This window comes from Leptosomus discolor, chromosome 1 (assembly GCF_034619465.1).
Source record: "Leptosomus discolor isolate bLepDis1 chromosome 1, bLepDis1.hap2, whole genome shotgun sequence".
NCBI classification, from domain to species: Eukaryota; Metazoa; Chordata; class Aves; order Leptosomiformes; family Leptosomidae; genus Leptosomus; species Leptosomus discolor.
The window spans coordinates 29,463,294-29,578,679 of NC_141391.1; the positions used below are offsets into that span (position 1 = coordinate 29,463,294).

General features: G+C 45.2%; 2 protein-coding genes across 2 annotated transcripts; both read left to right on the forward strand.

Annotated features, from left to right (window-relative positions):
* Positions 1-47,227: 47,227 nt before the first annotated feature.
* TMEM272 (transmembrane protein 272) lies at positions 47,228-65,570 on the forward strand. Its single transcript, XM_086481926.1, has 4 exons — positions 47,228-47,285; positions 55,086-55,145; positions 61,505-61,587; positions 65,208-65,570. The coding sequence occupies exons 1-4, from the start codon at positions 47,228-47,230 to the stop codon at positions 65,568-65,570; spliced, it is 564 nt and encodes a 187-aa protein (XP_086338052.1).
* A 10,904-nt stretch (positions 65,571-76,474) lies between these two features.
* On the forward strand, positions 76,475-105,131 carry DHRS12 (dehydrogenase/reductase 12). Its single transcript, XM_086481927.1, has 10 exons — positions 76,475-76,530; positions 77,029-77,162; positions 80,909-80,991; positions 87,733-87,825; positions 89,170-89,251; positions 99,318-99,379; positions 100,120-100,224; positions 100,764-100,854; positions 102,207-102,344; positions 104,987-105,131. Exons 1-10 carry the CDS (start codon positions 76,475-76,477, stop codon positions 105,112-105,114), a joined length of 972 nt encoding a protein of 323 aa, XP_086338053.1. The 3' UTR covers positions 105,115-105,131.
* Positions 105,132-115,386: the final 10,255 nt, after the last annotated feature.

A 115,386-nucleotide genomic window follows, 5' to 3' on the forward strand; every position in this document is an offset into this window, starting at 1 on the left:
TTGACTTAAATATAGAGCTGTTTCCAACACGGGTTCAAATCCTGCTCCTCCTACTGTAGAAGTGAAAAACATGTCAGAGGGGAAAAGAATCGTGCTTAAAGCATTGGGCGGGTCTTCGTATTCTCTCTTCCTAAGCAAACATCGATAACACTGTCTTAAACATAATTACAAAGCAGTTTTAAAACTGTAAAATCTCTTTCTATGTGCAGAGATTACTTTGACAGCACACACACTTTTCAAACATGCTGTAGATGCCTATACGTGTCCCTGTGGGGAAGACGGTCTATTGTTTCACTGGTTTATATTTTCTTACCAGTGCTTAGAGTAAAAACACTGTGTTTAAAAAAAAAAAAAAAGAACAAACAAACAAGCAAATAGCTTTGCGTCTGTTTTTTTTTTGGAGGGGTACAGCAAAAAAAAAAAGAGCATAAGCAGTGATTGTTGGATTGCAGGATACATGTGCACAAGAGAGATTCTGTGACTGCTTTGTAACCTATTTCAGGCAGGATATATAACAGGGAAAAAAGAGAGTGTTGTATGTTGAGGCAGGTGAGGTTGCAAGCATGTTGAAGGGTGCAATTAGGATTCAAAATCACCTTGAGAAATTGGACAGGACTGACAAACTTTACAAACAGGAAAGAGAGGAATTAAAGGTCAGCTTGGCAGAAAAAGGTCAGGTAGTTGGCTGGCATTCATTTTGTGACTCATTCTAACAACACACTGATGCTGCAAAATGAACAGAAAAATTCAGATATCATCCATGTGACATAAAATACCTCTTTCTGTTTAGCTATGGAGAAACATCAGCTGAAGTATCAGGTCTAGTTTTATGTGTCACACTTGTTAAGGAAAACCAGAGACAGTTCAGAGAAGAGCAATGAGATTTAACAGACATCGAGAAAACATGAGAACATAAGTACATGAGCATGAGAAATATAAGATCGAAGGAGTTTGAGTAGGTTTGCCTATGGAATACTCAAAGGAAATACAATTCTCTAAACACAAAGAGAACAATTTATTCCTTTCATCTTTTCAGCGTCTTTTATGTTCATGATGGCTAGAACAAGAAATAATAGGCTTATTGAATCAAAGAAGATTTAGATTAGTCACTAGGGAGGAACCATGTAACAGGAAAGATTGTGGAGCACTGGAAGAGATTATCCAGAGGTGAATCCTGCCTTGGGGCAGGTGACTGCCTGGGACAGTCTCCTGACCTTCTCTCCAGCTGGCCTTTCTCTTTATTTCTGTGAACATAATATGAACTGGAAAATTATTGGAGTAGAGAACTGATCACACTATCTTGCTCTCAAGAGGTGCCAAAGGACTGGAAGAAAGATCGGCTTCGGATTTATTTAATAACTTGAAATGAACTGGAAAATATTTGTTTTCTTAACTATATTTACATCAAGTCTTAGACTGTAAACTGCTGTGAAACTTGCAGAAATACTTCCTTATAGAAAGTTAGAATAGCTGCACATAATCAAGAAAAAGAAATGGAAGTGCTGATCCTGATGCCTGTGATCACATGCTCTTGTTAAACTTGAGCTGACTCACTGGAGAGGCATATGAGATGAAGGAGAGCACCTACACGTCTGCATAACATCGTTAGGAGCTTTCCTTGCCTTCACCGGGACCATCTGCCTGCAGAGCCCCCGGCAGAGCAAGGTGCTGGCCTGTGACTGGTGCTCCTCTGGGCTATGAGCCATGCCCAGTAACAGGGATGAAGAAGATGCCTGAGAGGATGGGCTCTGGGGGTATGGGGGTAATCCCTAAGCTCCGCGCCCCGGCCACTCACCAGTGTGCTGTGCTTCTCCTCATTCCCAGGGCTGAGTATTTTGATGGATTAGATAGTGTGGAGGAGCTTTTCGAATCCTAGTTTTGGTCTTAGGTGTCTCCATTCCGCGCGTTCTCCCGGCATGACTTGGCTACGATGAGCTGACCCTGAATGTTGACATATCTACATGGAACATCTAGTTATTTTGCTCTGGGAAAAGTTCGTGAGTCTTTTCCTGTGACTTTTTTTTTTTTTTTTTCTTATGAACACAGAAGACGTCTAATGAATCAGATCTTTTACTTTGTCTTTCATGTTATTTTTAGTGCAATAGCTCAGGAGCAGTGGTTCCCATGAAGTTTTTCAACTGTTTTCCTTCTCATGCTATAGTTTTGCTGTAAAATTTTGGTGCCCTAAGGTCACAGGAAAGAAATTATTCCATTTCATTTCCTCTTCACTTCCCCCTTTTTCAAGCAAATTATCTGTCTGATTTCTATACAAGTTGATTACAACCTTTCTCTGACTAAATATTCTTCCAAGGATTGTATTTTCTCTAAATGCACTTGTATGTGAAGAAAACAAATGAGTAGGTGGTGAAATTATACAATGGTGTACAGGGATGGGAAATCAGATAATACCAAAATGTTGGATTTAATTTCCTCTACTAAGACACCAACAGCATGTGTGTTGGTTTTCAGCAGGAAATCACTTGAGAGTCGCAACAAAAGAACAAGTGGTGAAGCACAAAGCATCCTGCTCCCATGTGAGTCTCAGACAGGCACAAATGCAGGAGGAGGCAGATCAATTCCTCTCCTTGTCTCAAGTTAAAAGCACCCAGGCTTTGCAAGGCAAGCACAGCCTATCCACAGGCTCTCCGTGCAATAACCTGATTTTCATGATTTGTTTGTCTTCGTGCATAAAAGGATGACTTCTGAAGTTTCCCCTGTTGCTGCAGGTGAAGGGGAAGGGATGTCGCAGGAGCAGGTGTGTGTTTGTTTCCCCACCTGGGCATTCAGCCACCCCGGGTGAAGGTAAGTCCCCTGGGAGCTGCGTGCTGGTCCATGCTGGTCCGTGTTGTGGTCCAGGAGCATCGGTGCGAGGTTCGGCTTGGAGCGGCTGTGCCGCCTGGCAGCCAGCACCTCACCTCGCAGGGGACCACGAGATGTCACTGCAGATCCAGCCCGAGCCAGAGAATCCCCTTAATCTCTAAAGCATCTGCAGATCCAGTACGTTCAGTGCTGGTTAGCAGCGAGGGAAAAAAATGAAAAGGGGGCAGTTTGAGTCAAATAATACAGCGTGTCTAAAATTTTGGGCTTACATGACATTATATAGCCCAGGAACAGACTTTAGGCTAGCGTTTATTTGCCTTGATCTCTGAATTGCTACTCTATTTGTATTATTTGACACTTAAGTAAATCCTGAGCTCTACATATGCTGTCTGCTGAAACTATCGTTAGCTTGCTTTTTCCTTCAACAAGCTGAGATTCAAGAAGAAAAGCAGTGCTGCAGGAAGGCAAAGTATGGTGCCTGTGCCCTCAGAACAAACCTGCACCTTGCAATGTGAATTTGAACTCCCCAGGCAGTTGAGGGTGCAAGACTGCTTGTTTGGTTGTTTTTGTTTTAAGTAGACTCTTACCTTAGGGGAAGTCACCATGTAGACCCACCATAAAAGGCTCCAGGAATGTGTTTCAGTCCAGAGGAGCACCAAAGCACAAGTATAAATCTTTTTGGAGTCAATGAAGATAAGGCACACGCTCAGTACTCCTCTGAACTACAGCTGCATGTGTCTCATGAAAGATAGCAAAAAAAATTTAGGCATAAATCTGAATATTTGAGGCCTCCAAACACTTATGGTGCTACCAAAAATCCATATGACTGTCTTTAAAATGAATAAATAGACTGGGTTTGAAAGAAGTTTGCCAAGTTGTTTTTCCTCCACTGCCACCTCTTTCTAAGGCTGACACAGTGCATGGCTGTTGTAAAAAGCAGCGGTGCTGCTGTCACGAAGTGCTGTGGCTCTGTATCTCTATTTAAATCCCTGTAACCCTGCTCCCTTCAGCCCCTGGCAGGTGAGGAGCTCCCAGATGCTACCGGCTGCTGCAGAGGAAGAGGAGCAGTCCCCAGGAAATGAAGGGCCTTGGGGCATCCCTCAGGTGAGACTTGCCAAAGGTGCTTTTGGGGATACCCAAGATCAAGTGGCTACTTTGGTAGAGGATGGTTTGTGGCAGTTTTGCTTAAAGCAAATCACTTTAAAATTAGCATTTATCTCTCCACTACTTTTATTTTTTTAGAGATTTCTGTTGTTTGGGAACACCTGGCTGAGTGTCCATGTCCCCCGAGCTCTTCACCTCTCTCCTACCCTCACAGCCTTAGGGTGAGGGCTGGAGGTGACACCCTAGGTTAGGTGACAGAAGAAGTGTCCTCTGGCCAGACACAAGGGGACTGCACAACAAACGTGGTACTTTCCAGCTGTCCTGCAGCTCTGCAGCTTTTTCTCTTGCCTGGCCTGTTTGTCCACGCTTGAGCCTGCAGATTTACTCAGGCCCTTGGGGGGATGCAGCATGGTCCTGCCATGGAGGCATGAGCAGGAGCTGGTACCAAGCCCGCTGCCGGGAAAGGTTGGGGGTCAGTTCTGCTGTGCGAGGGGCACCGGGCACCAGGGACTTGGCTGTGGTCCTCTTGTGCGCACTCATTTTCTGTTTTTAGAGCTGGCTCTTAAATTCCCTGCAGTGGGGCAGTTTGTGGGACTGAAGCAAGGGACACAGCTAAGGGTCTCAGCTGGTGGGGGTGGGGCAGAAGACTTCTGAGTTTGCGGTGAAGATCGGGTGTAAATACTTCAGTGCACAGGTTTGTGCCAGCCTTCCTGCCAGATGGGGGATTGCTTCATCATGTGCTGCTGGTGACAGACGTGACAAACTTCGTCTTTGTCCCTGGAGTGAAAATGTAACAGGCTTCTCTGCAGAAGAGTGCCGCATTGTAGATGGCCCAGATGCGTCACGTCCTCGGAGTGACCCGTGTTACCTCCCCAGTGACTGGGATGCACTGAGCAGCCCAAGCCAGCTGCATGCTCTGGGCACAGAGAGCATTGGCACTGCCACAAGTGTCCTTCTGTGCCTCCAGAGGGACCTCTGCATGGGCAAAGCCAACGGACTGTTTTCTGGACACCTGCTAGCCCAGGGGCTGCAAAGGCATTTGGTTGCTCTGAAAAGACAAGAAAAACTTTGGCTTTCCTACAGGACATGGCATCAGACTCTACAACGCAAACCACTGTGGCCTGTGCACGCAGGTTATGTCCCGACAGCGTTCACATCCAGCTCACGCAGGCAGAACTGGCAAAATTTTACTCACCAGGGAAAATCAGACCCACGTGGGAGCTTGCTCTGAAGCCTGCCTGTGCTCTGCAACAGTGCTGGGAAGGGTGTGCAGAGTCAGGCCCTGCCCTGAGAGACTCACCTGCACCCCCGCAGAAAGAGGCATCACTTCCAAGGGTTAACGTTATTTTAAGATACCTCTGCATTGCAGTTGTAAATCTGAGTGGCTGGGAGCAACCTGCTGAACAGGAAAGAGCTCATTAAATATATACTGTCACTGATTTATAAAAGAGTGTGGAGGCAATATAATTACTGTAATTATGTCAGATACTTGCTGCAGAGTTGCCATTTGTGTTGGGAATTTTATCCTGTCACTGTGGCAGGAGGATTAAAAAAACACGTACACATGCCAATATATTCATGCTGCAAGTAACTTACTCAGAAGCTGTTGTTTGATCATTCTCGTTACAGACCATGGAGCTCGTTAAGTATATCGTCATCTTAGGGATGAAGGGGAGGCAAGCAAGTCTTTTGGGTAGTGTGCTGCTTGCTTCATACCCATGGGGGAGGCAGATTTTGGCTGTAAATGTGACCTGGCCAACGCTACCCTGGCCAAGGCCGAGTTGCAGTGAGGAAGTTTATACCCATAGTTCGCAAGAAGCTGCTGAAAGGGAAGTTACAGTGCAAGGTGGCGGCACTCGCCTGCCCCTGCTGGTGCAGGTACTCACCGCTGGGACGGGTGGGCTGAGAAAGCCAGCGGTGGGTGCTAGGTGTAAGCTCCTGCCAGGCCTGCCCTGCCGACTGGCAGCACTCGTTGGGAGACGCTGTGATCAGAGCACCTCTGCCATAACTTATTTCTCTCCTCCATGAAAGTTTGCTGTAGCCCCCTCCTGGCCTTGCTGGCGGGGTTGGGGACACCAGGTGACTCCCGTCTATTCTGAAAACAGGGTGCCTGATTTTGGCTCGTGACTGCCATGACAGATGAGAGCTGTGCAGCCAGGGGAGTATGACTTATATGGTCTGTGGGCCATAAAATGTGGGCTTATATGGGTAAGGTGGGAAAGGGAAACTACAAGCATGAGAAATATTTGCAAGGCACCCAGGTATCTTGAAGGGAGTAGGAGCTGCTCGCCGTGACCTGTGATGAACAGAGAGAGAAAATGGAACGTGAGGGTTGCTTTTGTAGGGAGGGGGCACCCGGATTTTCAGGCCACTGGGTGACTTTGCTGGGGGATCCCAGAGGGTGGAAAGCCTCAGCTGTTCAGAGGGGTGCCGGGGTCTGACCAGCACCCACCGCAGGCTACAGCTGGAGCCAGGAGCACCCCAAAACCAGCAAGTCGAAAGCAGGTTTCACACAGCACCTCTTCAGTGAAAGAGGTGGCAGAGCAAGTTCCTTTCCCTGCAGAAGTCATTAACCGGGTATTGATGGCTACAGCAACAACTCCGTGTGCTTAAAGAGAAGGGAGGAAATGGGAATTTGACAGAGAGCTTTCCCTTCTGAACACACTAGGCTGTAGGAAAAGATCCTCTTGCTTAAATAATAAGCAGGTTGGACAAATTCAAGGCCCCAGAAAAACAGGTTTGCTCTCGACAGATTTTCAAAGTAACAAGACAAGCAGCTTTGCTTGGAGAGTTTCATTCTGTGATCTTGGCCCAGAGAGGGTAGGGCCTCTGTGGCACTGCTGAGAGGGAGGGCTGTGGAGGGAGGTGAAAACAAGGCTGAGCCCAAAGCATCCTCACTAGTTTCCTCCTTTGAAAAGTCTTAAGATCTACAGAAAAGCACACTGTTGATTTGGTGACACTATCATTGCTGTTGTTATTTAACTCCCTGTGCCTTTATTAAATGTAAGCCTTGAGATAAAGGTGCTTTACAGCAATAAAACATCAAGACTTTTCCACGAGGAAAGTATGGATTGCATCTTTACACAAGGTTGAGCTGAGGCACGGGTGAAGTGACCTATGCTGTGTCTGACCCCAGCAGGGACCGGGATATTTTGTGTTTCAGCCCTGCCTCTTCATCACCATCTTGCCTTGTTCTCCCAACTGCTTGTCTTGTTTGTAAAAAAAAAAAGAAATAAATTGAATTTAAAATAATTCACTTTTAGCTTCATAAAAACAAATGAACAAAACCATAACTCACCAGAAGACAAGTTATTAATCTCTGATTCAGACATGTATGATTGTTTCTCCAATAACTTCTTCCCCCTCTCCATTCTCACCAGCTCTTCCATCATTTTAATGTCTTGTGTGAATAAGTCAGAAAAGAGACACGTTGGAGAACCCTGTAATAAGAGACCTGAAGAGTAATGAAATGAGATTACAAATTCTGCCAAGGTGTGTGTATCATCTGTGTATCATGTTTATCCACCTGTGCTGATGGCAGCGCTTCCTCTGGATGCTCTTCTTCCGCTTACTTCTTTATTAATTAAAATGTTAGAACATTTAGAAATGGCAGTAGGTGTAATGAGAATGGCTGCAACTATACAGGTATTAACATTGTCCCCATTTAATTCACTATGCTGTCTATGTACACATCTGGTGGTATGAATGGCCACAGTGTTTTTGCAATGGATACACTGGCTTCAGCAAAAAAAGTGCTTTTAACACCTAAGAACCCAAACCACAGTGACAGAAATGGCAAACCACAACAAATAATACATTCTTTTTATTCTGCTGAGTTGTTCAGACAGGCGCTGGGGCACAGAGCAAGGCGTGATACTCCAAGCAATTCCAGCTCTTGACACCATCGCTTGCATACAGGGCAGTACCAAAGCAATAACTAGAAAGTGCCAGCACATTTCCCCTGAGGGCTGCTCCACCTGCATCAGCTGCTATACCATTTTATCCTCTGTTATTATGAGAGAACATTAGACCTTCTTTTTCTTTTCTTCTTGGTTTTCTATTGGTCTCAGGGTTCCTGTTTAGTTTGGTGCTCTGGTGACTATGGTTTCTTCTCTGCTGAGGGTCTTCTATTGCCTCAAAAAGAAAATTATCTTTCCATTTACTTAGTAAAGCCACTCCAAGCTTAAGTCATTGGCCTGGCAAGAGGATGCTCACAGGTCAGTTAAATTTGACACTTGTGACAACACTTTACATCTCTGTTTCTCATCTTCCCCTACAGGTTTAGCTATTGTCCCGTGTGTAACATGCTTTGGGATTTGTTGGTGGAAGTGCAACAGAGGCCACGCATGCACAGCAGCTCAGGTGCAGAGTCTGGAAAAACCAAGTCTAAGTTGCCAGGGTCTTACACTGCCTATCCTGTTTTACTGAGAGAAAAAGCCTCCTTGCTGCCTCTGAAGGTGGCTTCCACCACCACCAGTGGGTGATGTACAGTTTCAGCAGATCCCAACCTCATCTTTATTTTTTCAGTCCCATGCAATGCACAGACTGGAGCAATGCTGACGCTGTTGGCCTGGGCCGTCACACACTGACTTCAAGTCCATCTCCCTTTCTTCACCCTGCTCAGGCTGAAGTGGACTAGTGTACCTCATTCAGAAGAGCAGGACTCAGGTATATTATCCCCAGACATGTAATTGGGGCTGACATATGTCTGGCCCTTTTCTACATCTGGTGGTTTCTTTTTCTGCCTGGAAACTTGGGATGGCATTGGAAGACTTTCAGCATTTGCCCAGAACTTCTGATATCCAAAGTAATTCTGAGCCTGCTGCCAGACACCTCCATGACCTTAGCAAATGGCCGTGGTCCATCTGCAGGTCAACTTCATGCAGTATGTGCAATAAATCCCACACATACACACTGTATCAAACTTTGTGCACATTTGCAAGGCATCTTTTAACACAGACCTAGAAATCCCAGACAGAGATAGCTGGGGCTGTGGAGCAGAGGAACGGGAAAGACTTTAAAACTGCCTAGTTCGAGTAATTACATCATTCTGATGAACAGTGGCCCACTGTCAAGGGGCGTGAAGGCAACTGGTTATTTCTCAATAGCTTAGTTCAGATTGTAAGCATGCTTTTTATTGGGGTGACTATATGTTTTCCTTTTCTTGTCTTTACAGCTCTCATCTGTCCCCAGCAAGCTTGTCTGCTTTACCCTCTCCTGGACTCTGAAAACCAGCAATTTCACACAACTGATTTAAAAGTAAAAGATGTTTCTAATAGAGGCTGGATGATTTGGAAAAGAAGATGGCTGAGCTTTTTTGAAATATGGAGGAGACATTGGCAAGACCTCTGTGTTGTTTATTGGCATATGAATTGGAAGGTTTATGAGAGGATGTTATTCATGCCTAACAGAAGGTGCATAAAGTCATTTGGATCGTAAAGATGAGATGGGCGTACTTCTGTACAGCAAAAGCTCAAGAACCTGACCTGCCAGATAGTAAATACCCATCTGCAACACTTCGGCTGTTAATTCAAAATAGGACTGAAAATCTTGGGGAAAAATGAGCCGGCAATCCACATGGTCTCATTTTACATGTACAGAATGCCAACCATCCCAGTCACTAGCAGTGTGTCAGTACAGGGATTTCATCTACCACTCACCCCACCATTCGTTCCCCTGTAGCTCTGTGTAATCAAGCAGTTCCCACAGCCTTGGCTCATTGCTGCTCTTGCAGGTAGGCATAGGGTCAAAACTACCAGATCCTCTCATTTATTTATCCTAAGACTAGTCATGACAGCACAACTTGCAAGCTTCTGTGCCCCTACATCTCTTTTTCTATCTGGTCCTTAAAAAATATCAGGCAGTCCCTCTTGCATGGGTTTCTTTCCGTTTTGCCTTTCTCCCCATCTGATTTTCCACATTAAGCAAGTTATTTCAGACTAAATAAGCTATATCTCATTCACTCTATTAATATTTTCAAGTTCTGGCTTAGGCTTTCCCACTGTATGGCAGTCTTTCATCTTACATTAACTTCTCTTTTAAAATACTGGTCCAGGATTTAAATGATACAGTTTGCTGAAGGAATGCAGAGCTCAAGTGTGAAAAGGGCTGCAGAAAGATGTATCCGACTGGTTTTGTGAAGAAAATTATATCGCTCTTAAACTGCTGGTAAAGCTTTTTCTTTGCTTCATGCATGGCCCAGCTCCTGTTTCCTTCTGACTTCATTAGCGTTTGGCTGAATCCCAGTTCCTTTTGAAAATAATTAATTGCAGAAATCTACCCTTATTAGTGTTATTCAGCCCAACTGCATTTACCACAAAAGCAATTACCAGGGAGCTGGGAGATGGCTTTGCTCCTCAAAAAGATTGGTTTGACTACAGGAAGGGCCAGGAACCAGCATTTCCCATAGCCTCAGAAAGCTGGGGAATGTGTTTCAGCCACAGAAGCGCATGTGGACATCCTGTCTCTCTGTCCACGTCAGATGTGTTGTTCCCACCATTGCTGGTCCTGCGCCAAGGATCACATGGCACCGCGTTGGGAACAGACATTTCCCAGAGCCACTCCTGTCGTCGTACGGGAATGTGCTGCTTGTCCCTGCCTCCAGAAGCTGAGAATTGGAAAGAGGTCATGAACGTCCACCAACATTTACCAGCTTTTCTCCATGTTCTTCATTGCTAAGAAAGTTTTAATGAGAAAGAGTAACGTGTTAAGAGCACATGCTGGTGGGAACAATTAGATTCACAGATTCACAGAATAGTTGAGGTTGGGAGGGACCTCTGGAGGTCATCTGGTCCAACTCTCCATGCTCAAGCAGGGCCACCTAGAACCAAGTTGCCCAGGACCAGACAGCTTTTGAATACACCCAAGGACAGACACTCCACAACTTCACTGGGCAAGCTGTTCCAGTGCTTGATCACCTCCACAGTGAGAAAGTGTTTCCTGGCGTTCAGAGGGAACGTCCTGTGTTTCAGTCTAGGCCCATTGCCAGTGGTCACTGGGCATCGCTGGAAAGACCCTGGGTCTGTCCTCTATGCGCCTCCCTTCAGGTATTTATATATACTGATGAGATTCCCCTGAGCCTTCTCTTCTTCAGGCGGAACAGCCCCAGGTCTCTGAGCTTTTCCCCATAGGAGAGATGCTCCAGTCCTTCCATCATCTTCATCGCCATCTGCTAGACTCTCTCCAGTAATTCCCTGTCTCTCTTGTACTGAGGAGCCCAGGACTGGACACAGCACTCCATGAGTGGCCTCACCAGTCCTGAGCAGAGGAGACGGATCACCTCCTCCAACCTGCTGGCAACACTCCTCCTAATGCAGCCCAGGATACCATCTGCCCCTTTTTGCCATAAGGGCACATTTTTGGCTCATGGTCAACTCATGTGCACCGGGCCGCCCAGGTCCTTTTCTGCAAAGCTGTTTTCCAGCTAGCTGGGTGTCTGCCCGCATGCACTGTGCCTGGGGGTGTTCCTCTTCTGGTGCAGGACTTCGCACTTCTTGTTGAACTTAATGAAGTTCCCCTCAGCCCATTTCTTCAGCTTGTTTCGTCTCTCTGGATGGCTTCTCATGTCCTGAAGAGTTTAACTGATACAAGCAGCCAGGATCCAGCTCTTTTGTCAAATTGGGTTAAAAATAAAAGGACAATGCTGAACTAATGTAGTAAAATCTAAACAGTCCAGCATAATCCTTCAGATATGGCACCAGCAATTTACAGTTTAATAAGAGAGGTCTGTTTCTCCAGCTCCTTGGGGGCTGTCGCTGATGTTTAAAAGCAGCAAGAAGGTTATTTTGTCTCTCACTGCTGTTTTCTTCTGGCTGGCTCTGGGGAATGAGAGAAAAATCATACCATGGATGATCTCTCTCTTTGGTTGCAATTGCAGTACTGGACATTCAGATGCCATGATGACAAACACTGCAGAGTTGCTTAGTGAGATAAACTGGCTAGGTAGATTTTCATTATGAACATTAATTGATGAATGAGGGGGGACAGAATTACTGATAGCATCTAACACAAGAAACACTGACACCAAAGAGGTTGTCTAGGACATATAATAATCCAAACGATGACAATTTACGGATGCCAAGGTCTGTCTCTCCCTTATGAACCCATAAAACTTTCCTGATACTGCTGCAAGCAGGAATGCTTTTGCTGAGGCAGTAATAAAAATAATCAATGGCTTTACCTAAACTCCTACCGGGTGCTAATAAAAGCTTTTCTAGCAGTGGAGTGGTGAGAAATCATGACTGCTACATACCTGGGCTGCCTGGGAAGCCCCCAGGGCAGCCACCAGCAGACTGCTGCCGAGAGTTTCTTGTGTTTCTTGTGTTTGCTGTCCTTGCATGGCCATGCCTCATGCCAGCCCTGGAAGCGATGGGGCAAGGTTAGACCAAGCCCTCGGGAGCAGGGACATGGTACTGCACAGTGACAGCGCGATGTTGCATGGATGATCCCTTCTTCACCTGCTTTGAACTGGCTTTTCTTTTTGTGGATGTACAGTGGAGCTGGTTGTGGTGTATGATGTCCCTCGCTGTTACAGAAATTATCCTTTGGTGTGGGAGGATTTTCACAGTACAGTGACCTAAAAACCATGCAGGACCTCTCTCTGATGGATTTCCAGCTGCCAAAAGACTTCCAGTCCCTTGGAAATGGCTGGTTGGCTGGCACTCGGTGCAAAACCCTGCAGCAGAACTTGGTTAAAGGGGAATTAAGGTTGCCTGTGGTATGTTATGTTTACAGTCACATACTTCAAGCCTCTGAAGACTTGGAAAGAGCTAGTGATTAAAACTAAATTCCCAGAAACCAGGAAATGCTGACTACTTAAAACAGGGAATACTGTTCATGCCAACGTAGCTAGCTTCTTTCGATGCCTCCTGAATTTTGTATTAGTGGAGACTAGTAGCTTCATCTGTGCCCCTCAGGACTTTACAGACCTTTTTCATTTCTGACTACACTCACCTCTTTTCCAGGCTGAGCTGTACAGGACCTGTCCCACATTTCCCACATCCTGGGTTCCCGTTGATGCATTCTTTCCACTTCTGGAGATGGAGATACGCTGTCCAAAAGGTGACACACCACTGACTTCTGCAGTGGCATATTTACATTTTCTGCTCTACTCTGTTTCTTTCCAGTTAATTCCTGGTATTTGTTTTGCTTCTTTGGCCCCCTTTGATCACCTTGTTGATGTTTGAATTGCTCTGTGTATTAGAGCCCACCAGTTGTACTCCTGGCCAGAGAAGTCAGTCCAGACCCCCAGGGCAGGACAAGGCAGAGGGAGGAAGGACCGATACCCTTCCCCAGGAGCGCAGTGCGGGGCAGGAGTTGCATGTGTGGAGCTGGCTGCTATAAGCACTCCTGCTCTGCCCTCCTGTGACTCCCCTCTTGCCCTGGCAGGGGCTTTCCCACCCCTTCCTGGCCTCACCTTCCACCCCAGCCCTTCTCCCTGTCCCTGCTGCCCCTGGCATTCGCTACCCACTGCCCTCACTGTCCTTTTCCAGGGATCTGTTCCAAAAAAAAAAGAGATAGACATCCAAAATGGATAGATATCCATTTAGGGCCACAAAAATGATCAGGGCGCTGGAGCACCTCCCCTGAGAGAGTTGGGGTTGTTCAGCCTGGAGAAGAAAAGGCTCCAGGGAGACCTTATAGCAGCCTTCCAGTACTTAAAGGAGGCTTATAAGAAAGATAGGGACAAACTTTTTAGCAGGGCCTGTTGTGATAGGACATGGAGTAATGGTTTTAAACTAAAGGAGGACAGATTTAGACTAGATATAAGGAAGACATTTTTTACAATGAGGGTGGTGAAACACTGGAACAGGCTGCTCAGAGAGGTGATAGAAGCCCCATCCCTGGAAACATTTGAGATTAGGTTGGACAGGGCTCTGAGCAACCTGATCCAACTAAAGATGTCCCGGCTCACTGCAGGGGGGTTGGACTATATGACCTTTAAAGGTCCCTTCCAGCCCAAATTATTCTATGTTCTATGATCCAAAAGTATCGCCAACACCTCATGCGCAGAACACCTTGGCAGTAAGCTCACACAGACCCATTGTTCCTGGAGGGTAATTACATGACTCTGCCTTTTACGTTCCTTGTTGCTAAATTACAGCAAACTGATTATAAATGTATGTGAATGATTATTATGACTCTCAAATGGAAAACCAGCTATGTATCCTGGAACTGATCCAACGGGGACAATATGTTTTCAACAGAATAGTCCAAGCCCTTTCCAAACGCCACAGGGCACATTTCCCTCACATCAGTAAAACCTCCTTGACAGAAGTGAGCAGAAACATACTGCTGGAGCCCTCTCTCCTGAGACAGCCAAGGATGAGATGAACCGACAGCCTGGGGGGATATAGATTCGAGTTTAATGATCCCACTACACTTTTTAGACCCGTCGAATTATAATGCAGTGAAACCACAGTGCTTGTAACCTTATGCACATCCATGTCTCCATCTTGGTGGAGCTGGCTGCTCTGCACAGACCATTTTAGAGACCTGAAATCTTGCTGTACTGTCTTCTAACACCACTTTCCTAAAGTCCAGGGCTCAGTATGCACTAGCCAAAAATAAATGTGGACAATTTGGAAAGCAAGGTTGGGTCCTGCAATTTGCATGCATGCTAGGCATGCATGATTGTTATAAGAATTGGTTGCCTATTAAAAAACTGTTTGTTCTTTCTCCTCTGTATCTCATGAATCCTTTTGTCAAAGGAGCCCAAATTCAGGCCATGAAAAGCATCCAAGCACTGCAGGAGGATGTGCTAGAACTTTAGTCCAGCTTTTAGAGCCCTTAGAGTAAATCTCTGAGCAAAAAAGCACTTTTTAAAGCTTATGTGGCCTCAGGCAGATCTGAATCTGATTGTAGGTGTGATTATACGCTCAGAGACACCTGTTTGCACATACACATTTGCACACATGAATGCACATAGATATTAAAAATAGATATGCAATAGATACTAAAAACCATTAACATGTAATCATTACATTGAGGCACTTACTGTTTAATCTGGAGATGAGAATTTTTGATGAAATCTGCTGAAAAGCTTCTCTACGACAGCAAACGCATCATGTATAATGGAGTCACCCCATGCTCTCACTGCCTCACTCTCCCAACAAACCCTGATTTGATCAGAGATGAACCATAGCCTGAGTATCATCTTAGAAACCTGTCCCCAGCCCCAAGAAAGCTCTTGGGTGCGAGCATCCTTGCAATGGGTGAGTTGCAAGGAGCTGAGCGCTGCCCTCCAGCTCTCCTGCTGCTCCTTGGTCCCAGCTCCCTGCAGGGCTTGGCTCACCCCTGCCAGAGTCCTGCAGAATAAAACCATTATTTCCTGAACCACTCAGCACTGATCTCATAGGAACTGTAAGCCTGCTACCCACTAAAATGAATTTTTCACAGGTTTTCTTTCATAATAAAATGAAAGCATCTGGGTTCAACTGGCGTTGTCCCAAGGACAGCATGCCTTCAGGGAGCGCAAGGGAGAAAACCAACCCCTGCCTAAACATCTGTGAGCGAAATCTTCCTGCAACCCCTGAGGAGCACGTCGCTGCTTGAGAACATGGTATAATGGGCAGAGCCATGAAAAATGTTTATGGCTGACATCACAAAGCCCTTCAGAGAGAAAGCAGAAGGAATGGCTGTGCAGCCTCAGATTTGCTCTCACCCTCCCCCCCAAAATCTGCCCTGACCTGAGGGGAAAACGCAGTCACTTTGTCATTTTTTTGCACACCGGTTGTTATATCCCAGCTCAGGAAGCCATCTTCATTCCTGCTGGAAAAATGTGTGAAAAATCATCAAGGCACTTTGAAACGACTAGACGCCTACGAGAGTCTAAAAATACACAGCATTGACAATGTGTGCCGTACCAGTTATTGTCTCTGTGCTTGAGGCTGTGAACTGATAATTTCACATGCCAGCATTAAATTGAGGAGTCCAGCATCTCTACCTAAAATGCAAATCATTTTAGCAAAGAAATATTACATGTATTTATCACTGTTGTTTGCTGTTCAGTGGGAAATAGGCACATCATGAGGAAGGTTGTGCTGGCTGTAGCTGCCACCCATTTGGGTTTTCCTGGCTGTTGGCTGTGTCCTCTCTTTCCAGCCAGCATTTCTGCCTGCTTTATTTTGGCTTTTTTTTTCTCTGTTTCTCCAAGTGTCTAGCTATAGGTTATAAAATAACCTGCCACTTGCCTCCAGGCAGGCTGCCTGATCAAGAAATCCCCTGTGGAGGAGGAAGGATTGGGGTTGAGCTGGGCTGGGCTGCACCAGCGAGGGGAGGAGATGGGGCAGAGACAGGAGACAAAGTGTAGCAGAGGGTGCAGGAGGGTGAAGTTGGCGGCTCCTTTTACCGAGGTGGGTCTTGGAGGGGTGAGGGTGGCATTGCCTGCCGCTGGGAGCACGGCTCTCTGTCTGATGACTGAGCTGTTCTTTAGGAAATCTAGCCCACAGGTTTCCCACAACGCCTGCGGTGTGCTATCAACAGCAATTGGCTTAAAAATAGCATTCCTCTTGTTACAGCTGTCACGAGAGATGTTGGCCCGTTGCTGGAAGCAAGACTGTGAGCAAGTAACGTGTGAACAAGCTGCACAGGCACTAAGTGTGTGGTTAAATAGTGCGTAAGTGTCTGAAGTCAGGGGTTATCTTACCTCTTGGTCAAACATGAGCCTGGAAATCACTGGGTCGCCTTTAGGAGTTTTGTACAGCACCATCTTGTTCCTACCACTGTTTCTGGGGCCTCCACTGTGGCTGCAGCCAAGGAGCAGAGAAGGTGGCTGTGATCAGTGCACTGTCAAATGCCTCAAAAACAACAGGGTCAGCCCTCTGAGAGCCATCTTTCTGCTGTCAGACAGGCCACCCCAGCCCAGACCCTTGGAGTTGTGCAGGACTTTCATGCACAGTGGCATTAATCACATTTGGTGCCTGAATATCAACATTTAAAACTCGGGACCTTAGAAAAGACCTAAGATTTATAGTGTGATTGCAGTCCTACCCCTGACATCCAGACCCATCTGCATCTCTCATGTCTGCCTCTGTTTCCTTCCCATATAAATGGGGGCATGGGGCAAGGACACTGGTGTGCCCCAGGCTTCCAGTATGGCATTAGGATGCACCCAGGCCATGCACGCTGGTAGCACAGACTCTGTGCCTGCGTTTCCAGCCTGTTACATCGACACAGTAATGTGTATTACATACCATAGAATCACAGAATCATTAAGGTTGGAAAAGACCTCTAAGATCATCAAGTCCAACCGTCAACTCAACACCACCATGCGACACTAAATAATGCCCTGAAGTGCTACAGCTACACGCGTTTTGAACACTTCCAGGAATGGTGACTCCACCACTTCCCTGGGCAGCCTGTTCTGATGCTTGACCTCTCTTTCAGTAAAGAAATTTTTCCCAATATCCAATCTAGTATGTGTTCTGACCACACAGAAGAACTGTAGGATAAAACCACTGAAAGATGTCAGATGTTCACTTGTAGAAAGTTCTTGTGATGGGACCTGAATCACAAATGGTTTTTAGAGAGGCAACGCAAAGAGAGCAGCCTGTGGGAATATGCATGCAGAGGTGTCATAGGTACCCCCTCGCCTGCAGTCCTGCAGACAAATCTGCTTGCCCTTCCACAAGGTAGTTTCTGTTTGGAGTAGACTATAAATGCTGTTCTATGAGATTCTTGAGTCAGATGCTAAAAAAAGCTGTTGATCATAAAGACCCATTTCTGGCCTTAAAATCTGAGGTTGGTCCATCCCTTCTGCTTATATGGAGCCATGGCCATGCCCTGACTCTTCGATAAGGCCAGTTCAGCTTGCATCTGCCCACACGAGACCTGTGCCAGTGGCAGCGTGGTGCTGTGGATGGGGTCCTCCACCATCCCCAATGAGTAGACCAGGGCCATGGACCTGTACCTGCCAGAAGTGCTGAGTTCCCACACACGGTGACATGTATTGCACCCAACACTGGGCTTCATACAGGGGTGATAAGGCTTAATTAATCACAGGACTGGAAACTGGTGGTTGCATTGGGACTTGCGATCCTGAGTTGACTGTACTCAGCATGGGCTAATGGAGGACATTTCTAGCCAGTACACAGTTGAGGGCAAATTCAGTGCAAGGGCTGAGGTCTAGAAATGACAATTAAGATCACCTGGAAGACAACCCAAAAGGTGGGTAGTAAATTCCTTGTAGGTTCTGTGGGGCCAGTTAGGTGTGGGGACCTGAGACAAAGCACCAGGAGCTGCTCCCTGACAGCCCCAAACCCACCCAGCCAAGGATGCACACAAAACCCCACAATCCTCTCCAGAGCTGGGGCTGCAGGAAGAAAGTGTCTTCATTCACTCAGGGCTCTCCGGAGGACTCCTCAGGGAAAGCCATGGACCATGACTCTGGTGCAGGCTGCAGTCAGCTGTCATCCTTGGACTGGCCAGAGAAAACTCCAGGTGCTGACAAATTGATTTGGTCCCATGAAAAAGCTGTATCTTGAATCAGTGGCTAGAAATAGTCCTGTTTAAATGGAAAATGAGGATACGCTGTAATTAATGGTCTAAACGTGAGACTAAGCAGCTGGAACACATTCACCTATGACACACCATAAGCTCCCAATTAATAAATACCTGCTAACAGGGTGGGTCAAAAGTAAAAAGCACCAGATTTTTAATCTATCACAGAGCTATGGATGCCAGGAGTTGTAAGAGACAGCGGTATGGATTAAGATGCCCAGTTGTCACCACGCTCTTTGAAAGATATCACCTGTGGGTGTTTTAAGTGCTGCTGGCAGGCTGGTGTCACATATGGGGTGGAGATCTGGAAGGAGGGAGTTATATTTCCTGGATTTTCCACAAAACCCTTTTCCAGCCTTAACCTCTCAGCCTCTCTGCGTCCTTTAAAATGGCAACAACATCCTCTGCACAGCTCGAGAGAGAGCTGCAGGGTAAATGCACTAACAGCACGGCACACTCCGAGACCTCTGAACAGGACGTACCACATACCTATAAGTATACCGTGTAAGTACCATGTAAGTGCAAAGCACCTTGCTGCTCCTACTGCTGCTTTTTAGCAGGCTGGTGTACGGCTGATGGTTTCCTGCGGAGGGATCCTTGCAGGCTTTGTTATTTATGCCTTCATTAGAAAGAAGATCAGTTGACACAAATTCCCTCTCCCCGTCCTTGGGAAGGATGGGTGTTTCAAGCAATAACCGCCCTGTTAATCAGTTCCACCTCTATCAGCCCTTGGTTGCACCTGCTCTCAGGGAAGCGCCGCTCCTCAGTTGACCAGCGCGAAAGGTCAGGTCACAGAATCGTTTCTTCGTCTCTCAGTTATTTCACTGTATGAATGACTTTCCATCAGGCTGCTGCTTGAGCTGGCTTTTTAAATTAAACAACACTGCTAATTGCATAGATGCAAATCTGGGTGCCACTGAGAAGAAGAAAATATCGTGTATCTTGGTATCATGTAAAGCCAATGTAGGTCACTTTAAAAACTAAGCGCATATATGATAGCTGTGAAGCAACCAGGGGTTGTATAGCTTTCTCTTCAGTGGGACTTCTGTGTTTGGGCTGCAACTTAAAATTGCGATGGAGTCTGTAGAGAAAGCTTCTTTTTTTTTTTGTTTGTGAGTCAGCAGAGAGAGAGAGAGTCACAAAATCAGAGACTTTACTTTGGTTCACACTTCATTCCTCCCGCCTGCAGTACGGCAGTCAAGCCACAAATGCACAGGGCGATCTTGAAGAGCAGGGAAGAAAACCCATACGTGAATTGGAAATTTACTGGCAGGGTGAGCAGCCAAATAACAGCTTTTCAGCTCAATTTCTATTTCAGTGTTCTCAGGCTAACTAAGCAGAGCTCTGGAAATGCGGCATTCACATGAAGAATAATAATAGTAACAGAAATTCTGCTTGAAAAGCTCCCACACCAAAACACACAAAGCTGCGTTGTGGAATAAAATAATTGTGATGCTATAACGTGTTAAAAATGCGGAGGGTGGACACTCGTGTTTCCATTTGAATGAAAGAAATAGGATCCTTAATTAATGTTTACATACTGTTCTTGAGCAGCACGGCAAGGCACGGGATGCTACTGAAGGTGATGGCATGAAAGGTAAGTTGTCACGGCCCGTGCTGAGGTCACCTGCTGCCACAGCATTAACGCCGAGATGTGGTAAGTCGGCAGCTGCACAGCTCCTGCGGTTAGTAAGTGAAGCAACACTTCCAACAGCACAGGCAGGGCAGGGGGATGACTAGGGCAGGGGCATAGTGTTTTGCCTGCAGTGCACACACTGCCTGGTTTCTGGCTGCTTTCTCTCTCTGGGTATGTGTCTGTACACACACACACACACACACACACACACACACTGGCGCACAGACAAAAATCACGAATAAGAAGCAGATAATTTGCAGCCAAAGGAAGATGGTTGCTTGCTTGGTGGTTCTGTGTCATGTATTGCAAACCTGAAGATCCAAGGAACAAGCCGTGTTTATCTTTACGACTCCAGGGCTGCCGCCATGGCTTCTGAAGATCCCAGGTACAAATCTCAATTGTCTTTTATTTTAACAAAAGCCCACATCATCGAGCGTATGCTGAAATTCACCACCACCTCTGAGTGTTCCCCTTGCCTGCTTCTCATACCACCTCTGAACCAGTTTTAATTCTGCATACGGATTTATATGGTACTTTGGAACATTTCAGGTATTCTGAGGGACCACATAGACTGCATGAATTGCTGGATCAGGACCAAAACCTTCCCAAAAATCCCCAAATGTCAAGAATCTGGATTTCCCTCCCTCTCTGCAGATCATGCTCCTAGTTCAATCAATAAATAAAAGAAGAATTAAAAAAAGAAGAGGGGAGAGGCAGAGAGAGAAAGGGAAAACCAGAGAGATCTTCAGCATTATAGAATTGTTTTAAAAATACAGTTTCTTCATGGTTACTCTCTTCTTAATCCACATTTGATGTTAATTTCTGAAGGACAAAAGTGTGATTATCTTTTCCCCATCTGATACTTTCAACAACAGTATTCTCTCTCCTCCTCCAATTTCCATGGCACTCTCTGCACTGACTTTTCAACAATTCAGCCAGACGTCCTGGCAGAACAGCAGCAGGATTTATATTTGTGGCTGGATGCTCCCCATACCTCCAGTTTCCCATGAGTCACAGACCCTGCCTCCCAGCTCTTTTGTGTTCCTCCTATGCAATGACTGACATGCAGAGTTGGAAATTATAGCTACACACACACACACACACACACACACACACATATTGTATAAATTTAATTTTCTTCTGTCACTCCTACCATTCTGGTTTATGACACATTTAGACATGTCAGTTGACTCAAATGACTCTTTACCATTTCCCATGTTCTGCCTCTCCCACGAGTTAACTCCACAGCTGTGTCAGGAATGCTTTCTGATGACAATGCTGCATTTCAAAAATGTGCAGGTGAGCTCAGGAGCTATTTCTTTCTCCCAGTCAAATATTTATGCTGATTTGGCACTAATGACTCAACCTCTTGCTCTGTGCGGGAGTTGTCGTCATCCCTCTGTAAGACACTTTGGGCTTTGGGATGCTCTGTGTTTTCAAAGGTACAAAGCTGGAGTCCATAATTTCCACCTTTGTTGTGGCCTTGAGCAGAAAATAGCCTGCTGTGAATCACTTGAGCAGAAACTTCGAAAGAGAAGACTCTCGAGTATCACCTAGAAATACGAATATCAGATTTATCAGCATCTTCACTGGCTTATGTCTGAGACAAAGGCTGCTTTTCATTGTGGATAAAGTGGGACCCTTCTGTCATGACATATATTTTCTGTAATATTTTCCATAGTACTTCCATATTTTTGTCCAGGAAAGGAGAGCAAGTGCATCGCTTGCACCAGAAAGCAGGTGAGCTCCAGGCATGCAGCCCGGCCAGTCCATCAAATTTCTGCGTCCTGTTGTCAGACCACTCTGTGCAGGACTTGCTAAGCCTTCAAAACTTTCCTGAGTGCTTGCAGCCTATTGACTTCAAATTAATTGCACTGCCAACGTATAATGCTCGTTTAGGTTCACCACATTTCCCTGTATTTGGGTTTTATCCCTGTGTTTACTCTGAAATAACACTAATTGTTCTGCTTTTATCTTTCATGCCTCTTTATTTGAACAGCAACCACAGTTTCATTATGGTCTAAAGTTTGTATTGGGTTTGCATGGCAAGGATTTTTTAGCAGGAGTGGCTACGGGGGTGGCTTCTGTGAGAAGCTGCTAGAAGTTTCCCCTATGTCCAATGGAGCCAACACCAGCCAGCTCTGAGATGGATCCGCCACTGGCCAAGGCCAAGGCCATCAGTGACAGTGGCAGCGCCTCTGGGATAATGGATTTAAGAAGGGGAAAAGGAACAATTGCGCAGGAACAATTGCAGCCAGAGAGAGGAATGAGAACGTATGAGAGCAACATTTTTGCAGACACCAAGGTCAGTGAAGAAGGAGGGGGAGGAGGTGCTCCAGGCGCCGGAGCAGATTCCCCTGAAGCCCATGGTGAAGACCATGGTGAGGCAGGCTGTCCTGCTTGCAGCCCACGGGCCGGAGCAGATTCCCCTGAAGCCCGTGGTGAAGACCATGGTGAGGCAGGCTGTCCTGCTTGCAGCCCATGGAGGGCCACAGTGGAGCAAATATCCACCTGCAGCCAAAGCAGGTGGATGCCTGAAGGAGGCTGCGACCCTGTGGGAAGCCCACACTGGAGCAGGCTCCTGCCAGGACCTGTGGACCCATGGGGGACCCACACTGGAGCAGTCTGTTCCTGAAGGACTGCACCCCATGAAGGAGACCCACGCTGGAGCAGTTCATGAAGAACTGTAGCCCGTGGGAAGGACTCACACTGGAGAAGTCATGAAGGACTGTCTGCTGTGAGAGGCACACTGGAGCAGTGGAAGAGTGTGAGGAGTCCTCCCCCTGAGGAGGAAGGAGTGGCAGAATCACCATGTGGTGAACTGACCACAACGCCCAAACTCTGTCCCCCTGCACCGCTTGGGGAGAGGAGGTAGAGAAATCAGGAGTGAAGTTGAGCCTAGGAAGAAGGGAGGGGTGGGGGGAAGGTGCTTTTAATTCTCATTATCCTATTCTGATTTGATTGGTAGTAAATTAAACTAATTTCCACAAGTCAAGTCTGTTTTACCTGTGGTGGTAATTAGTGAATGGTCTCTCCCTGTCCTTATCTCAACCCACGAGCCTTTTGTCGTATTTCTCTCCTGTGTCCAGCTGAGGAGGGGAATGACAGAGTGGCTTCGGTGGGCACCTGGTGTCCAGCCAGGGCCAACCCACCACAAGTTACACCAGTGCCTGTTCTGCCTGACTCTGTGCCACTGAGTCAGTCCCAGGTTTGCCCTCTGTTCACATGGCACTGAGACACCTGGAGCACAGGACAGAGCTTGTTGCGGTGGCATCGCTCTTCAGAAGGACCCACTGGCACCAGTGCAGCTCGGCACTGACGTTCACTGTCTGAAGGGCTCATCTGTGGCACTTCTGGCTGAATCTCTTCTTAAATTTCACAACTGTTGTGTTATACTGACAGCACTCTCACCAGAGAAACACTGTTCTGCTCTCCTGTGAAAGAAGTGACTAGGAGCTCTCCTAAGAGCATTTCACGTGCTTCAAGTTCTTTGCAAGAGAAAGCATACCTAATTTTAGTTTAAATGGATGTTAACTTGACATGTGGATTTGAATAGCTGAGATAAATTCTTGGCTTTTTGACATTAAAATATATTAAGTGACAAGTGCTTTTTGCATACTGTTATTTTCTGAAAGGTTCTTTCTCTCTATAGTGTCTAATGATAAAGCTCTAATACATAAGAGTCCTGAATTTGCAGGAAGTTGCACTGAATGGTCTAATAGGTCCTTTTCATCTCTGGCTTACATGGTAATAATAGTATAATAATAACAAAGGTTGCAAAACAGTCCTACCCTGGCTGAATCAGCTGGCTTTTTTTATGGGCTGGTTATTCACTGAGTGATGAATATTCATGGATTTTTCATGAAAGACATAGTGCATAATTTCTCTTGAGCAAAATTAAACAGGACAGGCAGCCTTATCCTACAGCAGATCACAAAGGACTGTGACAGGCTTGAGTGACAGCCTAAGTACGCCTGACAGTTGCAGAAGTCATCAGATTCGTCAACAGCAATTGTAAAAGCTTCTTACATTGTGTCCTTGAGCCTTTTCAGCGTTAAAATCCCGTATCGAGGGAGAATGAGTTACTAATGCTACCATACCAGAGAAAAATTCAAAGCCTGGTTTGACTCAGATGAGTACTTTCCACTGTTGCCCTTGTCCCCAGCGCTCCTGGATGTACGGAGGGTCAAATGTAGATTTGCCTCTAGACCACACTTTACAGCTGTGGCAGGTTGATCCTGGCTGGATGCCAGGTGCCCAGGAAAGCCGCTCTAACATTCCCCCACTCAGGGGACAGGGGAGAGAAAAATATAACAACAGTCTTGTGGGTCAGGATAAGGACAGGGAGATCACTCAGCATTTACCGTCATAGGCAAAACTTGGGGAAAAATGTAATTTATTACCAATCAACTCAGAGAGGAGTAATGAGAAATAAACCCAAATCTTAAAACCCCTTCCCCCTCCCCTCCCTTCTTTCCCAGGCTTAACTTTATTTCTGATTTCTCTATCTCCTCTCCCCAAGCGGCGCAGGTGGACAGAGGATCGGGGTTGTGGTCAGCTCATCACATGTCATTTCTGCCGCTCCTTCCTTCTCAGGGGGAGGACTCCTCACACTCTCACACAGGAGACAGTCCTCCATGACTTCTCCAGCGTGAGTCCTTCCCACGGGCTACAGTTCTTTATGAACTGCTCCAGCGTGGGTCTCCTTCATGGGGTGCAGTCCTTCAGGAACCGACTGCTCCAGCGTGAGCCCCCCCTCACGGGGTCACTGGCAGCAAACCTGCTCCAGCGTGGGCTCCTCTCTCTCTATGGGCCACAGGTCCTGCCAGGAGCCTGCTCCGGTGCAGGCTTCCCACGGGTTCACAGCTTCCTTCAGGTATCCACCTACTCTGGTGTGGGGTCCTCCAAGGGGTGTAGACAGATGTCTGCTCCACTGCCCATGGGCTGCAGGGGGGACAGCCTGCTTCACCATGGTCTTCGCCAGAGGTTGCAGGGGAATCGCTGCTCTGACACCTGGAGCATCTCCTCCTCTTCCTTCTTCACTGACCTTGGTGTCTGCAGAAATGTTTCTCTCACATATTCTCACTCCTCTCTCTCACTGTAATTACTGCTGTGCAATAACTTTTTTCCCTTTCTTAAACACGTTATCCCAGAGGTGCTGCCACCATCACTGATGGGCTTGGCCTTGGCCAGCGGTGGATCCGTCTGGCATTGGCTGTATCGGACATAGAGGAAACTTCTAGCAGCTTCTCACAGAAGCTACCCTGGTAGCCTCCCTCCTACCAAAACCTTGCCACGCAAACCCATTACAACAGCCCAGCCTTCAAAAACATGAAGCATCTGAGTTCAATTCCTCAAGAGGAAAGAAAAACTGCCATTCCTGTGCCACGGCTCAGCAGAAGGCACTGGCTCTGTACTCACATCACATAAAATATTGCTAAATATTGACCATGTGTTGTACTGCAGTTACCATGGACTTTCTGTTAGACGCTCCAGTACCTGTGCTGGCAATAGGAGCTCAGCAAGTGAATAATACCAGTCCCTGTGTGCACCCTCTTCTGCTCTTACGCACACGTATACACTCACACTGCTACATTTATTTCCCCCTTGCTGAGGGACTTGCTGCCAACTTTTCCTCCAGCTCGCACCTTTTCCCACAAGCTGCTAACTTCTGCAGACCCCCCCAATTCCCTTGCCGTCCTCTGTCCATGTCAGCAGGGCTGATGCCACAGCTGCTCTCAGCCAGACAGCGGACCAAGCAGGTCCATGTTCCTGTCACGCTCCCAAGAGCAGTGGGAAGTGAAATGGGAAGTCAAAGCCCAAACCTGGTGGAACAGCACGAGTTGTCTCATTAAGACTCGGGAGTGGTAACTGTGACTCTTAAGTATGGGGGATCCAAAGCTTATCATTTATCAGTGCCTTATTTTGGCACTGACTCAGTTGATACAAACTGCACTGAGTTGGGTGGGCTGTTCTGAGCTCCAGAAGATGATCTCAGCCATTAAGCCCCGACTTTCTTGTGGCTTTACCCACACACACGCCTCCTGGTGGTAAGCCAGGAAGCCAGAGGTTTACCCCATTCCTCAGGCTACAGGACCTCAAAAGAACAAATAATGTCCTGAAAATGTAAGCACAATGGCTTTAAAGCAAACTGCATTAAAAAACTCTACTCTGATTTACTCCAAGAACTAGAAACGTTATTTCAGAGAACTGTCTGAAGTGGAGCACTGCTTAAATAAAGTATCCACATCGGTACACGTGGCTTTGCATATGTTTCGGAGCCTAGCAGAACAAGTTATGCCTTTCCCCTGTAGACAGAGGTACCCCTGGAGATATCTTCTCTCTCAGGACCAAAGGCCTCCTCCCAGATCAACATTTCATACTCCTTGAGAGTTTTTTTCATATTCCTGCAAGGCCTCCTCATCTTCCCAGAAAACTCTCTCCTCTTCATCTGCCCACAGAGCATCTTCTGCCCATAGGACTCTGTCCTCATCCAGAAGGACCTTGTTTTTCTCCCAGAGCAGCTGAACTTCTTTCCAGAAATTCTTATACTTCCTCCAGAAAGCATTATAGTCTTTCCAGAAGTCACAATACGCCCTTCAGAAGGCTTCTGCTTCCTCCTGAATAGCCTTTTCTTCCTCCCAAAAGGCAGCTTTCTCCTCCCAGATGGGATTTTCCTCTTTCCAGAAGGCTTGGATGGCCATCTTGAAATCTCTGACTTTTTCCCCAAAAGCTCTTGATCTTCTCCAAAAAGCTCTTCATTGTCTCCTGAAAACCCTGAATCTCCTCCCAAAAAGCTGTCTCAGCCTGCAGCTTATTGATGATCTTCTGCTGGTGAGCGGGACATCAGCTCTGGTTCACTGCTCGTCACTGATGGATGGGGCAGAGACACAGCCACGCCCACTGCCTCTCACCCTGTGGCCCAACAGAGAGGGGAGTGATGGGTGTCAATGGTGACATCACCCAAATTTATGTCACAGCTGGCCTGAAACGATGTTATACCACAAATGAAGTTATTTACCACATGTGAAAAAGAAATCCCTGTCGAGGACCCAGCCAGCACGAACTGCAGTGGCACCTGAAAGTCAATCTGTGCTGTGCAGGGCAAAGACTGGGATTCCTCTAAGTCATTTCCCACTGTGACTCCAGGTGCTGCTGGGTTGGAAAGAGGTGAGAAGCTGTGCCAGGACCAGCCTTTGGCACTGTGCTGCTCCCCCCAGCCCCAATCATTGGGTCTCAATCTGAAGGACAGACACCTCTGCCCTTTTCCCTCTGGCACTCAAGGCACTCTCACCTCTCTGACCCTCAGCTTTGTCACCTGCCCCTTCACAGACTCCCCCTAAAAATTTGTAGCTTCCAGAATCATGTGAAACTTCAACAATGAAGAGAAAATCTAATTTTCTGTTCACTAATCTACCTAATAATTCTACAGCTAGGATTAAAGCTGGTTACTTCTTTATACTGTTTCATTAGATTTGTTATGACTTATTGCACAGCACCTCCAGCTCCATAGCAGGGAGCAAGTTGCCTTATAAACAAAAAGCTCTTGATTATCAATAGATTATGAGCTTGCCTATCCTTCACTGTAGTCAGGAAAGGCCCCAGGGGCCTTTGCAGATGTAGGGCACCTAATGGCAATATACACCTGCTCTGTGTGAGGAACAAGAAGGCTGGGACCTCCCCGTGCCCGCGTGACGGCTCCAGGGCACGGTGTCAGGACGGACAGACAGCCAAAGCTGCAAGACCTCCCATGCACCCTGGCAAACATGCCACCGCTCGAGCCCCTGTGCCCACCAGCATGTGATACTGTCGTCACACCTTTGCTGTGATGGAGGCATAGACCCTCCTCATCCCAGGCTTCCTCCCTCCTCCAAAAGCTAAGACAGGTTCTGGTGGGGTCCTGTCCTCTTCCCCAGCATTTTGGGTATGGCCAAGGAGTCTTCTAGTGATATCTGGCCAACTCCTGCCTCTCCCCACCTCCGCAATCACCGAACCAGCCAGAGGGTGGACGGCTCCTTCCCAGAAACTGGGATAAGCTCTCACGGATGACAAGCTTGGGAGGGACCTGCTGGGGGAATTTGGGTGAACACAGGAGGATTTGGGTTCTGCTGTTTCCTCCTTATGCTGCTTCCTGACTCCTGAACCTTCCTCCCACAGCTGGGGCTTCCCTAGGAGGTCAGAGGGGGGAAAGGAAGAAGGAAGCCATCTGCAGCTTCACTCTTATGGAGCTCCTGGGCCCACCAGTTTGTCCCTGCTCAGTGCGAGAAGGATCCCAACAAGTAGTGTGCAGTCCCAGCAGGGCTGCCTCATCTGGAGGGGTTAGTGGTACCACATCACGCGCCTAGAAGGCCAGAAAAAATAGGTGAGTAAATGTGCCAAAAACTAATTGCCAGGAACCTGTTATTACTTGAGTTTCAGGGCAGTTGCTGAAGCAGCAGCCATTTCTCCTCCACCAAAGGGGTTCCTGACATAGGCTTCGCTCTCCCCATGTTCTGTGGGGCTCCCGGGTTGGCAGTTCCTCTTCATTCACAGCAGAAATGTCAGTAAAAATGATGTGCTGAGTTTCTGCTCGCTGGGATTGCAGTTGGAAGCAATTAGAGCAACAGCAGTTCAGTTCCAATAACGTCTGCCAGCCCATTGACAACTTCAAACACACTGTCTCTTCTTTGAAATGAATGTGTTGTTGCTTCTACTTAGCTAATTTTGCCATGCTCATTAGCCTGGAACATAGTGCCGGCATTTTAGGTGCGGTCCTCTGTAGCCTAGGTTAGTTGTGCCCATACCCAGTGTCCCACTGCACCGTGCGGGCTCTGACGCAGCCCTGCTCAACCCGGCACTTGCACTGCTGCAGGTGGTAGGAAGCCATATGGGCTTTCGCTCTGCCTGGTGTTACTGTTAGCAACACGAGGATGAGGCAGCTTTCAGATTATACACTACGATATCTTCCCAAAACCGGTCAGAGGGCCACGTGGAGGACACGGGTGCTTACAAGTCAGTGTCGGTGTTGTAGTGGAGTTGAAGAGCCAGAGCCAATGTGCCGCTGTAGCAGGCATAGAGATGACTGTTTGACAGAAAGACAGTCCCAGAAACCAGTATGCAGAAATGGGATCTCCTAGAGCTAACCCTCAGGGAAACCACAGGTGACTGTGTCCTGTCCCGCCCTATGGATCCAGAGCCTGAGCCCCGTCCTGGGGGCAGACTGCCCTACACAGCAATTTCAGACTGTTTTTTTTTTGCAAAAGAAGACTCACTCTTGAAAACATGGCAGAGGAAGAGCAGCAACCCAGAGCAGCAACTCAGGGAAGGGAGAAACAAGGAGTCGTTTCTTTTTTACCTCCTGCCCTTACAGGGTTCAGCTGGCAAACTCCTTAGGAAAACAAATTTGACTCTGACATGGATGAAGCAACCCAGGTGTCTAAACAGAAGCATCCAGTGACATTTTAGACACTCAGAAATATACAACCTCTCTGCAGATGGTGTGGCAGAAGATAACATGTAGGAGACCTACGTCCTTTGGGAGCTGCAGGTGGAAGCCGGGGGAGATATTCCAATGTGTGCCAGGGCACGGGGCACCCATGTGCATGTGTGAGTCCCATCTCGAAGTCTGCCTCTGATTTATGTGGCTAAAGCTTCCTTTGGATCCTGCCTCAAGAGGTTCCCAGACCATATCAGGAAATAATATCGGTTTTACGAAGCTTCCATCTCCTGAACGTTCATCAAGTGATACAAATAAAACTTTGAGAGCCTTTTCTCATATGGTACGGTAAAAATATTCCCATTTGTTCTTTTACTGCACTCCTGAGGCAGGCTTATAAAGAAGTAGGATAATTATGTCAGAGTACATTTTTCAGTTAGAATATCATTAGTATCTCACAGAAAATGACTACATCATATAATTCTGCTTCACAAGTCTGCAAACACTTTCAATTGTCATCAAAATAATAGTCATTTGGTTTCTGCAGACATCTTTAAGAGTGCAGAACTAACGGCTAAGAAGTCTGATGCTAGTTTAGATATGTTCTCTTAGTAGAGTGAGGTCTTACAGATAGATGTAAAATGAAATTGAAAAAAGTATGTCTTTACTTGGTATGACTCTTGTTATGCTTCTTGCTTTTATCATCTCTTACCAGCAAAAAAATAAAGCCCCAAAGATCTCTAGTAACTGCGGCCATGTTACTGGAAAACTTAGCATTTGGAAAACTCTCTAACAGAGACATGCAATACTTACAGAAGTGCAGTCTTTATGGCAGCTGGGTCTCTGATGTCCAGTGGTGACTGTGATCCATTGGTCACCTACAGTGATGTAATTTCACAAGGTTTGAAACCATTGATTGAAAGTCAAGTGATGCTGGGTGGAGCTGGAAGGATTCACTGGGCTCCTGGCAGAATACAAGCCACAACTGGTGCTTTGCTTCATTTTCATGTTGGTTGTTTCTGAAGAACACCCATCCGTGCATTATATCACCCTCGCTAGCTCCCCTCCTGGTTTAGGGAAACTGGCTGGAAGACATGAACAGGACTTACACTAAATGGTAGACACATGCTTAAATTATGTCGTTACATTTGTATGTCTAAATTTGGCACCTGTATGTCTAAATTTGTGCTACTGTATCTTGTGTTATCTGGACAAAACCAAGTGATGGAGCTAAAGCTGAGCATGGATACAGCCAAGACCAGATGGTTTTCAAAAGTAAATCTACCTGAAAGCTTGCTTTAGAAGAGTAGTCTGACTTTCAAATGGGTTGCTCCTACTAAAGTCATTGGGAAGAAGTGGTGGATGAGCAGATTTGAAAATCAGGCCTGTCTTTATAGCAGGTATTTTAACCTGGATTTATCTTCTTAGTCTTTGAAATTTTGGTCAGTTAAACTTCTTCTCTGTGAAAGTGTGCAATGTTTTAGTTATATACACTGTAAATACATTAAGTGAAACTCAGACCCTGACAATGCAGGATGTGGAAGAGATGCTTTACTAACAAAACAAGTTATCTCTATTTTTCTGTTGAAATTGTATTAAAATTTAGAGAAGGCTGTTTAGTTTCTGTTTGGTTGTAGAGTGCTTCACTGAGTCACAGTGATCTCTCTGTTCAAGCCAAACAACCTTGAGCCAAATTCATCTCAGTAATCCAGCTCGTTTGATGATAAAAGCAATTGAGGACAGGCAGAAAGAATGAGGTGGTTGTGAGGACTGTAGGAGAAACCAAGGTTAAAAAGCATCATGATTGCTAGGAGATAACCCTTGGAAATCTGTTCCAGCTTCTTCTGTTTACAGGCTTTTTCAGACCTTTAAAGGTCATGGTACTTCAGCTAGAAGCAGCTTCTACCAAAATACTTTTTTCTTGTGGGATGGCTCTGATGTTCCTTGCCTGAAGTTCAGAAAATATTTTTTTTTATATGGAAATAGTTCAGATAGATACAATCCTGTTCATTAAGAAAGTCTTGCTGTCCAGGCAAGCTCCTGTTATTCTTCTTCTCAGATAAGATATTCCCTCTCAGTAAATTGGTTGCCTTGGGTTGTGGAAAGTTTTTCCTTCTTCTCTCAGTTTGCTTCATCCCTTCCTCCAGGGGCTTCTTCTTTCCAGAATGTTTTCATGTGCTGTATGCTCCCACTATAGCTCCTCGTTTGACACTATAGCTGGAAAACATTGATGATGGAAAGAATACTGTTTAGTCACATACCTTCTGAAGTTTAAGGAAAACATGGTTTTTCTAAACAAGAGGCTTTGGTGATGCAAGTGCAGCAAACAGCACAACAAACACTATGTGCGGCAGTGATGTGGCGAAACCTTTGGGTATACATTTTTGACATTCCAGCTCTTGCCATTAATCCATGGAGTTACAGCAACAGCCTATATTATTTATTTCTCTTCTTATTTTATTCAATAGCTTCTTTCCTCCTCACAAAGTAAATCCTGTTGCCAAAGAAGACAGAGGATCTTTCAGCTTTCAACTTCTTGTCCTTTGCCATTTCAACACAAATTTCCTGGTAAAATGTGGAGATGAATTTCACTCAAAAGTGCTTTCAACATCACTGCTACCAGTAACAACCTTCCTCGGAAGGACCAGATGGAGAAAACTTTGCTCTTTAGAACACCAGTAAAAAAAACCCCACGCTTTTCCTTTTGAGGACAAGGAGTGTGAAGCTCTCAACGACCTTTCTTGGGAGGAAAGTATGAGTCATTCTTGGACATTTGGATGGATTCTGTGTATGGATGAGGATTTCCAGGACACTTTTCACCTCCAAAACACCTTGTGTGATGTTGACAGGAGGCCGCTGCCATAGCAGCAACACCTGGACAACAAAGAAGTTTCAGGAGACAGAGCCACCCAGTAACTTTGCCCAAAGCCCCATGCAGTCCTGGCACCTCCCTGCTCTCCTGGGTCATCGCACAGAAGCATGTCCAGGTCCCAGTTCAGATAATGGCTCCAGTGTTGCTGGTGGGCAGGTGATGTGCAGGGAGAAGAAGCCTCTGCTCCAAGGATCACACAGGCTTCACAAACAGGAGCCTGCAGGGGACGTGTTACTGCGCGTTAGCATGACACCCATCCAAAGTCACGAGATGGGGAGTGCAATTCAGGTCCAGACTGTGTGCAGGTGTCTGAATGCTGGTGTCTACGTGTCAGCAGCGTCTGGAGACCAAGTCAGTGGGCCAAGGGCACGTGCTGCCTCACGTGACTTGAATCCCACCACAGACGCCACTGGCTGTACTGGGCAGCTCTCCATTGCCCTTAATGACAGCTGGGACATCTCCAGAGCAACATTTTGGTGTCTAAAATTTTGACTTGATTCCCAGCCAAGGAGTCCAGTAGAGGTGGGACTTGAGTCCATGCCCTACCTAGACCATTAGATGTCACCCATTAGAAGGCAACAGTTAAATTTGCATGTGCATGCATGTGTGTGTCTTCCCTCACTTGCTGCTGTCCCAGAGAGGGCTCTTGTGCAGGGAGGAAAGGCTTTGCTCTTTGATGACACTGCCATTTCCGCTACACACCGATGGGCAGGGTCTACAAAGTGGGTAGGGGACTGCTCTGCCCCAGTGGTCCTTCACTAAAATAGCAGCAAACACTTTCTGACCAATGTTTGTAGCTGTCTGGCCAGATTTCCTCACCTGTCCAAAGGCTTTAATTTCTGCCCATGTAGAGCTAAATCGTTCAAGGGAGCGACCATCTGCTGTTGCTGCAAGTGCTCAGGTATCTTTGGACTTGGGAAGTAGGTATTTTTAGAGAGAAAATGAGATGGCAGGAGTTACAGAATCACAAAATATCTTAATCAAGTTTAAGCAAAGCCCTGTATATGCCACATATGCCATATGTTTTGTGAAAGGAACTTCGGGCACCTTCCAGTGGTGAATCAAGCCAAGTTTTGGTTACAAGCCCATTTTGTAAGACTCAGTTTTAGCAAAAAAAAAGCCCTCTGGAGTTCTCAGGTTCAGTGTCACAGAGATGCTCCATCACATCATCACCCTACAAAAGCAGTAATATGATGCAGAGAGGCCTTTACACGGCACCCTTCTGACCACCGCACACAGCCCTGCGTTCACTGTTCAGCCATGCATCACCAGAAATAATGAGAAATCATCTTAAGAAACTTATCCCAAGCACATTAATGCCAGCAAAAAAAAAACCCAAACAAAATCACCAAAACAAGACCTTCATTTAGTTAATTTAACAAATTTAAACTCAGAGGAACTGTAGATGGTCTGAAGTTTCAGACCAGTTTGTTTCAGACCAGATGAAGAGCTTGTGTGTCTGATAGTCCTCTCAGCCTAATAGAAGTCATTTCCTATAGGCAGCAAGAAGATGTTTCTGACTCTTGCTGCCCTAATGGTTAGAAATCAGCTTCTCTTTCATGGCCCATTTATGCTCATTTGTTCTAAATAGTTGTTTGGGTTTTTTTTTAATTCTGTATAAACAATTATTTTCATTATCCCTGGTGTATTTACAGAGATTGAGTATGTGCCCTTAGCCTTTGTCTTAGTAGGCTAAGTGAGCTGAACCTTGTAGATTCATATAAAAAACCAGATTCCCCACCCCTCTGTCTTTTCTAATGGCTTTTTTCTTTTTTAAAAAAAAAATTCTTCTCTACTGTTGCCATAACTTCTAGCAAAATCTCTACTATTGCTATAATTTCTAGCAAAATGTAATGCTATTTTCCTAATACTGAATAAATTCAAGTCAGCAGTGTTGATTAAAAAGACTCACCATATGTTTTTATTATTATTAATCATGACAGTAACCCACAGGGGTCCCACCAGCCTTGGCACTCAGACTGCATGCTGCTTGTACAAAACAGGACAGTGACCACCCTGGAGAATTTAACCAAATAAAGAGACATTCAATAGAGGGAAAAAGGTGCATCATCACCTCCATTTCACAGCTCAAAACCAAGGATCAGGAAGTGCCTTCACAGCTACTAAATGACCAATATGTCCCCATGCAAGACTGACCAGCAAAGCCTTACATGCATTAAAGAAAAGCTCAGTACATATCACAATTCATGTGGATCTGATGCTCTTGAATAGTTGATTTGCCACATTGACAATGGAAAACTTGGAGCCTGTTCCACTGTCTAGTGAAGCAAAGGGAAAAGGCTCTTTGCATTCTTCCCCGCCAGCGTAAAGCCCTTGATTTTTCCAAATAGTCTGCAAGTGATGAATGTTTTCAAAAGTTATCATCATGCGCTCTTCCATTGGCAAGTGATAAATATGTGTGGAAGAAGAGACGCTGAGTGGAGAGATCTGTCTTGTCCTGCTCAGTGCAGGACTGCTGTGAGCTCTGTCTTGGGCTCTTCTGTGGCTGGCAGCAAGTGGCACCTTCATGGCTTAATAAACCAGGCACACATGAAAGAACAGCATGGGCAATCAATATCTCCTGCAGAAGAAATTAATGGCCGAAAGGTCAGTTAGAGCATTGTCAAACTTTCCTGGAAATGAAGTATTAAATGTTAGGCTGTAAATAACCTGAGATAATCAGTGGACTGAGGGAAAAGATTACTAAAATGACTTCAGGCTGCAGACATTGACCCACCGGAATGGACCATCCTTGTGAACATCTTTCAAAGCAGTTGCTCCACTGTAACACCTCAAAGGTGAACACACAGAATAGTATGATTTTTAAAAAAAAAACCCAAACAACATTTTTCTTTCTTTTGGGCTGAAGTCAGGCAGGTATCTGTTACACACAGGCATGGTTTGAGCCAAGCAGACTCCAATAAGGACAAAGACCTTTCTTTCAATGACTGCTCACATCTCCCTACTACATAGAGCTAAGCACAGGCAACAAAAGTGTCATGCTCTGTCCTCGGTGCACCTTTCCTACCCCCCAGAGATATTAAGTCCATATTGTGACATGCTTTCTTAGCTTATTTGGCTACAGGTGATGGAAACGCTAGTCCTAAATTATTCTTCGCTAATTCTCACTGTTTGCTAAGTCCTCGTCTTCTAGATCTGAGGAACCTGTGACTTCAGCTGTAATTCAGAGAAATGTCATGGAGCATACAATTTACTGCAAACCAACACTTCAGGCCTCGTATGCACACTCTTTTTGAAGGTTGATGGAACATACTGAATAATCTGATTCTATTCTGCCTCAGAGCAAAAGCACACTGAAATCATCTTTCTGTGCTGGATTCCTGTTGGGGAGCTTTACTCAAATCCTGTATCAAATCTGGTATCCCTTTAAACCAGCTTTGACTGTGCAACTTGCAGTCACCAGCATGTATGTCAAATATCTTCTTTGCTGCTCTTCTTTTTTCCACCTGTGAATAAGAAGGGACCAAGATATATGAGCACCTTAGTTGTTTCAGTCTCCTTACTCTCAAACTGAAACAAAAAGCAAACCACAAGCAGATACGGAGCAGAACAGCGCAATGTTAACAGCAACACAACCAACATCTCTGCTTCGTGTCCCTTTCTCTTCTGCTCCTTCTCCCTTTCCTTCTTCCCACTCTTTGTTTCCGCATACGGATTAAGAATCCTGCTGAATTTTAAAGTGATTGATTTCTCCTTCCTGAGAATTGACACTCCTGAGAAAGCTGTTTGGTTTGTGTCATGGGGGGATGTGAATGAAGCCTGTGAACAAACTCTCATTGCAGAGGGGAACCATGCAGAGGGCTGGGGCAGCACAGGGGTGGGTAAGTGCTCAGCCATCTGACACCGGGCAAGCACTGGTGTTTCAGCATCACTGTGGCTCCTCCGTATAGTATTTGCTCAGTCCCATCCCAGCCTGCTCAGCCTTTCTCTCATTTCCTAATTCTCTCAGAGGGCATCTGGATGTGGCTGGTTACAACCATGGCCCCATCAGATACAGCTTCACAGCCAGGAAGCTGCAACACAGTTGTAGCCACCTGGCCACATGCTGGAGAGCTGGTCACTGCAGTGCAGGACAGGCGATGTCCTACAACAGAGGGACAAGAACTGTCCCCAGTGCAGAGACCTCTGTCCAGGCTTTTCCATACCTGTTAACCATGGGGCATGATCATGAGCAAAGTTCTGTGGCAGGCCCTGCTCTGACAGCGCTAAGCCACTGCTCCTCACATGCTAACCTGTGTGAGTCTTACTGCTCATTTCAGCTGAGGAGGACTTCTGGAAGTTCTGACCCAATGGGACAGTATGAAATCACAAGACACCTTGTGAATGGGGTTGCCATCTGGTGTGCTCAATGCACGGGACGTGGTGCTTCCTCCAAGGGCTGTGCTGGAGGCACTAGGAGCCCACCCCATGTGCAAGGGAACATGATTTCTTTTCAACATCTTCCCCCACTTTTGAGCGGAGTCTCATGTGGTGACACTAGGGTTGTGCACCAGGAGCTGCAGCTCACCAACCAGGTACCAGGAACAGGCTTGTGTATCTACACCCCATGTGACCACCTCTACACCTCCTGCTTGGACACCTTGTCCTCCCCTGTGCCATCCAGAGTCAACCTTTGAGCATAGTGCCATCTGGTGAGACTTGAGATACTCGTGCAGCCCAAACAAATAATGTCACATCTCACTCACAGACCGCTTGGGACAGTAACATTTAAAACTGGGCCTAAACACCAGCACACCTCTGAAACAGATTTTCAGCAGGAGAAGCAACGATAGGCCTAGCATTTCACCAAAACCGGATCATCTGCACAAGTGAGTCTGCTCGCTCAGGTATCAGCCAGAGGCCACATTTACTGTAGCTCCAAGCTGAGTTGGCTCCTAACCCTGCTTTCATCCACCGCAACTTGATCTACAATCGCATCTTTCGGCACCTGAAGCCCAGGATACGGAGAGTTCTTAAACATACCCAAAGAGAGCCCCAAATATTGGGTTTGTTATGCCATGACAATACTGCATCAGCTGCCTGGACTGCTGCTACCACCTCCTCTTTGTGGAGGAAGATCTCAGGGTCCCCAGGGAATCCCCTTGGGCTCTTGATCAAACAGAAACTGGCCTGGAAGGAAACAGCGCTGTTGAAGAAGGCGTTTTATTTATGAAGGGCTTAGGTCCTGCTCTAGATGCCGCCTTCTCCAGCCATGAGAGGACGCTCTGTGCATGGAAACACAGGGCTGACAGAAGCCACAGGGCTGGCTGCCACTGAAGCACCTTTCTCACAAGAACTGCACGAGCCTGGGCTCCCATGTTGAACCTCTCGGCCACAGCCTGGGACCACACCTTGTGGGCAGGCGATGGGGATCAGAAGCCAGTGGAGTGAGTCCTAGTTTATGGAACTTGGAGGGGCTGCATAAGGCATGACTTCATATCCCAAAGCAGAGATTTGAATCCATCAGCTAAATATACATACATACAGATATATTCGGGGAGGGTTGTTTCTCCATTGCATGGGGTGCTCCAGCACCTCCCTGCAACTGACATGACCCTACATGAGAAAGAAACAGACTTAATCAACTCCTGCCTTTCCTGCCTGCACAGATCACAGCGGTGGCATTGGGATCCAGACTGCAGATAACTAATGAGTCTGTCAGCAATGCGGGCAGCCGTCTACACACAATGTAGGTGCCCAGCCCCACACCACAGTGCAGACCTAGCCAATGCAAGAGCTGTTCAGATAAATATAGGCTTCTAGAACTGTTTGAGGTGCCCTTGCTTACCCAGGACATCTATCCAGGCCTGGCAGATAAGAGACAGGACCTACAGGATACCTAGAGCATCCCAGGTGGGATGCATTTAGGGAACTAAAGTCATTGGTCTCCCCAGACCCTAATGGAAGTTCATGAGTAGAAAACTCCACTGGAGAACCAAAATCCACACATCTCAATGCTGCACTAAACTCCATCCTAACTTATTTGCAGTCACTTCACTGTTCTGCAGTATTCCTGCTTCGAAATCGCCTCAGCAACTTTTCTTGTTATTGTTCACCTTAATTACTCTACACTGAACATATGGTTCTGTTTCCCATGAGTTAAGGCTACGAGTAGGGATCATCATCCTTGCTTCTGGAGGATTAGTATTTTCAGTTCTGTTGAACAGAGACCGTGTCAAGTATGGTTTGCTATCCTCCAACTGAGGAGGATAAATGCTCTGACAGGTGGCAAAAAACGTATTTTATGAGTGAAAAAATGAAATAAAACAAATGAAAACGCACAATGTTTTCTTCTGTTGTCAGCAGAACAGTACGTTTTATTATGGCTGTACGCAATGGGAATATTAGCTCTGATCTGCAGCAGTGTAAATTAAACTGCTGATTTAGATGATCGTATTTCACGCATAGTAACTTTACAGGTTTTGACTTTTCTTTTTCATTCTATGTAAAACCTTTATCAGTTATTAGCCTTTTTTTTGTCAACTATATTTTAGAAGTGAGAGGTTTATTCTTGTACATTAAAGGAGGCATTTTGCTGCTAAGAGAGTTTAGCATTTTATTCAGCTGTGATAACTTTCCCTTATACTCTAGCATGAAGTGCAATTAAGACAGAAATGTTCAGTAGTTTTATTACGCCCTGGTGTGAGGAGCTAATCTTTTTTTCCCCACTTCATTTTTCAGGGTTTCTCAAAGGATTTTACAAACTCTACACATTTGTCTAGCACACTCTGTAGTGGCATAAACAAAGAATACATGGACCTCAATGGAGGCTTTGGCTTTTATTCTTTTAGCAATTCCACTTTCTCTTATTGTAAAGTTCAAGAGCACTGGATTTTCCAGGTTAATATTCTGGGCTTACGGTAAATTTTGCTTCCATTAATTTGTGCAATTCGTTACTCTGGTGGGTAAGCAGGGGAATAGATGAGTGGGATTTTTTTTAATAAATATATTCATTATTTCAAGGAAAATTTTCTTTACACAGAACAATGCAAAGGTTCACCTCCTGAATTACTACTGGGAGACAATCTCTGATGAATTCCATTCAATAAAAACGAAACAAAGCTTTTTTCCCTGTAGGAAACCAGCAAACATTCCTAAGGCACTAATTTTCAAACTTTTCAAACACTGGCATTTTGTTTTAGCCTGGCTTCCCATGCAAACACACTGTGTGCATTGGTTACTTTGGGTCTTGCCAGCTGGTTGTTCCCTCTAATAACTTGTGAATCTATTTGCTGATTTCAATTGAATTTGATAGAGTGATTGACGACTCAGAGGTACAAGCAAACGAGGTGAGGACATCTAGCCTATCACCCTGCCCTGGGCAGTGGCTATGGACCCAGGGAACATCTCCTGTTACTTTACCAGGATTATCCCCCAGCATCTGGGGCTGGAGGCTTGCAGACATCCTCAGCCACAGCTGGTATCTTTGAGTCTCATAATCTCCTTTCCTATAGAAACAAGGCAAATCTCGTCCTGCTCTGCTTGCGTGTGGCATATTTAAAGTAGAAAAAAAGAGACCCTCTAAGTAACCCGACCGAGGGAAAGCTGCAACACGAGCAGTTATCCCTTACTAGACTTTAATGAAGTTTCTCTCCCCACAGGTTATCCAGCACATTTTGTCCTTTGTCTCTCTATTCCTTAGGCCTAGATTACATTGTGATAAATCGTCCTGAGTAAGGAGAAGCGTGAAGCAGACCGTCTGATATGTTCTCATTTTCTGCTTTTCCTCTTGGGCACTGGCCAAGCAAACTGCTGCAGAGACCTGCACATAAACCTCCCTTCCACAAGACAGTCTTGTAGGAAGAAGCTGAGGAACTGAAGCATCCACAGCATCAGGCTTCACGCAGCTCTGTAATTTATGGTGACAGCCACACAAAAGTGTTCTCCTTGGTGATGCGGGTGAGGAGAAATTGCCTGGTCTGATCTTGTGTGTGTCAGCAGGCTAAAGCATTTCACAGCATCTGCTCTGCACTGAGTTCTGCAGCTTCCAGACCGTCCCAGGAGATGGAGATGGTCACCTCCTGGCTCTTACAGCCCAGGGGCTTTGGACTGGGAACACAGCAACTCACTGCACCAATAGCAGTTCTAGTCCCAGTATCTTCCTAAGGCTGCCTAAAATTATCCTTTAGACTCACCAGAATCAAGCAGTTTAATGGTACCCCAAAGTGTGACTGTCAACACTGGCTGTACTTGCCACAGGGACTCTTGGTCCCCATTATTTTTTGCCATGATCTTCTTGTGATGATTGAATGCTATAATTTCTGGGATCCCTACAGGCGACATTAAAATGCTGGTAAGTCAGTATTGATGATTGGTTTCCCTGGCGTAAGCAGAGTATTTCTCAGCAGATAAGTACAATTTTTTTGCCTTGAACAATGGAAGAAATTAAATGTACACTGAAATTCTTTCCCATGGGCTGTTTATATTTCAATACACATGGATAATTTATACAATAAAATGTTACATTCCTGATTACATACAGCATTTAAGAAAACAGTCGGACTCTTTTACGATTTGAAAAGAGCAAAATAATGTAGGAGATGGGGGACTATTTTTAAGTCGATTTTGACTTCTGAGTCATCAAGTTAGGAGAAAGCCCTGTGGCAAAAGTACTCACCCTATATGGAGGGTGAAAATAAACTGAAAATAAACGCAAACTGAAAAGGAAAGACAGCATCTCTACATGACCCTTTCCCTCTCCACACTAATCATTAAGTAGCCAGGAAAATCCATGGCAAGGTGCAACTGCTTCTGAAAAGGCACCTGGTGAAAGAATCCCAAATGCATGTTACAGGGGGATGTAAAAGTCCCTCCTGGTTTAAAAGGGGATGGTGTTTGAGGAGACTGTGCTCTGGCATGCCCTTTCAGTGGCAGCGTCGCCGAGTCGCTTTGTTCAGCTCAGCCCAGTGACCTCAGCAGTCACAAGGAGATCAGCACAGAAGCAGGAAGGCCATAGGTTAGGATGTGTGACTACCGTGGCATGACCTCAGCAGTCACAGGCAACCCAAAACTTGCCTCAGAGCTTTGTGGAGGGCAAGAAAAAGCACCCCAAAAGAAGGCAGTGACATTGGAGATAACTGAAATCCTTATTGATGTCCCATGCGAGGCACTGACCTGAGAACAACTGTGGGAAAAGCAGGTTTCTCCACTGGAAGGAGCTTTATTAGACAGTAGTAAAGAAGAAATAAGACCACATAAAGCCAAACCACCCAGTTTGGCCACTCAGCCAGCGTGTCGCAGTCTCTTTCTGCTGTATCTCTTCCAGCACCAGTGGAGAGCATCAGAGTCTTCCAGAAGTGTCTCCCTGCTCTCTTCATTGGTTATAAAGAGGAGCTGGGTTCCCTGTTTAAGTGCTCAAATCAACCCCTGCTTAAGTGCAATGAATAAAAGCCTTAGTCTCATCACCCTTTGTTTCACTGCCTAAGTTCCTCAACCAAAACCTTCCAGGCTTCCAGCCTTGGACCTGAAGACCCACTAGCAAAATTCCTCTTTTTCTCTCGGAAATTATCTTGCTTTATAGCTGCAGAATCAGCTCTAATCGGGATTTTACCATTCCTGCGTTTGCTGCCATGCCCTACTCTGCATCTAACACCTCCCCTAGGAGCTGCTGCTACTTCTTCACATGGAACTGATGGCCCATGGAAGCGCCAAGCCATTGGTGTGGGAGGCTGGAGCTTTTTTTTTTGATCCATTGCTTTCAGTGCTGGTATTTTTCTTTTATCAAAAAGATCTAATAATATTCATTGGTCTTCCCACAGTGCCATGCCCTGCAGTGGGTCTCCTTGAGCCACACAGTCCCCTCTGAGGCCTCATGTTGTGTATGAAAGATGTGACCTAAGGAGCCAAACCAGAAAAGGAAAGGCTTTGACTGCACTACATTGTATATGTTAAACCTCTAATTTGGGCTGAGCAGGCGTGGGGCAGGCAGTGCTGCAAGCATAGTACAAGGGTGTCTGCTGCCCAATGTTACCCGTGCTCAGAACAGGAGCATCCAGGGGTGAAGCAGCGGGGAAGAGCTCAGTATTTCACGTCTGTCACACTGATAGGCTACGGAAAACAGGCAGTCACATAACCAGGTGGTCAGTGCTTTTTCCAGCACATGTGGCCATGCAGGAGGGAAAAGCATGGCGAGGATAAAAACCAGCATGCGCTTGTGTTGGTGCCCATGCACATGTATTTTGCTGACCCAGAGGCATGCAGAACTGGCCATCAAACACCATCATTTTCCTTCCCTTGGCTGACCACGGCGTGGATGCCTTTTTCTTAATGCAAGACCTTTAGCACTGGGAATTGTATCAGCGATGAACTGTGTGAACCTGACGGCTGACAGCAGAATTGTTCCTCCTGAGCCAGAGCAGGCACTTTGTCAGCTCCCTGCCGATGAAAACGCAGCAGGTAACCTTTTCTTTCTTTGCGGGACCTTTCCGAAAGGATTCGAACTACAGGTCAATCTTTATTAATGCTGTCACTCCTCCCGCAGAGATGCTGTCCCTCAAACCCATTCGCTCTTGTACAGAAACATGAGCTTTCCAGAAAATGATGCCACACCTATAATTAGACCTGAGATACCAAATTGTCACCTGCTGATGGGAGGGTGACCTAGCAGGTAACCACCTAACAAATAGACCTCTGCCAGGGTGACACAAGATATATAAATTAATCAATGGTTAAGGTTTTATATGTGGCAGTTTGCAAAGATCTCTATCAACTGCATCAATAGGAAGGGGGGAAATTGCACAAAGAACGAACCAAGTACTTATCACTCACTACTGATTTCTGAATAAATGAAATTTTCTTTCTAAAATAAGAGACTGCAAAAGAAATTTTTTTTTTTTTTTTCCCTCTCGTACAGTCACAGATGTGTGGGGTCCTTTGCTTCCCCCTGCTGACACCCTGAAACGGCGCAGGGTGGGCTGTGGCTCCAGCCAACCGTGGGAGTGGGGAAACTAATGAGGATGGGCTCTGCCAGCAAGCGCTCCCGCATCCCACAGCTCCCACGGTGCTGCTGCCGAGAGGTGTGCGAGCGGGCGGCCAGAAGGGATAAAAGCAACAGAGCCCGCCCCCCTGCACCTCACTGCCCACAGGCAGGGTCCGGGGGGCTGAGCACAGCTCTAGGGTCCCACCGGAGAAGACTCTCCCAGGCGCCTTTCACTGAAGGCTGGATTTTGTGGCTCCTCTGGCCGGTCTTCCACACGTGCAGGTGAACGGATTTGGCACCCACAGCACTCTCAGGTAAGAGGGATTTGCTGGGAAGCGGACAATGTGCTGGAATAAAAGCCAATGTAGGGCTTTGTGGTTTGTTAGGAAGAAATTGGCTCTCGAAGAGGACTTTGCTCTGAATATTTTATAAAAATAAAAACAAACCCTTCCCTCTAGGAGCCTTTAGAGAACAGACTTCGCTCTGGAGGGGCTTGCTGGCCCATGTGCACCTACCCTGTCCCAGCAGGACTCCCCAGCAACTTGGGGCTGTGGAGTGGGAACCAGGGTCCCCAGTGACTCTGCCTGCTGTGTTCATCAGTGCAGAGTGGGGCACCTGAAGCTGGGAGAGGGCAGAGCTCAGTTTGAGAAGACTGAACACCGTAGGGCAAGTGTGGAGGTGGCTCTTGTTTGGGCTGACGCATGGTGAGGCCAGTGCGAAGCTGCCTTTCGGCTTTGCTGTGGGTCAGAGATGTGCCAGACTCAGACACTGTTCCTCTTCTTTTGACTCCTGTTACCTAAACATTTAGGGTAAGAATAATGACCAGAAAAATAATTCAGAGCCCAAATTGGCTGAAATAACAAAGGAACCAGGATGGAGGGTCTGTGCTACAGAGACTTATCACCGCTGCTGGTCAGGGACAAGGAACCGAGTTACAACAGAAGGCAGCGATGTGGGACGCAGCATGAGTGCCAGGTGGGCAGCAGCCAGCACTCTGGGGCAAACCTGGCCACCGGCCATCAGTGGAGAGGGCACCGAACGGGGAAGTGCTGGACAGGCTGGGGGAGGCACAAGGATGCTGTGGCTCTGTTGTGGCTGTGTGGAGAGGCCCTAGCCTCCTGCAAGGGGCTCAGAAACTTGTCCCCGCCTTGCTGGCCCTTGTAACACAGGAGCAGGTCCCTTCATCTCAGGGAAATGACCCCAGGGAAGGACTAATGGGAGGAGGTCCAGAAGCTGGCTTTGGTCTTTAGCTTTTTTTTTTCTAGTTGTGGCCGAGTCTTCTGTTTTGCTTGTGACTTTCCCAACTCACCAACAAACCAGGAGCGGGCACTGTGCTGCAGGACATCCACGCTGCCTTTGCACACCACCAGTCTTCATGTTGCACCACTTGCAGTTTCCTGCAAGTTTCAGTGATCGTTTCCCTATTTCAGCTGGGGAACAAAACCATCCCCCAGCTGCCGGGCTGCTGAATTGCACTTTAGCACCCTCATGCATTGGCACAGAGGAAAATATTCACCTTTAACACCCACAGCAACTTCTGCAGAATCACCAAAGGGCTGGGGGAAAGAGGCAACAGCTATTTATCCAGCAAATGTTACAACTTCCCTGAGGCATTTGTCAGTCCTGTAGGAGTCAAAGCCAACGTCTGAGGAAGGACTGAAACCATCGCCTGGTGGTTATGTGTGTTGTGTCCTTGTGTGAACACATTTTACATGCAGCCATCATGAATTTGCTTTCTTTATCTCACCTGTTAGAAGTGCACACACAGAGCTCTGATTCAGTAATTTCTGGGCTCCATCACTAGATGGTGACATACTCCCAGATACCGAGTCCTCCTTCAGTTTGTCTTTTTTCCTTTGGTGTAAAATAACAGTAAATTTAGACAAAACATATGTTTCACCCTCTGCTTATGGAAATACAGCATTCCAAGCCACACGCAATTCTGCTCAAGATAACTTGGTATGCAACCAATTTTTAAAATGGCACTGGTTTTGTTCACATGGTTTCTGTAAGAATTACTGCTGTGAAAGTAATTCCAGTAATGAACATTTATATAAAGACTAGTATTACTGATCTCTGCATAATTTAAAACACATTTGTCAGCAGCCAATGGCATACTCAAAATGAATGCCTGTTTGTGCACTTTCTAGGAACAAATCTGCACTGAAAGTTTTAAAGTTTAAAATTAATGTGTCATTTGGTTGTGGAAACTGCCAGTTTCCCTTCCTCCTTCCTGTTTTCCCTGAGCATGCAACAGTGCTTATTCCCTTCCTTAAAATATTTGTCAATAGTTGCAGCCCAAGGCACAGTTTTTGCTCTTCTGAAGAAGGTTTGGTGTCCAGGATGTGTTCAGGACGAGGAGTATGCACTTCCCTGAGATCAGGGACTCGTACATAATCTTCATTCCAGGCCATCGTTCAGTATTGATGGAGATGTCCACTGGGATTTGCAAGGCTTATTACAGCAGTTAATACCCATCAAGTGAGGCTTGTGGCATAGTATGAAGACGAGGGCTGGAGCAGGAGAGCTAAAATTAATGAAATACCTGATGTGATGATGCACACTAGAAGCCTGGATACGCATGTTGGTGGCTGGCTGCTACACGCAAGTGTCTCAGCATGGGTTACTGACCCGGTGGGATGTCCACGAAAGCCTCAGTCCCTGCTACTTGCTCGGCTGCTCACCAGCAGGTAAAGCCAGACCTGCCTCTATTATGGCCATCACCGCCAGGAAATAGAAACTGCCACGCCAACGTGAAGGCGCAAACCCCATCCCATTCCTCACCGCAGCAGAGGGTCCTGTGCTGCTGCAGCTCATGGGTCTCTGGGCTTGGAGGAGAAAGCAGGCTCCCAAGAGAGAGCCAGCTCTGCTCAGCCACGTCTGGTAGGGCTTGGACAGGCTACGGAGGGGGGGTACGGCCACATATCGTCTGGGTGGTACAAGTCTGTCTTTATGTTCAGCACGTCTGGGGTCCTGTGGTCCCTAGTAGGCTCTGGGCCAAGTTGGGCTCAGCAATGCATGACGAGAAATCCCACCAGGGTGGGTTTCATGTCAGCTTAGAACAGAACGAGGCTAAGCTTAAAATATTGCTCTTTAATCATTAGGAAATTTAGAGGCTAATCTGAGGTATGTGCAGAAATGCAGCTTCCCCCATCCCGGCCTCCTACACACACACCTTCATCTATCACACAGTTGTTGTTGGTGGTAGACCTGTGGTGACCCTGGCCAGAGGCTGAGGCTTGGAGCATGTGTGTGTTTGAGTGTGAGCTTTCCACGCTCCTGTTGATGCTGGATGCTACTTAACTGCCTGGTGCTGTCTGATGCCCCGGCCTTGGATGCCTAGCTGCTTGCTCATCCCTCACCCCACCTCGTAAAAATTCTTCTTTACAAAGAGCTACTTTCTAATCCAGCTACTTTTTTATCAAAGGCATCTTGTTCTGGGCTCCTTGTGGTTTGCAGTTTTTATTCTATACTCCTCTTCAGAATCCTCCTTGACCTTGAAACTATTTTCATCCTCTCTCCACCCCTTTTCTTTAATTAATTTTTGCTCACTAAACAATTTTTGCAGAGGTTTGTGTAGTGAACCTTACCTGTCTCGCTGGGTTTTCTCGTAACAGTTAAATACACTTTGTCCTACCCCAACCGCAATCAAAGTCCAGATAGAACTTTTTATGGTTTTCAGGAAGACAGCACTAATACTTCTCCCCCAGCCTTCCTGTGACCCCAAAGCTCTAGCATCGCCAGCAGGCAAGCTCAAAGCTGCTGGAAGGCATACCTGACTCTGGGTTTGCCACGCTGATGGCTGGTGTCTGAATTTGCGGATGCTTTGAGGTTTTTGAGGGTAGTGAAAGCCTGATGAAGTGTGTGAGCGACTCTGAGTCGAGATATCTAGTATGTTAAAGACACTTTTCATAACCATATTCATCTCTGTATCCCCACAGACACCCCAAAAGGCTCTTCACAATGACTGCCGGCCTGGAGAAAGCCTGCCACCGGTGCATATCTAAAATTGCCAGCAACGGTAAGGCAGTTCTGGTAGTAATCATCTTCTGTATTTAAGCAGCGCTGCCACTCAGCCAGGTATATAAAGGAATGAAGATGATACCAAGTCCCACCTGAATCTTCTATGGAAGTCTCATTTTCCTCTCTCCTTTCTGAGCCATTTCCTTTCCTAGGCAATTTCGGGCCCTGATGGAGCACACAAGAGTAACTCTATCCTGACAGCAAATGCCTGTCTGCAGTATTTGGATTATAGCAGACCAGTGTAAAATTTCAAACAAATAGAAACTCCACCGAGTACCTAAATATGGGCTGCAGCAGACAACCTAAACAATATAATGCCTTTGTCTCCTGTTTCAACTGGTACCTTACATGTAGTCCAGCAGCAGTATCTGCAGGGAAAACCACCCGGTTCCCGCATCCAGCCTGGGAACAAACTCCCCCAGGAGCAATTCCTGCAAAGCAAAACTGCTGCCAGTCTGTGGGCTGACATGGGGACATGCGGCTGGGCACAGAGTATGGTCAGGAATAGCCCCCCTTTCACCCAGAGACATTTGGAACAGGGTCTTCTTCCCTCCGCTTGCCCGGCCCCTGGCACAACAGCCACTTGATGCATGGGTAGCCCTCATAAGCAGCCATGTTATGAGTAGGAAGCATCAGTTATCTGAAGGGAGGTCTTTCGCACAACAGCCTGGGCTCACTCAGGCTTTAAAGCAACTAGTTTGTCCCACCCAGGCTGGAGGATGCAGAGGGGTGTAACGAGTCGACAGCTCCCAGGCTGGGTGATCAGGCTGGTTCTTGCTCTCCGAGGAGCAATGCAGCAGAAGGCTGACTTGGGCTGGGGGCCATGCAAGCTGCGCGGAGAGGCGCGGAGACGCACGGGATAAATATGATTCAGGGGTGGGTTTTTGTACAACCATGGAAGCAGTGTCATTGGCAGAGGGCTAAAAATCCAAGGGTTTAAAGCAGTTTACGCCCGCTGACTGCATCACATTTTCACTCCGCCTTTCGCTTTCACTTCTAGGCAGTAGCAATTCCTAATTCCACTCAAATATGAGAATAAGAAAACCCCTTGACCACTCACCATAATTGATACTTCACCCACACTAATTGCGGCATTTGCCAGTCTCGAGTTGTTACTTTGGAGTCTTTTATATTCCTGCTTTTGGCTTCAGTTGAAAGGCTCTCAATGTTCAGAACAAACTTTTATTAATGATTAAGCCACTTAACTCCTTGCCGCCTTACAACCTTTCAGAGAAAAGCAAGCCAGGGGCACAGACAGCCCTCGCCTGGGCTCAAACCAGGCCCACCCATAGGAACTTGGCACAGGCAGGGAAAGAGAGGACATTTTCTGGCCCACTTGTTCGTGCTCATCATTGCCCCAGGGGAAAGGAGGGCTGGGGAGTGATGAACACAGAGGGGTGTGGAGTATGCAGTGCGCTCATTACACCCTGATGAGTCCCCAGGAGTGGGACTGGGCTGGCGTGGGCTCCCTCACACCCCACAGAAAGGATGTGCAGGGGGAAACTGGGTCCATTGCTTAATAGCACAATAAAAAAGGCAAAAGTGGTATTTTCCCTAACTTTTGTTCCTACTAGTTACAAGCAAAATGTCACTGTTCCCTGTTGGTATTAAATGGCCATTGGGACTTTAATGATAACAGAGAAAATAAATTATCTTTCTAAACTTTTTTGTAAAGAAAGGGATTAGTTCTGATCCCATCTATGCTCTTTTACACCAGCAGCACCCTCTTGGGGACCCACAAAGTTACCCATGAGTAAGGCAATTCAGAAATACCATTCCAAGAAACTCATTATCTTTAGGTTATTACATTTAAGTTCAAAATCAGCTCAGCTTTAGCTATGGATCAGCTAGTGCATCCAAAATTGATTTTCTGTTCATTAAAATGCAAACCCTCCCGAAGCACAGTGACACTTTATTTCACTTTTTCTCATCATCCTGTGTATATTTTTCAAAGAGCATTTCAGCACAACCCCACATTTGTACCTATGGTCTCCTGATATTTAAATGACTCGAAAGAGTCAACCTACCTATGCAACATCATTTAAATTCTTTCCATTCTTGGTGCAGCAATTTAAGTTCAGAACATTAGGGCAGTCTTTAATTAACTGACCAAAAAAAAAAAAAAAACCCAGGCTAATCCACTACCTTGGGTCTACTGTAAAGCAAACTAGTGGTTCTTTATGTAATGCCTAAATCTTGTTTTAACAGTACATCTGGAAATTAATTACAAGGGGCTAAACCCAGAACCTAGACCATGGCATAATTGTAATTTGGTAGCTAGAGGAAAATTCAGACAAACCACTTGGCAATATTGCCTAACCCCCAAAGCACCTACATCTACATCCACATCTACATCTGCATCTACATCTACATCCTCCTCATCTTGAAGGTTCCCAGATTACTGGCACTTCCTTATTCTACACCAGTTCTGATGAAAGCAGCATTGCTGATGTCAGTGCCGAAACCTGGAAATTAAATTTTAGGTGGTGTGATGCTGGAATACTTATTTGGGTACCAAAGTACTATTTCACAGTAACACAACCTTGTCGAAGCAAACAGTGATGGCATGCAGCAAACAGCTGGTGGCTCTGAGCTTGCATTTGGTCTGCAAGTCAGTTTTATCACACTTCCCCTGCCTCCTGCAGTGGCTTTGCACTGGGACTGGAGACCTCCATGGGAATGGCTGTTCCTTACACTGAATCTTCCAGCTGCTGAGTACCTAGTTTGGTCAAGGGATTAAATCACCCCAGGGGTGGGATTCCTGCCATTCGTCCCAAGAGACTGTTCCGTCAATACATCTCCTTGCTATGGCACTTAGCCTCATGGACAGAGCAATCTTGCTCAAGTTCATGTCTCTGCCTTCACAGTTTGTTGGATCACTCACAGGTCCTTTTTTGAGTGCTCAAACCTTGCTGTTATTTTCTCTCATTTGGCCGTTGGCTAGCCAAGCTGAGCAGATTTAATTATTTTCCTTCAAAATTAGTTCATTCAAGTCTTTTCTGCATATCTCATCTGAGGTAGCGACATTTTCCTGTCACTCAAAAGCCCAGAAAGACACGCAGCACCCACAGCTACCAAACCCATGAGCAGACCCATCCCTGGTCTGTAAAAATGTATGATCCTGCTGGAGCCGGTTCCCCAGAGAGATCCACTGAGGCTTGCTTTGCCACCACAGCACCCTCACACGCTGCATCCTTTCTTCTCTCCAAGTCCCTACCAATACCGCAGGGGATGCCTGCAGATACCATGGATGAAAAAATCTACGACCCGTCTGCACTCCAGCCTGTTACACTGCCAGTGTCCGTGCTGCTGTACAGCACACCGTGACACTGCTTGCTAAGCTAGTGCGCTGCCATCTGCATCTGCCTCAGGGCATGATCAGTCCCAGAACCAGGCAACTGACCCGAACTTGCCCACACCCAGACTGCTAAGAGTCAGCCCCCTCCAGACCACCGTTCCCACGGGGCGTCCGAAGGGAGTACTGTGAGTTTACACCCAGAGTTTTGCTTCTCAGCTTGCTCATGCAGATAAATCCTGGAGTAACTGCAGAATTTGTCTGGAAGCTGGTTGCATCTCATTTAAAAAAAAAAAAAATCCTTTTTTATCAGGAACCTGACAGGCTATAGAACAAACAGCATTTCGGAGTGATGGTAATGTACACAACACTTCATTTATTACTGTATTTATTATCAGGGAGCTTGTCACACACTCTACTTAGTGGGTTGCACTACAGCCATATTACCATACTACCTAAGGAGAGCGGGCAGGTTGAGATTTACACTCATAAATCACTTCTGAAAATCCCATGAAGATTCTTCTTACCTGAAAAGAAAGAAACTTTTCTCTATCTTCAAAGCAATCGGGGGGCAGCCTGAGCTGATTTGAAACATCTAAGTGCTTGGAAAAATCACAGCAGCAAAATAAAGTCTGAAGAGCTCACAGGTGAATCGGTGTGACATCCAATACTGCCTCCAGATCTGTCCCTCATGCCAGAGGACAATCCATCTGCTGCGTGCCCTGAGGCCAGGCACACAACTGGGGATGGAGAAGTAGGGAGTAGCAGAGGGAGGGGAGGAGAGCTGCAGTGCAGAGGCACGGCTAATGGCTCAGGCATCAGATAGAAGAGAGACCATGACAGCCAGCCGTAACGTTAACACTAATTTCAAGTTCATTTACTTCTGTGGGGAGATCCTGGCAGGAGTAACTCAGATAAACAGCAGATTTGTATCAGCTGACTGTCCTGCTGGGCAGGAGACACAAAATCTGCACCCACTGATCTGACTTTTGTGCCCACAGATTTCAAGTGCAAGATATACAGCCACTTCTCTCCTCTTCCTCTGTTGTGATCCCAGACACAAGCTCTTCCCTTCACCCATTTCCCAGCATGTTAGGACTCATTTGCTAATGCCTCCCAAAGCAAGACTTCACCAGTGCCCCACCACGCACTGCCCTGGCGGTACAGAGCAAGGGGCTCTCCTGCCTGATGTCCCAACACCAGCTTCACAGAGCAGATGTCCTTCTGAGCCATGCGCGGAAACACTTCCCCCACCCTTCTCTGTGTTTTTAGAGACTACCAGCCCTTTTTTTGCTATTTTTTCTAGGAATAGGTCGAGGGACTTCTCTGATCAGCCTGTGAGGTTGTATCACCATCTTAAAAATATCACAAACCCCAAATGTGAAACCGCACAGAGAGCAGCGTCCTCTCTGCAGAGCTGTGCCAGCCTGCAGCAAATCACCTTTTCTTGAGCAATTTTTTCTTCGGACCAGAATGGGGCAGCACAACCCAGACAAATCCAGGCAGAGAGTGCGGTGTCCTGACTGAGCAGCATTTCTGTGAAAACCCCACACGTTTTGGGAAAAACAGTCTTTAGTGCTGCTAGCGGCGTTGAGAGTGGCTGCGGAGCCCTGCCAGTTGTGTAGTCAATTGTTGAGAGTCTCACTTTGTTAAACATGGATCTGGAAGCCTTCCCAGACTATGCATCTGCCCCTCCAATTCGAGACCTAAGAGGCTGTAGCTGAATGGGGAGATAATGAGTAAATACATTCCCAGCGACTGCTCTGGGAGGGGAATTAATGAACCATTATCTTTTTCTCTTGAGCTCCGAGTGGTCCCTACCTCCCAGTTCTCCCCTCCAAAATTAAGCTATCGGGTAGATGGTAGACACAAGCAAACACAGACACCTGCGTGCCAGATGCGCAGCCCCACATATGCATAGTGTCCCCCTCACCCCCCACAAGCCTTTTACAGAGCTTACTGCAGCGTCCCTCCCCGGGGGTCAGACAGACCACGCACTGCACGATTAAGAAATGACATGATGCCTCCTCCTACCAGGCTCCTGAGTACTTGCCTGTGCAGCAAGGGCAGAAACAGGAGGCGGCTATGAAACCACAGGCAGAGGGGTGACACCCCTCCAAGAGCTGTGCCACAATGACAGGACTTCTGGCAACACTGGGCAGTCGATGCAGCTCCTGCAGACCTGAACTGCACTCATTCGGATACCAGATAAATGAGTTGTCCCGGCTATGGGTGCTATTTGCAGGTGACGTGCATAGGTGCGTTGGAAGCCCAACTCAGCTACACCACCATCGCTTCCGAATACGAAAATAATAGTCTCGATAATGTAACAGCAAGAGGACATAGCATGAAATGTGATATGTGGTGAAAAGGAAGGCTCTAGGCTGAGTTGTTCTAATGAGAGGCTGTCAGCATTTGAAAGAGCTTAGTCAAGTGTAGGACACTATTCAAGCAGAGGAGGAATTTCTGTACTGTACAGCATTCAAGAGATAGGAGAGCCTGAGCAAAAATGTGTGTGTGTGAGACAGAGACCAGCCAATGCGAAGAGGAGGAGGGGGTGGCACAAAGGAACAGAAGTGCTTTCTTCAGCAAAAAATACTTTCAGTCTCTACCAATTCATAGTGATAACAAACACGTTACTTCTGAGAAAGAAAGATGGCTCTCAAGTGATGAAGTGTAAGATCCTCGTTCTCTGCAGAGAAAACACAAGAGTGTGTGGGGGATGGTGTGTTCCCATGAAAAGTGCCTGCAAGTCAGAAAGCCTGGTGGATCTGCCCTGAATTTTGATGCCACTCCTATGTCCCCTGTCTGTTTCATCTTCTGTAAAATGGAGGCAATGATGTTTCCCTTTCTCTCTAAGGCACCCCGAGGGTGACATTTTGGCAGCACTGCAGTTTCCCAGGGTGGTACTGTACGCAGGGTCCTGGCAGTGTCCCCGCTCCTGCGCAGCGAGGAGGATGCCATTTGCCTCGCAGAGGTTGCCGTTCTCCGGCACAGGGAACTGAGTGACACAGTTTGTCTGGGGAAGGACGGGTCCCAAACCAGCCCCAGATGCTTGCTCCAAAATTTTTTCATAAGCATCCAAGGAGACATCCTACTCCTTTTCTTATCCATGCCCTTCCCAGCCATCTATGCCCACCTCTGCTTACCGCCCTTTTGCCTCCTTAGGCATCTACTTGCAGATTGAGAAGCAGTCTGCAGGGACGCTAGCCACAGAACGTCCTCATTATGTTTTACTCTCATTGTGCAGGGCAGCGTTTCACTTTAATATTGCCAGGCATTCATGATTAGGCACAGAGGTGACAGCTCTCGTAAGACAGGCTGCTCACACCGTTCTTGATGCTACTGTTTCTCACTTTCTGCAAAGGTAAGCATTCATCCTCTGCAGCATCAGGCTGTGCTGGGAAAATATCGGGGCTCAGATACAGCAGCAGCTCTCTAGGGAATAACTAAGCGTCTCAGATTCACTCATCTGTGGGAACAGTCTATGTGCACCCCTAAGAATAACAGAATGGTTTGGGTTGGAAGGGACCTGAAAGACCATCCAGTTCCAACCCCTCTGCCATGGGCAGGGACACCTTCCACCAGACCAGGTTGCTCAAAGCCCCATCCAGCCTGGCCTTGAACACTGCCAGGGAGGGGGCAGCCACAGCTTCTCTGGGCAACCTGTGCCACTGTCTCACCACCCTCACAGTGAAGAACTTCTTCCTAATATCTAATCTAAATCTACCCTCCCTCAGTTTGAAACCATTACCCCTCATCCTATCACTGCACTCCCTGATGAAGAGTCCCTCCCCACCTTTCCTGTAGGCCCCCTTTAAGTACTGGAAGGCTGCTGTAAGCTCTCCCCAGAGCCTTCTCTTCTCCAGGCTGAAGACCATCCTTCCATGCAGCTCAAGCTGATCTATCCCAATGACAAGCCTCACTCCTTGCAGCCGGGCTGCTGCCTTTGTGTTCATGAGCTGAGCTGTGTCAGGGAGTTGGACCAGCCAGAAACTATTCACATCTGCAATAAAGACAGTTTATTTAGCTATCAGTGAAAACTAAGTGGAATGGCACTAAAGCTGCTATTTGCTTAGCAAACAGATACGGCTCATCAGTTGCCATGGATTAGCTGATGCAAAGTTACTTGTTACTGCACAGTCACCTGGCAGTGCCCCTGCAGCTGAGGCAGGCTAAGGCAGCAGTGGCTGCGTCCTTGCCCTTGCAATAAGACAGCTAGAAGTGGTAGCAACAAAAGCAGTTTGTGTGTCTCATTGCTTTTCCACCGATACAAGGACTTACAGTGTACAAGTTAAAAAATGGAAGCTTGAGCTCTGGGAGAGTGATAAACCACTTGCTTGTCCCATCATCTCAAATGCTGCACCATAAACACTGTATTCGCACCTCACTGAGCACACTGCATTTCCTGCTACGCAACTTTATGGATAAACAGCATCTGTAAAGCTGGTCTCTAAACTTCAACCAGCCCCAATAACACTGTCTTTCTTTTCTTATTCACAGCATGCTTTATATTTGGGCTCCTTGCTTTCCTTGCCTTACCACTGTCCATGACTTTCATAGGTAAGTTGACTACTAAAGCAATTTAAACCCAAGAACTTCCCGGCACTGTGTGGCAGGTTAACACATCTGGTGGGAGAAAGGATTTGGAAAACTCAAAGTTTCCAACTGTTAAAGCTGTGTGTTGCTACTTTAGCTTCAGACAGAATCCCAGCCCACGCTGCATGTGCTTGAATTCTGACCCTATTTGTCTTAAATACCCCTCCAGTGTCTTACCTCAGTACAGGGCTCTGTCTGTGGGAGGAAGCTCAGAATCTGACACATGAAGAGATTCCATTAATCAGGATCCCTCTGTATTAACTGCACTGCAAAAATCTTAGAAGCGTAGGGCTGGAAGGGAAGAAGAGATGATCCAGGCTGCTATTTCTCCACCTTCTTGAAAGTGAGACCCGGTTTTTGGCTGATCTGTCTCTGTATAACCTCCCAAAGGCTGGATTTGCAAGTAGCATTTCAAGATCAAATATTTAAGAAAGGAAAGGAAAATCCTTTGAGCTGCAGAATTTTATACATTTTTAAACTGTGTAAGGCTCTTCTTTTCTTATGCATCACCTTTTCCTTACCATTAACAACATAGATTTTAAAAAAATAACAAGTGAGCATTTTCTAACACTTCATTGCTCCCTTTGGGCCTTTCACATCCCCCCCATGGGTTGTGACCCCCACTTGAGAAACATCAGTAGAGACACCAGCCCACCTCCGCTTTCAGACAGGCTCACATGCTGACGGCATCCTTGACAGATGTCTGACTTGCCCTTGCTCAAGGAAATTCCATGGCTTCCCAAGGAGCCTATTTCAGCATTTTATTGCTCTCACAGACAAAATATTTTTCCCTATATCCAACCTAAATTTTCCCTATGGCAAATTAAACAGATTACAGCCTGTCCTACCCACTGGGGTCACAAAGACAGATTGGTCACCATCCTACTCAAGAAAACCTTTGAACTGTTTGAAGGCTGCTATTACAACCTCACTCAATCTTCTCTTTTTTTTCCCAGAGCTCTCAAAAACCTACTTCTTTTATCCTGACCTCACAGGTCACTGTTTCTGTAGCGCTTTTTTGGCATTTTTGCCTCCCTCCTTGGGCTTCTGGCCAATGTAACTATCCCCCCCCCCCAAAAAAAAAAAAAAAAGATGGAACATGGGACTCCAGCTGAGACCTGAGAAACGAGCAGTGCAGAACAATCAGCTCCTCTGTTTAACATGCAGAATTCCTGTAAACACACCTCAAAATGAAAGATGCTCTCTCTGCACCAACTGATTGGCTCCAATTTAGTTTATGGTGCATTGTAAGCCCAGATGGTTTTTGGCAGTGCTGCTCCCTATCAGACATTTCTCATTTTTTGTTTACATCGAAGTTTTCTCTCCTGTACACAGTGCTCATCTTTATCAGCTGTCATCTCGCAGATTTTGGGTATCTTTTTCCAGTGTATCCAGACCACTTTGAATTTTAAGTCCTGTCCTCAAGAGCCCTTACAATCATTCCAGATGGGTGTCCTTGAGAAGTTGTTCACATTCTGCTTCATTATTCATGAAAGATGGTACAAATGAACTCTACATGCAGATGCTCTGGGCCAGATGCATCCCACCTAGATCTGGGCTGTACACACCTGGAACCAAGCTAAGCGCTGTGCGCTGCCCTGGCAGGCAGTTAAGAAAATGGGCGTTTCTGACAGTGACAGTCCCATATGCTCTTTTAGGCGTCTGCATTGAGATGAGATGAGTTCTAAGGGAGTCAGGACACCTAGCCTGTTGGCACCTATAGTTGGCCAAACCCACAAAACAGGTGTTCAACTAAAGGTCGGTGCTGCTTCCTTTATCCGGGGCTTTCCGAGTACCAGTGGTAGGATTCTGATTAGGAGGTCCTAATTAGGAATTAGGGAGTTCTAATGAGGGATTAAGGAGCAATTAGGAAGTAGGGAAATGGACTGAACTGTTACATCTCAACACTTAGGCTTTTACGCTTATCCATGACTTAAAATTGCTATTTATCCCTTAAGAGGATTTTAGCTTTAGCTTTTCCCCAGGCTGAATACGCCTGAGCTGTGGAATAGGGGTGGGAAGGTATAACTCAAAGTGTGGTACAGCTTGCATGCATATTGACAGTCAGCCTTCTGGAAATGAATCCAGGGCTGGAATCTGACCACTCATAAATATTATTTCCTAGGAACATTTCATAATATCTTTAAGATCAGTGAGAAGTGGAAAGCATATGGTAAGATATTAGCCTGGAGCTCTGGGTATATCCTGCATCAGATGTAGAGCCCTTTTTTTTCCACAATTTACTGAAATTAAGAGATAATGTCACTGTAATATGGTGTTGTCAGAGGGTATTGGTTTTCTGCAGCTACATATCTGCAAAGGCATTTTTAGGAAAATGAAATGTCAAGGAAAATACATATATTTATTATCCAAGCAAAAGCCTCTGATTTTCTGATAACATTCCGTTACTATGATCTCAGAGAATAACTTGCTGATGTGCCCCCAGTCATTTTGGCCCTTGCTTTCTGCAGAGGAAAACAGTGATATATTCTCAAATGTTAACAAATAAATGATAATAATATTTCTTAAAACTCAGAGATGAACAACTGGTAGCCCTGGCAATAATTACACACTAACATTATACACTTCTAAAATTTGGAAGTACTGTAAATCACAGTATAAGTCAAGATACATGAAAAGGACTCAGCAAATTTTCCAAGCTCCAGATTTGTGACATCATTAAAGACACATATTGTTTAGCAGCTTTATAACTTTTACTGGTAGGGATGATCCCTTTCTTTTCACTAAACACTCCAAAACCAAACAAAGCTATAGAAGGACCTCATAAACTTTTTTTGAGAATTTTTTTTTTTTTTTTTAGTTTCTGGGACAGTGAAGAATTGCTCCCAATAACACATTCTTGTATGTTGTCCAGACTACCTTTATACACAGTGTTCCCCAGGGGCGGCTAAATCACATTTGAAAGCTGATGACATCGCTTTCTCGATAGGCAGTCTACATTTTCCCCTCTTCAAATTTAACCCCGTACTACTCCTCATGTTTATATCTACACCAAATAATTCCTCAACTCTCAAGTGCTCCTGTTGTCTGAAGCCTATTCTCATACTCTGTACCTTTACGTGGGAGCCAGTCTTGCTCTTCAGCAGTTGTTATTGACATAATTTTTCCTTGCATTTCAGTCCTTCAGACACTTACCGTTTTCTGTGAGTGTCCTCCGATTGGCCGATGTGCTTATATAAAATGGTGCCCAGAAGAAATTACTTTGAGATAAATCCACTGCAGCACCTAGATCCTAGTGTAAAGCCCACAGTCCAGGACCCGACTGAGATCCGCCCTAAGTGATGGCAGCTTCAGTCATCCACTAGGAACAACTGAAAATGGCCTGGCCTGTTATGTCCTCTGCATCGTATTAGACGAGAAGTTGGGGAGCGAGCACCGGACACCAGACTAGCCTTGCTATACAGCAGTCCTCCGTTACTATGGGATGCACTTCAGCCATTTTCAGCTACCTGAGAAGAGCACAGCAGCTAAAATGAGGCCAATGCTGTATTTGCTTTTATTTATCCTGACCCCTCGTCTCACAGATAATCGTGAGTCACAAGGACACTCGGGTAGTGGTGATCCGTTGTGGGCCGTGCCACAACACTTCCCAAAATGGTGTCCTTAGGGAAGCTCATATCCTGATTGCTCACGAGTGCTCTTTCCACTTGGGTGGACTTTGTGTCCTGGATCCCACTGCAGTGTTGTTCTGTGGTGGCCAAGAGGTAAAATGTGCAAAAGTACCTCTGCTTCCCCAAGCCCCCCATCTCTTTTTTTCCTTTGGACGCTGTGAAAGCTGTTGGACATCCTTGACATCCCTGATCTTGCAAAGGTTTCTGGTTTATTCATTTGGACCCATGTGCTGGTCTGTGTCGTGGTCAGGCTTGATTGCTCTTCACTCTAAACCACAGACTGCTCTGCTTGCAGGGAGCATTGCACTAGAAGCAGAGCTTTGATCTCTCACGGTCCATATATCCCACGATTAACAGTCAAAGGAAAGCATATCTGGTGCTCACAGGAAACAAAAGCTAGCACTGATGCTCTTCTACTAGTTTTGATGTTCCCAAATAAATCAGCCACGAGCTGTGTGTGAATTGATTGGCACATGATGTCTATGCCTAGATTTCACTGTAACAGATATCAGTGCCCATCTGTCAACACTAGGTCCATATTTCCTATTCACCCATAGTGCTGTATTTTTTAAGTTACTATTGCATTACCCCCTTTCACCTCCTCTTTTGCTGTCATATCTGCCTGCAATTTTCTCCCGAAATGTACAGAGTACCGCTGCCTGTCATTCAAATCCTTCCCAAGACTGACTGCTGTCATGTTACATATATGAAAGGACTCCATAATAGATTTGGCTGGGAAACAGAACTATAGCTCCATGAAAAAAATTGGCATGTTTTCTTGATTACTTTTTTTTGGCCTCAAATCAAAATCTCAGTAACACACTGGAAGTAGCAATTGCCTAGGTTCCTAAACTGAAATATATTCCCTGAGATCCCTGGCCAGCTGCTTGTGTGGCAGGCTATTACAGGGCCAAGGACTCCGGAAACCCTGGCAGCTGCTTTCTGAAAATGATATAATTCATGATGATTTCCCTGCTGCCCACCCCTGTAAAGTCGTGAGTCTGAGCAGGTCTCAGTGTTACATAGTGGCAAAATGGACAAAAAATTATAGCCTCGCAATAGGGGACAAAAAGGGAGAGAGTCCAAACCCGTCTAAGTCCAGCCCTTTTCCATTATGAGAAGGTAACAAATACTTAGTGTAGAGGCGTCTACTGAACTCCATCGGCCTTACACACAGCAGATCACAAAACACTGCCCTGTATCCTAAGACTAAAGTAAGGTCTATAGCAAGCAACCACAATCCAGAGTACCTGTATCACGCTATGCAAAAAGCACAGGAGAGGTGCAGAACATCAGGAATGTTCTGGATGAGCAATTGCAGCAGATTTGGTGGGCAAACTGACACACTGAAGAGAATTAAGGCTACAGAAGAAGAGAAAAAAAATCCAAAACCCACCGGTACCTCTTTCCTGGTCCTTCCTGTTCAGTGTAGTCCTGAATATAGAGGCAAGATGTTGAACCTGAGAGATGACCACCACATTGCTCTCAGTATCCTGCATCTACATAACGAAATTATTCAGAGAATAGCCAAAATTTCTCCTTGAAAATGGCTTATGTGACAAGAAGAAAACAGAAAATCCTTTCTGTCCTCTGCAACTGATCAGTAAAAGCCCTGAAACTGGGATCAATAACAATAAAATTATAGTGTAATGAACACTTTAAAATTGACTGAAGATACCACTGGGTAAGAGATTTAGGCAGGGGATTCGTCTTGGCTAACTTTAGATTTCTACAGCTGGCTGTCTGGATTCCTTGTATAGCCATGGAGAGAAAGAGCCACTTTCAGGGCCCAACTCATCTGACCTATTTTAAATGCCTATCTTAGGATGAGATGAATTGAATTTTACAAGTGTCTATTTCCCTCTATTGACTACAAAGAGAGTCTAGGAAACTAGTTCAGACATGGATGCCTGCATTGCAGACATCTATATTTGGACAGATGAGTCTCACTGCCACAGACCTGTATCACAAGCTTCAGTGTCTACTGCCAGCAACATCCTTATACTGCCATACACTCCCTTCCCTAAAACTTAACCAGCTTTCTCTTTCTAGCAGTAGATTTGAGGGTTGCCAGGATCCCTGGCTCCATAACAACCAATGCTTTTAGCCTCCAGCAACCCAAACAGCCTGGAAACTTGAGCTTTTGTGGTTCCCTATCAGCTGCCTGGGAAGCTAAAATGGTTCCAGGCGCTCCCACGGGTGCTGGCTCCCAAGCTTTGAGGCATCTGACTCAGGAACATGCCACACTCACAGGAGCTAATGAGCAGGAAAGGCCTGGGAGAAGCTTACCAGAATTCCTTCTTTCCACAGACAGTTTTGATTTTTAATGAATTTTCTACTGCTGATGAAAATTTCCTGTCCAGCTCAGTCAATCGGTCATTTAACAAAGGTGCAGTGGCTGAAGCTAATGACCTGTGTACATGGCTCTGATCAGTAATGCCAGAACAACAGTAAGGCTGTTGTTACCTTTGCGCTCTCTCTTCCTTCTCCTGCCTTTTGCTTGTTCATGCCCTCACTCCTGCAGTGGGACATGAAAATACCCTGTAATTCAGCCCCCATTTCAACAGGTGCTGAATATAAGTCTTGGGTCTAAGCACTACACTGCACTTACAGCATCTTTAGTTCTCACTCTACAGCTTGTTGCACTATATGATCACTTGAGATAACAAACATTATTTTTTTTCTGTTCAGGAATGAAGTTTTTGGAAGATTGCCCAGTTCAGCCACTAATTCCATTATATCTGTTGGTGGGTGGCGTGATTGGCAGCTTAAAGGTAATGTGCCTTCTGTGTGTGAAAAATATTTTGTGTGACTAGACTTTGACTTGCTAGTTAAGACATAATGATGGCTCCAGACAGCTATGTGCATGCAGTACTGAAGAGATCTATCGGGATTGAACTGTGCTTGTTCCAGCACCTAAAAGCACCCGTCAATCAAGTGAGACGCTAATGAGTTCAGCGTTCAGCATTCAGCATTGTCCCACACATTGTGGTGTGACTTTCTCCTACATCACAGCATCTGTGCTACCACCCCTACTGAGGGAAATGACTACATAACATGGATGCCTGTGGTAAATGAGTCCTATTTCCACAAGCAGTCCTCCAAGCCTGCCAGACCTTTCTCCATCATTTTCAGACACACAGCCTGGACAAAAAGTGAAGTTACTCTCCTAGCTTTGAGAATACTGTAAGATTACAGGTGTTTGTACATAGTCCTTCCCAAGTTCAATTTACTCCCACTCTGACCTGACCAGAACCAATGACTACGCAGCAGCATGGCTTCCTTCCAGAGTAAATATAACCTTGCATAGCAGCAGGGCTTATTAATCTAGGCTCAGCATTTTCTAATCACAACTCCCTGTCTTCCAGTGGACTGTGCTCACTTATATCTTCGTTGAGCCCTAGCCTGTCTGCTTCACGAGTAGAGACACCCCCATATCTGTGTTACGCGCTGGTCACTATATAGCTGTAACTCTGCGTTGACTCTAGGGTAAAGGATCACCCCGTTCTGACAGTCCCTTTGCAGACGGTGTTAACTGGCTGCTAGTGGGCACAAAGAGGCTTGTCACAACAGACTGCAGAGCTACTTTAAGGCTTCTCAGCAGGATTAAGCAAAACTGTTTTTTGCTGTCCCAATGATGTTCATGCCAAAGGAACGAAAAGGGGCAGAGCTGAAGGAAAAGCTTTGGAACCGCATTGCTAGGGCATGAAGGGTGGAAAACAGCAAGTGCTTCTGCAGGAGGCACTGTCTGTACTGGTAGCATTGGCCGTCCTGCATTGCTAAGAGGGCAGCAGCAACCCAGCACCCAGTCTACCTTTTCCAGGAGCCCAGCATCGGCAGAGCAGACAGGGTGGACCTGACAAGTTGTGGCCTAATGTTTCAGTACAGGCAGCCCATCCCTTGAAAGGGAACCTGCTAGACTCTGACTTGACAGCACTGCATATTGCAGCCAGCAGACGCTGCAGACAGGAGCTAGCTACATTCCCCTTTGATAATGATTCTAGCCCCTTTTCTTTGCCAGGATGGAAAGAAGGTGGACAGAACGAACATTCTTCTGCAGGTCTTTGCAGCCCCTGCACTCTTACACAGTGGTAATCGAACCGCAGTACATCACTGGGCTGTGAATCATCCCCCTGAGGACCTTTGGTCAGTGAATAACTAAAAGGAGAGAAAAAAAGAAGGGGCTTAATCTTGTTATAAGGAATTTGCTATGCTACAAGTCCTACTGGCAAATGTTTAGTCATTTGATCACATCAGTGGACTTATCTGTATAATCAAAGGTTCATTTAATAATAGTTCAGAAAAGATTAGAGCGGAATTGAAAGGAAATTTTCAGGCTAATGAACCAAAGCCTTCATCAAAAATGTTGACTGTTTCTTAACTATTTTTGCTTCAACATCATTTATTCTCACCCTAAATAAGACGGTAAGTGGGCCAGTTAATATTCCTGCTGATGTCAAATAATGGCTAGAATTTGGCTTCAGTTGACAGCAGAACTGTCTATTTTCCAGTCTGGCAATACATTTGCTCAGAATTTGACTGGCCTAACTCGCGTCATCTCATAGTGCTTGATCTGGTTAGATGCAGATGGGATCTGTAAACCCACCTGTGAAGTTTCTCTGACTTCCTCAAAACCAATGCTCATCTGCCATTTAACCCCATTCCCAATGCTGAGCTTGGTGATGCTTGAGTACAGGCATCTGCCTATGTGCTGAGCTCACCTCTAAGCTAATGAGCTGCACAGAGCTTCAGGTCACAGGTCCCCATATGGAAACCTCAGACCTATTGGCCAGGTAGGTTTATCCCTCCTGTGTGTCATGTGCCTGCCTAAAATAAACATTCACCTAAGAAGATGCTCTGCTAGTTTGAACAAGCCTACCAGTTACAGTGCTCAGCTGGACGTGAGGCGTCCAGTGGAAACACCATTTTTTTGCCTACATTGGTGCTGGGACTTTTAATCTCTGTTTCTCACGAACTGGTACTAATATCTGGGCTAGAAAAACAGCTGGTTTTGTGAACAAATATTTAATAATATATACATAAGTGAACAGGTTTACATGGAAGAGCAAGAGAATCCTCTTCCCAGGATGTCCTGTATCCTCTTGCTAAGCCTTGCCTCTAGAAAATGGGGCACATGGACTAAAACCTGAACCAGGCAGAACACATACCCAAACAAATTTTCCTTAGCCAGTGTTCTCACCATTAAGCACTGACTAATGGAGAAGGCAGAGTGTAAAACCAGGGGTGCTCTTCTCTCATTTCAAGCAGAAAAATGACCACAGAATATCACTCTGGGAAAGAGAACATGGCTGAGAACCCCTGCTTGGATAGTACATCCCTCCCCATAGCCACTTACAAATCCACATCTTTTACCTTTCCCTCTGAAATTCATTCCTGGTTGGACGAGGCAGCTTCTTGCTCAGTTGGTTTCTTAAGAGTCTCCTTCCAAAGACACATCTCACTGCAGGGAGGCTTGCACGGGAACCTGAGTACCTAAAAAGGGGAGTTGTGATTATAACAGCTAGTGCCTTGAGGACTGGGCCAAGTGTTTCAGGTGTAGCAAGATACCACAGGTTTCACAATGTTTGGCCCAAATCCTTGTTGGATCCTGTATATCCCTCTCCTATAAATCTACCAAAATTAAGAAAGTCATTCACGGAACAGAAATTCGAAAGCTTCTCTACACTGCAGTCAACCTACCTACATACTTTGTATTGCCAAGACTAAACTAGAAATCTTCTAAGCATCACTGATGTGTCCTACTGCATTTCCCTGTAGACCAGACCTTCCTAACCCCACAGTATCATAGTATTCCACCTATTTCTCTGCTGGTTCTGGCTGAAAGCAGGAATGGAGCAATCTGAGAAAACGACGCTTAATTGAAGAAAACGTCACAGAATCATTCCAAGCATCTGAAGCAATTTATTTGGGGTTTAGGTCGAAGTCTAGATCCTTTGTAATTTTATTTAAGCTGATTCACCTATATAGCCATGGCAAATAGAGTTAGGAAAGACAAATCCACCCTCCACAATTACGCTACAGGAGCAGGAACTACTCTACTTAAGTCATTTAGCAGTTACTCTAATCTGTTCTTAAAAGTCTCCTGTGTGGGAGCTGCTGCCATCTCCCTACACAATCTGTTCTCATGCCTTTCCATCCTTACCATTGGCAAGTTTTTTCCAACGCCTGGCCTAAATCTCACTGGCGAATAAACTGTAAAGAAAAATGCATTACTTTCCAGCAGGATCTGCCTCATTTATGGCTCCTCAGCTTTCTCTTACACGGTCTTCCCACACCCAATTTTAATTTGGCCCCAAGGCTGGCAGTGGTCAGAAGATGTTCAGACTTTCTGCAGCCAATTTACTTATTCCGTTTTCTCCCCCAACGCCTCCAGGTGACTCTCCTGCTGTACGACTCAACCAGGATGAGGCAGCTGCTTTCCAAGTCTGTGGTGATCGATGATGATGATGACGACGAATATCCCTGGAGGCAGAATGCTCACAAGTACTACATCCATCTAACCCTCAGCCTTTTCCTCTTTCTCTGGTTCATTCTTGGGAACTACTGGGTTTTTTCCGTGTACCTGCCAAATTTCATCCCACCTTTCCATCAGCCTCAGGATTACTGTGACAAAACCCTGTACATTTTTGCTGTTGGTGTTCTCATTATTAGCCATACTGTTCTCTTTCTCCTTATCTTTTGTAGCTGCTGCATATATTGTTTTTCCAGGCAAAGATACTCTTCTGAGGAAGACTAAATGCCACATAAATAAAGCCCCAGATGTTTGGGAAAGAGTGTACAACAAAGAAGAGGCAATAATTCACTCTTGTGTACATCTTTGCTGTACTATATATATGTTTGATAGCAGTCAACTGCAAGAGGAAATTGTAAAATACAGTTCCATCTGGAAATAGCTGAGCTGGAATACGGCATAGTCAATGTAAAATTGCTGCTACAGATGCCAGGGTGCACTCTGGCTAACTTCTGCATCCCTTTTTTAACCGTTGAATATTCTGTCTGGAGTAAGCTCTTGCAGACAGCAAACTTCTCTAAAACCAGGTCCCCCTACGTTGTTTCAGCACAGTACATATTTGCCTATAAAAGTAGCCATGTTGTCCTCTTCACTTGGATCTGAACATCTCTGCAGCCTTGCTGAGGTATGTCACTGTCCCTGCATTACAGGTGAGGGAGCTGAGACAAAGGGCTGTATTCAGACCACCTTGCATGGCACATGGACTTTGACAGTAACTTAGATGCTCACTGGACAGTTATTCGGGCCATCGTTATACCAGCTAGTAAGTAGCTGTGATAGCAATACCAGCATGTATAAAAGGGCAGCCTGAATATGGCCACCAGGTCTCTTCTGAGCTTGGATTAGAAAGCATCTATATCTAACTCTGGTGCTAAAGCAGATAGTCCGAATATATCCGTACATATCCAATACATCCAAACTGAGCCAAAGCCACTTTGCAAGCCTTTGGTAGAACAAGGAACTGAGCTACTGAGTATCAGATTAGTGCTTTAAGCAGGGCTCAGCGTTCCCCAGTCTGGGAAGACTCCTCCACTTCTTGTACAGCAGTAATTTGTCGGTACCAGACCAACACAAACCATTGTGATCACGTTCATAGAAAAGCTGATGAACTTATATCAATATTTTAAATACAAAACACAATAATCAGACGTGGGCAGGGATGTGAGAATTTCAGGCGGATGTGTTCACTACAGCAGTTTTCTGGTTGTGGTGTAAGTGTACGTTTGATTTGCTCACCTTGGTGCAGCACATGTGGAAATCTATACTTAATGGACAGATGTAACGCAAACAGCTTTTAAGTCAACATCAGTGTCAGCTTTAAAAGCACCGGCATGCACAGAGACAATTGTTTTGTGACATGTAATGGAACAAGCCCACAACTGGTCCTGGTAGATTGTTTTTTTCATGTGTTGATGAATGCAGTGTAAAAGTGCTCTTTCTGCTTTTGCTTTTATGCACCTCTGTTAATATGGTCAAAACAGAGGGGGTCCCCTCTACGCAAGCATAAGGGTGGCCCCAGGCACAGGAAGAAGATGTGTGTTTGGGGTATTTTTTCTATTAAAACCCACACAGCCGAAACCTATGTTTCAGAGTTATATGCTGACGGGTGAGATCTGTGGAAGAACCTCAACCACTTGCCACAGCTGAACAGGCTCTGCTCAACCTTTCTTCCTGGGACTGAGGCTGGACACAGTGTCACATCTGTGGGAACAACCTGTCTTCAACCACAAACATTTATTTCAGGGGCTATTGTACAGATAACTAAGGATTTAGTGCATTTGGTCCATAAGGATTTTAACTCAGTCCCTAGCTTTAAGAATTATTTATTTCTAATCTTAGAAAGAAGGTAGGATAAAGGGTGCAACAATCCTACAAGAGGGCAGCATCAGTGTAGCACTCCCCTGCTCTGCAGCAGCCACTCAGCAGAAGTCACAGTCAGGCTGTTCCTCCTCAGAAATCCATAAAATAGGAATTACTAACACTGCTAGCTGACTTAGGCCATGCAGGGTTAAATGTAGGGAGACACGACCAATGGAAACCTTTCCTTTCATTCATGGGCGTCAGATTGTCTGGAAGAAATCACAGGCTGTGTTTTCCAAGAGCTACTCCACTCTACACTCTGCGCTGCCTCTCTACAGGTACTACACATTTCTGAAACATAACTGCTGCCTAGAATTCCTCCTTCCCACCCCAAATACTTCACTGGCTCAGCACTTGGGCTCCTGGATTTCAGTGTTCAGTTCCGAACTGATCTAAGTGACTTAACGTTCAGTGGAGAGCATCTTTCATTCATTAAGATGCCGAAGTGTTTAAGAAATTGCCTATCAGCAGGCATAACTCCATCCATCACTTGAATGCAACAATGCAGCTGTTTATCATTACACAGGAACTTTACCCAAAAGCTTGGAATGGGCATAAAAAAGAAAACTATACTCAGCTGATAATGCAAAAGAGATTTAACAAGAAAGTAGCTACACACATCCCACCCATAGGACTCCAGTACAAACCTCCCTGCTCTTGCAAAATGCTGCTAGAGTCATTCTTGATCACAAACAATTAAGGGCTCATACTCCTGATTAAGTCTGAATTGATTCCCATGTCACTGCTCATTCAGTGACCTTACAGCAAGTGATGGCGTGTGAGCTCCTATCTGAGCAAAGATGAGGTGATTTTAGTTCAGCCTGGAGGAGATGTAAGCTAAGTCACATTGCCTTGCGTTTTCTGTGTGCCTGTGTGAGCATAGTTACAGCAGCCCAGCAGATGTGAAATGATTTTTCAAACTTCAGCCACACAACGGTGAGCCTGAGGCCTACATCTCATTTATGGGAGGCTAAGACTGATTGATTCTCTGGAGTCTACCATGGAGGCTTAATTCTTCAGGTATGAGAACCCGGTGCATTCACTGACATCTTGGGAAAGTGCTGCCAAATCACAGAGCTAGTGTTCAGTACCTGGCTGGCACAAATGCAAAATGACAGAGGAGCTATTAATGATGCAAGAAGCAAAAGGCATTTGTGAAATACTTCGAAGTTATATAGAGTAAACAAAAAGCTTTGTTAGGACTGGGAGAGGAAAATTCTGAACTGATAGTATTTACCTTTACTGGGGTACATCAATAAGATATGGCACACAGAAATGTGAACATCAACAACTCCAAAATTGTTGGAGCCATCAATTCTGTATGCAGAGAGATCCGAGCGTGCCTTCTGTCCTTTCACCGCTACTGCCTCCTTCAGCAGGCTGGAATCAGGCAGGTGTGGAGCAGGGACACCTGGTTTTGGGCATATGGTTAAACACAACTGAGTTACAGTGACTTACTGAGTTACAGTGACTTACTGACTCACTCTTCTCCTGACCCACCATCAGCAGCACAGTTTCTTGAGAAACTAAGTGAAATTTCTAGCTTTTAAAGGAAAAAACACACATCATTTCAGACTAGATAGCCTGCTCACTGCTAGTTGTGAGTACTACAGAAATATAGCAACAAAAAGACACAAAGACGTTTCTGCATGCACGCACAGACTCTAGACATATACATTTCATAAATGCAATGGTAGCAGTCATGAAATACATCACAATTATTAGAGTTTATTGCCCGCAGTATATTTCTCCTCCCACTACTCCACCTTCTTTAGCAATAGGCATAATATTCCAAAGCTCTAGGGAGCAGCTTCCCACAGCTATTTTAAAAGCTGCAGCCAGACAGGCAAATGGTTTGTACCTTCATACCAAATGTCAAACACAGACAGCTCCTACCGGCTGACCCACAGAAGAGAGGAAAGACGAGCATCAGACATATCACAGACCTCCCCTCCTCAGGAGTAGAAACAGGAACATTGTGCTGTTGGAGAAAAGTAGCGTGCTCTCACACAGCACTCACTCTGAGCTTTATGAGGTCCCAAGGCACCAGACTTTAAGACTACAAGGTGACTGTGCAGAAAAAAATAAAGAAGCAGAAGATATTCTAGGCTATGGCAAGAGCTGTTTTGAATGTCTCAGACACTGAAATGTGAACGGTTGGTGTAAATGAGCCTAAATGCTTTGACTTTACAGGCAAGGGCTACGAAGATTAAACCGGTGATAACTTGTATACATTGTACAACATCCTGAAGTTTCTGTAAGTTATCTTGAACATTATCTCTAATCATACATCTTCCCCAGACTCTAGTTGATAGGGACTTTGCATCATGATGAAGACCCATGTATGTTCTACATGTAATATAGAAAGGATCGTTACATCAGGACTGCAATCGGAAATTGTTGCTTCTTGGCTTACGTTTCTTGAGGTTCCTGTTCACTGCTGGTGTACATGAAAGTCCCACAGGTGCTAGCCATAAGAGGAAAAAGAAAACATTTTTAGAAAGTATAATATTTGAGGGAAAATAAAAAAGACTGACAAGTGCCATCTGATATTGCATAGTACAAGAAAACTGCTAAAAAGAACGATGTTATATTGCAAGGTTTCTGAGAAAATTGTATGAAGTTCTGAGAAATCACATATACATGTTTGTAACACTGAATTTCTACCAAACGCCTCATTTGAATAAAAACGCAGGGAGGAAGATATTGACCAGTGTAACTGCATGAGCTTGTGTGATCGGAGTTTAAAAATTAAGGTACTTTACACAGATTTGAATCTAAGCCACACTGACTCTTCTGTACGATCACTAATACTCAGGCAAAGGGGGAATCTGTGGTACCTTTCCCCGTGCTGCAGTAGTACAGCAGCTCAAATGTGAGAGATGCGCCGAGATACAAACTGTGGGCCTGTAGGCCAACATACATGAAGGCTTTTTTTACAAGGTCCTCTTGATGTCCATGTGACTTAGATACCTGCACATCTTATGGATTTGATTCTCAGTCCTTTGGAAAAAAAATATTTAGCATTTCAGTATCAACATGAAATAAATACACAGAGTGCAAACAGTGGAGAAGAAAAAAATCCACTATGCACACTTATTCACAAGTTGCTACAGACAACCCCTTTTTATTATCATTGCTTATTTTTGCTCTTTGTATTGCTATTCTACTTCTGCATGGATTTCACATTACTAGTTTATAAATTCTATTTATTCTCAGAATATATCAGAAAAGGAGTTGCTTCATTATTTTTAATGGACTTCTAAAAAAATCTGTCCAACAACAGGTGAAATAAGACTTTTGATAAACAGGTCCGGTGGTTATTTGCAGGGGAGGGTTTGGCTCCATAGCTTTACATGAATAAGTTTTACATATCTCTGTGGGTTCTGTTACCACAGCATGGGGACTGCTCGTAGACACAAAATTTCAGTCCAGTCCTTTGGTATTTGAACACAACGTACAGCAACCATATAAGCTGAGGTGTGTCTGTTGTCCTGCTTGTAGATATGTCTTGGTGGGTACATGCTACCAGATAGTAACTTCAATTTGGTAACAACTGTGCTGGAATAATCAATGCTAATAAGCTGTAAGATTTGCAGAAGTATAAGAAAAATAAGAGAAAAGAATGGAGAACAGCAGAACTCACCTGAGTCAGTAAGTCCATGAGCATCCCTGTCCAACAGCTGGGAGTAAAACCAGTAAGATCCAGTAGAAGAGCAATAAGAAGAGAAACAGGTAGCAGCTGAAGAAAATATTAGAACAGATAACTGCATTACTGTCACAGCCTAGCAACAAACGTGCACATTCAAGTGTGTTGCCTATTTTAAGAACATGAAAATAATTTTTCAGTCATGGGAATTATAAAATTGATCTAAAAATTTTATTTTCCAAGACGCAAATCAACTATAAAGCTCCTATTATTTTTAAAACATTTATATACTAAAGCATACATAAACTATTTGATACGTACAAGATTAATTAGGTTAGCAACAGGTTTAGCTGCTGCTCCTCGTCAACTCTTTTCACTTTGGGAGGCCACTCAGCAGTGTCTCTCCCTACCGGGACATGCCGGTCCCTGGGAGGCCCCTCAGGCTCTCAGAAACCAGGGCCCTCAGCAGCTGATGGAGCACACCTATACTTCTGGTAAGGCAAAGCAAGAGATTCCTTTTACTGGCCCCTGAATAAAAAGGAGTGATTGAGCTGAGCTGATGACATACTGCCACATTTGTTTCTCGAGAACAAAAGGCTATTTGGTCTGGGGAAAGCCTGACTGCTCATTGGAAACAACGCTACTGATGACAGCGGCTGGCAAACTTAGCGATGACTTGGGTATAAGAGCATACAACAAAGCAAATACCCTGCTGTTCATAAAAACACCACACGTGCCAGAGCTGTGACCCCTCCCTGCGTTCAGCAGGAGCAGCTTTTGCTTCTCTCACCCTGCTACTAGCATAAGCACTTCAGACATGTCCCTGAGACCTCAGGGCCTGGGTGGTGCTCTTCGACCACTCGCCAAGGCCTCTGCTTCAGCCAGGCAAAAGGAAGAGTGCCAACTGCCTCTCCCCAGGCTGCTGACAGCTCTTAATTGCTATTACAGTCACTGGGGCAGCACTAGCTTATAAAGCTGGAGTTTTCAAGTGTTCTGCACCCAGAGCTGAGGCCATCATGGCAAATGCAGGCTTGGGAGTGGCTCCCACAGCAACAGTGGCTTGCACATGGTTGCCACTTCCTTTGAAAACCTGGCCCAAATTATAGATGCTGAGCTTTTCTCTAAATCTGGCCCATAAAGCCTGCTCCTGTTCCCATTGCAATCAGTGGCGATGTTCTGATTGATTTAATGGGGGCAGGCGCAGAGACTTAATTAGAAAATTGGTAACTGCAAGGAAAGGAGAGAATGAACAACAGCCTGCCAGACCTCCAGTAGGAAGCAAGCAAAAAAGCTAGCTGTCCTTAAGAGATTTTAGCCTCTCCAAGAAAAAAAAAAAAAGAGGATAATAAAAGAGATTAGCAAGATGGCCTTGAAGCTGCTCTTAAACATCTTGTATAATATATAATTGCTTTTCAACTCGTGAGTACTCTATCTGCCTTCTAGATCTGTCCCCTGGGAAGAAAATATGAAACATGCTGAAACACACAGCCCTTAAGAGCAACTGGTATTTTCAACTTTTCTTTTGTGTGGGGAGGCAATTAAAACTTTGCTTTAAACTCCTTGCTCTTTGACAGCTACATCGAGTCTAAGTTGTGTTTTTCATATTAGTCCAGCTGGGGGCCAGTGAGGCATTTCTCATCAGCCCTTGTGTGTTAAGAAAATACTGAGATTCTCAATTCATTACTTTATGAAAAATACTAATATCTGAGGCACACAGTCACAACACTCTAGAATTTTTATTTGCTTTGAGGATTATCTGCACTCAGGGAGGGCCTGCATAGCAGATTTGGTGGCTATTTCTACACTGGTAAATGCATCTACCTGAATGCAGGATCACCAGTGCCAGGCCAAGCTGTGCAGTGTTAACCCTGGTGCAATCTCATCCATAGTGCTTGGGAATGAATTATCCCTTGAGCAAACTATCCCCATAGATGAAGTATCTGTTTAATACTTAAAGACAGACTGTTGATGTCAGTCAATTGTTTGACTAGTATGGGCAATAAGAGGATCAGGACCTGGCAATATGCTATGAGTTGATAGTGTAGGTATATCTGAAGTGTTGCAGTCCTCAGGGCAACAGTTAACTTGGGTATGTTTTATCAGGGCTAAACACTGGGTTATGTTTAGCCAGGGTGAAGCCATTTTGTCCTGTGCTCAGATGGAAATGTCAGGAGCTCAACAGGCTTTTGTGGCTCTCTTGATCCTCCCTTCCAGCGGGGAACCAGGCTACACACGTTTATCATTTACTGGCTGTGATAACTATCTGAGATGTTGGCTGTCAGTCCATGAGAAGAATTCCTTATCTAAAAAATCCCTCACATTCAGAGCAGTGCCCTATCAAAGTTTAATGCTAAGCTAGTAGCAATCATGAAAGAAACAAAAAGCTGTAACTTTCCAAATTTCCAAAGCTCCAGAATGGATTCTAATTCAGCTAACAAGGTATATCAACCTAGAATTCAGTACAAAAGGCAACATGCAGCCAAAACTCTTGATGTGGGCAGAAATTTTGCCTGTGAGAGTACTGTGAGGCAGGACCTTTGCTAGCACCAGCCAACTCTTGGCAAAACTATGTCTTACCTTTCTCCTGCACATGAGCCACACTGCCTCATCACTGCAACGGTTGGGTTACCAGACAGCACTCATAAGACCTCTATAGTCTCCTGCCTCTGGAACAACAATACAAAATGGGTGAAATGAGGTAGGAGAAACATCTAGGTGTTAGGACAGCGTGCAACAGCTCACTTCTGATGTGAAGCTGTTCAGACAGAGAGTGCTATGACAATTCCTTTCTGGGTGCAAGCTTAGGCCCTCGCTATGGAAAAAGCAAATGTTTCTAAGCAGAAATCTCTCAGCTGGGTGTGCTCAGGGATTGTTGCACTCTGGCAAGGGCATCATTTCTCGGTGTTTACAAAATCTCCTGAAAATGGTTGTTAGAAGGGTATGGCTAACTACACACAGTAGCGGTGCTACAGTATACAATATCCTCAGAGAATTTTGTGTGTGACAACCAAAGCGACACTTGTTTTCAACCCTACCTTCAAATGTCTTCCTAACAATCTTATCTTCTCTAACGTTAACAGAAGTAATATGCTGTAATTGCCCATTACTCCTCAAACTCCAAAATATTATGAGCTGCTCCGATTGTCTGGCTGCTGTAATATATCTTTGTGTTTGACTCATGGACAGCTTCTGCCATGCATACTCACATTGGTTAGTACCTCAGGGCTGCACCATCCAGCATCTTGCTGATTACAGTCCAAATGGTTTAGCCTGCAGGGAATCCTGTGTATCTGCATACACCCCATTTACTTTTAGAGGTCAGCAGACTGCAGGGATGTACCCCCACAATTTATGAGAACACAGACTGAAACTACAAACAAAACACATCAGAGCCATCATCCAGTTTTGTTGGTACTAGCCATAGTCTCAGTGCTTAAGAAATAAACAGGGTAAACAAAGAAATGACAAGGGAATAAAGCACAACCTGGCTTATTGTGTTTACCCACAAGAACTTCCACAGGGTTTTGGGGGGTTGTTAATGTTTTTCAAACAGAAACTGTATTTCCTGTGAAGAACACAGCTAATTCTGTGGCATAAACAGCCGTGGAACATTATTGTTCTCCTAACAGCACACTGAGATGCACTGAGGGTTACAAAGCCCAAGGTGACACATTCTGTAACTAGCACAAAAATGTGGGGCAGCACTGCAGTTTTCTGCCTGGATATTCATAACAGCAGGCATGCCCACATAATTCTCTGCTTTTCCCCTCCCGTGTATTTTTGCTGAGCCAGGGTGTGAAAAAATCAACCAGGCAGACTTGTACAGGTTGTGAGGGAAAGGGAGAAGCTGAATGGCTAGCAGGGCAAGGGACTGAAAGTAGGAAGAGGGGACATTATCTCAGCCTGTATGCAGGATTCGCACAAGCCTAACATCTGCTCTGTTCGCAGAAAGTGTGATTATCTAACATCATTATAGCAGTCTAGGCTGTACAGTTTTGGTTGCTAATTGCACGTTGTAGGTGATGATCACAAAACTATTTCCATACAGCTCACTATCATATACTTACAGACATCATAGCATGTATCTGTAGTTCAGGCTGCCATTCATTTTCCCTTATAGGAAATAACATTCTGCCATTCACACTATTGCCAAGCTGCTCCTTTCTAGTCCAGAAGTCTCCATTTCAAGCATCAGAATCAGGACAAATTGTTTAGGAACACTTCAGTCAAAAAATCCTAGCCATTTCCAATAAGAAAATCAGTTAAAACAGGCTGCTGGCTTTAAATGGATTCTTTCAACTGTTTTAATAAGAACAGGCATTTTCAGCTTTCATGCAAAGGTATGACAGTTAGCTGGATGGTCTCTGAATGGAAGAAACTATTGCTGTGAAAATGTGTCTTTTTGCCCTCTGAAAACTCTTGTTTCACACACAATACCTAGTACAAGCAGACAGTGCTGAGTTCAAAAGTTTTAACTTCCTGGTGGGAAGTACCTTTTGTGTGAGCCTAATATTCACATCACGTGCTGAGAAAGTGGAAGACTTTAGTGTGAGGCCTTTGCCAGAGTGAAGAGATTTAGAAAAAGAAGTATCAGGTTAACCTATAGGGTCAAAAAATGACAGAATTTTCCCATTCCTCCCCTACCTCTGCTATTGAAACCAGGTAACTTAAGCTCTTGAAAACTTAGATAGGGTTGCCAAAGTAGCTTCTTTGCATGTGGCCCTGCATATCACATAAAATACATGAATTTACCTAACTTGCACACTTAGCTTTGTAAGCGCATAGTCTTTTAATGTACTTAAAACCATAATTATACCTATAACAACAATTTCTTTATGGCTAGTATGGGTTGTCCAGATGTGCAACTCCAGGTGATTCTCTCGGGCTTCACAGCTCCAATGCACACACCAGAACTGAAAACACATTTTAAGTTTCACTCCCCTTACTGCAATGGCCACTTGTGAACCCTTTCCTGCTGCAACACTTTGCCCCATCAGTAGGAGCTGGGAATTTCATGGGTATATTTGTAACACAAGCCACCGGCTTTTATGTTTCTGCAAGCGCATCCCTTTGACAGCTTTCCAGAGCAGAGGATGCAGGCCCAGGCCCTGGAGCACTGCTCCCCATTCCCAAAACACAGCACCCCATTTCCAGCCCCGGCTTGGCTGACAGTGGCATCTGTCCTAAGCAGGCACCCTGGGAAACTCTCCTTCTTTCCTCTGCCACCGCCTTCACCAAGCATAGCAGCCTCCAGCGCAGCAGGGGCTCACTGTGGCAAAATGCCCGCCTGGCTGGAGGTACCCAGCTCGGCTGGCTAAAAGCAGCCCCCTTTCCTTGCTGGATAATGAAGAAGGGGCAACAATGGAAAGGATAAGGAAAAACAACCCAGAAGCCGCTGTAGGGGAGGAAAGGGGCACAACTCCCCCCCTCACAGGCACGCACTACCCTCCCTCGCACCCCTCTCCACACCGTGCGGCCGGCCGGTAATGGCGGCGGCAGCCGCGGGTAGGGGCCGCCCTTCGGCCCTTACCTAACGGCGGGCGGGCAGGGCTGGACCGGGCGCCTTATGTAAGGGCAGAGGCGGAGCCAGTACCGCCGTGGCGGCGGCATCGGCACCACCATGTCCTGGTACCGCAACGCCGTGTGGTTCGTGAAGGGGCTGCGGGAGTACACGAGGTACGGGCGGAGCGGCTGTCCCCGCGGGGCGCGGCGTGGGGCGGCAGCGGGCTCTGCGGCGGGGCGGGCGCTGCGGCCAGGCTGGGGGCGTTTCTGTGCGTCCGTGGGCCTTTAACCGTTTCGAGGCGTCGGGGCTTTGTGTGTTTTTAGTCGAAGCCTCCCCACCCCCGCCAGAGAGGACAAATTTCAACGCCTTATCTGCGAGAGCTGCCGGGCGGCGCTGCCCGGGCCCGCCTTGGGGCTGCCTCCGGGCCTCCTGCCCGAGTGTCAAAGTTTGGGCTGTGTGGCTTGTGGGGGGAAGACGCCTTGAGTTGTTGCTACATCACTCATTGCAGTGTCACTGGCACTATACGTGGTACTAAGTGTAGCGTGGGGGGGTGTGGGGTGTGTTTAGAGTATGATGAGCTGTGAGGGGTGAGCGCTTTTTGACCCTCCTCTGTGGTTTTTTTTTTGAAGTACTCCCTTCTAGTTTCTCACAGGTGTCTCTGATTTATCCAGGAGTGGCTATGAGTCTGCTTCCAAGCACTTCAATCCAGACGATGTGGAGGTGAACGTGGCTGGAAGATCCTTTCTGGTCACTGGCGCGAACAGTGGCATTGGCAAGGCCACAGCCAAAGAGATAGCGAGGAGAGGTGAGCTGGGCCGTAAGAGGGCTCATTACAGAGGAAGGTGGCCTTCCACCACAAACACACAGACACGACTCCCTGGAATGAGGGGTCAGGCGTGTTACTTTACAGGGCTATTAGCTTAGCGCATGTTAAGAGGGTTAAGCATGACTAGTGCTGTGAAAACTACAATAATGAAACAAAATTAGTGGAGAGACTCTGCAGAGTATTTCTCGAGTGCATGCTTACTGAAACTCTAATTTGTGTGTTACAAAAATCTCTGTTATAATGGCATCTACAGATGTTGTTGATGGATTAAGGTCTGTTTATGGCTGATTCAGTACAAGTAGCAGCCTGACTGAATTTTAACTGTTTTGAAGAATTTACAAATGTATCATATGATGAAAGAAAACAATTGGCTTTGCTAAGTTGAGATGAGAGGGTATAAAAGAAGCAATGTAGTTGATCTTAATGATAATAAGCTGGAGGTTTTGCCCTTTAACATTACAAGCAACTTTTTTCTGTTGCTCCCTGTAAGCAAGGAGATGCTATGAACTGGAACTAGCTACTGTTGAAGGATAAACCTAATCCCTTTCAGAGTTGACAAAATAATTCCTCTTGTGCAAGAGGAGTTTTGGCATGTAGAATAAAAGGGAGGAGCTTGCAGCTCTTTGCTCTCTTTTTGCCTGCTTAGGTTTCGTAACTATCTTATGAAGGAAAGTGGTGACTCAGTTAAATTAAACTGATTCAAAATTATTAGCATCAAAGGGCCTTTGGGTTAAAGATTGCCATCAGTGCCAGTATGTGACTGATTTCAGGTTCCCACTACTGCCATTATGTATAATAGCCTTATGTAAGTACTGCTTTGTCTGGTGACTGTTTTTCTCACAAATGGATATGCCTGCCAGGTTTTGCAAGCTGTCAAGCTGACTGGATCTGCATAGGATTTGGTCACCATATCTGGTATTTGGAGACCAAAGAACAACTTTGGGCTCAGACTGCTTGTCTGATACCTGGCATGGGTGCTGCTGTGCGTATAAAGTTAAAATGACTTTACAGCGTCTTCCTGATCCTATCCGTGCACATGTTGCTCTGAAACTCAACGTCAGCTGTTGAGGCTCTGGCTTCTAGTTGAATCCCTGAAAGTACACCATGACAAGAAAATAAGGAATTCAGATTCAGCAAAAGAATAACCAAGCTACATTGGCTTTACCTTCAGTCACTTCAGATCTTTGTAAATGACAGTCTTCATGACAATTTCTTTAGCCTGAGTTCAGCTTTTCTCTTAATCAGTGTCTTACAGGTATTGCAGATTTGGGCTTTCCTGTATGTCTTGTAAACTGCACTTCCAGTGTGATGTGGTCTTCTCCCAACCATTCTGACAATTCCCATGTGTTGGTTAAATTCAAATAATGTCAATCTTTACCGCGGAAAATATATTTAAATCCCTTTCCTAGCCCATAGGTCACACCAAAACTTCTCTCTCTCCTTAACAGCAAGAAAAAAGTTCACATTCAAAGGCCTTAAAACCTGCCTCTGTTTTCATTGAATGTTGTCCACTGTAGACTGTGAAAATGTTCCTGATCAGCTTGAAGGCCAGCTGGTTCTTCCATGTGTTTCATTTGTACTTGCATGCATTGCTTGTGCTGTCCTCTGTATTTTGGGAAGAGCTCCTTAAACATCTACAAACGCACATCCTTAACTGCCCTAAGATCTGTAGTTAAAGCCCTTCTTTGCAGTGAAGCCAGCAGTCACTGTGAGAATGGCCAAAGAGGGGAGTGTTGGACGCTGCCCCTTCTGATTGCCTCACTCACAAAATCTGTTCTCCCTGGGGCAAAGACTTTCTTTCTGATCTGTGTATATTCAGTGCCTGTCTGTGCACAGTCCCTTTCATGCGTGGTGTATGTGTAACACAAACTGAGGGTGAAACTATTAAACACCTCAGTTTAATATAATTTAATGTCATTTGTGTGATTATTGCAGATTCATTGGTTTTCCACTACTGCCTGCTGTTGTACACTAGGTAAAAGTAACCCAGCCAACTCTGGCAGTGCAGTGGAGGAATGTTAGAAAATTTCAGAAGAACCTTGAGGCTTGTTCCTTGCATCAGCTGCATGCCAAATATACTTGCTATAGTGGTGCTCAGTGGAAAAACTTCTCTCGTAGACAGAAAGCTTCATTATCAGACCCCACACTGGGCTATGAAGTGTGTGACTGCTCTGTCCCTGGGGTAGACTTGGTGTCTTGCATTTGGGTTCAGGGCAGTAGAAGAGTGACCTGGCACCATTGTTTCTATTACCAGTCCTTTGAGATCACATTGCTTGAGCCTTCCAGTGGTGGACTGCTAGCAACCCTGAAAACACCTTTAACAGTAGGTAAAAGTAAAGAGTACAGGTACTCCTGTGTCTGAGGTTAACACATTACTTGTCCTGATCACAGAACACAAAGCATAAAAGTAAAAAATAATTATGCCTGCCTGTACTTTACGCCCCTTTTTGAAGGCTGTCTTTGATGTGGCTGAGTTATGAGGTCATGATAAGTATCCAGGCTTTTGAGAGGAGCCTTGCCTTGCATATTCCTTTCATAGAGAAGCTGGTTGGAAGGGACCTGTAGAGGGTGACCTTGTCCAGCAACCCGCTTGAAGTGAGACTGTTGCCAACACTAGAACAAACTACCCGTTGCTTTGTCTCTCTGGGTCTTGAAACCCACAAGGAGGGAAATTATGCATGCTCTTGGGACAGGCTGATCTGTTTAGAAGAAAACTAGTGAAAACTTCTTTTCTTAATGCCTGACCTGAGCCTCTTAAGCTGCAATTTGTGGCCGTGGTCCTTGTCATGTCTTGCACTGCTGAGAAGAATTCTGATAACTGACATTTTTATTATCTTTTCACAGAGCAATTCCAGTAATTTGTGGTGTTCAAGCCCTCTACTGAACTTTCTAAGGCATGTGCCAAAAGAAGCATTTACAATACAGATGCCTTAGCTTCAATTTCCAGTGTAGCTGTGGTATTTTATCAACAATAAACATGATGGGCAGACTTGACAGAAAATGATTTGAGTACTCGGTACCTAGAGTACGGTGGCCTTTTCCATACAGGCAGCCTTGGGTGAGGACCTTGTTACAGCATGATACTTTCTCCTTCCTGCCTGCCGTTGTAGGGACCAGAGCCAAGCAGAAATCTTTCAGCTTTCTTGTTATAGCCACGCTTTGTGACCTTAGCCTTTTGTTTGGAGGACCTTTACCTCAGTCTTTTGACAGGCTGCGTTGGAATTCTTGGTGTGTCTGGTCTGCCTGATGGTGCTGCTGGGTCAGTGCCTTTTGCAGGGAATTTGTCCCTGGGAATCGCCCAAGGCTGGTGGACCTGGGACTGCTGTGGTGTGCTCAGCAAGTGTCACGGGAGGACCAAGAACTCCACAGACCTGAGCTTCAGCAGCATTGACAAAAAGCCAACACTCAGCTCCTGGCAGCAGAGAAGTGGGACTGTTGGCTGTGCACAGCTCAGGAACATTCTGTCTGCTGGGAAGCTCCTGTGATAGTTCAGTGACCATCTGACCGGTGTTGCCTCTGCTACTAGCGGGCTGTAGGTTTCCCACAAACTAGAATGGATTCACAAAAGTTTCTTTTGTTTCACTTGGATTGTATCAAAAACTAACCCCAAACAAGAACTGCAAATTGCACATCACTTCCTGGCCCTCCCTCTTTGCTGATGCCTCCCCCAAACACAGTTATCCATTAATTAATTATCAAATGTGGTTCTTGTTGAAATCCACCAGGTGGCACGGTTCATCTGGTTTGCCGAAATAAGGAACGGGCTGAGGTAGCCAAAGGAGAAATAGTGACAGAAACAGGCAATCAGGTGAGTTGTTTTTCAGTCTTTTGTTTACTCTTAGAAAGATTGTTGGTATTAAAGACCTCAGAGGCCTTGAGATACTCTGTTTTGTCATTGTGCTGTTGTGTTTTTAATATTTTCATACAGACATGGAAACATCTAGTAGTTTATCATCCATATGGTTTGAAGTGATTATTTTCACTAGGTGATGTTTTCTGTGATTAATAACATCAGTAGCAGCATGCTGTTTTATTTAATGTTTGTTGTTGATATGTGTTGTGATGTCCTACTTACTATTCCTAACTATGTGGCTGAGGCTTTTAAAAGTTAATGCATTGCAACACTCTTGTAACAACATTTGTGTGTTTACAGTGTTGGAGTTGAAGGTTTTATGTGTCTGAATAACATGCTTTTGATTTGCTAAGGTTGACTGCTCTGTGAAGTCCTGTGTGTGATCCTAGTTCCATCCTCTACATACTTTTACATCTCCTTTTCTTACAGTATCTCTTCTGTACCTCCTCCCTTCTGTTACCTATTCTTTTTGCTTCTGCATATGTCCCTCTACAGTATAGCCCTGTAGCTGTCACTGTTGCTTTTGCTAATTATTCAGGAGGGTGTGCTTATGGAGAAGTGCAGTCATTGTTTTTCTATCTTGATGTACTGGTTTTGGCTGGGATAGAGTTAATTTTCTTCATAGCAGCTCCTATGGTGCAGTGTTTTGGATTTGTGACCAAAACAGTGTTGACAACCCGTGTTTCAGTTATGGCTGAGCAGCGCTTGCACAGCATCAAGGCCTGTTCTGGTCTCACACTGCCCCACCAGCGAGCAGGCTGGGGGTGGACAAGGGAGTTGGGAGGGGACGTAGCTGGGACAGCTGACCCCAGCTGACCAAAGGGTTATCCCATGCCATATGACGTCATGCTCAGCAGTAATAGCGGAGGGAAGAAGGATGAAGGGGAGACATTTGCAGTTACAGTGTTTGGCTTTCTGAATCAGTGTTGTATGTGATAGAGCGCTGCTTTCCTGGGAACTGCTGAACACCTGCCTGACAATGGGAAGTAGTGAATGAATTCCTTATTTTGCTTTGTTTGCACACAGAGCTCTGCTTCACTTATTAAACTGTCTTTATCTCAACCTACAAGTTTTGTCTGTTTTTACCCTTCCGATTCTCTCCCCCATCCCACTGGGAGGGGAGTGAGCAAGTGGTTGTATGGGGCTTAACTGCCTACTGGGGCTAACCCACACCACTTGCATGGAAAGCTGTCTTCATTTTAAATAGTGACTTGGCTCTTGGAAATAGTATTTTGATTCAGTAATAGTTTTTAATGTGGATCAAAAGTTCTAAAGACTTTTTATGGTTAGAGATACCATATTGACTAAATTTCTGCTCTTTGGTTTCAGCTCCCTAGTGTGACACAACCAGCATTACACTTCACTTCTTTAATGGAGGTGAATGAGATCAGTCCTTATGTAGAAATAAATGTTTTCCAGCTGTCTATAACTGTGTAATCTCATGGCTGTAGTAAGACTGCTGATTATCTGTGTTACCTCCTTTTCTAAGTGCAGTCAGACAGCCTAGAAAGAGGGGTGAGTTTGACCTCTGAAGGTTCCTTCATGTTCTGTTTTTTGTCATCTGGTGAAACAAAACTCGAGGCAAATGTTCTTCCTCTAAAAGCAGCACAATTACTGCACTTCCACTTTTTGCTAGGCTGCAAACCTCTAGTTTCTCTAGTCATGAAAGAGTATGAGAGCACTGCAGAGCTTGTTCATGACCCCGGGGACAGGGCACTTGTCTAGAAAGCAGCGTTCAGTAGTGTGTTAGACGAGCTGTGCAAGAGGCCCTGTGGGACGTGTGACTGCACTGGGAAGAATAATTTTAATAAGGAGTCCACAAGAACATCCTTCTTTATAAGTACTCAATTCAGAAGCAATCCAGGGAGATAATAAAATGCTTTATCTGTAACTTGACAAGCTATATCCAGACTTAACTTGCTCTTCCTGATCATCTGGGTGGAGATCCTGTTGTAGTATAGGCCAAAGATTTTTTTCCATCTTCCACAGCAATACATGCCAGAGCTCAGTGCTGAAATGGAGTTACAATTTGGCCAGCACCAGCACCTAGACCTGGGAGCTGGGAAGATCTCCTAATCTGTTAAAGGTAGATCTAGTCACGGAGATTAGGTCTCACTTTGAAAATGGTTTTGCTACTATCAAGGACTTTTATAGTGAACAGGCCTGTGGGGCCTTTTTCTGAGCCAATGTGACAGTCTTCAGCAGAGACATGTTGATTTAGATCTTTTTCAGTCTCTGAAATCACTTGTAATGTTGAACATCTGCCAAAAAAAGCCTTCAGCTCTTCTGTACCCATAGATAATGGTAGTAGCTTTAAAAGTAGAAAGCTTTCAGAGAGGTAGCCAGTTAGAAACAGTAGAGCAGTGTCAAGTTTTTGGTCAGAAATTAACATTATGATGAGAAAATCCTGACCTAATTCAACTAAGGAGCTGAAATCCAATGGCTAGCGAGAAAAAGTCGTATGTTTTTTTTTTATCTTCAGGGAAGCAGAATTGTAGGCAGGGAATAATGCCTTATAATTTTCTCAGCTTCTTCACTTATCTCATTTGCTTGTATAATGAGTATTTAAAGAAACAATTTGGAAAGAGAGGAGGCCATTTAATGATTATTTGTTGTTTTGCATGAGAACACATCCTCTGCATAATTATTTTAAAATTGCCTTTTTGTGGGATACGTCATAAGACTATCTGTGGTGTGTCTTTGAGAGTAAGTGCTATCTAGGAGAAGAGTAGGAGCTGACGTGCCTTTTGTATGCTGATAAATGCCACCGTGCTTGTACTAGGTAGAACACAAATTTGTAAAAAGCAAGAGAATTGCCTGTAACAAACAGTAAAAGGTTTTTGATGTTTTAGAGAGAGGAAATATTTCTAGCTTTACTAGTTTCCTCTGTCAAGCTTTTCCTGGCCACAGTATTTCAAAACATTGGAAGACTGTTGTGATGTGGGCCGACTCACAAGGACTTGCAGCAGTTGGTGTGGAAGGGGGTGCAGAAGGCACCCAACACTATGAGATGGCTGGAGTGGGTGCAGTGATGCACCTGAAAGCATGCTGTCCTTCACTGGTTGGAGCGACTGCGCCTGGCACATGGGAGGCTGGCCTGGACAGAGCTCCAGTGAAATGATGTGGCAGACACCAGGCTGCAGAGAGTGACTGGTACTTTTCCCTGAGCCTGGGACAGAGCATGATGGTGGCCTCATCTGTTGGGTTCTGCTGTGGTCAAGGTGCTGGGCTGCCAGGTGAAGCGATGGCAGGAGATGAGCAGGCTGCATAACTGTAGGGAGCAGAAACAGGAGATTGAGAGGGTCTTTGCAGAGAGTAGAAGAGCACAAACCCCACACTGCGTGGAAGGAGAGACAGCTGGAAGCTATGCTTGAGTAAGTGGTGGATAGAGACGCCTAAGGTGGGGAGGAATGGAAGCTTGTGACTGCTGGCAACAGAAAGCAGGCTGGTCCTCTGTCTGCAGATGTGCATTGGTAGGATAGGTGTAGTGCCATGGTAACAGATAAGGAAGAACAAGCTCTGTCAGGGGAGGTGTTGGAGACAGATGAGTCTGAACCGTTTTTGGCACTGGCAGGAAGTGGTGGGTGGTAATGGCTGGAGGGGCTCCCTACTGTGGGGGATAGAGGCACCCATCTGCAATCTTGGCTTGATGTCTTGAGAAATTTGTCACTTGCCAGGGACTCGGATCTAAGGTATTGTGGAGAGTCTGCTGAGGCTCATCTGGACCTTGGATTGGTACCTCTTGTTGCCCAGCCACATGGGCACCCGTGACATTGTGAGGTGTGACTGTGAGTTCATCAAGAGCGCTTGCAGAGGGTGAAGGGCATGGGGGCCCAAGTAGTGCTCTCCTAAATCCTTCCAGTAAAAGGGAGGGGCTTGGGTAGGAACATATGCACCCTGCAGGTCCACACCTGAGTGTGCAGCTGGTGTCACTTTGGCCTTTGTCACTTTGCCTTTATGACCTTTTTGACTTTCTCTGAGAAATGAGCATTGCTGAGCAGGAATGCCAAAGTGGAGCAAGAGTATCTTTGCCAACAGGTTTGCTAAGCTAGTGAGGAGGGCTTTAAACTGATTTCCTTGGGGGATAGTGACCAAATTGAGAAGAGTAACGGAGTCATGGGGACAGTGAGTATGTGTCTAGGGGACAGTAAAATGGAGGAGGCTTTCACAGTTTTCATGTGAAAGCAACATGACTGGAAGCCCATCTTGGATGCCTGTACATGAATATACATTGCATAGGAAACACAGGAATCCATGCATGGTTGCAGAGCTGTGGTCTCACTGGGATTAGAGAGATACAGCTGGAATGACTAGAGTCCTGGAGTGGATGTATACAAGCCCTTTTAAAAAGGCAAGCTGGGAAGACAAGAAGGAGTTGTGCTTTATGCAAAGGAGTGGCTTGAGTGGATGGAGCTTTGCTCTGAAACGGGTAATGAGCCAGTTGAGAGCTTGTGGGTAAGGCAGAGAGGTCAGATCAATGTGGGTTGTGTGATGGGTGTCTACTACAGGCTGCCTGATGAAGTAGAGAAAGTAGATGGAGTCTTTTTTCGAGGGCTGAGGGAGCCTCGTGATCACAGATCTTGGTACTCATGGAATACTTGAACCACCCTGGTGTGTGCTGGCAACATGGCAGGGCATAAACGATCCAGGGGATTTCTGGAGAGCATTGAGGACAAGTTTTTGATACGAGTGTTGGACAAGCCAGCTGGGGGTGATCTCTGCTGGACCTTTCATAAACAGCAGTCTTGAATAGCTGCCTTGGTGGAAGTGGCCATAAGACTGTGGAATTTAAGACTGAGACATGCAAGAAGGATGAGTAGTAGAATTACAGTCTTAGGAAAGCAGATTTTGTCTTTTTTTATGGACCTGGTTGGCAGGTTCCCATGGGAGACAGCCATGAAGAGCAAAAGGCCTTGGGGAAAGCAGCTTGATCTTCAAGGGAGACCTCCTCAAAGTGGGAGGTGCTTCCTGTTAACTGGAAAAAGGCAAACCACTCATCTTCAAAAAAGGGAAGCAGGATTTGGGGAGCACAGGCCAGTCAGCCTGACCTTGCTCCCTAGGAAAACTGTGGAGCAAATGGAAGCCATGAAAGACAGGAAGGTAATTGAGAAAAAATAATGTGGACTTACCAAGGGCAAACCACCCTCATCACTGCCTTTGGTGAAATGACTACCTGTGGACAAGAGGAGAGCAAAGCTTGCCACTTGTTAACTTTTCAAAGGCTTTTTACGTGGTCTGACATAGTATGCTTGTAGGCAGTTGAGGAGACATGTGGTTTGAAGCGGTGGATGGCAAGCTGGGTGGAAAACTGTCTGGAATATCTGGCTCAAAGTAGCAATCAACAGTAGAAAGCTGATCTGTTAACAAATTTTTAATGGCATCCTCCGCGAGTCAATACAGGGGCAAAAACTGTTTAATGTCCGTTTTAACGACTTGGCCAATGGAGTGAAGTGCAGAATTTGTCAGATGATCTCAAATGGAGGGCAGGAGCTGGAGAGCAGCACTGCTATTCAGGAGGATTTAACAGGTGAGGAAATGGGCTGACGCGAACCTCATGAAGTTCACCAAGAGCAGAGGCACAATCCTGCTCTGGGATGGAGTAACACCATGGGGCAGTTACAGGCTGGGTGTAGCTGGCTGGAGAGTAGCTTTGCAGAAAAGGTCCTGGGGGTGACAAGTTGTCCCTGAGTGAGCAGTGTGCCCCGGGGCAAGGAGGGCCAACCACACCACAGGCTGTAGGAACTTGAGTGTCGCCAGCAGGCTCAGGGAAGTGCATCTTCGTCTCTGTTACGCCTTTGTGAGACCACAGCAGGAGTCCTGTGCCCATTTTTGGGCTCCCCAGGAGGAGGAAGTCCTCGGTGTCCTGGAGTGAGTCCAGCGGAGGGCTGCCAAGGTGACTAGGGAGATGGGACACATGATGTGCAAGGAGGAGCTGAGATGGCTGGTTTTGGTCAGTGTTGACAAAAGAAGGCTGAGGTGGGTCTTGCTGTAGTCTACAGCAACGTGATGGGAGGATGTAGGGGAGGCAGTGCCATACTTCTCTTGGAGGTCTGCAGTGAAAGGACAAGAGGCAGCAGACACAGACTGTAACAGGGAAAAATTCTGACTAGATAGTAGGAATTTTTTTTTTTTTTTTCACCATGAGGGAGGTGGTCAAACAGTGGAGCAGGGTGCTCAGAGAGGCTGGTGAATCTCCATCTTTGGAAATAAAACTTACTGGACAACCTGATCTGTTACCTGCCTTGAGATGGCAGTGGGACCAAGTGGCCTGCAGATGTCCCTTCCAACCTAAACTATTCTCCAGTGCTGTGACCTTGAGCGTTGCTTTCAGCTAAAGAGGAAGCTGCTGTATGAATTGTTTAAACAGAAATTTTGCAGGCTTTACAATATTTTGCTGATTTTCTGCTATGCCTGACTGTCTGTCACATATATTTATCTAAGTAGGGCTCTCTTTTAATGAGTTTGGCCTTAAAAAGCTGTGGCTCAGAAGCAACTGAATTGAGTGACTAAGCATGTTTTCAGGACTAGAATTAGATTTCCCAGTTGTGCATGTTAACGTAAGTGTTTTAGTTGTGTTCTGGAGATAATGTTTTTTCATACTGCTTAAATACTTTTTCACTTAGACACGTCTTAACAATGAACAGAATCTCTTCACTGTCCCTGTTGATTGAGACTTACTTTTTTTTTTTCCTGTAGAATATCTTTTTGCATATTGTGGATATATCTAATCCCAAGGAAAGCTGGAATTTTGCTGAAAAATTCAAAAATGAACATAAATTAAATGTGTTGGTAAGTTTGCATGCTTAAATCATGTGTCTGTCTTTGGAGTGCATAGCCTATGAAGTTGTCCAGCAGGTAGTGTAGATTTCACAATTTGGCCCACAATTCTCTACTTAATCTTCTCTAAATGTTTTTGCAACAGTCTCCGTGGTCTGTTTGCTCTTGTCCATTCTCAGTTCACGTACAGAGATATGCCACAAAAAGGAGAGAAAAGCAGTAATTTTTTAGTTGCAATTTGAGGTTCTTACCACACATTTTCTGTTTGACTGTCATTACAAATAACTTTGTCCCTCTTAAAGATAGTCCTTCTTAAAGGTTAAACCTTTATAGAAAGTTAGAGCAGTCTAAAACAGAGCCAGGGAGGGAGCAAACAGTTAAGCATCATGGCTGCAAAGGGGCCTGTACTAAAACTGAGGCACCTGGAGCAGTAGTCTTGATGCTTACTAGATCAGGAAATTCTGATATAAATGGGAAAATAATGTTTGAGGAGTGGCAGTGGACAAGCAGGAAGGTATGTAGGGGCAGATATGTTTTCAGGGTGGGAAACAAAAGGTCAAGCTTCCCTTGGAAAGTAAGGCAGAGAAAGAAGTGGGTCTGAGAATATGCTAGCTGCACACAGCTTTCAAGCTTCTGACTGTTCATGGGGTTTTCACTTACAGTGCATCCATGCTGTGTGGTGCAGTGCTGTTCTAGCAACTTGCAAGTCAGGTGGGGTATCCGTGCAGGATTGCCAGGCAGAGAGAAAAGCTGGGGTCCCTACAACCAGGGCACAAAGTCGGTACGAAGCACATCTGCTGGTTAGCTCTGCTGTTCTCTGGGCTAACTAGGATGCAGCAAGCTGCTGACCTGGCTAATCTGCCAAGTTTGGAGCTCATTCTTTTAATTTGCTGTGGGTGGGAGTTCCTGCAGGCCATTCTACTGCATGTTGCACACCTTCCCATAGCAAATTTTTCCTTAACTAAGAATACATCGCCACATGGTGTGGATGATATGGGGTCAGTGTGCTTTCTCAGATGAGACTAACAAACTACACTGCATATTAATGTTCTGATATCTGCTCTACAACTTGCATATAACTTGCTGTGAGAAAAGAGTTTAAAAATGTGGAGGAAGGCACTAAGATGACTGTTGGCTCTTAGGATCTTCCGAGAAATGTATTACACTTTCTTTTGTGATAAATCTTTATGCTCAGTGACAGAGCAGCGTGGTTTGGAATAGCATGGTTTATTGAAACAGTTTGTAGCTTTGTGTTGCAGAATCAGAAAACAGCAAACTAACATGGGACTGCCAGTATGTTTAGTTTTGTTTGTAGATGTTTGTGTAGATGATTTGTTTACAGGAGTTGTCTTACAGATCAACAATGCAGGATGTATGGTGAATAACAGAGAATTAACTGAAGATGGACTTGAAAAAAACTTTGCAACAAACACTTTGGGTGAGTATTGAAGGCTTAGTTATGAAAGATACTTATTTTGGTTACAGAAGCGTGTTTTTACAGCTGAGTTCATGAGATACATATTCCTGTTCAAAGAGGGATCATACCATTGCTGTGCCAGGAAAGGAGCAGGAAAGGAAAAGAAGAAATATTACAGCTTGTTTGGAGTGTCACTTTTTAATTTCTCCATTTTTCAGTTGTTCTCATATCAGTGCCTTTACTTATCGTAGTGGCAGTGAATAAATGCAGATAAGATTTAATTAAATTGATTCTGAAATTTGCTAGGAAATTTTGTTCCGAGCAGCGCTGCTAGTGATACTCTCTTTGTAATGAGTGTGCTCCTGTGGCTTGGGTAGAGCTTGGAGCATGTTCAGATATTTAGAAGGACATTCAAATGTTCCAGTAGGCTTTGACAGTCCTGTCTGATGTGACAAAGGCACTGCATAGGAAGAATGTGCCTTATGTAGGGCCCTGGACATTCTCAAACAGATGCAACATCTAGTCAAGCGGTTGAGCAGTACCTAGTAAGTCTTAGACACCTCAGATAAAAGGGGCATATCCCATGAACTGTGCGGTGGAAGCATAAGAGGGGCAAATTAAGGGAAGCAAATGAAGGGGGAAAGGGGAGATGTGGATGAGCGGGGAAGATGGTGAGCAACGTGGAAGGTTCCTGCATAAAAGCTATGGAAAAGATGTGAGTGAACAGCCAGCCAGCAGAGAGAGGAGCTGTCTGCCACCACTGATATCTGTGGGGCTGAAAGCTGCACCTCTCGTAAAGAGAGATGTGCTTGCGTCAGTCAACAGTCCTGGCACTCTCTTTTTCCCCTCTTCCTCCATGCAAGGTAGGTGACTTTCTCAAGAGACTGTCTTTAATATATTCGGAAGTGACCTGTTAAGGAAGAGCTGTGATGCTTTGTTTCTATGTTTTCCTTCTGTTCATCATTATCTGGGACAAGGAAGGGGGAAGCTTAGGCTATAAAGATCAGGCGTTTATAGAACTAATACGGCCTGGAAACCACTGTTGGGTTTTATTCTTAGCCTTTTTCCGGTGTTGCTTTTTTAACTCTTACTTACTTTTGAAAACTAACATTTTAGGTATAAATGTCTCATGCTTAGCTGATATGGTGCATACAGCTTGCTTTTTCTGCAAGTCTGACAACATTGAACAGACAATTCATTTGAGTATAAAGTCACAAATTTATTTTCTTCAAATTAATCTTCTGTTTCTCATGGTCAAGACTCAAAATGAATTTTATTTTGCTATGAAATTTCCCCTGGCTGAAGAAGTACGAGAACTTCTACCTTGAGAAATTTATTCACCTTAAATTAGTTTAATCCTCTTGTGGTCTTTCAAACAAAAAAACAGCAATGTGCAAAGGTGCAGCTCTTCTAGAGGGAAGCAGAATGGAACAAATACAACAGTCGGAGCATAAAGGCATGTTTTGGTTTAGTTTTAAACATTGAGGAAATTAATTGCTGAGAAACTGTACTAGTGCACCACTTGAATTAGATTTTATCACACAAGTAGAAGCAGCAAGTTCTGCTTTGCCAGCTGTAAATCAGCCTCACCAGAGATAAACAGCTGCACAGAGGAAGTTGAGTTATGGTTGTAGCAAACTAGGAAGATGCCTGTACTTATGAATGTTGCATATAGATCTCCTTCATTCATTTGAGTATCACTTGCTTCGTAACTGTATAAGAATGTCAAGGAGGTGGTTGCACATTTGAGCAGAGAAGGTAAAACAGGTAAGTCATCCTCTGTTGTCCAACTTCTGCAGAGTTCAGACAAGGACCGAGTTGTTTGCTCAGACTGGTTCTCTCTAGGCAACAATAAGGAAAAAATTTTGAAGCTTTTAGAACAGAATGGGATTTGGTTGGGCTGGAAGAGGCTGTCTGTTCAAGAGAAAGCTTCTGTGCTTGCAGGTCAGATGTATGTGAAGGACCAATGCTATCGCCAATGCAATTTTTTTTCCTTCAAAGTCAGAGATGGGGTAATAAATCATATCTGCTGGAGTCATAGTAGGAGAAAGCTGTATGGAGAAATGCCTGTCAGAGTAGGTGCTGTGTTAAGTCAGTTCCCTAAACCCTACGTACCTTTGGGTGTGCTTTTCTTTGGAGAAGTTATTTCTGTTTCAGTAACTATCTGTGGTTATAGGTTCCCAGAGAAAAACTTGGCTAAATTAGATATGGCTGGTATATGGGCTGGCTGTAAATTAGAATGTGGTCTGAGAGAACAAACTAAATTCCCCTCTCTGCCTGTTTCCTCAGAAAAGCTAAAGCCTGAAGGGTAACATGGGCTCAGGGCCTCTGTTTTAAACACCTGCAGTTGTCCCCCTCATCAGCAGCATGGAAACAATAACTCATGACTGCCTGATTTCTGCAGAAATAGGATAGAACAGGTTTTGGGTTGGTTTTTTTTGTTGTTGTTTTTTCAGATCTTCTCATGGAGGGTGTTGCTTCCATCTTTCTTTCACTGTGTGTTTCTACCCTGGATCTTAGCTCTGGTCTTGTAAAGGAGTGTGTAGGTTGTAGCTATCTAAGAATTCAAGACTCTGCACTATAACATACTTTACATGCAGGTCAGAGTCTTTGAATTCTGTATCTGGTATCTGATTAACATCTATATAAGCTGTAGAATTGCTCATTTAGGTGTCTAAAATGCTGTGGAGCTTTTAAATCCAAGCTAGGAATATTTTCCTCTTGACTGACTTAGCCTGTTTTCAACCATAGTGGATGTTCAGTTCTAATTGAACATCTGGCTTGTGAAACATACTTTATATCCTGATCTTTTCTTGGATGTGTACAGGACAAAGATGAATGCGTAAGTCCTCTGGTAAATGAATGTGTACAAAAATAATATTGGTTAGAATAGAAAGTGAACATCCCTTAATGTGAAACACCACTGACTGGCTAACTGGCTAATATCGCCGAAATAGGAGGTGCAGAGTCCTCTCTGGTGTTGTCAGAATGTACAGGTGGGTGCAGGTCATGAAAATGCAAAACGCAGGCTGATAGTTCAGGCTTTGTATGGTTTGTCTGATAGTCAAGTTCAAACTATAAACTTCTTTGAGCAGGCAGCGGCAGCCCCATCTGTGCTGGTGCCTAGCACCCTTAAAAGGGGGCTCAAGCACAAGCGCCGTTGGCTTGTTGTGGTTCTGTTGTTGCTGTCACATGAAATGTCTTGCCTTTTTTCCCCTGCTATGTCCCCAAGAAGCGTTGCTGTGATTGCTGGAGCTCAGTGAAGGTGTAGAGAGCAGAATAGCTGTGGAGCACTTAGGCTGTAGCGTGGGAGCATCAGCCAGGCACGGATCTGAAATGGCACGCTGCTGATTGAATCACACCTTCAGTATGAAACTGAGTGACTGGCTTGGGGTAACGTGGGCAGATTTCCTGGGGAGCAGCTGGCCCTGATGGGCAGATTTTATTTGTGTATCCTTTAGTTTGTGTGTTGCTGCCCTTGCGTCTCCTCCTGTGGGCTGGCCTTGTACTCAGGGTTGAATCCAGGACCTGGGCAGCAACAAGCAATCATTTCTTCTGATGAGACTTGCAGACTTCTGAGTCAACACTTTTTTTTTTTTAAATTTTATTTTATTTTACTTGTTTTAGTAAAACTCCCAACAAAGACTGTTCAAACTGGCAGTTTCAGTCATTTTGGAAAAAAAACCTGTCAGTATTGCTAGGGAAGTGGAGGCAACAGCAGCATGTTGTTATTGAAGCACTAGACATTTAGCTGAAACAATCTTTGTTCCTCTGTTTTATAGCCTGCCTCACTTTCCTTTTACTCAACACATCTTCTTGCTTGACATGGAAAAATGGCATATATGTTACATTTTTATTGCTACTTACCAGCTAAGGGGATGCTAAAACACACTCAGAAATAAATAAATGATGCTCCCAGTATGCATCTTTTCTTCAGTCTAATGTGCTCTCATGTTTTAATCATATAGCCGTATACATTTACTCTATGTGCAAGAAGAGGTAGGGCCAGGGGAAATAAGATGCTTTTCTACCGCAGTAGCAGCACAGCCCATCTATGGCAAATTGCCTAACCTGTATGGCTGCTTGTCAGTCTCTCCCCTGCACATAAACCATATCTAACTGGTGTTTCACACAGACCGGTGTTGCCTGGTGGACTGTGTTCTGAACTACTGGGAAGTCAGGCAACTTGGATACCAGCTGTCAGTCTGCCATGAGGTCAGTACCTGACCTTGGCAAGACAACCTTACCTGTGAAACACCGATTTTCTTTCTAAAGAACTTTGAGGCTTATGGATGAGAGGCGTTACGTGAAAGGGCAAGGTTGAATATAATAGCAAATTAACTAGCTATACTTAAGCCTAGGTTCTCAGGACACAGAGAAACCCTCATTGAGCTGAGCTTTGTAATTCAAGGGACACGTAAACCTTTGCTTTGTCTTTCATGGTCATTAGCTCTTCCCATACACTCAGTTATTGCTAGTGTGGTGGAATTGGTCCTCAGAGGCAGCACACTAAAATCTTCGTTCTCTATCGTGTAGTCAGGAAACAGGGATGTCTCTTACTTGGAACTGCATAAATTGAAGGCTTGAAAAGATAACCAGGTCAAGGAAGAATGTTAGTTTGTGTTCTGTTTTCTTTTTTTTTCTTTTTTTTTTTTTTTAAGACTTGGACATAAGAAAAGCAAGCCAATTTAACTGATTTTTACCAGATGAATGAGCCATTGAAATCTGTACAATAAAAGTTTTTTTGGTTTTTGTTCCCACTTTTTTCACAGTTGAAATAACACTGTTCCTCATAATACTGCAAAGCTCAGGCAGATGGAAAACTTCACTGAGCGTGGTGCTGGCTGCTTGCCCTTATCTGAATGTTAGCAGATTAAAAACCTCACCAACAATTCACCACTAATTGCCATCAAGCAAAAACTATTCTAGAATCCACTGAGACCCTTGGGTCTGCAGTAACTGCATCATCAATTAATTTGATGTTATAAACAGGTAGTGGCTTTACAGTATTACTTCTGCTGAAACTGTAATTTTCTTTATAAGTCAATTTTAAAGTACAGGTTTTGGGGTCACTTTAAATCTGCAAAGCAGATAGGAGTATGTGTTCATGTACTGTTATTATGTGTGATATCCAGTTGATTTCCAAGTCTGGAATGTATGAATCCTAAGGATTCTTCCAGGTGTTAGCAGGCTGAAGATGGGTTAAAATGCCAGCATTTTGGAAATCTGCCTTCGCAGTTTGTTTTTATTTTCTTTTAGAGCTGTTCTGTGTTTTGATCTCATGTTCTAGTACAGAAAGATTTGTAGCCTTCTGTGGGAAAGACCAGTGTCTAAAACACTGTAGACTTCTGTCCCTTGCATGGGGGTAGCTTTCACTTTGGTTGTGCTGTGGTAGAGATGGTGAAATCCACAGTCAACTAACTGGTGCAAGAACGTGCAGGGCTACCTCCCTGTGAGACCCAACAATGATGTTTTCAACAGAGTCCCCTCAGCTGCTACTTCAGGTCATGTGAAAGGTAGGCTAATTTTATTTAGGAGTTTATGAAGGAGGCTGATTTCTGTAAGTTTTTTGGGTTGTTTTTAAAAGAACTCAGTGTACAAAATGGATGTTTGTCTCCATAACAGCTCCTCATTTTCTACACTTGCATCACTGAAGTTTCACTCTGTGATTGTCAAAGCACTGAATTACTGATCATGCAGGTTGATAGAGGAGTTCACTGTATGGAGTTAAAAATGAGAGTTGTTAATTAGAGCACAATATCAGATTACTCAACTAATTGAGAAGATCTGGGAGCAAGTGGAGCAATTGCAGAATGGGCCATGAGGGAATGCATGGCGATTCCTCCTTTTTTTTTTTTTTTGAGCAAGTTAAGAGTGAAACTGAAACTTAAATGAACATTAATATGATCAGCACTTGGGAGAGAGCATGTATGAACAAAGTGTCTCCTCATTAAGTGCCATGCTCATTGTTTTTACTGGAATTACCATGTGTAATGCACAGACTGACAACCCACACTGTCTAATCTGCCATATGATGGAGATGGTTGAATGGTATGTAGTGGTGGAGTTGCTGCATCCTTATAGGACAGTATTAATTAGACTGTATTATACATGATTTCCTATTATGTGAGCTCAATTTCAAGACATAACAGAGGAATTTTTCCAAAGAAAAGCAAATGTTGAGAGGGTGTTTATCTTTAAAAGGAATTGTGAAGCAATCCCAGGAGCCTCTTTTAACTGGAGAAAACGTGGCCAGCAAATACTGCGTCAAACCTCATTGCTCAGAACAGGGCTGTAGTTGGTCCAGTAGGTTTCTCTAGTCAACTCTTCACCTCAGCAGAGCTCAGTGAGGGCAAGATGAAATGCTGTACGTGGGGGTGATAGACTGGACGGTTACTCACCCCTCTTCTGCATTCCAGCTGCTTCTGAGCAAGCTCCTGAACTCAGCTTGCTGGGCTCCTTTACGGCACAGCAAATACACCTTTATTTATTTTTTTTCCCCACGGTTACGCTGGTGGCAGTCAAGCTTTCCTTCCAAAGGCAGGAAAAGGTGATGTATAAGAGTCTGGCCTCTGTCACACAGTCATAGATGCAGGTAGCAGAGCCAGCACTGCCGTGTAGGTGTGCTCATAGCTCCCTGCCTGCTGGGTCTGAGATGCGTGTGAAAGGGAGGCTGCTGCTTGAGCCTCCGCTGTGTGAGGAATTCTAAGTAGCCTGCTCTTTTCCCCAGGCACTCAGACCTGTGCAAGAAATGGGCCGTAGTCCAGGAGAACTGTTCAGACAGAAACATCCTGCTCCCAGTTGCCCTGTGTCCCAGAGGGCTCTCTGTGCCTCTTCTGTCATGGATGCAACTGCTGGGGAACGGACACTGGGAAACATGGTGGCCTCAAGGCTGAGCATCTCCAGTTGCAGTTTACCTGCTTGAGACAAAGACACGCTTTCTCCAGAGTCCTTCAGGAATAGCGGCAGTTCTTGGGTTTTGGGGAAAAAAAGATTGTCCTTTGTTTCTGGTACAATCCCAAAGGTCCTCTCAGAGGAGGGGCAGGATCACCAAGATACCCAGTGGTTAATGCTTTCAGTGCAAGGCACATCACTGCTGATCATCACCTTTCCCTCCATGCACCTTTGTGTTCTTTCTTGGTCTTTTTAAACAATTAAAACAAAAGAAACCTCAAAAAAATCTGTACAGTTTGAACACAGTGATAATTAAGCAGTAATCACATGTGATATGCTTTACCATTTTTAACTAAGCCCTGTGGGAGGAGGTTTCTCCTTTAACAGATAAAAATGATTTTTTTCTTAAGGAAATGTACTAGAATGCTGAAGGTTCGTTTTGGAAAGGCAGATGTCCAGTACCTTGGTATTAATAAACAATTATTAGCAAAAAGATACACAATTTGGATGTTGTCTTGATTTCCTTAAGTGGGGGGAGAGGGGAATGTAGTTTCTTCTGCCAAATCAGTCTTGGTTTTCCTTGCAAGAAGTTTTTTTACTAAAAATAAGAAAATTTGCTATTTTGGTTTTATGCTGTTAATGTAATTCCTGTTTCTATAAGGACTGTGGCAGGCAATGCATGTATTTGTGGCTTCCCCTTTTTCTTAGAAATTCATTTCTGTAACGCTGCATGCTGCAATACAGCTGTGCTTGGTAAAACACGTGCCGTGAGGTGTGTGGCTGTGCCAGGTCTCTGCACTGGCTGTACTTAGCTTTCTTCCTACTTGTTTGAATGTAACTATCAAACTACATGCCAGCTTTTACGTGAATAAAAGTGTGGAGGTTTCAACTGATAATGATATATTCCAACCAGCAATGCAACTTATTAAGAAGGTGTATCTATTCTGCTATTATTGTACTAAATTTCTTGCTCAGGCTGTTCTGCCTGACAGACCAGCCCATGCAAATAAGAGGGTGCAATATCCAAGTATATTTGTTAAAGTGCCGTGGAGTTTGTGTTCCAACACTTAAAACAGGAACAATATTTGGTGAAATATTTAATAGTGGGGGAAATGAAATGCTTCAGTCTTAATGCCTGATGCATCGCATCTGTGTGTGTTTGGAGATACCAGTGTTTACCATGGGAAGCTGGGATCAAACCTGATCTTTTTTGCACTCCGTCTCAAAGCAAATGAGCAAGTGGTTTTGTGGGGCAAAAAGATGGAATGCTCCAGCTCTGTGGGATTTACTGAATTCTTAATAAACTTGAGGAAGCGAGGAGATGCTGGCTTTGCAGTTAGTTTGTGGTTTTAAATAAACACATAAACTTCTGACAAGCTGTTGTTGCTATAAGGATTTTTGGCATTGCATGTTTCTCTTATCCAGCTGGAAAACAGAACAAAACTCAGTTGTTAATGAGGCAATGTTAATGCATTCATCTTTGCATCCCTTCAGAATTAACAAATCAACATGAAGCCCCTTAAAAGTGTAAATTAATCTGCAGGGCAGTAAACCCAAGCATCATCATAGCTGGTGCATTGCAGCTCTGCCTTTAGGAGATGCAGCTTATTTAACCAAGACATGATGTTACTTTGCATCTGAAGAATCCATAGCAAATCAAAATTTAATCCAGGCTCTCAGCTTGTTCTGAAGCGATTTTTTTTTTTTTAAATATTTATTTATTTATTTGCATCGTGGCAGTCTCCCATGACAGTCAGTGGTAGTTCTTGTCCTAATGATGTCATTGTTCAGTCTCCCCCCGCCACTGCCAGGGGAGATGCACGGGCTCTCGTTATTCACTGGCAACTGCCTCTGCTTGCCTTTTCTGCGGAAGGCAGGCTGCATTTCCTCGTCTGCTGCGCATTGGCTTTGTTTGGTTTGCCAGGATTTTAAATATATTGTGTGCATATGAATGTCCCTCTGATTATATAGGGAAGATGAAGACTGCTGTGACTGCCAGGGGAACCGAACAGTTTGTTCACCAAGAATGTGATACGTTTGATTTTGGTAGCATATTTATAAACATGCTGTATTTTAACTGGGTGATCTCATTGCCTCTGTCGAAGAGAGGTTATAAGGACATGCTGAAGTCTTCATGTGTAGTGAAAAGCATGGTCTTGGTAGCTCACGGAAAAAAATACGTTTATCGCTGACATAGAACTGTTGAACTAGAGCCATTTGTGAAGAGATGAGGGGAGTACTATACTCGATGCAGAAACGCTAAACTAAATGGGGCTACATTAATTTTGGATTAAATAGAATTTTTTAAACACAGTTTAAAGGGAAAAAAATTAAAAATATTTCTGAAGAGCTAAAACCGAACAAAAATCTCAGTGTTGCACTCGAGCATCTGAAACATCAGTAGGTGTGTCTGAATCGGATACACTAGCAGTTGAACAATGTTTTGAATAACAAACTTCGCTGGTCATGGTAACAGCTGTAATGGAATATATTTGTACGGTGTGTACAAATCTGTGCTAAACGAATATTGTTAAAGTGGGGAAGGACACAGTTAAGGTTCCCCCCCAAGTAATCTTAGCTCAGCCTTGGGCACACAACACGAGTATTTTTCCCCCTAAGGATTCCTTATCTTCTGTAATAGCCGTGCTGGGGATTGAAGAGGCAGTTTTTGTGTGCCACACAAACCAAAAGTGTCAGTGTATTCTGTCAGCGATTTCACAGTGAGAAGGCAAAAATGGACGAGTCTTAAGTACATAAGCGAGGGCCTAAGAAACACAAGTGTGAAGCACCGTTTCCTTCCCTTGTTCGTGTCTCGGCATAGATACATGTATATGTGCCACACATGGAGGGGAAATGCCTTCCCTATTTCTTCACTGGCACCACCTCACCCCCATGGAAATCCATTCCTGAGCCATTTTGCCTTCAGAGTCATGCGCAGTTTGCTGTATGGGTACAATAAACATAAAAGTCTATAAAATAACTGATGTGCCTTTCGATAAGTGTGCAGCAACATGGACCACTCAAGCTGAGCTGGTGTATTACAGGTAAAGCAGCCAAAAAAATATCATAATTAAATTCAGATCAAGTTTCAGAAATAGAGAGACTTTGGGATTTGCATGGTTATAGAGGGTGGGGAGAGAAGAAAGCTTTTTTTAAAAAGAAAAGTTAATGTTGGTGCCTGTCTATCTTTTAGGTACATACGTTCTGACAACTGCCCTGCTACCCCTCCTGGAAAAAGAAGCTGATGCCAGAGTGGTGAGTGTGATGCTGTTGAAAAGTAGTCGTTTACTGTTCTTACCTTTGGGTTCGTGACAGCATTTCTTTGACTGTGTTGGAAATGCAGGATTAGTTATAATGCAGTAAGCATCTCTAGAATCCTCTTGGATTTTGCTAACAGCCACCTCCTTCTCCAAGGCAAAGCTTATGCCTGCTACTCTCAACCCTTTGTTGGAAATCAGAGTAAAACAATTCCTTTGGAAACTTTCCCTGGGGCAAGTTATCTCACCTGTAACAGGAGTATAGGCTTAAAAGAACCTTACAGATCTTGGTGTAAAGTAGGTCAGCAGGTACATTTTTTTTTAAATTAAATTTCCTAAGTTTTGTGCAGTCTCTTGCTTTGTAATTAGCTTCTATAAATGCTAAAGATATGAAATACAAATAGTGCTATTCTGCTATTTTCTTTCTCCTGATTACTTTTCAAAAGGAAGAAGCCCAAAGTTCCCTGAAGGAGTCAACACCACTTTGAATGAAAGTCACTTTCTAAAAAAAATTCTGTTACTTCCACCTCATCTCCAGGTACGCTCTGCACACGAGCACAAGCATAGTGCAAAGAGTTTGGAGAGGAATCCTGCTCCCTAGGGACTTCCAGATGCAGCCTGAAAACCACATTACATGCATGAGTGTCATTGTGGGGAGTTCCTGGTTTTGCTTTTCACTCATTTGCTTTTCACTCATTTGCTTTTCACTCATTTGCTTTTCACTCATTTGCTTTTCAGATAACTGTCTCTTCTGGGGGCATGCTAGTTCAAAAATTAAACGTATCTGACTTGCAGTCGGGAAACGGGACATTTGATGGAACTATGGTGTATGCACAAAACAAGGTACAGTCTGTGATTTTGCAAACGAAGCCCAGCATTTCTTTGCTAGGCAGCTTATACCCTCTGCTTTGCAAAAAGCCCGTTGTTCGCTGTTGCTTTCCCATTGCATCCAACCTGTGCAGAGATGCACAAGCAACAGCCTTTAGGAGTACGGTGGCATGCACTTGGGAGCACATACCATGTTGCACGGAGAGCACGGCTAGACTTGCCTTTGGTTTGATCTGCGTCTCAAGGGGGAAAACTGTCTTTAGCTGACCACCCCTTTCTGCCGGCGCAGTTCTTACCTGCACTCTGCAGCAGGCAGACGTGGTCAGGTAAAGCAGTGTAACCACTTCAAAAGCAGCCTTGTCGCCGGGATGTGGATTGCCATGGCTGTGGTGGTCTCTGACAAAATTATCCAATAAATCCAATCAGGATGAGCAAGGATATGTTTCTCCTACACATAAAGGCCCTCGTTTGATGTAGTTTATCTCCCTGGGAGCAAACTTGGTGGACAGGCTGTTTAACTTGATGCTATTCTGGCTCTTTTTGCTCTATCCTAGAGGCAGCAAGTTGTCTTGACAGAACAATGGGCAAAAGCTCACAGAAACATCCATTTCTCTGTTATGCACCCCGGCTGGGCAGACACTCCAGGTAACATCTGCTTGACGCTCTGACTGTTTTTTTTTTTTTTTTTTCTTTTCAGGATTAGTCTAAAAGCAAAGAGAAATGAAACTTTCTGGTAGATTTCTCCAACAGGTGCAGTGATTTCTTGGCTCCAAACTGGTGCTTGAAGTAGTTTTGTACCCCCTTGGTAGCTCTGTTCTGCACAGTGTCTGCTCTCTGTGTATATCCAGAGAATAATAATGGGCAATGAATGGCTCCAGCCCCGCGCAAATGCACAGCAGAGCCATAGTGCTTTAAGCCAACCTTCAAGTTACGTTTGTAGTGGGACTGTTAAACACACAGATGGAGCTTCCGCCTCTGTAAGTGCCAACATGCAGACACTGGGAATTTGCGAGGGGGCACGTAGGGAAACGGAGCGTGCACCACTGTGCAAGCCCTGTTCCTCTGCTCTTCCTCCAAACGCTTACTGCTGTCAAGAAGCAGAGTGTTTGGCCAGACAGCCCTTTGTCTGAGCTGCAGCTGTTCTTCAGTGACTGTGTCTCAGCAGGCGGGCCAGCATCAGTTACCCAGTACGCGTGTTGCGTTCCACAGTATGTTACCAGCCCCTAACACCCAAGCTTTGGATGCAGGCTAACAGTCCCATCTCTGTGTCCTTTCTAGGGAGGCAGTTTCCCAAATTTCCTTATGATGACAGAAACATTTACCCTGTCTACTTTATGCTTGAAAACTGCCCTTTCCAACTAAATATCCTAGTATTTCTTTATATTTAAAATACATTTATTTTTGCCCATCCTTAGTGGATTTCAAACTAATAAGTGATGAAGTTATCCCACCTTAAAGTTCAAGGACTCTTCAACCCCCAAAAATAAACAGCTGCAGGGGATGGGCCTTCATTCATCACCTGTTGGACAAAATAAAAAGAAACCAGAGCTTGAACGTGAATTCTGTAGTTGGTTTAGGTTCACCATGCAGTTTTTAAAGACAATGCTGCAACTGGTTTCCTAAAACTGGTGAGAAAATAAGAGCTAAAAATCCTGCTAGAATACCTGGGTTTTGGTATTTCTGTTTCCCTGTGTCTTACTTTGCAGTTTAGAATGGAATTGGCTCAGGAACCTCTCGCTGATCCCATCCTCAGCTCCTACTAGTTCTGTCCCTGTAATTTGACCCAAACAAACAACTGGTGGATCATCTGGCAGTTTAGCAGTATTCCGCCACAAGTCATCGTACTTCTAGCTACGGGGAAATGCTCTTTCTCGCTTGTAAACTCTTGAGATGCCTTCTCTTCCTCCTACACTCACAATGGCAATTTCAAGTTGCTTTTTTTATCAAAAAAAAAAAAAAAAAAAAAAAGACCACCATTCCATTGTTGTTCTCTCCAGCTGTGAGATCGTCGATGCCAGACTTCTATCAGAAGATGAAGAACACCCTGCGCACAGAGGCCCAGGGAGCCGATACTGTGGTATGGTTAGCAGTATCCTCTGAAGCGACAAAGTTACCGAGCGGCTTGTTCTTCCAAGGTAAGGCGGCAGCGTCTTACACTGCGTAGCAGCAGAGATCCCTGAGCTGCCTGAACTGTAGGATCCCCATCTGGCCTGGAAGGGCATGAAGGCTTGACCAGGCAACCTTGTTCAAAGGAGGAAGTATTTCTCAAAATCAGTCCAAGACTAAAGGTTCAAGTGAGCATTGTGCAACCAGAGAACGACTGTGTTCAGTTTTGTTCCTGCTTTTGTCCTCTAAAGTAGCTGACAGAGACATCAAAATATTTCTTTAGGGAGGGCTGATTTTTATTTTTTTTAATGAAAATGGCTGTGTGCAGGACTGTGCCAAGGGAAGGTGAATCACAGCAGTCAAACAGCATCGTTTATGATGCTGGGAAACTAGCACCCTTCTCACAGCACGCTGGGGGTTGGCTTTGCTTTGACAGGCTCTTCTTCCTACCATTCCATGCTAGTTCAAACTGCCAGTTCCCCTTTTCTCTAACCCTGGGCAGAGACTTGAGCACGGTGGCATTTTTGGCACTGTAAGCATTGGGAAAGGAAAAATAGAGCAGAGCCTTTCTTTTCTCCCAGGCCAATGAGAGGCATTTGTAGGAGCAGCTGGAAGCATAGATGTCTCAGTGGTAATGCAGGTCAGTCCAGAAGGAGAAAGGCAAAGCTCAGGGTAATTCCTTTCAGAAGCCCAGTACTTTTGGATGTGGCACTCAAATCCTGATTCGCTGAATTTCTAGGCAGAGCATGTAGGAAGTGCCGACTTTTCCGCAGTTGGGTTGACTTTGTCCCCTTCTGTCCCCTTCTGTCCCCTCCCGCACGGGGTTGGCTGACAGGTCTTTAACCAGACCTTTTTCATGTCATCTTGTGGCGCATGGAGAAACCCCACATCCCAGCTGGTCAGTCTTTGTACAACCAGGCTTTCCCTTTTTTGTGCTCCTACTGCTTTCTCCTGATCCTAGTGCTTCTGCTCAGTTGTTCTTTCTCTAGATTGTGATTGCACCAGGCTTTTGCCTTTGGCCTTTGTCTGCCCCCAGCTTTAGTAAACAGGGAACACGCCTTGGTTCTTTAGCTGTAGCTTGTGACTGTTGAGAGCTTTAGTCTTGGCGTGACCACTCTTAAGGCTGCAACAGAAGTCCTGTGTCTGTGTCCCGTGCTTAGCAAATAGTGACGAAGTCAGTTATTTCACTCTCCTACTGCCCTTTGGAAGCCACAGCTTAGTATGGGCCCTCTTCAGGCTCTTCCGGTAAAGGGCTTTGTGTGCAGGAGAACTTTACCACAGACCCTGCTTTTCTGGTCCTAGACAGCCATTTCCTGAAGCAGTCACGCCTTCCTTCCATTTCCTCTGTTCTCTTTTATTCTATTCCCTTTGAGTGCAAACCAAAGCCAGCTTTCTTTTTTTTTCCTGAGGAAAAAAAAAGGGAAGTGAGGACATGACTTGTACAGACAGAATTCTGTGCATCCACCAAAATAAATAAAAAATGTTTGACAGAGTCCTGCTTTCCAAAGACTAGAAGCATCTTCTCCGTGATGCTGAACTTGGCTTTCACACATAGTTCCCAAACTTTAGCGCAGGCTGCTGGAAGCGCTGTGATTAGGTAGGAAGCAGTTCATATTCAGTGATGGAGGAGGGAATGTTCCTCTGCCCGTGTCTCTCTCCTCAGTTTTCCATGAGCAGAGGTTATGTGGCATGTGCAGCCAGTTACAACATTTGCTCTTAAGGGAGCAAATGTCTCTGCTCCCTTAGGAAGCCTGATGGCAGCCTGATAGGTTTGCAGAGAAACCTCCTGCCCAGTGTTGAAACAGATTGTTCATTTAGTCTCAGCTGGCTACTGTGAAAATTGGACTACTAAATAGGCTGACAGTGCTGCACCAGCGCTCTGGTGGTTGCTTCATAGACATCTGAGAGCATTGTCATGAGGTTCCCAGGCTCTAGATACCATGTTCTGGGAGAGAAAAATCCCTTAGAATGGGTGGTGATACAGCTGTATTTACAGAGAGTGAGTGAGAAGTACGAGATTTGGAAAACCAAGCAAAGCATCAAATTGAGCAAATTTGGTCAGACATCTTTATGTTGGATACATGTTACTTATGGCGGTTGAGCAATTAGCCTAAGTGCTTTAGCATTTAGAGTTTAACCATTATTTTTCAGGATGAAAGTAAGCATTTTAAGATTGAAAATAATCCAAACTACGAAGTCCCAGCTGGGGAATTTGTGTAGCACTAGAAACATGATCCAGAAGGCAAGGAAAAAGCCCTGTCTCACGCTGCAAAAGCAACCTCTGCCTGCAACAACAACCCCAAGTTACTGGTCTTTGCCTGCAGGAGTTGTACTAGTGACAGGGAGCAGGCGGAACCCCACAGTAAAGCCTTCCTTTATCTAGACTGTCCCTAGCTGCAAATGAGGTCTTGCTCCCCAACCTAAGTCCTGTCGTGCTAAAGGACAATCACTCTTGTTCCAGAATACAAATGAAATCAGTTTAATTTCTGGTTTGGAAGATACGCTTAATTAACATTGTTTAGAGATACCTAGAGGGAAGCTTTCCTGGCTTCAAGACCATGAGGTGTGTTTGGGCAGTATAGAGCCTGGCAGAAAAATCTCCTTTGTGCTAGAAGAGGTAGTTAAATGTACCCATAAGGGTTATTTTGTTGTTGTTGTTGTTGTCTTCCAGACAGGCAACCTGTCCCTGCACACCTACCCCTGGCAAGCACCCACAGTCCACCGGAGGATGAGGAGAAGCTAATGGAGGTGCTGGAAGAGTTCTCCCAGAAGTTTAAATCCACTTCTCCAGGAACTTAGTGTCACTGCTGCCACAGCATAGCCACAAAGCTTCTAATTACCCAGTCAGAGAACTGCAGTGCGCCTGCTGTTGAGGGGAAGTAGGATGCCATAGGCCTGTTAAAAATAAATTGTGTTCAGGTGTTCTCACCACGGGGGAGAGCGGTGCCTGCAACATCTTTTTTTCTGCTGCCGAGAGTCTCTCCCATTGTGAATATGCACCTGCTGTCTCAAGATACAGCAAGGTTGTGTTCTTTGAATTGGAAGAAGAACTGGGAGGCATTAAAATAAAACCCAAGGCTTTGTGAAATTACCAAAAATCATTTAAAACACTCAACAGAGGGAAATGCGGAGGAGCGTGCCTTCAGTAGCCCTCGTGAAAGACTTCAGGAAAGAAGTAGTAAATGCTTTAAACAACGTTTGACCACTGCATTTGTCAGGTTGGTGGCCTCCTTCATGGCGTGAGGGTGACTGGGCTCAAAGCTGTAACTGGGAATGCAGAAACTCTCTCTTGCATTGCCTGCTTAGTTTAAATGGAAGGATTCCTCACGGCCTTCAGTTTCTGTAAATCAGTGCTGGTGTGCAAAGTGATCTGCTTCCTCGTGTTTAAACAGCAAGAATTTAGGAACGCTGCCAAATGCCTTCCACATTGCTTCATGGAGCCGGGGCTGCATATTAGCGCGTTTCTGTCAAGACACCATGAAGTAGGAGGTTTCACCACACACACCCCCCCCACACCCAGACATGGCTGGATCCAGCGCAGAAAGGGCTGCGTGGCTCCAGGCATGAAAAGAAATAACATGCTAAGCCGTTCGTGCTCACCGTTTCTGTGAAACATCAAAAGGAATTGCTTTAGCAACATGAATGGATTAAGAGGGGGAAGGGAACACTGGAGGGCGCGGGGTTTAGAGGAGAAGTCCACCTCCTGATGAGAGGGTTGCATTTTGCCTGGAACTGTTTTATTTACAGACACAGAGGATGGGATTTGTCTTACTTGACCTGTGGACATTTGAGTTATTCTCACTGTAAATCAGTAGAGAGGAAACAGGCTTTTTCACAGTGATTTACTGGATCTAGTTTAAGAAACGACACCTACAGTCCTATGTCTTTCTGCTGCTGGTGAAGACAATCAGCTCAGACGAAGACATTCAGGTGGGATTCATTTTGTCTTACATATTTCAGATATACTGCAAAGCCAAGACTATTAATAACGATAGCAGTAACACGTTTTCTTCCGAGCTGAGTGCTTGATGGCAAACTGCGGGCAGAACCCGACCAGTTGCACTCCTGTTTTACACACGTCTGCAGAGCAGTGGGGTGGGACAAAAGGCTGCTGGTGGGCAGAGGGGAACTCGTTAGGTCTGCTTTACGTAATGCAGTTTCCCCAGAGAGATCCTACTGGCTGATGGCATTTGCTCATCATTCAAAGACATCCTAGTAAGTATCACTTTAGAAAAGAAACTTCTCTTTTCAGGCTATTGTCAGTCTCCTTGGAAATGAAGGCTTTACTGTCAGAGAGGCCCTGAAATAAGTTTTCCCATGATAAGCAGTGCTGAGACAAATTGGGCTGTCACAGCTCTTCCTGAAGAGGCTGCAGCAGCATTCAAACTCTTGCTTCATTTTAGAAACTGAACTCCTCCTTGCACTACAGTGAAAGAAAACAACAGCAAGGCTTGTACAGATGTTTATTTCCTATAAGTCTGGCATTAACATTTTATATAGTTCAAACTGTTAAATACAGTCACTGAAAACAAGAGCATGGCTGGAAGTACATTTAGTAACTACATTTTTCAATCCAGTAGCTGCAAGGCTAATAAAAACATTTGCATACTTAGTATTTAAGTCAAGTTGCTTCTGAGCTCTGCAGTATAGAAGAAGAGTTTAATGACTGATATTTAAATAGTTCATAAAAATAACCAAAAGTGTACAATATATATATAAAAAACATAGTTTAGTCTACATTCTGTACTGATGTCTTTGAATAGCCTATATTTTTCCTTTTAGACAAAGCTTAAAAATGAAGCCAAAGGCATGAAAACTGCTTTAATCAAAGTTTGGTCACAGTGTAAAAGAGCCAGATGCTGTGGTTTAAGAGCACTTGTGATTTAAAAAGAATTAAAACGCGGGATAGCAATTAAGAAACAAAACCACGCTTTGGTATTACGATTCCAGCGACGCTTTATTTCAGCCCTTTTCCCCAAGAGCAAACACGACATGTGGCTGTAAAGCCAGCAAGATGCTTCGTGTTAATGCAATTCAGAGTGACTCGTACCTGCGAATACGTTTAGTGCCACCTATAAAATTTTAGAGGCCAGAGAAAAACAGCAGCCAGTGACAGGTTACCAGAAACAGGAGGTGACACAAACTCTGGCGAAGCGTTGCTCGCCGAGGGCTTCGTGCCCACCTGGGGTGCAGGAGCCGGACGATGAGTGCAGCAGCTGTCCTGGTGGGTGGCTCTGCCCTGTCCACGCTCAGCCCAGCGCTTCTCGCGTCGGCTTTCAGGCCTACGTGGCTGTGACCTCAGCTGGTTAATTATTCACGTTCTGAAGGCTTCTGCATTTTTCTTCATTTCATGGAGTCACCTAGTCGGAAGGGTTTTGCTTTGCGGGATTTTGCACAGGGAGGAGCGTAGCACCAGGCACCACGTGTAGAGTCATTTCCCCGTGTCCTAGTGGAAAGGCCCATCAGCAGCGCAGCAGGACTGACTGCGGTGACGTGGGGGCCGCTGACACGTTTCTCTGTCTTGGGTGGAAATTTTAGGAGGTCCGTGTAACATATCAGACAATTCTGTAAACTGCATTTCCTCTTCTCTCAAGTTTCATTTCTGGGCCATGTTTATTCTTTTTAAAAAAAAAAAAAATAAAAATAAAACAACCTTGATTAAAGGTACAAATGATCATTTGTCACGTGCCTGGGAACAGCAGGGCATGCCCGTGTGTACCTCACTGTTTTGGTGTGAACTTTAAACGCCGTTTGCATTTGCACCAACAACACGGCCGCCAGCTGCTGTGCTGTCCCAACTCCCCACGCTACACTGTTCCGCTCGCTGGGAACAAGAGGCAAGCAGGGACATCCTGTCCCCTTAGGCAGGACTCAGGTGGGGTGTCGAACATGCCCTGCCTGGGCTCAAAGAGGGGAGTTGTGCTATAGCCTTCGATGTAGACAGGCTTAAGTCAGTGCTGAAGAACAGTTATTTGGTGGGGGTCAGCCCTGGGCCAGGCGTTTCAATTTTCAGTTCAATCACTCTATTTTTTAAGAGCATTTTTTAAAGCCGTAGCAGTAGGAGCAGCGCTAGTTTTTCATTAGCTGATGTTTAACTTGGTGCTTGGAGACCGAACGTGGAGTTACTCTCTCAGAGAACAACGTGGTGGTCATTGACTCCAGTGGTGAAGGGCAGCTATAAACCAGTTTAATCCCTAAGTTCCCTTTGCCTGTGCCCTTCTTCTGTTCCCTGTGTGTGTTGTCTCACACTCTCTGCAAAAATAAAGTGCCCCTTCTCATGACACCTGCTTATCTAAAATTAGTGCTGGTCAACATCCACCCACTGTGTTTTTAAATGTGCTGTTATCACCCTGACTGGCAGCGGGAAGCTTCAGAGCTCTCCTGGCTCAGCTCAGAGTATTTCCCCGTTTGCCCATCAGGCTTACACCTCTTCGTTTGGTGGGAGAGGAGGTTCTGGGTGCATTTGGGCAGACCCAGTGACGTGATTACAGGAGCTGATTTTGAAATGCAAATAAGATGACTTGAAAATTCTGTATTCCTGAGGTAAGTCATCCTAACAGCACTCATCTAGGCAATGAGAGAAAGAAGGCATTGAAAAGGCGAGGAGTCTAACGGGGAGCAAGAGGAACAAAAACACTTCTGGGACTAAATGCGACCAAATCCAAGAACTTCCAATTTGTGAAGTAGGTCAGTATTTATGTTCTTCTCTCTAGAGGGAGCCATCAGATAAATGCGAGGAAAAATGATGTAGCCTTGTGAAGGAAACTTGTTCTCTCTCAAGACAAAAGCTAACGCACAGCCTTTCAAAAAGCCACCGTGTCAGCCTGGCTGCAGGCCCTCAGCAGGCCAGGTTTTCAGCCTGCCGTCGTGAGAAACAACTCAAACCTTTGCTGTGCCAGCAGGGGCAGTGGTATTTCACAGACAAAAACATGGTCGGAACCGAGGAAGAGGGGAAAAACCTGCACTGGTGCAAACTTCAGTGAGCTCCCAGAAAGTGGCATTTTCCTTGGTGGTTAAAAATCTTCTTGGGCCCCTTTCCAGCTGAGAACCCCCACTCCACAGGGAGCCTCGGGGCGAGGCAGAAAACGGCGCAATTCCTTCACTGCCCAAACGCCCTCCTTCCCTTGGCTGCTGACCCACTGCCGGGCGGCCGTGAGAATTTGCCATGGCAAAGGAATGACCCCGCGTGCCCGTACAACCCTTGTCAGTTTTGTGCCAACTCACAGAACGGGTAGGTGAACGGGTCCCGTCAAAACTCGATAACCCAAATTCCTCGTTACAAACCAACACACGCGTAGAGAAAGAAAAATAATAGCCAGAAGCTGACAGAAATTAATTTAGTGGGGTTAAACTAGCACAATTTATTCAGTTGCATTGAAGACACTTATTTACACAATGGAACGGAACTAGAAAGTGTTAAAATATAGTTAGCAGAAAAGATGGTCAAATTGCTGAGCAGTTTTCCTAGAAAACACTGACCCAAACAAAAGCCAGGAAGATTTTTTTAATGTAAAATCCCTCTGTTCTGAAAGACAACAAAGCCCACGAGACACCAGTCAGCGTGGTGAAGTTAACTTACCAAGCAGTGTCAGAAGTAACGTTCACCCTTTGGAAAACTAAACCACCCCTGAAACTAGTGGTAACAACAAAATTAAGTTTCTGTAATTAATTTTTCCCTGAAACTTCCTTGATTGCTTTGTGGTGGCAAAAGTTCCCTCTCCCACTGAATTTTCTTGGGAGAGGACAAGGTAGAGGTGTTAATAACAGGTCTTTCACATCTGAGAGAAGCCCTGACCCGTTATAAAACATTTGGATTTGGTTAGTATCTGCAAAGGTGCTGAATTCAGTGAACGGGGATGAAACAATTGTGTAAAGAAGGCTGGAAAGTACAAAGGTGATAAACCTTTTAATAAATTCAGATTATTTAATGTCTAGGGAACAAGTAAATGGAGAGAGGCAAAACCTGTATCTTCATAAGGCCCGACACCTTCTGCATCATCTCAATAGTGATGTGCCTCTTCCCCATCATTTTAAGGTCCAAGAGCTTCCACATTTAATGCATTTCTTACAGCACTGCTTGAGGTACAGAAATACTATGGGGCAATTAAAGCAAAGAACAAGAAATTGAAGCCAGAGTTTCATAGACTCAATCTACCACCTCATCATTGGAACAACTCCATACTTCTCGTGGCTACTGCATCCTGACCAGGGCGGCTGGTCAGCTTACAGCGCTGGGACAGGGGACAGTTTGGCTTTCTACAGTCCAGATGAATATTAATTTCTACACTACTGGCTTTTTTTTGGTATGCTGACAACATTCTCTCTTGGCATCTCTTCTTTGCAATGACGATGCAAGTAGACTGTGCTCCGTTGTTTTCATTTTGTGTTGAGTTCGATGTCCCCACGTGGCACCATTTTCAATGCCTTTGAACTCAACCTCTTTCTGTTCTTAGCGGCACAATGTTGTCCTGCAGCAAACAAAATTTCAGAGATGGCCAAAGACTGGTCACGAGGGAAAATCCCCCAAACTGGGAATATGCAATGAAAAGTCACATGTGACCACACAGAGTTAATCTCAAACTTGAATTCCAGAACTTCAGGTTATTGTCAAACTAGGGACCACTTTTTTCTTCTGAGGAGCAAAGATTTCCTTCCAAATTTCACATGCAATTTTGAAGAGAAAGATCTGTTTCTTTCTCAATATTACACAAGAGGTCAGCACTGAAGGGACTTAGGACACTAATCCTGAGAAAAGGATCAAGTTTGTTGTTACTGTTGCCTATTATTTTCACATACAGAAACAAAGCCTTCTAAATCCTAATTGAAAACATCCATGTGCTCAATGTGGTCTCCTGGGAAGGACACAGCCCTATAAAACCGCACATTGTAGCACACAGGAAATAGGTCTACAAAACAGAATTTTGGTTTTTCTTACCCAAATCCTATTTGGAACAGCGAGAACAGACATACATTGCATTTGCTAATGTGTTAGTAGCCCTAATATTTTAGTTTTAAAGAGAGAGACATCTGGGTTTTGTGGTTTTTTGTTTGTTTGGTTGTGTTTTTTTAAATTTTTATTTTCTACCCCATGCAATAGACATGCACATTAAATGGTCTTTGAATTACAGAATGGATGAGGTGGGAAGGGACCTCCAAAGGTCACCTGGGCCAACCCCCATGCTCAGGTGGGGCCACCCACAGCCCATTGCCCAGGACTGTGTCCAGCTGGCTTTTGAGTACCTCCAAGGATGGAGAATCCACAGCCTCTCTGGGCAACCTGTGCCAGTGTTTCCTGATGTTCAGAGGGATCCTCCTGTGCCTGTTTGTGCCCATTGCCTCTGGTCCTGTCGTTGGGCTGGAAAGAGCCTGGGTCCGTCCTCCTTGCACCCTCCCTTCAGGTGTGTATGCACATTAATGAGATCCCCCCTGAGCTTTCTCCAGGCTAAACAGTCTCAGCTCTCTTGGCTTTTCCTCAGAGGTTCTCCGGTCCCTTCGTTCCATTAGTGTCCCTTTGCTGGAGTTTCTCTTTCTTGTACTGGGGAGCCCAGAACTGGACACAGTTGGGGAGAAAAAAGGTGCTTACTCCCCTCTGACAGCGATTTCCTCAGCAGGCATAAAGCAAACTGTTTTTTTTCCCCCTACATCTTTTTTGGATCACGCACAATCCTTTTCGTGCACCCAGCCATCCACCTTCTTATCGGCACCCAACCCCGCACAGAGGGAACACATCCCTCCTTTTCCCGGTCCTGGAGATACTCCTGCCACCCTCTCAGCAAAGCGCAGCTATCACTTGTGATGTGCTAAGGGTGAACGCGCTGACATGCAGGTGATGGCCTCAAGATCAAGAGGACAAAGCGGGGAGGTCACTTGGGCTTCGCTGTAAAGAGCAGCTGTAGACACAAGTGCCAACAGCTGAGCACACGGTTCGGGATTATTCTCTGTTGCACTGGCTGACTTTTAGCCCTGTGCACCACCCTGTTTCAACCATCTCTAACCACGATATTAGTCTCCTGGGGATGGAAGGACCATCAGTAATATCATTGCAGTTGCCCACATACTTTTCCCTTTACTTAAGTATTTTCAGCTTAAAAAGACTGAAGTTTGGGGGCCAGGTTGATCTTCCTTCAGCCACCTGGAACACAAGTGGCTCAAGTCAGCTGCCCAGGCACTGTGTATGTGACCAGTGCCTGCCCCATCACCTGCCCAAGCGCTACCAATACTGCTTATTTTACAGCCAAGAATGGCAGGTAGATGCTCTGAAGAATTCTGCTTCTTCCCCAAGGAAACACCAGCTAAGAGAGAAATGAAAATCAATTCTTCTAAAGCGAAGAGCAGAGGAAGGCCAGCATTGTTTGTGCGCCCCTTGGCGCAGCAGGAGCGAGCACTAAAAGCCTGCTGCTGCACTTCAGCAACCCGGGGGGAAGGGGACCGTGCTTCGCTTGAGTGTGTGTAGGTGTGCGTGTGGGGTGCTGCACAGTTTACATCTGTACCGAAAGACACCCTCCCCCCCCTCAATAATGCAATTCATAAAAATAGCTCAGATTTGTTATTCAGCATCTGAAATGGAAAGAAAAGGACCAGGCAACAGGGATCCCTTTTTGTGCAGATCTAGAAGACAGAAGAAAGCGAGACTGTTACCCTAACCTGGCAGAACAGGAAGGCAGTCATTTCAACTTTCCCAGTGTCAAATCCTTCTTGTTTCATTTGGGAGGTAAAGGAGCTATATTGTTTGGATTAGAGACACCTATTTTCCCTGCATATCTCTACATTATAGCTCTTAAGGTCATAGCAAAGGGACAAACTTCTCTCTCCCCCTCAGATTCACTTCCAGCTTACATCATTCTCTAAGCCAAGACCAGTTTGTCCTGAGACTGCAAGATAAAGGGATGTTCATCTTAAATACAGATAATCCTGCAGGTAGTTAGAAAGAAGAGCAAGGGAAATTTTGCAAAATGGATTTGCGTACCCAACATCCATCCATAAGGGACACTGAAACCACGACTCCTTGGAAGAAAACGGGCGGGTGGACAAGAGTTTACTGCAGAGCAGTCCAAACACCTTGCTCCCAAATTTAGTCTCCTTTGGAGTCGGTTCCTCACCTTTGAACATGTTCAAAAGGATGAGGCGTTGACCCAGGGGCAGATCCTCAGCTTGCTGACTCCACCGCTCCATCGCTGGAGTCACAGGCTTGTGGCAACCACTACGTCTCCTCAGGAACAGAGCGCTGAACAGTGATTTCAGTTCACTTTGGTGCCCCCAAGTTTCTGCCACCATGAGGGATACTCTCTGCACAGCAAAGTAAGTCAGGTCTTTGGCCAAAAGGCCCTGAGCCCAGGGTAACGTGGAACAACGTAGTCCAGGAAAGTTTCATACATCTTCTCCAGCTGGAATGAAATATTGGCAGGGGACTTGCTCATCTTGCATAGCTTCATCAGCCAAGAACAGTTCAGTCACCCGAAAACATGCACAAGGTGTAATGAAAAGCCTTCCAAGAGGAAACAAGCATCTAGCTTCCAGGAGAGAAAGTGGGAGGACTTCGAAAACAATTAACATTCAAGCTGGAAAAAGACTCTTTTTAGTGCTGTGTGAATTATGTTTGAAAATATGCTTTAAAATATGCTGCCTAGAGGGGAACCAACAACAGGTTGTATGACCAGGAGAGCCAAGGTGGCATTATTTCAGAGAACATGATGGCAAAATGTTTAAGCACAGTTTATAAGGTGTTTGAAAAGAGAATTTTCCCTGAAAATATGAAGCAGTCCTGTGACATGCACATGAAAGTCCATTCACCCCTTACTGCGGCAGCTCACTGGTCTAGAATTAATGTCATGGATTGTGTTAACCTTTTTGTTTCCTCAAAAGTGAATTACTGCTGGGCAAACAAAAGAGAAGCTTTATTTTCTTTCTTTTGGCATTATCACTCAAGCAAAGCTTCTCTAGGAAGCAGTGTGCTCTGTAGTGGTAAACATCACGGCTTCCCCACTTTAGAGGGCAAAAGTAAAACACAAAATGGGGCAAGACTGAGCACCACTGACATTCTGTCACAGCAGCTACAGACTACGAGGCCTGCTTAAACAGGAGATACAGGAAAGCCCTAGGTCTGGTCTGCAGTTCTATTCTCTACACCAGTTTCTTCAAAGCACATCAGCAACAGCATACTAAAAAGTGAAATGGATTAAAGGAACAGAGAGTTGACTCTTCCGAGAAGGTCCCTTTGGGAAAAAGGGCCTTTTTTGTTCATTGATCTTGACAATGTCCTTCTAAAAAGGCAATCTGGACCAATCTAGGTTTTTAAATACTTTTTATTTTTAAAAGAAACCATAAAATATGACAACAGGACAATGGGCGTTGTTCAGCAATATCAGTTTCTGGTCTATAGAGGAAATTAATAAAAACCATCGGCATTTTTAAAAAATAAATATGACTAACCGTATGGAAAACAGGAAAAATCAAATTCATCTTCAACAATACAGACAGGTATAAAAGCTGAAATGTTGCTGCGCAAGGTAGAGGTAGAGGTAAACCAGACTTCTCAAACCTAGACCAGTTTTAGACCTGCCCTCCCCCCGCCCCACGCACACACTCCCAAAAGTGCCTGTTGCCAATAATTTAATTTGAATCAGCCTGTCAGCCTCATCAAACTCAAACGGGTCTGTGTGCTCCTTGTAATGCTCTGAGCTGGAAAACTATTTCGGCTTTTGTAGAAATTAGTTGCCAAGCAACCTGGCCCCCTGGTTTTGTGACTTGTGCAGCAAGGAAAGAGGCAGGAAGCCAGATTTTAGCTACTACAAGCCAGTAAATGCTCTCTAGGTGATGTCCGCTAGGATAAGGAGATGGCGGAGCCCTTTTAGGAATTGCAATAGTCCGTCAGCTCCTTGGTGATGCACCCGGAGAACTCGCAAAGCCGCGCCTGGAGTTCCTCCGCTGAAGAGGGCACGGTCAGCAGAAACATCCCAAATCGAAAGGGACTCGCTGCGGGGAGAGCCGACTGCCTTACACAGGATGTTGACACCGAAAACTCGCATGGTAAGACACAACCCAAGAACCCTCTGTACGAAGCAGCAAGTATCT

Coding starts and splice junctions, on each gene's coding strand:
- TMEM272 (XM_086481926.1), top strand. CDS start 47,228: ATGACTGCCGGCCTGGAGAAAGCCTGCCACCGGTGCATATCTAAAATT. Junction 47,286..55,085: donor ATCTAAAATTGCCAGCAACG/GTAAGGCAGTTC, acceptor TCTTATTCACAG/CATGCTTTATATTTGGGCTC. Junction 61,588..65,207: donor GCGTGATTGGCAGCTTAAAG/GTAATGTGCCTT, acceptor CAACGCCTCCAG/GTGACTCTCCTGCTGTACGA.
- DHRS12 (XM_086481927.1), top strand. CDS start 76,475: ATGTCCTGGTACCGCAACGCCGTGTGGTTCGTGAAGGGGCTGCGGGAG. Junction 89,252..99,317: donor CTTTGCAACAAACACTTTGG/GTGAGTATTGAA, acceptor TCTATCTTTTAG/GTACATACGTTCTGACAACT. Junction 100,855..102,206: donor CGGCTGGGCAGACACTCCAG/GTAACATCTGCT, acceptor TGTTCTCTCCAG/CTGTGAGATCGTCGATGCCA.